The sequence below is a fragment of the Muntiacus reevesi genome, chromosome 1 (assembly GCF_963930625.1).
Source record: "Muntiacus reevesi chromosome 1, mMunRee1.1, whole genome shotgun sequence".
NCBI classification, from domain to species: domain Eukaryota; kingdom Metazoa; phylum Chordata; class Mammalia; order Artiodactyla; family Cervidae; genus Muntiacus; species Muntiacus reevesi.
Genome location: NC_089249.1, coordinates 62,716,456 through 62,830,968, shown reverse-complemented (window position 1 = coordinate 62,830,968; position 114,513 = coordinate 62,716,456). Strand labels below are relative to the sequence as shown.

At 56.6% G+C, this 114,513-nt stretch overlaps 5 protein-coding genes across 6 annotated transcripts in view; 4 read left to right on the top strand and 1 right to left on the bottom strand.

Moving 5' to 3' along the window:
• Nucleotides 1-5,594, top strand: part of MLC1 (modulator of VRAC current 1) — a 20,793-nt gene extending 15,199 nt beyond the window's left edge. For both annotated transcript variants that reach the window (XM_065924404.1, XM_065924413.1), the window contains 2 exons: nucleotides 2,769-2,930; nucleotides 4,327-5,594. In XM_065924404.1, the coding sequence (XP_065780476.1) occupies nucleotides 2,769-2,930; nucleotides 4,327-4,407 (243 nt within the window). In that variant the 3' untranslated portion in view covers nucleotides 4,408-5,594. The remainder of the gene's footprint in view (nucleotides 1-2,768; nucleotides 2,931-4,326) is intronic.
• A 747-nt stretch (nucleotides 5,595-6,341) lies between these two features.
• On the top strand, nucleotides 6,342-6,968 carry LOC136170914 (uncharacterized). Its single transcript, XM_065939577.1, has one exon. It carries the CDS (start codon nucleotides 6,342-6,344, stop codon nucleotides 6,966-6,968), a length of 627 nt encoding a protein of 208 aa, XP_065795649.1.
• A 341-nt stretch (nucleotides 6,969-7,309) lies between these two features.
• On the top strand, nucleotides 7,310-68,216 carry TTLL8 (tubulin tyrosine ligase like 8). Its single transcript, XM_065939447.1, has 23 exons — nucleotides 7,310-7,382; nucleotides 10,082-10,173; nucleotides 14,845-14,983; nucleotides 15,604-15,677; nucleotides 17,395-17,523; nucleotides 18,723-18,837; nucleotides 20,140-20,262; nucleotides 22,003-22,189; nucleotides 30,519-30,667; nucleotides 32,752-32,995; nucleotides 35,154-35,589; nucleotides 36,022-36,517; nucleotides 36,569-36,680; nucleotides 36,954-37,036; nucleotides 37,169-37,243; nucleotides 64,268-64,381; nucleotides 64,578-64,745; nucleotides 65,109-65,455; nucleotides 65,662-65,743; nucleotides 66,068-66,224; nucleotides 66,700-66,759; nucleotides 66,988-67,134; nucleotides 68,153-68,216. The coding sequence occupies exons 1-23, from the start codon at nucleotides 7,310-7,312 to the stop codon at nucleotides 68,214-68,216; spliced, it is 3,666 nt and encodes a 1,221-aa protein (XP_065795519.1).
• Nucleotides 68,217-68,582: 366 nt separating this feature from the next.
• IL17REL (interleukin 17 receptor E like) lies at nucleotides 68,583-89,787 on the top strand. The gene is made up of 17 exons (XM_065939324.1): nucleotides 68,583-68,684; nucleotides 71,566-71,593; nucleotides 84,297-84,446; nucleotides 84,593-84,699; nucleotides 84,892-85,006; nucleotides 85,248-85,292; nucleotides 85,548-85,684; nucleotides 86,112-86,183; nucleotides 86,265-86,319; nucleotides 86,825-86,988; nucleotides 87,058-87,102; nucleotides 87,333-87,390; nucleotides 87,653-87,816; nucleotides 87,989-88,069; nucleotides 88,253-88,310; nucleotides 88,431-88,485; nucleotides 89,658-89,787. The coding sequence occupies exons 1-17, from the start codon at nucleotides 68,583-68,585 to the stop codon at nucleotides 89,785-89,787; spliced, it is 1,566 nt and encodes a 521-aa protein (XP_065795396.1).
• Nucleotides 89,788-104,911: 15,124 nt separating this feature from the next.
• On the bottom strand, nucleotides 104,912-108,140 carry PIM3 (Pim-3 proto-oncogene, serine/threonine kinase). Its single transcript, XM_065945697.1, has 6 exons — nucleotides 107,679-108,140; nucleotides 107,435-107,544; nucleotides 107,296-107,346; nucleotides 106,829-107,198; nucleotides 106,108-106,284; nucleotides 104,912-106,029 (listed from the first exon to the last, which is right to left on the bottom strand). Exons 1-6 carry the CDS (start codon nucleotides 107,761-107,763, stop codon nucleotides 105,842-105,844), a joined length of 981 nt encoding a protein of 326 aa, XP_065801769.1. The 5' UTR covers nucleotides 107,764-108,140; the 3' UTR covers nucleotides 104,912-105,841.
• Between the last annotated feature and the right edge of the window lie 6,373 nt (nucleotides 108,141-114,513).

The following is a 114,513-nucleotide window of genomic DNA, read 5'->3' as shown; positions in this document are numbered from 1 at the left end:
AGGAAGGAAGTCCAGCGCCGGCACCTGTGGGTCAGCGCGGCTGGCAGCACACTCCCTGGGCCACAGATGGGGTCGGGGTGTGTGCACCTGTGTCGGCCCAAGAACCGCCCCGCGGGACGTGCGCTGGTCACTGTCCACAGAGCACTGCGTCCCTGTTCTCTGGGCTCCCAGATGCCAGCCCATCAGCCTCTCCCATCAGATGCTTGAGATGGCCCAGCTCACCTGGTCCCCAACTCACCCTCGCCCTGGGAGGGGAGCCATGTACCCATTCCATCGGGGGTATCATCATGCCTAAGCCCTGTCAGTGGACAGGGCTGAGAAATGTGTGTACTTGCAGATCCTGAATGTATGTTGGTATCTCTAATTCAAAATTTTACATTCTAGGGTTCCCCCAGCCTCTGTTGTTTTATATTTGCCTTATTTTTCTCTTAGTCCAGAGACCGTGTTTCCTGGTAGCACTGACTGTGGTTGCTGCCACCTTTCATCTGACTGCACACACGTGCTGACAGTGATGCCGTTGGGCGAGCTGACGGCTCCTCCACCCACTCGTTCCGGGAAGGACCCCCCGCTGGGTGGCCGTGCTGCAGAGCCAAGTGTAATGGCTTCTGTCTGTATTCAGTTTGGGGCTTTGATGCTTTTTTTCCTCTTGTTAGTACTTTTGAACATATAAAACTTTTACGTGGTTCAAAAGTGAAATCAACCCGAGGCAAACTCAGAGGGGTTGTGGTCCCATCCACGCCCCCCACTGCTCCCACAGGCAACTGTGTGTATCTTTAGTTTCCTTCTTTCCTACAGAACAGGTCACTCTAATATATCTCTGCACCTTACCTTTCTTTTTTAAAACAATTTATCTTGGATAGACACATTTATAGTTTAGTTGGATGTTGGCAAATCCCCTGGGAGGCTCCTCTCTTTCCTCCCACCAGCGGTATGAGGGCACCTGTCCCCCCACAGCCCGGGAGGGGTGTCCCCCGGGGCTTGTGACACGGCTGAGAGTCTTGTGGCGGGGGGGCTGAAGCACGCGTCTGAACACGCAGGTCGGTGAGGCCCTTTCCTCTGTCCCAGGCGCTGCCTTTCTCCTACAAGCTCTGCCTGTGTCTCTTGCCCATTTCCTGCGGGCTTTAATGACGCTGTCAACACAGGAAGCCCAGCCCTCCGTCAGACACAGAAGATGCAAACAGCGGCCTCAGCTAGGCAGCTGTTCCATTCTGCTTGTTGTGATCTGTCTCATGTGGAAGTTTTGTTGGTGTTTTACAGTTTAATTTGTCCATATTTTCCTTCATTGCTTCTGGATTTTGAGTCACAATTAGGAAGGCTTACACTTGTGTTTGTGCTGGAGTTTAACCCGGAGCATGGCGCGAGGAGTGGGTCCAGTCAGACTTTAGTCGAGTGGCTCATCTGTGAATGAAAGGTTCAGCCCCTTGTATTAGAAAGCCCATCTTTTTCTGTCGTCTGAGACTCTGCCTTTTTCATGCACTGAGTTTCTGTCTTTCTGGGTCTCTCTCTGCCCTGACTGTCCTCTCGCAGCCAATCTGTGCTGCTCTGCCCACCCTGGAGGTTGGCACCAGGCCATCACCACCTGGCTGGCTTGATGCCAGCTGCCCTGCATTTCAGGGCTTCCTCACTTCTATCACTTGTTTGTTCTTATATATGAATTTTATTTTTTAGATTTTTAAAAAATGTTTATTTCGCGCTGCATTGGGTCTCGGTTGTAGCACGTGGGAGTCTTCATTGCGGCACGTGCGTTTCTCTCTCGCTGGGGCACGCGGGCCCTCGAGTGCAGACTCGGTGGCTGTGGCACTTGGGCTGAGCTGCCCAGCGGCGGGTGGGATCTTAGTTCCCCAAGCAGGGATCAGTCCCACGTCCTCTGCGTTGGGAGGCAGATTCTTAACCCCTGGACTACCAGAAAGTTCCTGTGTGAATTTTAGAATCACCCTGCCTGACTCGAGAAAGCACAGTGCTGTGTTTTTAGACAAACTGGACTCACCCTTGAGTGTGCAGGTTAACGTGAGAGACGCTGAGTCTCTTTGTTTTAGACAGTGACCTATCTGGGTTCTTTGTCTTAACGTTTGGTTGCTTTGCGTTTCTGAGGCTGGAAGGTCACCCTGCAGTGTGAGGAGAGAGCCAGTGGTCTGTGGGTGTCTTTACAGACCCTAGGGCTTCCTCCTAGGGTTGCTGGCAGCCCCTTCCCCAAGGCGTGCCACCCCCTGCTCCTGTGGTCCCGGGCAGACGCCTCCTCCCAGTAGTCAGTACAGGCCCCCCGGCTTCTGCTGGAGCTGGTCTGCCGGTCTTTCTTTGGAGCCTGTGTCCCTGTTTCTCCTCCGGCTCTGGGGTTCCACTGGCGTCTCACACAGAACTCGCCTTTGCGTCACCAGGCACCCTCCGGGAGGCCATAAATGGTTTCAGCGGCTCCTCTCTGGACCTGCTGGGGGGCCTGGAAGACGAGCCGGGCAGCACCATCGCGGGCCTGGCTGCCTTTGGGTCATGTTTGTGCGGGTCTCCTGTTAAGTCCAGGATGACAGAGCTCAGACCAGAACTGAGTTCCTCAGCTCTGGCTCACTGCAGTGATCACTGCCCCGGCCGGTGACACAGTAGGGCCCCCGAGGAATGGGAAGCTGAAACCGCCCCATGGAACTACCCCAGGGCTCGGGGTCTCTGCTTTGGGAGCCTCCCAGCCGAGGGGCCACGCAGTGGGTTGGGGGGTAGCGGCTGAGAGGGAGCAGGGTGTCCGCCCTCTCCCCCGTCTCCTGCTCACCTCTCTCCCCCAGCAATCCTACGACGCGCTGCTGCTAATGCTGATGCTGGAGCTGCTGCTGCAGGCAGGCCTCAACACAGCCACGGTCATCCAGTGTGTGCGCTTCAAGGTGGGCGCGTCCTGGGACGCGCCGGGCGCCCCATCCAGCCCGCAGGAGCGCCCAGTGGCCGGGGAGGTGAGTGGCCTCTGTCCGGAGGGGAGGGGAAGGGGGGCCTGCCGTCCTGGGACCCTGGGCAAAGCGACGCCACCCAGGCTGACTTCTTTCAAGACCTGTTGGGTCACTTTCTCTTTTTAAAACAAAACTCTTGAAAAGGTGCAATACATTTATACAGTTTTAAGCCAGTCAGGCAAACACAAATCCATTTCTGAAAAGACATTATGGACTGAATGCTTCCAGTTTTACTCTTATAAGTGAGCTGAGAACTTGGCAAGCATCTTCAGGGATCACCGGGCTCTCCCTCCAGCAGCCTGGCCAGGAAGGGGAGCCCAGCCCACCCCCGTAGATGTGCGTCCAGGGCCCGTGGCACGGGCTCTGAGGACTCACGCCAGCCCTTCCGCCAGGCTCACGGCCGCTGCACTCTCCCCGGGCCCCACCCCTAGTCCCCACAAGTGGACGGCTCCTTCCGGGTGCTGTCTGCTGCGGCGCTTTGGCTGGACACACCTGCGCACTGTTCCCCAGGCGGCACCATGCCCTGGGCACCTGGGGAGGGCACCCTGGGTGGACGGGACACTCCTCCTGCCTGGCTGCCCCCTGGGCCCGCCTGGCTTACTTACGGGCTGTGCAGGACAGCCCAGCATGGGCCAGGGCCCCTCCGGGAAAACTCAGTTTAGTGTAAAAACAGGTGAGAAACGCAGGCCCGTGGGTTTCCCGTGGGGACACGGCGAGTCGAGTGGGGCTCCCCTGCGCTCCGCACGGCTCCTCCTGGGGCGAGCCCAGCGCCGCCAGCCCCCCACCCGCTGGGCGCTGCTAGGGCGGTGTCGCTCGCTCGTCCTTTCCACCCGGCTGCGGTCAGTCTCCCGCGGGGACCGCTGTGTCCCCGGGCCCCACGTGAGGTCCACCTGGCTCCATATCAGGACGTCAAGATGCAGCGTCAAGCCCGTGGGTCCTCCCGGCTGGTTCCAGAGCTGCCGTTCTGGGGCTCAGGAGGGCAATCCGGGCAGCGGTCCACCCTGTTTGGTGACCACTGGCTGCTTCAGACGCCCTCCTCTCAGGGGTCACAGCCCTGGAGCTGCCTCACAGCCTCCAGGGCCAGGTCCAGCCTCCTGGTATGGGGGGCATCTGTCCCCTCCCCCAGGAAGGGCTGGCGGGGCTTGCTGCTGTGCCCTGGAGAGCATTATTGCCCGTCCGCAGCACTTACTGAGCACCTGTCGTGTGCCAAGGCTGCCCTGCCGGGTGCAGGATGCGGGCACGCAGGAAGAGGCCTCACGAGGCAGGTGTGGGTGCCAGCCCAGCCCCTGCAGACAGCACGGCGGGGGGGCGTCTGGGGGTTGTGAGGGGGTTGTGAGGGCGTCAGGCCTCCCCCGCTTCCTGCACGGGCTGGGCGGCCCCGGACACATAACACTGTCCTCAGTTGCAGGTGGCCAGAAGCCCCCTGAAGGAGTTCGACAAGGAGAAGGCGTGGAGAGCCGTCGTGGTGCAGATGGCCCAGTGACCGCACACGGGCCGCCGAGGCCCAGGGCCCTCGCCCCGGCACCCTAACACCCAGACGCTAGTTGCCCCCGAGCTGCAACCCCAGCCCACCCCTCCCCTTTCCTGCGGAGGGCCAGGTTCAAGGTGGAGTTTCCTCATTTCTTGTGGTTTAATTTTGAAATAGGCAAATGTTGACTGCTTTGTGCTTATTGAGGGGTGATCAGTTCAGTGCTGCCGAGGTGGCCTGACCATAGGAGCCGCGGCACGGGGGCCCCTGGTGAGGAAGGGCCAGGCCGGAGCTGAACCCTGCCGGCGCTGATCGCTGGGCAGCCCCGGGCCCCAGGCTGCCGGCGTGCTCGCCAACACTGTGCCCGGCCTCCCTGCCCTGCTTTGATTTGCACCTGCTGTGTGCCCAGCCCTGCATCCCTGCATGGACCTTACCCATCTCCACACTTCTATCCTCCAGGCGAGGGGGGCAGTCTGCCAAGCCTCGATTTCCCCCGGAGCGGGCAGAGCTGCTTCCTGCCTGCCCCAGAGCCTGCAGAGCCTGCAGAGCTGCAGGCGCGGGCAGCCCCCACTAGACCCGCAGTGTCCCCATGTGAAACCCACGGGCCTGCATTTCTGACCTCTTTTTACACTTAACCCCAGTGTTTCCGGAAGGGCCCTCGTCCATGTTGGGCTGTCCGCACGGCCAGTAGAGACCCAGCTCAGCAGTGGTCAGCGCCCTCTTGTCCTGAAGCTTCTGTCAACACAGAAGTCCACCCAGATCGCTGTGGCAGGTCAGTGTCCTCCGGATGGGCCACGGCTGTAGCTGAGCCTGTCCACAGCTCTGAAAATGGACAGGCCACATCTCCATGCCTTGATGGCCTCGTGTCCCCAGCAGGCCGGGCAGACACAGGCCTTGGTCAAGTCCCCAAACAAGCAGGGAGCATTGAGGGGCTGTCTGCACACAAGCAGACCCCATCCACCCACGTGCAGCCCGTGGGGGCCAACTCCCCCTCCCAGCTCCTCAGGCTGGGTGAAAGCCACAGGGGTAGCGCAGGTGACTCGGATGTCTCTAGGAGGCCAGGAAGTTGGAGCCTGACAGCTGGAGTGAGTGCCTGGGGCTACACAGGCACTTCTAATTTCAGAGAGAGCACAAAACATTCACACAAGTGGGGTTTTAAACTGCATCGTCCTGTCTCTGTCAATTTACATTTTTGTGTGATATAATTTAATACTGCCTGAGCAATAAATGCTAACATGTCATTGTGGCCAGTGGCCTATTTCACTTTGGGTCGCCCTGCATCTCCGTGCCCAGGTTCCGAAACAACTAAGACGTAAAGATGGGGGGGGGGGGTTGCTTTTAATTCATGATTTACCAGAGCCCTGAGCCCGCCTGCAGGTGGGGTGGGAGGAGGCTGGAAAGGCACTGGTGCCTCTCCGGGACCCCCAACCCCCCACAGAATGGGCACAGAGCCTCGCTTTGGGGTTATCTCGGGAAGTTAAATGCAAAATAAAGATGTTTAAACCAAATAAAGATGACGTCTAGATTTTGGAAAGTTACCAGGAGGAAGGTGCCGATGGGGTAGGTGGATCTTTCCTATTCACCCCTCCCTCTACAAAGATGCTGGACCAGAGAGACTGGACATCTGGGTGGCGGGGATGCTGGCTGGTGCTCGGAACTCCCGGGCGGCACTTCAGGCCCCACGAGTGACCCAGGAACACGGCACAGCTCCTGGAGGGCTAGGGCCGGCTTTCCAGGAACACTGGGTGTTAAGCGGGCGGAACCTGACCTGGATGGTCGGCTAGCCCCGCAAGGGCGGGGTCCCAGGTGTGTGACCTTCGGGCCTTTATGACTTGGGGGACTCTGATTGCCACGGCGGGTCTGTGTGACCCCGACAGCCGCGCGGGGCGGGATTGCGTGACCCCGGGCAGGGCGCATGCCCCTCGTGGGCCCTCCTCCCCGCGGACACCATGCTCCGTGCCCCGCGCCCCGGTCCCCACGCCAGCCGCGGCCGCGTCTCGGACTGCAGCCCGCTCCCGGAGCGCCGACCAGGTGCCCTCAACCGTGGCCCGTGGGACCCCACACCCCCGGCGCCCCCCGCGCGCCGCCGCGCCCGGAGCTGCGCTCAGGGCCGCGCCCGGAGCCGCCCCCACCGCCGCCCCCCGCCGCCCCGCCGCCCGCGAATCCCCACGCCCCGCGCCGGCCGCCGCGCCCCGCCTGCGAGGCCCCGCCGCCCGCGGCCCGAGGCTGCACAATGCGCCGCGCCGCCGGCGTCTGTCGCCCAGGGCAACCGCAGGACGCGAGACCGCGCGACGGGGGGCGCGGGCGCGCGGGCCGGCCCGGGTGAGCACCGAGCCCGCCTCCCTCCGAACCTGGAGCCTGGGCCCGCGCTCTGCCCCCGCCCCGCCCCCGGGATTCCAGGCCACTCCCGCGCAGCCCCAGACCTAGCCTTCCCTCGGAACTCCAGGCCCGCCCAGCCCTCCACCTCTGAATCTGAAACCTGCGTCCCCCCAACCCAAGCCGGCCCCCCACCCCCAGACACCCCCCGCCACCGCAGCCCTGCCCTTCAACCCGACACCCCCCAGACTCCCCTTTGATCCCAGCCCTGCCCCCGAAACCCAGACTCCCCCAACCCTGGACCCCCCACCCCCAGACTCCCCCCTCCACCGCAGCCCTGCCAGCCCAACCCCAGACACCCCCCAGACTCCCCTTCCATCCCAGCCCTGCCCCCGAAACCCAGACTCCCCCAACCCTGGACCCCCCACCCCCAGACTCCCCCCTCCACCGCAGCCCTGCCAGCCCAACCCCAGAGTCCCCTCTCCACTCCAGACTCCCCTTCCTCCCCTCCCCCATCTGTGCTCCCCGCTTCCAGCCTGGCTTATACCCCTTTGCAGGGGCCCAGGTGGCCGAGGTGCCCGAGGCCAAGGTCGAAGCAGGGATGGAGCCAGGTGAACCGAACAGGCTGCCATCAGAGCCCACGTCGTCAGAAGGGGAGCGCAGAGCAGAATCTAGTCAGTATTGTCCTCTGCCCGTCCCCCTGGGTTTTCTGAAAGTGACTGTCAAGTTCAGGCTCTGGATGCCTCTATCTGTTCTATTGATCTACCTGCCTATCCTAACGTCAAACCACCTGCTTTAATTTCAGTAGCCTCATAGGAAGTCACTGTTTTTCTGTTTTTTTCTTCAAGATGTGTGCAGGGTTTCTTGGACTTTAGCATTTTTAGAATCAATTGTTAATTTACCCCTCCCCCAACACACACACACACACACACACACACACACACACACACACACACGTCCTGCTGTGTGATTCCACTGAATACATAGATCAGCTGGGAAGAGAATTAATATCTTACTATTCACTGTCCTGATCGTGAACATCAGCTCTTCCAATCTTGTCGGCAAGGTTCCCACTTTTAGTTACAAGTGTGTACCACCTCTTTGTTAGAATCATTCCCAGAAAGTCCATGCTTAACATTACCGTGGATGGCATTTTTGAGTTCCATTTTCTAATTGTCTGTAATGTATACAAATACAGTTGAATTCATTTTCCTGCCTTGGTGGTTGGTGACCTTAGTAAATATACTTACTAATTGTAACAATTAAATGTGTTACATACACAGTCATTACCTGCAGATCTTTTCAGTCTTTATACCTCTTATTTCCTTTTCTTGCATTATTGCATGGGCTAGCACTTTGAGTATAATGTTGAGTAGATGTGATATAGTGGACATCTTTTTTTGTTTCTAAACTCCAGAGGAGAGTGTTCAGTGTTTAACCATGAAGTATGGTGTTGCTATAAGTTTTTTTAAAAACAAAACAAAACAAAAAGCCATGATTTACTTTTTCACATTTCTTTAGCTGTCAAATTTTCTTTGGCAAATTTATTCAAAATACTAATTTTCATTTTAGAACTGAATTTATATTTATATAACAGAAATCCTAAATGGATCCAGGTTCACCAGGATACCTTCCTCTAAGCCCCATTGGTTAATATTTCCCCTTTAAAATGTACAAGTAGTATGTTTTAAGTGGTCATTCACAAAAATTATGAGTTAAACACCCATGAATTCTTGCTTCTATAAGTTTGAAATGAAGTTCCCTTTTATTCCTGGTTTACTGAGAGTTTTAAAATGAACAGTTATTGCATTTTATCATGTTTTCTTCTACATATTTTTATTTACTGTATCAATGGACTATGTTATGGATTTTCAAACATTAGCAACCTTTGTATTTTTAGAACTCTAATCATAGTTTCGTGTTCTGACACTGTGATGGGCCATGTTTTCACTGCCGCACAGTTCTCATCATTTCCACCTGATTTCTCCTTTGAGCCATGCTTTATTTTAAAAGTGTGCTACTTAATTTTTTGGGCTCCATAATCACTGCAGATGGTGACTGCAGCCATGAAATTAAAAGACGCTTGCTCCTTGCGAGAAAAGCTATGACCAACATAGATAGCATATTAAAAAGCAGAGACATTACTTTGCTGACAAAGGTCTGTCTAGTCAAGGCTATGGTTTATCCAGTGGTCATATATGGATGTGAGAGTTGGACCATAAAGAATGAGGAGCTCTGAAGAACTGATGCTTTTGAACTGTGGTATTAGAGAAGGCCCTTGAGAGTCCCTTGGACTGCAAGGAGATACAACCAGTTCATCCTAAAGGAAGTCAGCCCTGGATAGTCACTGGAAGGACTGATGCTGAAGCTGAAACTCCAATACTTTGGCCACGTGATGTGAAGAGCTGACTCATTGGAAAAGACCCTGATGTTGGGAAAGATTGAGGGCAGGAGGAGGAGGGGACAACAGAGGATGAGATGGTTGGATGGCATCACCGACTCAGTGGACATGAGTTTGAGCAAGCTCCGGGAGGTGGTAATGGACAGGGAAGCCTGGCATGCTGTGGTCCGTGGGGTCGCACAGTTGGACATGACTGAGCGACTGAACTGAATGGAACTGAATTTTTAAACGTTTAGAAAAATTTCTAGTTACCATTTTGTTATTAATTTCTAGTTTCCTTCACTGGTAAAACATTTAATCTCTTTCATTTTGATCCACTGAAGTTTGCAGAGACCCTGTGGCCCAGTGTGTGATCTATATTGGAAGAGGTGTGTGAAGAGAAAGTGTGTCCTCAGCTGTGGATTTGATTTCTGGATGTCACTTAGGGCTGATTGATGTAAATCTGCTGTATTTTACTGACTCTTTGTTTATGCGTTCCTTTTCTGAGCAAGTGCTAAGTCACTTCAGTCCTGTCTGAGCCTTTTCACGCCCATGAGCTGTAGCCCACCAGGCTCCTCTGTCCATGGGATCCTCCAGGCAAGAATGCTGGAGTGGGTGGCCACGCCTTCCTCCAGGCGACCTTCCTGACCCAGGGATGGAACTCATGTCTTTTGTCTCCTGCGTTGGCAAGTGGGTTTTTTACTCCTAGCGCCACCCAGGCAGCCCTTCCTTTCCTGAGACAAATGGTTCATTGAAGTATCTCAATATGAATTTGGATTGTCTATGTCTTTTGTTTTGTAATCTCTGTCCACTTGTGTTTTTATATATTTGAAGCTATATTATTAAGTATATAGACATTTGGAATTTTATGAAATGTCTCTGAGGGCCGCCTGCCGTGGGGGGCTGGACACAGGGATCAGACTGGTATCTCCTGAGTGTGAACGTAACCGGTTTGGTCTTGCCTTTACCTTCATGTCTGTTTTCCTTTTGCAGAATTAAAACGAGGCGTTTCCCAAGACTTGGTTTCTTCCCCCAAATTAGACAGATTCAAAATAGCAAAACAACTAACGGACAAGGCAATCAAGGTAAATGCTCTCTGGGGCTCCATGGGGAGGGGTTCTTTTTAAGAATGGAATTCATCTTGGAGTTTGTAGAGGGAGTCCGTAGCCTGTGACATGCCCGCCGCTGAGGTGTGCCCCCAGTCCTGGCCCTGGTGTGAGGCTTGTGCCAGAGTCACGGTGCATTAGACCTTTACTTCTGAACTAAGTGGTGCTTCTGAAATGCAGAAGGTGCAGACACTACACGGTAAAAACCTCTCCTACAACCACCTGGCCAGCGTGTCCCCATTGTTTGGCTGCAGCTGTGGACACATGTCTCAGACAAGGGACAAACTCCCACATCGCCCTCCCACCCTCAGCCCAGGCCCCCGAGTGACGTGGTGAGGACGCTTGTGTGTGCGAGGAGTTCTGGTGCTCGTAAGGGGCCCCGGGACACCCACCACGTCCCCAAGGCAGGGGCCCAGCCAGAACGGGCGCCTTCGGGGGGAATAAGGAAGGGCAGGCGTTCTTCAGATGGTCCACAGCTTCCACTCTGAGAACGTGACTCTCATCCTTACTGTGCGTCACCTTGCTCAGGCCAGGATGGCGGGGAAGCCCGAGAAACCCCACACACAGTGACGTGTGGAGATGCGCTCAGCCCTAACGTCCTTCTGAAGCGCAGCGCGCAGCTGGGAGTGCGGGGGTGGTAAGCACACAGCGGGGACTGCGATGGGCTGGATGCACCTGCAGAGAAGCACAGCCCAGGAGACACGCGGAGTCTGCATCGACCCACACAGCCATAGCAGAGCATGGCCGCCCTCGCGGAAGCCGCCTCCCGCCCTAGTTATTCCCAAATCCTGGCAAACACGGATGAACCTTTTGTGGTTCCTATCACTGTCCTTTCTGGGGTTTCCTATAAATCGAATTTAACCTTTACATTTAACTTCAGATTTTCTTTTGAGACCTTAAAACATAGAAATGTTTAGGGCTACAAATATCCCTCTAAGTACTGCTTTAGTTGCATTTCAGTAGATTTCATTTTGTAGTATTTTTGATGAGATCCAGTTCAAAGTATTTAACGATTCATACTATTTTCATTGATAGTGGGTTACTTAAAAGTATAGTTCTTAATTTCTAGCTGAGTAGATTATTAAAATCCTAAAAGATGATGCTGTTAAAGTGCTGCATTCATTGCATCAGCAAATTTGGAAAACTCAGAAGTGGCCACAGGAGTGGTAAATGTCAGTTTTCATTCCAGTTCCAAAGAAGGGCAATGCCAAAGAATGTTCAAACTACTCGACAGTTGCGCTCATTTCACATGCTAGCAAGGTTATGCTCAAAATCCTTCCAACTAGGCTTCAGCAATACGTGAACTGAGAACTTCCAGATGTACAAGCTGGGTTTAGAAAAGGTAGAGGAACCAGAGATCAAATTTCCAATATTTGCTGGATCAGAGAGAAAGCAAGGAAATTCCAGAAAAACATTTGCTTCTGCTTCATTGACTATGCTAAGCCTCTGACTGTGTGACTCACAGCAAACTGTGAAAAATTATTAAAGAGAAGGGAATACCAGACCACCTTAAGACCACCTTACCTGCCTCATGAGAAAAGTGTATGCAGGTCAAGAAGCAGAAGTTAGAACTGGATGTGAGACAATGGACTGATTCAAAATTGAGAAAGAGTACGCCAAGGCTGTATGTTGTCACTCTACTTACTTAACTTACATGCAGAGTACATCATGCAAAATGCCTGACTGGATGAATCACAAGCTGGAATCAAGGTTGCTGGGAGAAATATCAATAGCCTCAGATATGCAGATGACACCACCCTTATGGCCGAAAGCAAAGAGGAACTGAAGAGCCTCTTTATGAAAGTGAAAGAGGAGAGTGAAAAAGGTGGCTGAAACCTCGACATTCAGAAAACGAAGATCATGGCATCCAGTTCCATCACTTCATGGCAAATAGATGGGGAAACAATGAAAACAGTGAGAGACTGTTTTCTTGGGCTCCAATATCAGTGCAGATGGTGACTGCAGCCATGAAATGAAAAGACACTTGCTCCTTGGAAGGAAAGCTATGACAAACCTAGACAGTATTTTAAAAAGCAGAGACATTACTTTGCCGACAAAGGTCCATATAGTCAAAGCTACAGTTTTTCCAGTACTCATGTACAGATGTGAGAGTTGGACCATAAAGAAGGCTGAGAGCCAAAGAACTGATGCTTTTGAAGAAGACTTTGACAGCATGGAGATCAAACCAGCCAGTCCTAAAGGAAATCAGTCCTGAATATTTATTGGAAAGACTGATGCTGAAGATGAATACTTTGGCCACCTGATGTGAAGAACTGACTCATTGGATAAGACCCTGATGCTGGGAATGATTGAAGGCAAAAGAAGAAGGGGAAAACAGAAGATGAGATGATTACATAACATCACTGACTCAACGGACATGAATTTGAGCAAGCTCTGGGAGATAGTGGCGGACAGAGGAGCCTGGCATGCTACAGTCCTTGGGGTCGCAGAGTCGGACACAGCTAAGCAGTCAACTGGACAACAGTAAAAAAGGTTGTTTCTGGTTATTTTGTTACTGATTGCTGGCTTGATTAATTGTGGTTGAGAATGTAATTGGTATAATATATTTCCGTTGAAATGTATTCAGACCTGCTTTCTGCCTAGCGTTTTGTTAATTTATACAGATGTTGATGTAGAGTGCGCTATTCAGTCATCAAGGAAGAGGTTTTCATTTGAGTTCTTCAAGTCCTCTAGACTTGAGGGGTTTGTTTTTGTTTTTTCAGGGGTTTGTTTTTGTCCCTGTGTTCTTTAATTTACTGAGAGAAGCATGCTAAATTTCCTAGTGTAATTGCAGATTTGCCTACTTTGTGTTCCTCCCAGTTTTCGCTGTGTATAATTTATAGCTCTGTTAATGGGTGCAGACGAATGTATTCTGACAAGCTGAATGTCTGCTTCGCATTGTACGAAGCTTTTCTTTACTTTAGTGATGTACATTCGTCGCAGAGGTTATTCTATCTCATACTTGGATCATTTTATTCTCTACCTATCTGTAGGCGTGTGCTTTTGATTTTCTCTTGTGGACAGCATAGATTGAGATAAGAAAAAGATGTAGTCTGGCACTTCTTACCTTTTAACTGGAGCATTTTGTGTATTCGTCCGTAATTAAACTGCTGGCGTATTCCCGTGGGGTTTCATTCATTTGGTTTCTGCTCGCTTTTCCTCTCCTCTCATGCCTCCTTGTGGACTGATTACTTTTGAAATCCCGTCTTCCCTCTTGTGTTAGAAGTCTGGGACCCCCTGTCGCCCTTTTGTAGTTCCCTTATGTTTTGTGCTCTGCTGGCTTATTACAGTTAAGCCAGTTTTCTGGTCGTTCAGTCTGACCCTAGATCAGCAGAGAACCTGGGGGTGTGGGCAGGAGGTCTTGCTGGAGCTGTGGGCGCTGACCTGCCGTCACCCCACGCCCTTCCTCGCCGCAGCCCCTTGCCCTGCGGCGGGTGAGGCCCGGCTCCGGACCCGTGATCTGAGCAGAAGGAGGCCCAGCGGTCCCCCGAGGGGGCTGGAACTGGGCTGCCAGCGTCTGGCCACAGGCCCACACGTCCTTGGCAGGTGGTCCTGACCCTCCCGCCGCTGCTGTGTGAGACCACCGTGGCCTTAGCTGCTTAGATACAGCCCCGTGCTATCTCCCGGCTCCTGTGAGTCAGGGTGCAGGCCGGGCCCTCTGCTCCGCGTCTGTCGAGGCACCGAGCCGGGGGGTCGCCTCTAGAGGCCCACGGTGGGAGGACCCTCCTGGGAGCTCTGTGGGCTTGTCGGCAGGATCGATTTCCATGAGACTGTAGGGTGTGTGGCGCCGTCTCCAGAGGCAGCAGCGGGCAGAGACAGTACCTGCCCGTCTTGTTTCAGACCCTCTTCTCAGGGGCACACCTGATTAGGCCAGGCCCGCCCAGGGCCCCCTGCCTTTCCGAGTCTGGCCAGGGACCCCGTGAGTGAGCTGCCTCCCCTCCTGCCCCGTCCTGCTCTCACAAGCTCACGAGGCCCTAAGCTCACTGCTGCCCACGGCCCTGCTCGTGTCCATGTGTGTCCTCGGCAGCGTGGGCCCTGGGCCCCGCGTGGCCGTGCCTGTCCTCGCTCGACTGTCTGCTGGGAAGCAGAGGGTTGTCTGCCCCTGCCCTCTGCCTGGCCCCTGGCAACTGGCTCATCCCCACAGCAGTGGGCGGGGTCCCGGTCCCTGGTGCGGCCCCGGGTGGGGGCGCTGCCCCTCTGGCCCCTCCCGGGCATCTGAGTGCCCCCCACCCCTCCTCAAACCTCAAGCACCTCCTGCTTCCCAGATGCGCGGGCTGGTCACATTTGTACGGGAAAGTAGCGCACAGGTCCTGGGCCGCCCCCGAGGCCCGCCCTTCAGACCTCGACCTGCCCCGAGCTGAGGTCTGAGCCTCCAGAAGCCCCAAGGTCCTGGCTGTGCCTCCTCTGGCTGAGTGTGAGCGAGGCCTGTGCGTGCAAAGCCCCCACGCCCGGGGCGGTGGGCACACAGCAGAGGTGGGCCTGCCCGCGGGCTGCCTGGCCGGGGGCTGCCTGCCCGGGGGCTGCCCTGACTCTCAGAGTGGAACGGAGCACTTCCCGCCGGGACCGTCCCTCACCCTGACTGCAGACTGTCTTACAGAGACAGTTAACTCATTTTCCGTTCTTTAATTTCAAATACACTTGCAATTTGAGGAAAAGAAGATCTTCTCCATCTACGGACACTACCCAGTGATCCGGACCGCCCTGCGGAGGAAGGGCTGGGTGGAAAAGAAGTTCCACTTTCTGACCAAGTTCATGCCGAGCGTTGACGGCGACGGGGAAGGGGTGCCGGGTAGAGTATCGACGTGTGTGTTCTGCGTGAAACGTGTGTGCCTGTCACGGAGACCCAGAGTGTGTGGGTTCCACGCGGAGCAGCGGGCCCTGCCCTGTGGCCTCCCGGGCCAGGGGCTCGCCGCTCGGCCCCGCCCCAGGCGTCCAGGCGTCGACGAGCCCCTTCAAGCCCTGGTTCTGGTCACTTCCACGTGTGTCCCCATCCACGTCCAGGCATCCCCGTGCCTGGACGTTGTCCACTGTCCGTCGGCGGCCGGGCCTGGAAGTCCCTCTTCGGGCCCAGCTCCCTCCCGGCCCCCGCTTGGCCCCCTGCCGTGCTTCCTCCGCCCGCCCCTGCCCACCCAGTCCTCCCTGACCCCAGCCAGGCCTGCCCCCTCCCCACGGAGGCTGAGCCCTCTTGGCTCCAGGGTCTCCGCTCGGCCTGCAGGCAGTTGTTGGACCCCACTTGTTCCGCAGTTCATGGCCCAGGTCGGTTCAGTGGACGCTCGGGGGGCACCATGGCCCAAGCCCAACTTAGCCGTGCTCCTCACGGGACCTGAGGGGGCACTGCTCCGCTCTGGCCCCGTGGTGGGCCCGGCAGTGGTCAATGACTTGCTGATTGCTTGTATGTTGTGTTTGCAGACAACAAACATGTTGAAGGCAAAGATAATCAAGATGTGGCTTTAGAGAAAGCAGATGACATCCACGATGTGATGGTAGGTTCCCGTGGGCTCCTGGGGCGCCTCGGCCAGACGTTTACCTCCTCCTCTGTGCTGCACCCTGGGAGGTGAGGGCGGCAGCAAAGCGACAGTCACACCCAGCTTTGAGGACGTCCCTTCGTCCATGTGCCCTGTGTGTCCACCTGGGCCTCCCCGTGGGCCCCGCGTCCGTGCACCCGTGTGAGCAGACGAGCTGAGTCTGCCGTCTCTGGAGACCCCGTGGGACGGGGTTGCACAGCCCCCAGGCAGTGGTGGTGGAGGTGCTGTTTGCTGCATGCGGTCCACCCCAGCTGGAGCGAGCCCCCCAGGGCTGGGCTCCCAGGCCTCAATGCTGGCTGGGCGGCAGGTCAGCCGTCACGGGCTGGGCAGAGCTGGCGATGACAGGGAGGCAGTTGCGTGGGGTTGTGGGAGGCTGCCGGCAGGTAACGGAGGGTCACTGAGACTCAAAGGGAGAAAAGAAAGTTAAAACCAGGCCAGAAAGCGTCCACTGTGAGGAGAATGGGATGCATTGACCACACTGACGTGCAGAGCTCCTGGCCCCCGGAAGACCCTGTGAAGAGAACAAACACCAGCTGCTCGGGGAGAAATTTGCAGGGCGTGAGACTGCACAGATCTCCTGCTCAGAGTATGTGAAACGCCCGCACACCCAGAGAGGATGTTGATCGAATGGAAAACGGGCAAGGGCCTCACAGGCCAGTGGGCGCATCATGCCTATTCCCTGTGCGGATCCCTTTCTGCAAAAGTCAACCATGAGGCTGGGGAGGCACCGTGGGTCGGGGGTGCGGGTAGCCTGGGGAGCAGGGGTGTTAGCACTGGACCGGAGGCCAGGCCTCCCCCGGGCGCCTGGGTGGCCCACGCGCGCTCTACACATCCGTCTGCGACGCTTCATCAGCCCTGTGACAGATAAGACTTACTTGGGGAAGTGGCTGCAGGAGCTGACAGCAGGAGGAAGGGCCAAGGCCTTGAGCCCAAGTCCAGGGACCCGGGTCGGGTGAGCTTGGGAGGTGGCGTTGGCAGCCTGGGCCCAGCAGCCCCCTCTTCCCTGTGGCCCCCGGCCCGCCCCCGGCAGCAGCGCTGTGTGATGGTATGCGGGAGGAGCCGTCCTGCCGGAACATGGGGCTCGAGGCGGGCTGACTCGAGCCACAGGCATCAGGTGGTCCTGACATGCTGTCTGCGGGCGTGACCCAAAGGGTCTTCTCCAAGGTGTCCGGGTCATCTCCAGGGGCAGGATCATGGAGAATCTTTTCCCTTCCTCATATCTCTTTATTTGGTTAGAATTTTTGACCAAGCACAAGAGCACAGACACCAAGGACTCCCAGTCTTGCTTCAGCCGTGGTCCAGGGCCCCTGCACTCTGAAGGCTCGGGGCAGCAGAGGAGCCCGCGTCCTGGCGGCCGGGGAGGGGGCTCTCCAGGGGCTGCAGCCAGCGTGTCCCAGAGCGAGCACCTGCGAGGCGGGCAGCTCAGACCCCGCTTGGTGCCCCTGCCGCCCGGAGTCCAAGCCCCCCACCCCCTCGCATGGGAAGCCCTGTGTGGTCACAGCGGCTCCCACACGGGCCAGCGGGAGGCCCTCAAGGAACATGCGAGGCTGCCGTCAGGATGGGAAATCACACGCTCTTCTTAGCCTAAGCCCCGAACCCTTCACCCTGGGCCTGCCTCACCCTTAGAGATGTGAGCCTCAGATGCTGGGTACTGAGAAAGGTTTCTTCTTGCCAGTCCAGGTTGGTAAAAAATGAAACACCCTACTTCCTCTGGACAATCAAAAGGGATGTCATCGACTATCACAGCCTGAGCTGTGACCAGGTGCTGAACCACTATGGGAAGACCGCGTCCTTCACCACCAAGGTGAGTGGGGGCCTGGGCGGGCAGGCAGGCGGGCAGCACCCTGCCTCCTTAAATGCCAGCGCCTCTGGAGCTGCACAACCCCATGGGGGGCCGGTCACCTCAGCTCTCCTCCCAGGACTGGAGGCTCCTGGCCTGGCCAGAGGCCGCCTGGCATCAGTGTCCAGAGACGCTTGGCACTGCTTCCCACAAACATCCCCAGAGCCTCTGTGCCCCCCACTGTGTCCCTGGGTGGGCCCAAGGCCACAGAATCACTGTCCTCTGGGCTGCAGGGCAAGCCCCAGACAGGGCCAGTGACTGCTCTCCCCACAGCCTGGCCTGGGCCCTGGGCCCTGGAGTGGCTCTGGGTCGGTGGGGTGGCGGGGTGGGCCACCCCCACCTGTGCTGTGACTTCCAGCTGTTGGGAGCACTGCCATGCCACCCACTTCTCACCCTCACCCCCTTTCAGCCACCAGCCACCCCAGGCAGCCATTCCCCGCTTACCCTGAAGGCTGAGGCTGGGGTGGGGCCAGCCAGGACGGACAGGCCTGCACATGCCCCTCGGTAGAAGGGGTTTCCCAGGCAGCAGGGGGACCGTCCCCTCAACAGTCAGAGATGACACGGGGGACGGGACGACCGCGGGGCGCCCCCCAGGCGTCCTCGCCAGGCCTCAGGCCGGTGGTGTGCTTCTGGGCTGGGGGCTGCCTGCAGGGGTGCAGTGGGCCCGGCTCTCTGCAGAGACCTCAGGCTGCAGATGGCCTCATGACTTCAGGGTGGGGGCCCGTTTCCCCAGATGGGCTGCCGGGCTGGGCTGGGCCTCCCTAACCAAGAGTGTGGCGTCAGGCGGGCGCACTGGGGGAGGGGGCCGCACTGTAGACCGGGCGCTTCCTTCTCTGCCCCTCCTGGCCTGAGGCTGAGCATGCAGGGAACGGGGGGCAGACACAGCACCCTCTGCCCTGGGCACCCCCAGACGGCCCTGTCCATCCTCGGGCCTGCCACAGCCGCCACTGACGATAGGGTGAGCCCAAGGCCCTGGCCAGCTCGCCGGGTGACCTGGGTGTTTGGCCAGTTGGCTGGGGGGTGGAGGGGCCAGGGGGCCAGGGAGGGTCTGCTTCCCGAAGTGCCCACTGAAGGCGGCGCCACCCGGCCAGGCCCCTGGGCTTTCAGACTGGCCGAGCGGGCCTGGCGCAGCCTGCGGGCCTAACGTGCCGCTGTCTCCGGAGATCGGGCTGTGTGTGAGCATGCGGAGCCTGCCGTGGTACGTCCAGGCCAACCCCGACACCTTCTTCCCGCGCTGCTACAGCCTCTGCACGGAGGGTGAGAAGCAGGAGTTCCTGGGTGAGTGGGGCCTGGAGGCCCGGGGCCTCTCTGTGGCCTGGCTCCCCGCCCGCAGGATGGGCCTCAGGGCCGGAGGTGGGGGGCCGGTTCCATCCCAACCCTCGGCGCTGTCTCTGGGCTGGGGATGAAGGCCGCTTCCTGGTTGGACCCGCCCAGGGGCACGGGAGAGAGGACAGGACGGGGCAGGCGGGGCAGGCGGGGGATCGCGCGAGGGTGCCCGTGTCTCCTGAGCACCCATCTATGGGCCGCGGAGATGCGGCCGCAGTCCAGCACACTGCCCTGCCCCCGGACCCCAGGCCTGGCCCCAGGAGCGAGTGGTCAGATGCAGGCCAGGCAGGGTCAGTGGGGGACCGTGGGCGGGGCCTTGCGAGAGCAGGTCTGGGCGGAGACCCAGGAGGGAGGCAGGCCGGGGGCTCCAGGTCGGGAACAGGCAGGGCGCCCACGGCCCTTGGGCTCAGGGCTATCCGTGCATCAAGACATCAGGACAGGAAGGGATGGAGGGGTGGCGAGGGACATTCCCCTTTTGGGTGTCTCCAGGGTGGCCGGAGCTGCTGGGGGGGCCTCTCCTGAGGTGTGGAAGGAGCAGGTTTGCATGAGAAAGTGCTGGGATATCTTATAGACCTCCGGGTGGTCTGTGCTCAGAAGCAGAGGTTTTGTGGCGAGCTCACCAGGAGCGCTGTTGGAGGCGTTAGTCTGGAGTCGGGGTGGGGAACAGGCCCGCCTCCCGGCCGCGGCTGTCCCTGAATGGTGACTGGCGCCCAGAGCCAGCCCTGGGCCCAAGCTTGAGTTTGGGGGACCCTGAGCCACCTTCGTGCTGAGTGGGGGCCGCAGGACCCCCGGCCACTTGCACTTAGAGCTGTGGACCCAGCTTCCAGGGAGGCCCCTCCAGTGAGGGGGAGAGTGCCGCTGCTGTCCGCAGAGGGCGCTTCTGGAAGGATCCGTCTGTGCAGAGCTGAGGACGCTGGGCAGGCAGAGGTGGTGAGGGTGTCCCCGGACCACAGGCCGGGTGGCGCAGGAGAGGGGGTGCCCGATTCTGCCTCTGGGTCTATGGGCAGGTGGATCCGTGGCCGCGGGGGAGGTCCCGGCTGTGAGTCTGGTCTGCAGAGGCGGGAGGACGAGGTAGGGACGGACGGTGTGGGCAAGGGGGCAGTGGGGAGCGCCTGGTTCCCCAGAGGGCCGCGAGGCAGGAGCAAGGCCCCGCATGCCCGGCAGGGGCAGGACGTCCGGGCTGAGCGTGGCTGGCGCTGGCCGAGGGCCCGTCCCCAGCGCAGGCAGAGGGGGCGAGGCCTTGTGTCCTTGCAGATGACTTCCGGCACACGGTGGCCTCCAGCATCCTGAAGTGGGTGGTCAGCCAGCAGAGCAGCAGGAGCAAGCCGAGGAGCAGGCGGGAGGAGGCCCGCGAGAGCACCGCCAGCAGCAGGAAAGGTGTGCGGGCGGCGCCTACGGAGGGGCCGAGGGCGGGGCTCCCGGGACAAGGCTGTGGCTCTGCCCTGCCCCCAGGCTCCTCCAGCAGAATCCGATGGGAATGGCACTCCCGGGTCACGTCGGAGATGTGGCCCACTGTGGGATTAGGCCTACAAAACTCAAATAAGTCTTTTTTGGTTGTTATTCACTTGAATAGAATAGTTTTAGGTTCACAGCAAGATGGGAGCAGATAGTACAGAGATGTCCCATGTACCCTCTGCCCCTGCCACCCCACTATCAACATCCCCCCAGACAGTACATTCGTTGTAACTGATGAACCCACACTGACACGTCATCATCAGAGTCCACAGTCTACGCCAGGGCTTCCTCTTGGTTTGGACAAATGTACTATGACATGTATCCACCAATATGGCATTGTTCAGAGCAGTTTCACTGCCCTAAAAATCTGCTCAGTGGTAAAGAATCTGCCTGCCAACGCAGGAGACGTGGGTTCCATGCCTGGGTCAGGAAGATCCTCTGAAGAAGGAATGGTAACCCACTCCAGTATTCTTGCCTGGGAAATCCCATGGACAGAGGCCTGGACACAACAGTCCACGGGGTTGCAAAGAGTTAGACACGAATGAGCAACTAAACAACAATAAAAGTCCTCCACGGTCAGCCTGTTCATTCCTTCTTCACCCCTGACACCTGATTCCTTTATTGTTGCCACAGCTCTGCATTTTCCAAAATGTCACGGAGTTGGAATCATAAACTACATGTGATTCAGTCCTCTCTCACTTACTAGCATGCGTTTAAGGTTCCTCCGCATCTTTTCATGACCCAGGAGCTCATTTCTCTTCAGCGCTGAGTAACATTCATTCCCAGTTTGGATGGACAGTTTGTTCATTGAGTCATCTCCTGATGACTTGGGCCTCCACGGGCACCTGGGTTGCTTCCGAGTCTTGGCAATTGGGATTAAAGCTGCATACAGAGTTTTGAGCAGCCATAAGTTTTCAACTCACTTGGTAAATACCAAGGAGCATGACTGCCGGATAACGTGGCAAGAGTGTGTTTTTTTTCGTTTGGTGAGAAACTGCCAAATTGTGCTCCAAAGTGGTCGCTGCCCCATTTTGCGTTCCCCCCTGCGACGATGCGAGTTCCTGTTGCTCCCTGTCCTCACCAGCATCTGGTGATGTCACTGTTCTGCATCGTGATCATTCTGATAGGTGTGTAGTGGTGTCTAATTGTTTTAATTTGCATTCCTCTGACAACATATGGTGGTGAACATCTTTCAATATACTTATTTATCATCTGTATATATTCTTTGGTGAGAAATTTTTTCAGCTTCCCTCCATTTTTAAATTGGGGTATTTGTTTTTCACTGAGGACCAAGTATGTGCTCAGAAGCAGAGGTTTTGTGACAAGCTCATCAGAAGTGTGGTTTCTTTTCCATCGAGGGGCTGAGAGTCCAGTTGGAGGGGGCGGGGCAGAGAGGGGTGGGAACAGCACAGTGGGAGGGCGGCTTCGAGAGGGGAAAGGCCACCTGCCCCGACCCAGGTGTGGCATCCAGGGTGACCACCCAGAGGTGTGGGACCCCTCACCATAAGGCCTTGAGGTGCAGACAGGTGGGGTGGCCTTTGCCAGCACCCCCGGGGTGCCACCCCATGGGGCAGTGACCCGGGCTCCACAGGGTGGGTGGTGGCCTGGGTTCCGTGGGGACAGGAGGAGGTCGAGGCTCCCCGTGCCTTGCTTGGGTTTCAGTTCCTGAGGGTGCAGGATCGAGGCTCATGGGCCTGTCGGGGCAGTGCGTGGACGTCGCGTGCAAGGTGTGCAAGGCCTACCTGGGACGACTGGAGCACGAGGACATTGACCTCACCGGGGACACGGCCAGGGACCTCACGGAGGACGAGTGGAACGACCTGACCCAGCAGTACTACTCGCTGATTCAGTAAGACACCCGTTGGCGGGCTCCGGGGTGATGTGAGAGTCACCCAGAGGGCACTGGGCGGACTTTAGGGGGGGTCTGGAGAGGCGTGTCCTCTGGGACATCTGGGATGCTTTTCTGGGAGTTGGGGTGCGCAGGCCCCAGTGGACTGATAAAATGACACCCCAGGGGCGCCTGTGGGCAGTGCTGCCTCCAGCACCTTCCACACCCTTCATGTCCTTGGCGTCGCTCATGCCTGCAGCAGCGTGGGGGCCCCTTCACGGCCAGGCTGCCCGCTCGGCTTGGGGGATCGGGACTAGTCAGCAGTTGTTAGGCCCAGGCCTCCTGACTCTCCACGACTTCCAATTGCCGCTCAATACCCGGGGCCCCACTGCTCAGGGGTGCGAGCTGTTTTAATGGCCGACAGAGGGGAGCTGGGGCAGAGGCAGGCCAGCTCCCTTGGGGAGCGGCTGTTGGCCAAGAGAACAAGGCAGGAAGCCACACCCTCGTTCTGGAGGGTCTGCTTGCCGCCCACACACACCGTCCTGGGTCATTTCTGTTGTTTTAGTCCTTTCCTTCTTTTGGATCAAGTATTTTCTTTCTCTTCTTTTCTACTGGCTATAAATACAGTACAGGGCATGCCATGTGCTAATGGTACTTGTCCAGCTGGGTGAAAGTGTGCGAGGCCACGGCTCCTTCGATTCCCAGCACCCCCACCATGTCGCTGTGGAACTGAAAACCCACAGTGTCATGCAGACGTGACTTCTGCCCAACACAAGACCTGTGAGATTTACCTGCCGCGTAGTGGGTGCCAAGTCCCGTCCTGGCCGCTGAACGTGGGGTGCTCCCCCCCGCCGCGCAGGGGCAGTCGGATGCCAGTTACCGCCAGGCTTAGACGGTTTCCAGACTGGTGCTGCAGCCCCACGGGCCAGCGGCAGCGCGTGTGCACGCGGACAGACCCGTCACGCTCTGCGGCTCCCTTCTGGTCGTCCCCTCGCGCTCTCAGGCTGCGCTTCTCTGATGCCTGGTGAGCCCAGGTTCACGTGCTTGTCCGCCTTTCGCATCTTTTCTCATGAAGTGCTTCTTCAAATCTTTTGATCGTTAAAGAGGAAGGAGTGAGTGCTCTGTTTATAAACCTGATTTGTTGCCTTTGTTGAAGATATGTACTAAGTGTACCTTTTCCTAGTGCGTGACCTGTCTTTTTACCTCTTAATGGTATTTTTTGACGAGGTCCAGTGTTAATTTTTCCCTGCAATGGTAATAAGGCCTTTAGAGTCCTGGTTAAGAAAACAGTGTCTACTCAAGATCATGAAGATGCTCCTTTATGATTTCTTCTATGTGCTTTGGGCTTCCCTGGTGGCTTAGATCGTAAAGAATCTGTCTGCAGTGCAGGAGACCCAGGTTTGATCCCTGAGTAGGGTGAATCCCCTGGAGAAGAGAATGGCTATCCACTCCATTATTCTTGCCTGGAGAATTCCATGGACAGAGGAGCCTGGCAGGCTTACAGTTCAGGGGGTCGCAAAGAGTTGGACACGACCGAGTGACTAACATTCAGTTCAGTTCAGTTGCTAAGTCATGTCTGACTCTTTGCAACCCCATGGACTGCAGCATGTCAGGCCTCCCTGTCCATCACCAACTCCTGGAGTTTACTCAAACTCATGTCCATTGAGTCAGTGATGCCATCCAACCATCTCATCCTCCGTCATCCCCTTCTCCTCCTGCCTTCAATCTTTCTCAGCATCAGGGTCTTTTCCAATGAGTCTGTTCTTCAAATCAGGTGGCCAAAGTTTTGGAGCTTCAGCTTCAGCATCAGTCCTTCCAGTGAATGTTCAGAACTGATTTCCTTTAGGATGGACTGGTTGGATCTCCTTGCAGTCCAAGGGACTCTCAAGAGTCTTCTCCAACACCACAGTTCAAAAGCATCAATTCTGTGGTGCTCAGCTTTCTTTATAGTCCAACTCTCACATTTATACATGACCACTGGAAAAACCATAGCCTTGACTAGACGGATCTTTGTTGTCACAGTAATGTTTCTGCTCTTTAATATGCTGTCTAGGTTGGTCATAGCTTTTCCTCCAAGGAGCAAGCGTCTTTTAATTTCATGACTGCAGTCACCATCTACAGTGAATTTGGAGCCCCCCAAAATTAAGTCTGTCACTGTTTCCACTGTTTCCCCATCTATTTGCCGTGAAGTGACAGGACCAGATGCCATGATCTTAGTTTTCTGAATATTGAGCTTTAAGCCAACTTTTTCACTTTCCTCTTTCACTTCCATTAAAAGGCTCTTTAGTTCCTCACTTTCTGCCATAAAGGTGGTGTCATCTGCATATCTGAGGTTATTGATATTTCTCCCAGCAATCTTGATTCCAGCTTGTGCTTTATCCAGCCCGGCGTTTCTCATGATGTACTCTGCACATAAGTTAAATAAGTAGGGTGACAATATACAGCCTTGACGCACTCCTTTCCCAATTTAAAACCAGTCTGTTGTTCCATATCCTGTTCTAACTGTTGCTTCTTGACCTGCATACAGATTTCTCAGGAGGCAGGTCAGATGGTCTGATATTCCTATCTCTTAAAGAATTTTCCACAGTTTGTTGTAATCCACACAGTCAAAGGCTTTGGCATACTCAACAATACATACTTTGTTGTTTTTCCTTTTCCTTTTAGCTTTTGTGATTAATTTTAATTTCTGTGTGAGATAAGAGAGAAGCATCAAGGTTCTTTTTTGTGTAGAATAGACATGGATTTTGCTGGAACTTGCTTTTGACCCTGACTAGCCCTGATGTGTTTTGATGAGTGTCTCATGCACACTTGAATACAATGTGTATCTGCATTGCTAGGTGGTGTGTTCTTAAAAAATACCAGCAAAGTCGGGTTAGTTATTCAAACCCAAACTCTTGCTGATTATTTTACCTGCTTGTTCTCTGAGTTACTGTGAGAGCTGAGTTAAAATCTCTGATCGTATTTGAGATATTAATAGACATAAAGAGGATATTTCACAATAAGGTGATTCTGTTAAAGGGATCAACACAATCTGGACTGGAATGTAGTGAGTACCGTGACAGAATATGGAAAACAAATAATCACAGAATTAAAAAGAAAATAGAAACTGATTTTTGTATGTTGACTTTATATTCTGCTACTTTGCTGAATTTATTGATTAGCTGTTCAATTTTGGGGAAAGTTTGAGAAGGACTGGTAGGAACTCTCCCTTAGACGTTTGGTTGGTTTCCCCAGTGAAGCCATCGTGTCTAGAGCGTTTCTTGTTGGGCTTTGATCACTGATTCAACCCTTAGTGAGTGTGTATGCTTAGTTGCTTTAGTCGTGTCCGACTCTCTGCGACCCCGTGGACTGTGGCCCACCAGCCTCCTCTGTCCATGGGATTCTCCAGGCAAGAACACCGGACTGGGTTACCACGGTCTTCTCCAGGAGATCCTCCTGACCCAGGGATCGAACCCACATCTCTTATGTCTCCTGCATTTGCAGGCGGGTCATTTACCACTGGGCTTCCCTTGTGACTCAGCTGGTGAAGAATCCAGCTGCAATGTGGGAGACCTGGGTTTGATCCCTGGGTTGGAAAGGCTACCCACTTCAGTATTCTGGCCTGGAGAATTCCATGGACTGTATAGCGTTGCAAAGGGTCGGACAGGACTGAGCGACTTTCACTTTCACTCAGTTTACTACTAGCACCACCAGGAAGCCCTGGGTTAGTATAGGTCTGTTCATGTTTTCTATGCCCACATGATTTAGTTTTGGCAGGTTCGGTGTTTCTCAAAACTTGTGTAATTCATCTAGGTTATCCAGTTTGTTCATGTGCAACTGTCCATAATACTCTCATAATCTTTTTTACTTTTATAAAATCAGTAGTAATGTCCCCAATATAATTTTTGACTTTAGTAATTTGAGTTTTCTCTGTTTTTCTCTTAGTCCAACTAGCTAAAAGTTCATCTCCTTTGTTGATCTAGCCAACTTTTGGTTTTATTCATTTTCTCTATTGTTTTTCTATTTTGGTTAATTCTGCTCTAGTCTTTATTATTTTTTTCCTTCTGCTAGCTTTGCATTTAGGTTTTTTTTTTCTTTCTAGATTCTTAAATTGTAAGATTAGATTTACTGATTTGAGATTTTTCTCATTTTTTAGTGTGTTAGTTGTTCAGTTGTGTCCGACTCTTTGTGACCCCATGGACTGTAGCCCGCCAGGCTCCTCTCCATAGAATTTTCCAGGCAAGAGTACTGGAGTGGGTTGCCATTCCCTTCTCCATTTTAATGCAAGCCTTATAGCTATATATTTTCCCGATGGTACTGCTTTTGCTGCACCCCATAAGTTTTGGGCACCAGGGAAGCCCAAAACTAGTCTACAGACTCGTTGCAACCCCAATCAAAATCCATGCCGGGCTCCCCCTGCTCCAAGGGGAAAGGACAGGAGGAGCTGACAGCTGAGTATGAAGTTTATTTGGAAATACCCTGCTGGCTCAGTGCCAAAGGCTCTCCCTGCCAAGGCAGGAGACGCAGGTTCGATCCCTGGGTCGGGAAGATCCCCACGGAGTAAGAGGTGGCAACGCACTCCAATGTTCTTGCCTGGAAAATCCCATGGACAGAGAAGCCTGGCGGGCTACAGTCCATGGGGTCACAGAGAGCCAGACACGACTGAGCCACTGAACGGCCACAGCAGTAAACGATTCACAAAAAAACAAAGCTATTTTGATCAAGAAAAACAAATTTAGAGGACTTATGTCCCATATGTGAAGACCAGCTGTAAATCTACAACAAGGAAGACAGTGTGCTGCTGGGATGAGGTAGGTGAATAGGCCAATGTAACCAGTTAGTCCCGACACAGCCGCTCACACGTCTGAGCGCTTATGTTCCAGGTGCCGCTGGAGTTTAGTGAGCAAGGGTCAGTCTCTCCTTTAAATGGTGTCTGAGCAATTAACATCTTACGAAAAGATAGAGTGCCTTGAATTCTGCCTCAAAATATACACAATTAATGTGAGATGTGGCATGTAAAAGTTTAAAAAATTAACAAAACATTGGAGTATATCTTCATGATTATAAAGAAGGCAAAGATTTCTCAAGTAGTTCACTAAAAGCACTAGCCATAATTTAAAAATTGATAAATTGTACTTTATTGACATTAAGAACTCTGTTTATCAAAAAACACCAACGCAAAGAGAATGAAAAGACAAGCCATAAACTTGAGGAACATATTTACAACACATGTGTCCAACAGAGGTCTCAGATCTAGGATACAGAAGGAATGCTTGTGCAGAGACATCACTTTGCCGACAAAGGTCCGTCTAGTCAAGGCTATGGTTTTTCCAAAATAGTCATGTATGGATGTGAGAGTTGGACCATCAAGAAGCTTGAGCCCCGAAGAATTGATGCTTTTAAATTGTGGTGCTGGAGAAGACTCTTGAGAGGCCCTTGGACTGCACGGAGATCAAACCAGTCCATCCTAAACGAAATCAACCCTGAGTATTCATTGGAAAGACTGATGCTGAAGCTGAAGGTTCAATACTTTGGCCACCTGATGGAAAAAGTCGACTCACTGGAAAAGCCTCTGATGCTGGGAAAGATTGAGGGCAGGAGGGGAAGGGGTGACAGAGGATGAGATGGTTGGATGGCATCACTGATTCAATGGACATGAGTTTGAGCAGATAGTAAAGGACAGGGAAGCCTGGCGTGCTGCAGTCCATGGGGTCACAAACAGTTGGACACGACTGAGTGACTGAATAACAACAACAAAGAATACCCGTAAATCAATAAAAAACAGTCTCTCTGGACATGGCACAGAAGAAGACGCCAAATGGTCAACCAGCGCACGAGGAGACGGCATCGCTGAATTCACGGCCAGGAGATGCCGCTATACACCAGCTAGAATGGCTGACAGTTCAGCCGAGACGTGCAGTGCCTAGAGCCTTAATCCACTGTGGGATGGGGAGTGGGGAGTAGAAACCAGTGTAGCCTGTCTAGAAAAGCCTTGGGCGTTTCTTATCCACTTAGGCACCTACATGCCCTGTGACACAGGTCTGCTGTGCTTGGGCGTTTGTCTAAAGGGAAATGAAAACACATCTTTGGAGAGACTTCATTCATAATCTAGAAACCACCAGTTCAGTTTAGTTCAGTCGCTCAGTCGTGTCCAACTCTCTGCGACCCCATGGACCTCAGCACGCCAGGCTTCCCTGTCCATCATCAACTCCCAAACCTTGCTCAAACTCACGTCCATCAAGTCGGTGATGCCATCCAACCATCTCATCCTCTGTCCTCCCCTTCTCCACCTGCTTTCAATCTTTCCCAGCATCAGGGTCTTTTCCAGTGAGTCGACTCTTTCCATCAGGTGGCCAAAGTATTGAAGTTTCAGCTTCAGCATCAGTCCTTCCAATGAACACCCAGGACTGATCTCCTTTAGGATGGACTGGTTGGATCTCCTTGCAGTCCAAGGGACTCTCAAGAGTCTTCTCCAACACCACAGTTCAAAAGCATCAATTCTTTGGCACTCAGCTTTCGTTATAGTCCAACTCTCACATCCATACATGATTACTGGAAAAACCATAGCTTTGACTAGACGGACCTTTTTAATATGCTGTCTAGAAACCAACAGTGTAAGGAACTTGCTGCTGACGCCCGCAATACCACAGGTAGCTCTCACATCATGCTATTGAGCAAGGCAGCCCCTGGTATGAAGTTCAAGGCTAGGAGGCGTCCACACGGGGAGGAGGCGGAGGGGTCTAGTGCCCGTGGCCTCCGGGGCAACCTCTTGAGGGGCTGGAAGCGATTGCATCTGGACCTGCATTGCCCCTCCGTGAGCCCCTGTGTGGAAAAGGTCCGCTCCCCCCGCGGGGCTGTGCCCTGGGCCCGCAGTCCCGGGAGTAGCCAGAAGGTGGCAGGAGCGGACCCCACACCACTGCCGAGCGCGACTGCGGAGCGTGTTAGGTGGTCAGCCTGCTCAAGCCTCCTTTCCTTCCGTGTTGAGGCGCCCACGTGGGGTCCACCCCCGTGATGTGCGTGTCATCCGGACGAGAAGGGCAGGTGCTGGGCCCTTTCTCATCATCGGCATCTGAGGGGACGGTGCTTGTTCCCTGGTGACTATGGGGTGTCTGGGCCTGGGGCTTGGCCAGGTTCCCGCCTGGGGCTGGACGCCCCCTTCCCCGCACTCTCTGCCCTGGGGGAGGTGACAGTCTTCTTACTGTGATGCACAGACTCCCTCCTGCCAGGGGCCACGGCGTGAGGCTGAGGCCCGGGTGCTCTGGGGACACCGTGGGGGCCCTCCCCGAGGAGTGACCAGCCCCGGCCCTCCTTCTGAGCCCACCTCGAGTTTGCACGTGTCACCAGCGTCCGCCGGTCCCCTGGGCGGCTCTGCCCTGGCCAGCAGGGTGGGCTCTGGGGGACCTGCCTCGTCTGACCCAGCATCTGGTCTGGCCTCTGCTGCCGGACGGGAGGGTTCAGGACCACATGGGACTCACGCCTGCTTCCACCGGGTCCGGTCTTCACCCTGAGGTCAGGCAGAGTGTGTGCACCGCCAAGGCAGGCCGGGGGCTCGGGGGACTCCCTTTCACTGTGTCCTGTTAGAACCAGGGAGGCGAGGCGCTGTCCGACCTGCCACCCACATCCCGGGCACCAACGAGGCTCCTGCTTCCTCATCCCCAGCCTTGGGTCCCCGCTCTGGGGGCCTCTCCCGCACTTCTGGGGACCTCCTCCCTGCATCGCTCCTCCCTCCCAACTGCCCTCCTCTCCCCCGTCGGGTGGGTACATCATTGTGCACACAGTTCCATGTCCCAGAAAGTTCCTTCCCCGCGCCAGGGCCGTCATGTGGGCGCGGCGGGGGGCCAGGGAGCCCAGCGCCCTTGGCTGCAGTCCATCCTCGCAGGGGGGTGTGTTGCGGCCCGGGAGGGGGCCTGGTTCCGTGATGCAAGAGCTAACTCCACGCAGACACTGTGCCGTCCGCTGGCCTCATCCCCCTGTTGCGGTGTCTTCCCGAGCCAGCCCCATGGCTGCCGTGAGCTCGTGGCCACGAGCCAGTCTCATTGACAGTCAAGCCCACGGGACACTAAGCTGGACCCTGGTGCCGCTGCCACGGCAGCTCGGCTTCCCCGTGCGGGCCTGCAAGGCCCACCCTGACGTGGGGTCCCCAGCACCGGGACCCTGGCTTTCGTCTCCCAGCACCTTGTCTGGGCCCAGGCACAGCGCCCGGGGGTGTCCCTGAAGAATGATCCTCAAGTAGGCGGTCCCCACCTCCCCGCAGGCCATGTTCCCAGGCGGCCCTCGGGTGGGCAGGGGCACGTTCCAAGCCTGCCCCCCACCCTCTCCTTGGGGCGGCCGCCCTCAAGACCTCACGGGCCTTCTGGATCTTGCTTTGTAGCGGCGAGGCCTTCATCCCCAGTTCCAGAAATCACTTTTCACAGTGCCAGGCCCTGCTGAACAAAATCACCTCCGTGAACCCCCAGACCGAGATCGACGGGTTTCGGAACATCTGGATCATCAAGCCTGCGGCCAAGTCCCGCGGCCGAGGTGGGTCTCAGCCGGGTGCCTGCGCGGACCACCACCCCGGGTGGGGGCTGGGTGCGGGGCTCCTGGAGGCTCCGGACTCACGGGTAGGTCCTGGGGAGCAGGCGTCCCACGGCCCTGCTCCTCACAGCTTCTGCTCTGTTTTGCCAAGTAATTAAGTTTACTTAGAACGTTCCATCTCTGTTCCTCAGTTACGCAGGCCTCCTGTGTTCTGTTTTGTATTTGCTCGCTCGCTGTGTCCAGCACCTGTGGGGCCTGGTCCTTGGGTGGTCGTGAAACCCCTGGAGGCGCCTGTCCTGCGCCCCCCGTGAGCCCTGCCCCTGGTGACCCCTGGCTTCGGCTTTTTACTTCTTCCTGTGTCACAGCTATGTCCGTGTCCTCCTCTTCACCCCTAATGGTAAAGACTGTGCGTTCTTTGTTTAAAATAGAGTTTGAAGGTGATTTTCTAATCTTAGGAGCGCTCCCAAAGAACCATCTTTCAGTTGCATTTTTTCTATCTTCCTGAGAGGGATTATTCCCCTTGGTGCTGACTTAAATGCTGAGCTTATTTATTCCCAAATGTCGTTTTAGAGCTTAGAAATTTTCAGTCTCTGGGAATGCCTTCACAGTACAACCTTACCTGCATCCTCTTGTTCATGTTGTGGGATGTTCTCTTTCTCCTATAAAAAAGACATTACCTGATGTCTATCTAAGTAGATATTACCTTTTGTTTGCATATTCTATTTGCCCCTTGGGTTATTTGAGGAGTTTTATCATTGTTGTAAATTCATAAGCGGTTACTTCTTATGTCATTTTTAGAAATCTTTATTAATAGTTTGTGACATTCCTGCATTCAGTCCTGAACATCTTCCATCCTGAAGCCTTCTCTTTCTTGGGCTTCCGCCTGCTCTCAGCCTGCACCCTTGGGGCCGCGGCAGGGCCCCCCAGCTCTGCCCTGAGCCTAGACTTCGCTCGCGCTGCCCAGGGCTGCGCCACAGACTCCTCCAACCCTGCTGGTCAGAACCGAATGCAGCCTGTTCTGCCTGGTCCCTGGCTGTGCCCCAGCCCCTTCCCCTATCCTGGTGCCCCCCACGCCCCTGCCCCACAGCCTGTCTCCCAGCCTGGTGTCCCCATCCTGGTGGCCCCACATCCTCTGCCCCACCCAAGTACCGCCAGCCCCGACCCCTGACCCTGACCCCTGCCCCGACCCCTGCCCCTGACCCCCACCCTGGTGCCCCCATCCTGGTGCCCCCACCCTTGCCCCTGCCCTGATGCCCCTGCTCCCTGACCCCTGACCCTGACCCCACCCCTGACCCCTGACCCTGCCCCTGCCCCCACCTCTGACCCCTGCCCTGGTGCCCCTTCTGTTCTTGGTCCAGGACAATGTCCGGGATCCGCAGCTCCGCGCTGGACCCTGCTTGCAGGGTGGGGAGGTCTCACCCTGCCGTCACAGAAGAGCCAGGTCTCTCGTTCTGTGAGGGAAGCTCCCTCGTGTCCTCTGCCCCCAGCCTTGCAGGTGGCATCCCCCACCCACCCCAAGAGTCAGACTGTGCCCACATCGTGGCAGCTGTCCTCGAGACCAGTCAGCTCTCCTCACGCTTGTCCATCACAGGTGGCAGGGAGGATGGTGGGGGGGCCTTTGCCTCGTGACGCAGTTCAGGCCTCAGGGGTGTCCCAGCAAGGACAGCGAGCGCTCGGGGCCTGTCAGCGGCATTAAACGCTGCAGCCCAGGGACCCCAACCCTGGCCTCCCCCGCTGCCCCGTCTGTCCAGTCACTCTGGGTGTGAGGCTCGCGGGCCCTCGGAGCCCCTGGAACAGCCCGGCGCTGCCTGCTGATTCCCCTGAGGCCACCGGCCGCCCGCCCCCGCCCCTCCGCTGACCCGGTGCAGTGCTCAGCCGGCTGGCCGCCTCCTCCGGGGCCTCTGTCCGCACACCTGCCCTCCCTGTTCTCACGTCCTCTCTGAAGCCCTGGGCTGGCCTCGCGGTGGGTGAGCAAGGGGGGCTGCCCTGGCTGCGGCCTTGACCGCGAGGGCAGAGCCGCTGCGCCGTGCCCCTGGGGGTCCTCGGGCAGCACGCTGGGGCTCGGGCTGAGCGGCGGCCTCTTGCAGACATAGTGTGCATGAACCACGTGGAGGAGATCCTGGAGCTGGTGGGTGCAGGCCAGCCGCCCGCCAAGGACAACAAGTGGGTGGTGCAGAAGTACATCGAGACGCCGCTGCTCATCTATGACACCAAATTCGACATCAGGCAGTGGTTCCTGGTCACCGACTGGAACCCGCTGACCATCTGGTTCTACAAGGAGAGCTATCTGCGCTTCTCAACGCAGCGCTTCTCCCTGGACAAACTGGACAGGTCAGTGGGGTCAGCTTGGCACTGTCCAGGGCGGGTTCCCACCAGCACGGAGTGCCAGGCTGGTCTCATGTCCGGTGGGGCGCTGGGTCCTGACTGGGCCAGAGAGGTTCTGCAGTCTCCCTCTGCAGGGGGTGGGCTCTGGCCCCCTGCCCATTAAGGCCAGGGTCCTGCATCCCCAAGGGGCATGTATGTTCTCCAGGAAATCCCAAAAGCACCATCTGCCACGTGCTTGGGGGCACCGGCTGGCATGGAGCCGCCCTCTGTGGTGGCTGGGGAGGCGGAGGGGCCAACCGTGCTCATCCGCTGATCCACGTGGGCTGCGCTCGGGGTGCGGCCCTGCCTTCTGCATGGCCGGTGCTCTCAGCCCACTCGGCATGTGGGGAAGGACAGGAAGGGCTCCTTTGGGAGTCCCCTGGGGGCCAGCCCATCGAATTCTGCAGTAGCCCCTGCAGGGCCTTCTCTTTGTGAGTCCCCAAAGCCCTGGATCGGGCGTCCTGCAGGTCGGGGAGTTGCTAAAGCATCTGGGAGGTGGGGTGTGGCCCCTGATGAGGCAGCTTGTGGGACGCAATGTGAGGGTGGCCTGAGGGGTCCTTGGAGGAGGACCCCAGCCATGCCTGCCAGAATGAGAGGGTGGAGGGCACCTGACCCATGAGAGGCCAGGGTAGTGCAGGGGGCACTGTGTGTTGAGGTGGTGGGGTGCCAGGCAGGGGCTCAGACCCTCCAGAAATGGGTGCCCCTTGGTGGATGAACCTGCCACCCACCAGGGCCTCAGAGTGGGCCGGCTATGTGTGCGGTGGGGACGACGGAGGCCGCCAGCGAAGTCTCGGGAACACGCCATTCTCCTGGCAGGTCAGCGGTGCCACCTCACTGTCTGAATGGAGGGCCACACTCGGGGCGCCCGGGGTGCACAGGCGTCTTGGTGGGGGATACGGGGGAATGCATAGGAATCACGAAGGCCGAAGGTTGCTTAACAGAGACCTTGCAGGAGGGGGTTCTCTGTGCTCAGGCCGGAGCTGTGAGTACACCTGGAATCGCCAGGCAGGGGCAGGCTGCTGGGACAAGCCCCGGCCGGCAGCTCAAGGAGCACGGTGCCCACCAGGCCGGGAACGCCCGGCGGAGGACTCTGGGTGACTGGGCAGTGGGAGGTCCACAGGGCCCCTTCCAGCCTGCCAGGCCCTGCCAGCTGTGGGCTGTGTGCCTAGCGGGCCTCCGTCGTCTCTGAGCTGTTTCTCCATCTGGGAACGAAACCCTCCCCCAGGCTGACAGAGCCCCTGACATTGTTTTGAACTGTGTCCGCCCCCACACAGGGTCCGGGGCGCATCCCGTTTCTTGTATTTGTCTTATGGGTCACAGGCGGGGCCTCCCCAGCAGAACCAGGTGGCAAAGGACGTGCTCAAATGAAAATGACTGGCAGAATGCATGTATTTTACAATCTCCTATAGATGCTATTCAACTTAAATCTTACCTAGAACAAGGCCAGGGTATAAAGGAATTAGCTGAAGTTTTCGGTTAGTGAATCTCTCTCGGGGTCGCCAGCCCTCCCCCAGCGGCAGGAGGGGAACCGGCTCCTAGGGTGGGACTTGCTGGAGGCCCCTCGTTGGTGCCCCGGGGCTGGTTGGCTTCTACGCAGACCTCCCCTCCCCCAACGGGGCCCCCAGGTTGAACAGGAGGAGAGGGGACCCCTGTATCCACCCTGCGCTAGCGGGCAGGGTCAGTGGGAAGGGCTGGGGGGGCGTCTCAGGTTGGGCCTCTGGCGGAGCCGGGGGCGGGGCCTAGGGCGGAGTCGGGGCGGGGCCTCGGGCAGGGGTGGGGCGGGGCCTCCGCGTCTCGGGCGGGGTCGGGGCGGGGCCTCGGGTGGAGTCGGAGTGGGGCCTGGGGCGGGGCCTCGGGTCGGGTCGGGGCCTCTGGCGGAGCCGGGGGCGGGGCCTAGGGCGGAGCCGGGGCGGGGCCTCGGGTGGAGTCGGAGTGGGGCCTGGGGCGGGGCCTCGGAGTCTGGTGCGGGGCCGCTGGCGGACTCGGGGGCTCGGGCGGAGTCGGGGCGGGGCATCGGGCGGAGTCGGGGCGGGGCATCGGGTCTTGGGCGGGGCCTCCGCGTCTCGGCCCGCGGGGAGGAGAGGGGGCTGAGCGCCTGACGCCTGACCCCAGCCTTGCCCCGCAGCGCCATCCACCTGTGCAACAACTCCATCCAGAAGCACCTGAAGAACGACAAGGACCGCAGCCCCCTGCTGCCCTGTCACAACATGTGGACCAGCAGCCGATTCCAGGAGTACCTGCAGAAGAGGGGCCGCGGGGCCGTGTGGAGCAGCGTCATCTATCCGTCCATGAAGAGGGCCATCACCAACACCATGAAGGTGGCCCAGGACCACGTGGAGCCACGCAAGAACAGCTTCGAGCTGTACGGCGCCGACTTCATCCTCGGGCGCGACTTCAGGCCCTGGCTGATCGAGATCAACTCCAGCCCCACCATGCACGCCTCCACGCCCGTCACGGCGCAGCTGTGCGCGCAGGTGCAGGAGGACACTATCAAGGTGGTGGTGGACCGCAAGGCCGACCGAAACTGCGACATCGGCAACTTCGAGCTGCTGTGGAGACAGGTGGGGGGGTGTCTCTCTTCCACTGGCCACCTGGGGATGGTCTCTCCGCACATCCCCGGGGGGCTCACGAGGCCCAGCTGGCCTTTGCCGTTCTTGCAACCTCTCGTCCCCAACCACCTCCACCTCTGTGGTACCAGGCAGGACAGGGGCCCCTCTAGGTCATTCCTCTTCCCTCCTGCCGTGTTCCCCCCTCCTCCTGGGATGAAGATCCAGCCTTCCTTCATGGGTCTTTCCAGGGGGCTGCTCCCCTGGGGAGCCCTTCTGCAGGCAGGGCAGCAAGACCCTGTGACCTGGCCTCCCTGAGGTGGGGGGAACCAGGGTTAGGGTTAGAGTTAGGGAAGTGTGGCTGGGGCTTCTCCCTGAGGTCTCAGACCTCACTGAAGAGTAGGAAAGGGCCTACTGGCCCCCCTGACCTCGCCCCCCTGTCCCCAGCCTGCAGTGGAGCTGCCCACGTCCCAGGGCTCCGATTTGCTTGTGGAAGGCATGGGCATGAGGAAAGCCAGGAAGCAGATGCCAGTGGTCGCCAGCTTTGACTCTGTGCCTCCGCTCTCAGACATCCATCCGCTGAAACAGAGGTGCCCCTCAGCCATGCTAGACCTGGACCGGGGACCCCCACTCATGGCTCTGCACCAGGACTTGAAACTGAGAGACGAAAAGGTACTTCCTTGCACCTTGCCTGTGCATTTACACAGGCTGGTGGAGAGGAGCGCTAAAGCCAAGAGTGGCCACAGGGAGTCCGGCGGGAAGATCGAGCTCCCCTCCTGCACCTCTCAGCACCCAGACAATAAGGCCCCCCGCCCCGCTCTCGCCAAGGCCGAGTCCAACAGACACTCAGATCCAAACTCGTTACATGTGTACCCACTGCCGTCCATGCTTCCAAGTGTGAAGACCGCAGAGGGTGCTCCGTTTCAGCCGCCCAGACCACCAGGTAACAGTGCGGGGCTTGCGCCTATGTGAGCCCGGGGTCCGTATCTTCCAGGGCAGGGCCTGTGGTCCGGGCACTGGCCTGAGCTCGGAGCATCTGGGCCTGGTCAGGTTGTCGGGATAATGGGGGTCCTGCTGCAGCGGTTCCGGGGCTCCCTGAGCACCAGGTGCCCTGCACAAGACCAGCTGGGCGACAGCCTTCAGCCTTCTCCCTGGGGGATGTGGTGCCAGTGCGGGGCTGAGTTGGAGATTTGAATAACACTGCGTGCCAAGGGTGGGTGGTGGCCGGCACAAGGCCCCTGTGCTGTTTTCTGAAGTTTCTGATGGAACAGACCGTGTGTGGCCCAGGAGCCTGACCTGGGGGTGGGCTTTGCACACGGGTAGACAGGTGTGGGCAGCCCCCGGTCTCCAGGGGTGGCCTGTCTGTGTCTGCACCCCAGTGCTATTTCCAGTGGTTCTGGCACCAGATGTGGCCGAGAGAGTACCTCCAGCCAGGGCCATGGCCCCGCCTGCCGCGTCCCAGGTGCACTCACTGCCACAGGCTCACCAGGACACTTGCAGCTGCTGTGTCCCCGCCGCCCAGCTGGGTTCTCAATGTGTCTGTCTCTCTCTCCCTGGCACTAGCAGCCTCTCAGCCGTCTCTATCTCCCTGCAGATCATAAGCTCTCAGGGGCCGCGTTCTGGCTGCGCCCACACACCTGGGCTGTGCTGGACACCTCGCAGATGTTCAGTACATGCGTGAATCACCCCCTAGAATCGCCAGCTCCAGGCACGAGGAGCCAGTGCTTTCAGAGCTGGCAGGGCCCTCGCAGGCCACCTCCAGTTTCACCCGCTCTCCTCACCCCGTGTCCAGTCTGGCACCGAGGTCCATCAGCTCTGCCACTTAGCCACTCACCTCTCTGTGAGGGTAATTCCACGTTTTTTTCTGTAACACACTGTGCTTCCCCCAGGCATCTTCCTAGTGCCAACTAGACACACACGCCTTCAGCCTAAAAAGCAGTATTAGCTGCTGTACCAAAGTCCCTCAAACTTGTGGCTCAAACCACATTTTTTCTGAAGGCCGGAAATCCAAAACCGAGGTGTTGGCACGGCCGGGCTCTCAGAGCCTGTGGCGCCTCCTGCCTCTTCCGGCTTCTGGCGGCCACTGGCAGTCCTTGTTCCTTGGCTGACGGACACATCGCGCCAGTCTCTGCCCTGCTTCACGCGCTCTGTCCAGAGTTCCCGCTGTTAAAAGGACAGCAGTTGTTGGATTGGGTCCTGCCCTCCTCTGATGTGACCTCATTTTACCTTGATTACATCTTCAAATGGTGGACGTGAACCTAGCGGGCGGGAACACCGGGCGCTGTGATCATGGCCAGAGGGATGCGTGCTGACTGCGGTCGTGCTGAGCGGCCCCCTTTGGTGCCAGTCTCTGGTGCTGAAGGGGGCTTGTTTGCCTCTGGAGGAGGTGATGCTGTGCATTTGCTTTGTCCTATTTACTAATAAAATGGCTTATTTTCAGACACACTCCGACCATCTAGGTCTCCTCTCCTGAAAAGCGGGTCTTTGTCTTTAGGATTGCAGATCTTCCTTGCTGATGTGTACGGGAGACAACCACCTACTCTCGGATTCTCCTCCTCTTTCAGTTCATTTGTGGGGCAAACACTGTCTCCCACTTCGTGACTTGCCTTTTCACTCCTTGATGGTAACTTTGGATATAAAGCCGAGTTGTTGTACTTTAGTTGCTCAGTCGTGTCCAATTCTTTGTGATCCCGTGGACTGTAGTCTGCCAGGCTCCTCTGTCCATGGAATTCTCCCAGGCAAGAAAACTGCAGTAGGTAGCCATTTCCTCCTCCAGGGGATCTTCCCAACCCAGGGATCAAACCTGAATCTCCTGTATTGGCAAGCTGTTTCTTTACCACTGAGCCACCATGGAAGCAAAAGTCACCTTTACTTTTAATAAACTCCAGTTGGTCAAGCCTTTCCTCCAGTTGGTGATTTTTGCGGCTTGTCTCCAAACCCTGAGGCTGTGAAGACCTCCTCTTCTGAAGCACTGATGTGGCACATTCCAGTCTCAAATGCTCCAGAAGCTGACTTGGCAGCTGGTGGGAGACGGAGAGTCCAGCGGCCCCTCCCCGCTCACCTGCAGGCTCTTCTGGACTTTTGTTCAGCTCCACTGGTTTGTCTGTCTGCCCTGGACTAATGCCACAAGGTCTTTATAACTGTAGCTTTGTTGAATGTCTCCATGCTGGTCAGACAAGTCCTATAGCCTTGCTTTTCTTCCTTGAAAATGACTGGGCTATTCTTGACCCCCTACACTTCCATTCAAGTTACAGGATTAGGTTGTCAAGATCTACCCACATCATTTTTGTAGTTAAAATTTTTTAAATGTTTATTGATATTAAAGCCATCAGTTTGGTGAGAACTGACTTCTTTACATTATTGAGTCTTTGAATCTATATGAATGTGGAATATCTATTCATAAATAAATCGTTTAATGCCTTTCAATAAGCTCTTAGAATTTTTTTTGTCATGCTATTGCATTTTTTTGTGTTGGACTTAGACTTACATATATTTTATTTTGTATTCTATTTTAAATAGTATCAAACTTAAAAATATTTTCCTATAAATTGTGGCTGGTTGACAAAGAAGAAATTGATTTTTGTGAGTGGATTTTTTTGAAAATCCAGCTATCTGGCTATCATTTCTATTAGTTCATTAACATATTTGAAAATTGTATTTTTAACATACAGAATTATATCAACTAGTGAGTTCCTTTTTCCTGCAACCATTATACCTTTCATATCTTTTTCTTATTTTATTGACTGTCTAGGACCTTGTTCATTCATTCATTTTTCTCATCCCATTGGATCTCAGGTGCATGCATTCTGATTCATCGTAATTCTTGGTTCATGACATAGTTTCATTGTTTGACCTTGCATGGCCTACTTTTATTTAGATTACTTTGATAGTGTAATTAGAACTTGCACACAGGTTTTGATTTCGGTTTTAATGTGACCAAAGTTATCAGTCTTTCTTCTAGTCAATATTATTTTGTCTCAAGGAATTTTTCCTTACCTTGAGGTTTAAAACTTTATTTACCTACATTTACTACTAAGAGTTTCAAATTTTGTTTTTGACATAAAAGTCCTAATCCATCTGGAGTTGACTTTTGTATATGTTGTGAGGAAAGAATCAAGTTTTATTTTTGTCTATGTAGATAATTTTTCAATTATTTATTGGAAACACTGTTTCTGTGCTCTTGTGAACGCAGTGTTGCACACGCGTGTGTGAGTGTGCATTTCTGGAGTCTCTGCTCTGTCTCCTGCCCAGCGCCACACTGTCCGTGTTTTCTGGTGGGACAAGCTTCCTCTCTGCTCATCTTCGTAAGAGTCTTGGTCGCTCCTGACCTCCTTCTCTTCTATATAAATGTCAGAATTGTTTTATCAAGTCCAACAAAAGTCGTATTGAGATTTTGGTTGGATTTGCATTGAATTCATTTCTCCAAATTCAATTTGGAGAAAATGGATAAATTAATGAAACCATGTCTTCTGTTCATGAACAGAACATGTCTCTCCATTGACTTAGATCTTTATTTTTTTTATTTTTTAATATTTGTTTTTATTCATTTATTTATTTGGCTGTGCTGGGTCTTAATTGCAGCATGCAGTATCTTTTAGTTGTGGCATGTGATATCTAGTTCCCTGACCAGGGATTGAACCTGAGCCCCCTGCATTGGGAGCTTGGAGTCTTAGCCATTGGACCACTAGTGAAGTCCCTAGATCTTCTTTAAATTTTAGAATTTCCCCATCAGAGACTGTATACATCTTTCATTATATTTTTTTGTTACTTGATATCCAGATTCTACTGCACATAGTGTTATCTCTCTATATAAATTTTCTCATTGTTTGTTGCTGTTATATAGAATGAAATTGATTTCTATATATTAATTTTCTATCTGCACATTTCTAAACTCTGCTGTTATTTCTGGAAATTTGCATGTTTCTTCTTTTGAGTTTCTATGTGTAGTTGTTCTACATAAATAATTATATCATGTGCAAGTAGCTTTGTATTAATGTCTCCCACCTCAATCTTTTTGCCCCTAATATCTTGTCTTATTGTACTGGCTAGGATTTCCTACATAATGGTGGGCACCATTGTTGAATTCCTGATTTTAAAGAGAATGTTTCTAACATTTTCTCATTTATAATGACATTTTCTGTAGGTCTTAACAAAGCTATAGATACAATATATAGATATAAATGTATATATACTCTAGCATGTTAAAGTAGTTTATTTCTAATCTTTATGAAGAATTTTTATTGTGACTGGGTAACGAATTTTCTCAATTTTTTTTGCATCTATGAGGTTACAAGTTTCTTCTTCTTATTAGGATTAAAATGGTAAATAACATCAATAGGTTTTCCTTTTTCTAAGAAGTTGCCTGTAGCAACTGACATCAATCAGTTTTTTAATATTAAACCAACCTTGCATTCCAGGAATGATTCTAACTTGGTCTGATGTTGAGTTTGACATATGGCTGGCTTTGCTTTCTTGCATGTAGTTAAAATTGGTTCTCAGCTACAGTTTATTTACATTTTTTCTAGTTCAGACTATTACAAATAGTGCTATTGTGAACACTCCTGAATTTGGCAAACATGCATTCATCTTTCTGTGGCAATGGAATTGCTGGGTCAGGCATTCAGCTTTGGTCGGCCCTCCCAAGGAGTTCCCCAGGAAGCCTGTGCCGGTGTATGAGCCTCCCAGTTACTCCACACTCTTCCAATAGTAGATAATCTCTGTCCTTTCATTTTAGCCATTCTAAGATTTGGCACTTTCACTGCTGTGGGCCCAGGTTTGATCCCTGTTCAGGGAAATAAGATCTTACAAACTGCCCGCATGGTCAAGAAACAAATTTCAGCACCTTTTAATATTGACAGTCCAGCTCAACATACTCTTGCAAAGGATCTTTTTGTATTTAATTTGACAGATTTTTCTGTAACCTATTCCTACTGACTTGTAGGAGTTCTTTCTATATTCTGGATGCAAGTCCTTTGGTGGGTCTATATACTGGTATTATAAAGATGTCTTTTCTCGTTCTGAGATTTGCCTTTCACTCTCTTAGTAGTGTCTTCTCATGTACATAAATTATTAATTGCAGTATATTCCAATATATTGTCTTTATGATTAGCAATTGTGTTTTGTTTGTGAAATCTTTGCCTACCCGAAAATCACAAAAAAAAAAAAACCAGTCACTTCGGTTTTCATCTTCAAGTTGTATGGTTTCGCCTTTCACATATAGAGCGGTATTCCACCTGGAATTGTCTCTCTGTGGCGGGCTGTAGGAATCAAGATTGACGGGTTTTCGTGCGGACATTCAGCGGATGCGCGTGAACTCTGTGTCCTCAGGCTGTGCCGCGCCGTCTCTGTCAGAAGGCGACTGGACGTGCTGTTCTGGTTTTGGAGTCCACTCTGTCCCAGTTGTCCGTGTTCCTATCTTTATAGGTCAGGTCTCTGCAGGATTAATGTTGCATAACCGGGACACCTCCTCCCCCACCTCGGTGGTGTTTCTTCAGCAAGCACCTGTCGCTCAGACATCGTCAGGTCGGCTGTAGGGGGGCTCCACCAGGGAGGCTGAGCCAGGCTCCAGCTGCGCGGCGAGTTCTGATCCACCCCGCGTGTCTCCCCTCCTGGGCCAGCGGCTCCCCTGGGTGTCGTCTTCACAAGGCAGATGGTATACGCTTGAGAGGGCGAGTCAGGCCACATCTGCCCAGCGAGTGAGGAAGGGTACTCCTCAGAGGGAGAGGAGGGGCGGAGCGGATGTGGTCAAATACACCGCAGGCCGCCTCTGGTCATCAGCATTCACCCTCCTTCTGCAAACAGCACACTCTCGCCCCCGCCCCTCCAAAAGCCTCCCCAATCATAGAGCCAGGCTCCGAGTCCGGGACCTCAGGATTCCACATCACGTTTCTTCACCTGGGCACTTGTGAGCCAGAGACAAGCCTTCCAGGCCAGGATTCGCGTTCCCTTCCCCATGAGCATGGCTGTCGCTTGGATGCTGGCAGAAGACATGTGACTCCTGGGTCAGAGACGACAGCTCATCACTTCTGGTGACCGTGACTCCAGCCTGTCTGGGAGTCCTGCAGAGAGACGACCATGGCCAGGTGGCTGGCGCACACTCGGGGCCTGCATCACGGTGGGAACAGTGAACTTGGCGCACTCGCTGCTTTTTCAGGAAGCAGTAAGAAGCCTGGAAGGAGATGCCACCTCACCTGAGACGCGGCCCAGATGAAGGCTGGTCAGGGCCTTGAATGGACAGACGCACCTCAAAGGATACCTAGGAGGGCACAAGAGACCAAGGACCCTCTCCCAACCAGAGGCACCTGCGAGCATGCGTGCACATGCACGTGCGCGCGCACGCACACACACACACACACACACACACACACACACACACGCGCACGCACGCCCCAGAGCGGGCTCAGCACAGAGCATCGGGTGCGCCGCACCCCAAATCCCCCCACAAGATGCCACGGCCCCTTCCTGGGGGGAAACTCTGTGCCATGATTAAGCGCCTTGATCGATTTTCAGCGAGGCTTGGTTCTGCCCAGGCTCCCCATCGTCGTCCACTCCCACGTTTGTTTTCAAGCTGTGTCCCTCTCTCTGCCCGCCTGGGACACCAGGACCAACCCATGCCCGCCCCCAGGAGCCTCCTGCCCCACCTGCCCCTCTGAGTGCCTGGCAGAGCGCGAGGCAGCCGTGTCGGCCTGGTTGGCGGCTGCGCCCTGTCGGCCCATCTCCCTGCAAGCATCTCCATTTTGTCTGTGGCTGGAGAGCAGATGAGAGCCCGGCTCCCCAGCGAGGCTGCGCCCCCTGGACCCCGCGGCCTCCTCCTGGCGGGCCGCCTCCACATACTCAGGTCCGCAAGCTCGGCCATCACAAGGAGGGGCGGTCATCACTGCTGCCCTGCCCCCGGGCCATCCTCTCCCGGGGCCCACTTGGGTCCAAGGGGTCGACTCCACTGGGCTTAGACGCCTCCTGCCCGTCGTAGGAGTCAAGGTTTCTCCTGCAGCCGCTCGGGACCAGCATCCCCCGGGACTGCTCGTCATGCGCCCGTTCTCGAGAGTCGCTCCAGGAAGGCGCCTGGCTGTGCCCACAGGGCACCCGTGGCCCTAGGCCCCCAGGCTCCCTGCTGGGGCCCGCACCACCACGAGTAGCGTCACGGTGGCTGGCGTTTGCCTCGGTCTCTGTGCCGCGGGGAGGGAGAGGGGTCAACCTCCTGCAGCGCCCCCTCGCCCCCACCAGCTGGTTCCCAAGCCCACAGCACCTATTAGATGCTGTTGAGAGGACCCCCGCGTGTGTCCGGGCGGGTCTGTGCTGCTGTGACGGCGCCTGGTGGAGCTCGAGTGAAGCAGTCATCGGGGTCAGGCCTCTGCGGCGGAGACCGTCAGGAGGACAAGCTGCACTTGCTTCCAGGCTACCGCCTGGGCCCCGGCCAGAACTGCAGGACGCTCATCCCGTCGGTGGCTGCCTGGGGCGTGTTTGTCTCAGCCAGCCAGGCAGCCGGGCCAACATGCCCCAGCCTCCACCCCAGGTCTAGGCCTGGCCAGCAGCAGGGGACATACGCTCCGCACAGTGGTTGTCTCAGCCCTTGCGTTTCCATATGTGTGTTAGGGTCAGCCTGTCAATCTCAGGAGTAACAGAAAAGAGAGAAGGAAGGTGTGCTCAGTCACTCAGGTACGTGCGACTGTTTGTGACCCTGTGGTCTGTAGCCCGCCAGGCTTTTCTGTCCATGGAATTTTCCAGGCAAGAATACTGGAGTGGGTAGCCATTTCCTCCTCTAGGGGACCTTCCCAGCCCAGGAATTGAACCCGTGTCTCCTGTCTCCTGCATTGAAGGCGGATTCTCTAGTGTTGAGCCACCTGAGAAGGCCAACGAAGGCTGGGGGAGGGGGATCTGCCCGGATTTTGACTGGGGTCCTGTTGAATCTTCAGAGAGAACTGGCATCTGTCTTATACTGAGTCATTCAAATCAAAATCAGATCTACTCCGTTTAATGAGGCTGTCTTTGATTTTCTCTGGACCGTGTGTGATGGTTTTTCAGGGCAGCAGTCTGGCACATCTTTGATTACATTTTTTCTGGCTGCTTGATGGTGCTAATGCCACGAGCAGGGACATGGAGAGCAGGGACAGGTCTCTCTGGAAGGTTTCCTGAGCCCCTCCCCACTCTGTCCTCCCGTCGCGGGATGACCGCGCTCTGACTTCCATCAGCCGAGGCTGTCCAGCCACGCGTGGACCCCCCAGAACACGCTCGCCTGTGCTGGCCTCTCTGGGCTTGGTTGGTACCTGGGCTTCTCATTGCAGCGGCATCTCTCGTTGCAGAACACGGGCTCTAAACGCAGACTTCAGGAGTGGTGGTGTGCAGGCGTAGTTGCTCCGCAGCATGTGGGATCTTCCTGGACCAGGGATCAAACCCATATGCCCTGCATTGGCAGATGGATTCTTATCCACTGTACCACTAGGGAAGTCCCACACTTAAGTCTTAATCAATGCAGCTTTGAAATAAGTTTTGAAAAGCAGTAGCTAAATTCTCTTATGCTGTTTCCTGCCCAGGATCTCCCAGACTGTTCTGTCTTCTGAATTTCCTTTTAAATTTTAGAATCAGCTTGTAGATTACGACAGAGACAGCCTGGAGGGAATGTGACTGCAGTCGTGTCAATTTTTTTTTTTTTTGCCTTTTCATACTGTTCATGGGGTTCTCAAGGCAAGAATAGTGAAGTGGTTTGCCATCCCCTTCTCCAGCGGACCACATTCTGTCAGAGCTCTGAACTCTCCACCATGACCCGTCCATCTTGGGTGGCCCTGTACGGCATTGCTCATAGCTTAACTGAGTTAGACAAGGCTGTGGTCCATGTGATCAGTTTCGTTAGTTTTCTGTGATTGTAGGTTTCATTCTGTCTGCCCTCTGATAGAGAAAGATAAGAGGCTTATGGAAGCTTCCTGATGGGAGAGACTGACTGAGGGGAAACTGGGTCTTGTTTTGATGGACAGGACTGTGCTCAGTTCACTTCAGTTCCGTCGCTCAGTCATGCCCGATTCTTTGCGACCCCTTGGACTGCAGCACACCAGGCTTCCCTGTCCATCACCAACTCCCAGAGCCTGCTCAAACTCATGTCCATCAAGTCGGTGATGGCATCCAGCCATCTCATCCTCTGTCGTCCCCTTCTCCTCCTGCCTTCAATCTTTCCCAGTATCAGAGTTTTTTCCAGTACGTCAGTTCTTCACATCAGGTGGACAAACTACTGTAGTTTCAGCTTCAGCATCAGTCCTTCCAATGAATATTCAGGACTGATTTCCCTTAGGATGGACTGGTTGGCTCTCCTTGCAGTCCAAGGGACTCTCAAGAGTCTTCTCCAACACCACAGTTCAAAAGCATCAATTCTTCTGCGCTCAGCTTTCTTTATGGTCCAACTCTCACATCTGTACATGACCACTGGAAAAACCACAGCTTGACTATATGAACCTTTGTAAAGTAATGTCTGTGCTTTTTAATATGCTGTCTAGGTTTGTCATAGCTTTTCTTCCAAGGAGCAAGCGTCTTTAAATTTCATGGCCACAGTCACCATCTGCAGTAACTCTGGAGCCCCCCAAAATAAAGTTTCTCACTGTTTCCATTGTTTCCCATCTATCCGCCATGAAGCGATGGGACCGGATGCCATGATCTTTGTTTTTTGAATGTTGAGTTTTAAGCCAACTTTTTCACTCTCCTCTTTCACTTTCATCAAGAGGATCTTTAGTTCTTCACTTTCTGCCATAAGGGGTAATGTCATCTGTGTATCTGAGGTTACTGACATTTCTCCTGGCAATCTTGATTCCACCTTGTGGTTCATCCAGCCCGGCATTTCACATGATGTACTCTGCATATAAGTTAAATAAGCAGAGTGACAGTATACAGCCTTGACGTATTCCTTTCCCAATTTGGAACCAGCCTGTTGTTCCATGTCCTGTTCTAACTGTTGCTTCTTGACCTGCGTACAGATTTCTCAGGAGGCAGGTCAGGTGGTCTGATTCTCCCATCTCGTCAAGAATTTTCCATAGTTTGTTGTGATCTACACAGTCAAAGACTTTGGCATAGTCAATAAAGCAGAAGTATATGTTTTTCTGGAACTCTCTTGCTTTTTCTGTGATCCAACAGATGTTGGCAATTTGACCTCTGGTTCCTCTGCCTTTTCTAAATCCAGCTTTAACATTTGGAAATTCACGGTTCGTGTACTGTTGAAGCCTGGTTAGGAGAATTTTGAGCATTACTTTGCTAGAGTGTGACATGAGTGCTATTGTGCAGTAGTCTGAACATTCTTTGGCATTCCCTTTCTTTGGGATTGGAATGAAAATTGACCTTTTCCAGTCCTGTTTCCACTGCTGAGTTTTCCAAATTTGCTGGTATGTTGAGTGCAGCACTTTAACCGCATCGTCTTTTAAGATTTGAAATAGCTCAGCTGGAATTCCATCACCTCCACTAGCTTTGTTCATAGGGATGCTTCCTAAGGCCCACTTGACTTCGGACTGCAGGATGTCTGACTCTAGGTGAGTGATCGCACCGTCGTGGTTATCTTGGTCTTGTACAGTTCTTCTGTATATTTTTGCCACCTCTTCTTAGTATCTTCTCCTTCTGTTAGGTCCATACCATTTCTGACCTTTATTGTGCCCATCTTTGCATGAAATGTTCCCTTGGAATCTCTAATTTTCTTGAAGAGATCTTTAGTCTTTCCCATTTTATGTTTTCCTCTATTTCTTTGCACTGATTACTGAGGAAGGCTTTCTTATCCCTCCTTGCTATGGAGCCATGCTCAGTTAAATCTTTAACCTAGTTTTCTGTTGATGGGCAGGACTGTGTTCCCTCCCTGTTATTTGACCTGGGGCCCAACTATGGTGGAGGTGATGAAGATAATGACGACTTCCTTCAGAAGGCCCCAGGCACACACTGCTGCCCTCACTGCCCCCACCGCTGCAGAGGCCAGCGGCGACCCACGCCTCCACCGGAGACGCCTGGACACTCACGGGCAAGTCTGAGTCAGTCTCTTGTGGGGTCCCTGCGCCTTTCTCCTGGGTCCTGGTGCACAAGGTTTTGTTTGTGCCTCCAAGACTGTTTCCCCAGTCCTGTGGAAGTTCTGTAATCAAGTCCCACTGACCTCCAACGTCAAATTCCCTGGATGTTCTCAGTCCCTTTGCCAGATCCCCAGGTTGGGAAATCTGTTGTGGGTCCTAGAACTTTTTGAACAGTGTGAGAATTTCTTTGGTATAGTTGTTCTGCAGTTTGTGGGTTGTCTGCTCGGTGGCTCTTTGATGGGGTTGATGGCAACCTCCTCCAAGAGGGCTTACGCCACAGGCTGTGTGACCCAGAGCCCCTACGCCTGCGGGCCCGTACCTCTGCAGGACACTCAGACACTCAGAGGCAGGTATGGTTTGGTCTCTGTGGGGTCTCTGGGTCCTGGTGCACACCAGGTTTGGTTTGAGCCCTCCAAGCATCTCTGGCGGGTATGGGGCTTGATTCTAAATGCAATTTTGCCCCTCCTACCATCTTGCTGGGGCTTCTCCTTTGCCCTTGGATGTGGGGTATCTTTATTTGGTGGGATCCAACATTCTCCTGTCATTGATTGTTCAGCAGTGAGTTGTAATTTTGGAGTTCTCGCAGGAGAAGATGAGCGCACATCCTTCTACTCCATCAATGAACAGTATGAAAAGGCAAAAAGATATGACACTAAAAGATGAACTCCCCAGGTCGGTAGGTACCCAATATGCTACTGGAGAAGAATGGAGAAATAACTCCAGAAAAAATGAAGAGATGGAGCCAAAGCAAAAACAATGCCCAGTTGTGGATATAACTGGTGATGGAAGTAAAGTCTGATGCCGCGAAGAACAATACTGCATAGGAACCTGGAATGTCAGGTCCATGAATCAAGGTAAATTGGAAGTGGTCAAACAAGAGATGGCAAGAGTGAACATTGACATAGGAATCAGTGAACTAACATAGACTGGAATGGGTGAATTTAGCTCAGATGACCATTATATCTACTACTGTGGGCAAGAATCCCTTAGAAGAAATGGAGTAGCCATCATAGTCAACAAAACAGTCCGAAATGCAGTACCTGGGTGCCATCTCAAAAATGACAGAATGATCTCTGTTCATTTCTAAGGCAAACCATTCATTATCACAGTAATCCAAGCCTGTGCCCAACCAGTAATGCTGAAGAAGCTGAAGTTGAATGGTTCTAATGAAGACCTACAAGGCCTTCTAGAACTAACACCCCAAAAAGATGTCCTTTTCATCATAGGGGACTAGAATGCAAAAGTAGGAAGTCAAGAGATACTTGGAGTAACAGGCAAGTTTGGCCTTGGGGTACAGAATGAAGCAGGGCAAAGGCTTATAGAGTTTTGCCAAGAAAACACACTGGTCATAGCAAACACCCTCTTCCAGCAACACAAGAGACGACTCTACACATGAACATCACCAGATCATCAATACTGAAATCAGATTGATTATATTCGTTGCAGCCAAAGATGGAGAAGCTCTATACAGTCAGCAAAAACAAGACCGGGAGCTGACTGTGGCTCAGATCATGAACTTCTTATTGCCAAATTCAGACTTTAATTGAAGAAAGTAGGGAAAACCACTAGACCATTCAGGTATGACCTAAATCAAATCCCTTGTGATTATACAGTGGAAGTGACAAATAGATTCAAGGGACTAGATCTGATAGACAGAGTGCCTGATGAACTATGGATGGAGGTTCATGACACCGTACAGGAGGCAGTGAATAAGACCATCCTCAAGAAAAAGAAATGCAAAAAGGCAAAACGGTTGTCTGAGGAGGCCTTACAAATAGTTGAGAAAAGAAGAGACGCTAAAAAAAGAAGAGACGCTAATGGCAAAGGAGAAAAGGAACGATATACCCATTTGAATGCAGAGTTCCAAAGAATAGCAAGGAGAGATAAGAAAGCCTTCCTCAGTGATCAATGCAAAACAACAGAATGGGAAAGACTAGAGATCTCTTCAAGAAAATTAGAGATACCAAGGGAACATTTCATGCAAAGATGGGCTCAATAAAGGACAGAAATGGTAGGGACCTCACAGAAGCAAAAGATAATACGAAGAAGTGGAAAGAATACACAGAAGAACTATGCAAAAAAGATCTTCATGACCCAGATAACCACGATGGTGTGATCACTCACCTAGAGCCAGACATCCTGGAATGTGAAGTCAAGTGGACCTTAGGAAGCATCACCAGAAACAAAGCTAGTGGAGGTGATAGAATTCCAGTTGAGCTATTTCAAATCCTAAAAGGTGAGGTTGTGAAAGTGCTGCACTCAACATGCCAGCAAATTTGGAGAACTCAGCAATGGCCACAGAACTGGAAAAGGTCAGTTTTCATTCAAATCCCAAAGAAAGGCAATGCCAAAGAATGCTCAAACTACTGCACAATTGCACTCAACTCACAAGCTAGCAAAGTAATGCTCAAAATTCTCCTAGCCAGCCTCCAACAGTACATGAACTGTGAACTTCCAGATGTTTAAGCTGGATTTTAAAAAGGCAGAGGGGAGAGGAACAAGATGGTGGAGGAGTAGGTGGACGTGGAATACATCTCTCTCCACGAATGCGTCAGGAGCACGCCTTCAGACGCAGAAGTGCATGCAGAACACCAGCTGAGAGCGAACAGGAGTGCCTGACAGCAGGAAAGAATATATAGAACCACACAAAACTTGGTAGGATGTGGGAACTAGGGTGAAAAACGGGAGTTAGTAGGACTGGACCTGCCCTCAGTGGGTGGAGGAACTGAAGCAGGGGACCGATCCCCACATGGGGCAGTTGTCTGAGTCAGAGGAGAAGCATTTTGGGCTGAGAGGGAAGCAGCTGATCTGCGGCAGCCTAAATGGAGTTAGACAGTCCTTGCCGCAGCCATTCATGACCTGGACGGCGCACTCCTTGCAACCCCATAGACTGTGGCCTGCCAGGCTCCTCTGTCAGGGAGGGGGTTTTGCAGGCAAGAACACTGGAGCGTGTGGCCAATACTGGTTGCTATACCCTTCTAAAGCACCGTATTTCCTGCTTCCCTAGCCACCAACTCCTCTGAGTACCTGGTGTTGCCAGAACCCCTGCGACACAGGCAGATACACCACCTCCACACCTGGCCCTCACAGGGGCAAACCCAAGTCCTCCAGGGCAGCCTCAGGAGCAAACCCCAATGGATGACCCTCATGCAGAGGTGGGAGTAAAACCACAGCTGAAACCCAGGGGCAGTGTGGCTAAGGAAAAAAACCTTTAATCTGCAAGCTGCAGATTAAACCCACACAATCCACTAGGCAGACTCTGTGTCTGTGGAATCTATAAAAGGCCATGGAGGGCTCCCACAAAGGAAAAGGCACCAGTTCTGATACCTGTGAACACTGGAAGCAAGAACACAGAGGAACAGGAGCAGATTAGAATCTGAGCTGCCCCCACACAGCAGGTCCAGATACCAGCATGGTGTTAGAGGGCATCCTAGAGAGGGGAGGGGGACTGTGACTCCCAGCGAGGGAAAGGGCTCTGACAGCAGTGACTCAAGAAAAACGTTGATTATTCTTGTGTTTTGACTTGTTCTGTAGGTTCTTTTGGGGTTTTTCCTTTGTTTCCCTTTTTTCTCCCGGTCTGTTGTAGTTGTCAATTCTATTGGCACTATGAAATCTAACTAAGCTTTTGAGCCGTTTTTTTTTTTCTTTTTTTTCTCAGTCACAGTTTTTTTTGTTGTTATAAACCTCTGCCTCTATATTGGGCTTTTGCAGTTCTGGGGAGTTGTTTGTTTGTTTGTTTTCTCTTTTTAAATTTTAATTTTTTAAACATATTATTATTTTTTCTACATTTATTCCTTTGTTTTCTTTTCCTACTGTTCTTTTCCCCTTTCAGTTAATCTTTAATATATATAAATCTTCTTTATCTACCTCTATTTAACTTTGCATATCTATTCTTTCTTTCTTTCCTTTAGTCTCAACATATTTGTTAGTTTTATTTTCATTGCTTTATTCCCCGCTTGGCACCTTGCTTTAGTTTTGTTTTCCAGTTTGCACTTTAGTTAGTTTTGTTCTTAACTGGTAAATATACTTTTTTATTCCCTTTGTTTGCTGGGTCAATCTATTGCACTTTATTTTTGTTGGACTGTTTCAACTTTGCTCATGGGTATATATGTATATGTGTATATTCCATTATTTTAATTATTATTTGCTTGATTTTGTAACTGCCATTTGTCTGGAGGTCATCTTTGGTTTCTCGTTTTTGGATATTTGTTTTAATCTCACTTAATGCTATAACAAACCACTTGTGAAATCTTCGTTCCTGACCAGAGATCAAGCCCTGAGCCTTAGGAGTGGGAGCACTGACTCTAAGACCCTAGACTACCAGAGAACTAACCCTAGGGAGCATCAAATAGTGAGAACTCACACAAAGGAAACGACTGGAATACAAGACCTGGCATCACCCAACCACCAGTAGCACCCTGTGAGGACGCCTCATCTAAACAACAAACAAAACAAAATACAAACCCAATCATCAGCAGACAGGAGTACCACCTCACTCAGCCTTGCCCATCAGAGGAAAAACAAACAAACAAAAACTCAGCACAAATCTCACCCTATAGGGAGCTCACACAAACCACTGGGCCAACCGTAGAGGGCAGAAACCAAAAGGGAGAAAGAATTCAACCTTGAAGCCTGGGAAAAGGAGACCTCAAACACAGGAAGTTAAAAAAAAATGATGAAAAGGCAGAGAAATACCACACAAATGAAGGAACAAACTAGAAGCACAGAAGTCCAAATAAATGAAGAGGAAACAGGCAAACTACCTGAAAAAGAACTCAGAATAATGATAGTAAAGATGATCAAAGGCCTTGAAAGCAAAATGGAGAAAATGCAAGAATCAATTAACAAAGACCTAGAAGAATTAAAGAATAAACATGCAGAGACAAACAGTACAATTACTGAAATTAAAAATACTCTAGAAGGAATCAATAGCAGAATATCTGAAGCAGGAGAACGAACCAGTGAGCTGGAAGATAAAATGGTGGAAATAACTTCTGAAGGTCAGAATAAAGTAAAAAGAATGAAAAGAACTGAGGATATTCTCAGAGACCTCTGTGACAATATCAAACACATCAACAGTTGAATAATAGGGGTCCCAGAAGAAGATCTGAGAGATGCAAGGAGATCCAACCAGTCCATCCTAAAGGAGATCAGTCCTGGGTGTTCATTGGAAGGACTGATGTTGAAGCTGAAACTCCAATATTTTGGCCACCTGATGTGAAGAGCTGACTCATTTGAAAAGACCCTGATGTTGGGAAAGATTGAAGGCAGGAGGAGAAGGGGACAACAGAGGATGAGATGGTTAGATGGCATCACCGACTCAATGAACATGAGTTTGGGTAAACTTCAGGAGTTGGTGATGGACAGGGAGGCCTGGCATGCTGCGGTTCATGGGGTCGCAAAGAGCTGGACACGACTGAGTGACTGAACTGAACTGAACTGAACTGAACAGAAGAAGAGAAAAAGAAAGGGTATGAGAAAATTTTTGAAAATATTATAGTTGAAAACTTCCCCAACATGGAAAAGTAAATAGTCAATCAAGTCCAAGAGGCACAAAGAGTCCCCAGGATAAACCCAAGGAGAAACACACCAAGACACATACTAATCAAACTAACAAAGACTAAACACAAAGAAAGAATATTAGAAGCAGCAAGGGAGAAGCAACGAGTAGCATACAAGGGAAACTCCATACATTTAACAGCTGATCTCTCAGCAGAAACTCTGCAGGCCAGAAGGGAATGGAGGATATATTTAAAGTACTGAAAGGGAAAAACCTACAACCAAGATTACTGTACCTGACAAGGATCTCATTCAAAATTGATGGAGAAATCAAAAGTTTTTCAGACAAGCAAAAGTTAAGAGAATTTAGTACCACCAAACCAGCTTTACAACAAACATTAAACGGACTTCTGTAGTCAAGAAATACAAGAGCAGGAAAAAGATCTACAAAATCAACCCCAAACAATTAAGAAAATGGGAATAGGAACATATATATCAATGATTACTTTAAATGTAAATGGATTAAATTCCAACCAAAAGACACAGACTGGTGGAATGGATACAAAAACAAGACCCATATATACACTCTAAAGAAACCCACTTCAGACCTAAAGACACATATAGGCTGAAAGTGAGAAAATGGAAAAATATATTCCATGCAATGGGAAGCAAAAGAAAGCTGGAGTAGCAATCCTCATATCAGACAGAATAGACCTTAAAATAAAGAAGATTACAAGAGGCAAGGAAGGGCACTGCATAATGATCAAGGGGTCAATCCAGGAGGAAGACATGACAATTGTAAATATCTATGCACCCCACATAGGAGCACCTCAATACCTAAGACAAACACTAACAGACATAGAAGGAGAAATTGACAGGAACACAATAATAGTAGGAGACTTTAACACCCCCCTCACACCAATGGACAGATCATCAAAGCAGAAAATTAATAAGGAAACACAAGTCTTAAATGATACATCAGATGAGCTGAATCTCGTTGATATCTTCAGGACATTCCATCCAAATGCAGAAGAATACACCTTCTTCTCAAGTGTACATGGAACATTCTCCAGGATAGACCACATCTTGGGTCACAAATCAAACCTCAGTAAATTTAAGAAAATTGAAATTGTATCAGGCATCTTCTCTGACCACATCACTGAGACTTGATATCGATTACAAGAAAAAAAACTAAAAATACAAACACATGGAGATTAAACAACATGTTTTTAAATAACCAACGGGTTACTGAAGAAATCAAAAGGGAAATTAAAAAGTTTCCAGAAACAAATGATAATGAAAACACAACAACTCAAAGCCTATGGGATTCAGCAAAAGCAGTCTTAAGAGGGAAGTTTATAGCAACACAATCCTACCTCAAGAAACAAGAAAAACATCTAATAGACAGCCTAACTTTACACCTAAAACAACTGGAAAAAGAACAAAAAAAAAAATCCCAAAATTAGTAGAAGGAAAGAAATCATAAAGATCCAAGCAGAAATAAATGAAAAAGAAATGAAAGAAACAATAGTAAAGATTAATAAAACTAAAAGCTGGTTCTTTGAGAAGATAAACAAAATCGACAAACCTTTAACCAGACTCATCAAGAAAAAAAGAGAGAAGAATCAAATCAACAAAATTAGAAATGAAAAAGGAGAGGTTATAAAAGACAATGCAGAAATACAAAGGATTATAAGAGACTATTATGAACAACTATATAGCAGTAAAATGGATAGCCTGGAAGAAATGGACAGATTCTTAGAAAAGATCAGTCTTCCAAGACTGAACCAGGAAGAAATAGAAATTATGAACAACCCAGTTAAAAGCACTGAAATTGAAGCTGTGATCAAAAGTTTCCCAAAAAACAAAAGCCCAGGACCAGATGGCTTCACAGGAGCATGCTATCAAACATTTAGAGAAGAGTTAATGCCTATCCTTCTAACTCTTTCAAAAAATTGCAGAGGAAGGAACACTTTCAAACCCATTCTATGAAGCCACCATCACCCTGATACCAAAACCAGACAAAGACAACACACAAATAAGAAAACCACAGGCCAATATCACTGATGAACATAATGCAAAAATCCTCAACAAAATTTTAGCAAACAGAACTCAACAACACATCAAAAAGCTCATAGAGCATGATCAAGTTGGGTTTACTTGAGGAATACAAGGGTTCTTCAATATATGCAAATCAATCAATGTGATACACCATATTAACAAATTGAAAGATAAAAACCATATGATAATCTAAATAGATGCAGAAAAAGCCTTTGACGAAATTCAGCACCCATTTATGTTTAAAATCCTTCAAAAAATGGGCATAGAAGAAGCCCGCCTCAACACAGTAAAGGCCATATGTGATAAGCCTACAGCAAATATTACTCTCAATGGTGAAAAACTGAAAACATTCCCCTAAGATCAGGAAACAAGACAAGGGTGTCCACCTTCCCCACTATCATTCAACACAGTTCTGGAAGTACTAGCTATAGCAATCAGAGGAGAAAAATAAAAGGAATCCAGATCAGAAAAGAAGAAGTAAAGCTCTCACTGTTTGTAGATGACATGATACTGTACATAGAAAACCCTAAAGATAGTATCAGAAAATTACTTGAACTAATCAGTGATTTAGCAAGGTTGCAGGTTACAAAATCAATACACAGAAATCACTTGCATTTCTATATACTAACAATGAAAAATCAGAAAAAGAAATTAAGGAATCAATCCTATTCACCATTGCAACAAAAAGAATTAAATATCTAGGGATAAACTTACCTAAGGAGACAAAAGAACTGTACTCAGAAAATTATAAGATACTGATGGAAGAAATCAAAGATGACAGAAACAGACGGAGAGATAGTCCATGGTTCTGGGTGGGAAGAATGAATATTCTGAAGATGACTATACTACTAAATGCAATCCACAGATTCAGTGCAATCTCTATCAAATTACCAATGGCATTTTTCACAGAACTAGAACAAAAAATTTCACAATTCATATGGAAACACAAAAGACCCCAAATAGCCAAAGCAGTCTTGAGAAAGAAGAATGGAGCTGGAGGAATCCACCTTTCTGACTTCAGATTATACTACAAAGCTACAGTCATCTAGACAGTATGGCACTGGCATAAAAGCAGAATAAAGACCAATGGAACAAGATAGAAAGCCCAGAAATAAACCCATACCTATGTGGATACCTTATTTTTGACAAAGGATGTAAGAATATACAATGGGGCAAAGACAGCCTCTTCAATAAATGATGCTGGAAAACTGGGCAGCTACATGTAAAAGAATGAAATTAGAACACTTCCTAAAACCATACACAAAGATAAACCCAAAATGGACTAAAGACCTAAACGTAAGACCAGAAACTATAAAACTCTCATAGGAAAACATAGGCAGAACACTCGATGACAGAAATCAAAGCTTGATCCTCTATGACCCACCTCCTAGAGTAACAGAAATGAAAACAAAAGTAAAGAAGTGGGACCTGATTAAACTTAAAAGCTTTAGCAGAGCAAAGGAAACCAAAAGCAAGGTGAAAAGACAACTCTCAGAATGGGAGAAAATAATAGCAACTGAAACAACTGACAGAGGATTAATTTCCAAAATATACAAGCAGCTCATACAACTCAATAGCAGAAAAACAAACAACCCAATCAAAAAGTTGGAAGAAGACCTAAACAGACATTTCTCCAAAGAAGACATACAGATAGATAACAAACACTTGAAAAGATGCTCAACATCGCTCATTATTAGAAAAATGCAAATCAAAACCACGATGAGATATTTCACCTCACACGGATCAGAATGGCCATCATCAAAAAGTCTACAAACAATAAATGCTGGAGAGGGTGTGGATAAAAAGGGAATGCTCTTGCACTGTTGGTGGCAATGTAAATTGATACAGCCACTATGGAAGACAGTATGTAGATTCCTTAAAAAACTAGGAATAAAACCACCATATGACCCAGCAATCCCACTCCTAGGCATATACCCTGAGGAAACCAGGGTTGAAAAAGACATGTATCTCATTGTTCATTGCAGCACTATTTGCAATAGCTAGAACATGGAAGCAACCCAGATGCCCATGGACAGATGAATGAATAAAGAAGTTGTGGTAAATATACACAATGGAATATTACTCAGACATAAAAAGGAACTTGTTTGAGTCAGTTCTGATGAGGGGGATGAACCTAGAACCTATTATACAGAGTTAAGTGAGTCAGAAAGAGAAAGATAAATATCATATTCTAACACATATATATGGAATCTAGAAAAATGGTTCTGAATAATTTATTTACAGGGCAGCAGCAGAGAAACAGACATAGAGAATATACTCATGGACATGGGGAGAGGGGAGGAGAGGGTGAGATGCATGGAAAAAGTAACATGGAGACTTACATTACTGTATGTAAAACAGATATCCAACGGGAATTTGCTGTGTGGCTCAGGAAACTCTAACAGGGGCTCTGTATCAACCTAGAGCGGTGGGGTGGGGAGGAAGGTGGGAGGGAGGTTCAAAAGGGAGGGGATGTATGTACACCGATGGCTCATTCATGTTGAGGTTTGACAGAAAACCACAAAATTCTGTAAAGCAATTATCCTTCAATAAAAAAAAAAAAAGGAAAAAAAAAAGGCAGAGGAACCAGAGATTAAATTGCCAACATCCATTGGATCATACAAAAAGCAAGAGAGTTCCAGAAAAACATCTACTTCTGCTTTATTGACTGCATCAAAGCCTTTGACTGCTTGGATCACAACAAATTGTAGAAAATTCTTCAAGAGATGGGAACACCAGACCACCTGACCTGCCTCCTGAGAAATCTGTATGCAGGTCAAGAAGCAACAGTTAGAACAGGACATGGAACAACAGACTGGTTCCAAATCGGGAAAGGAGTGCGTCAAGGCTGTATATTGTCACCCTGCTTATTTAACTTCTATTCAGAGTACATCATGAGAAACGCTGGGCTGGAAGAGGCACAAGCTGGAATCAAGATTGCCAGGAGAAATGTCAATAACCTCAGATAAACAGATGACACCACCCTTATGGCAAAAAGTGAAGAACTAAAGAGTCTCCTGATAAAAGAGAAAGAGGAGAGTGAAAAAGTTGGCTTAACACTCAACATTCAGAAAACTAAGATCATGGCATCCGGTCCCATCGCTTCATGGCAAATAGATGGGAAAACAGTGGAAATAGTGTCAGACTTTATTTAGGGGGGCTCCACAATCCTGTAGATGGTGACTGTGGCCATGAAATTAAAAGATGCTTACTCCTTGGAAGGAAAGTTATGACCAACCTAGAGCATATTAAAAAGCAGAGACATCACTTTAAGACAAAGGTCCTTATGGTCAAAGCTATGGTTTTTCCAGTGGTCATGTATGGATGTGAGAGTTGGACTATAAAGAAAGCTGAGCACCAAAGAATTGATGCTTTTGAACTGTGGTGTTGGACAAGACTCTTGAGAGTCCCTTGGACTGCAAGGAGATCCAACCAGTCCATCCTCAGGGAAATCAGTCCTGAATTGTCATTGGAAGGACTGAAGCTGAAACTCCAATATTTTGGCCACCTGATGTGAAGAGTTGACTCATTGGAAAAGACCCTGATGCTGGGAAAGATTGAAGGCAGGAGGAGAAGGGCACAATAGGATAAGATGGTTGGATGGTATCATGGACTCGATGGACACGAGTTTGAGCAAGCTCCCGGAGCTGGTGATGGACAGGGAAGCCTGGTGTGCGGCAGTCCATGGGGTCGCAAAGAGTCGGACACGACTGAGTGACTGAACTGAACTGACTGTGTCAAATCTACCAATCATTTTAAGGAGAACTGACATCCTCACGATGCTGAGACTCCCAGTCTACCCACTTGATGTATCTTGACGTTTATTTACATACTATATTCTTTAGTTTTTCTAAGCAATATTTTTAGAGTGGATTTTTTTCTCATCAAATGAATTCCTGTGTATTAGATTTACGTTTGATACTTTTATACATGTATTTTTACCAATTGCCTTTGCTACTCTAATAAGCGGTGGGTTTTGATCTTCTCCTCTTCTCTCGGTGGGAACGCTTACTGTCGGTGACGCTGGCTTGGTGGTCAGCTATGGCCGCCAGCTCTCACGTCTGGTCCTCAGGCCTCGCCCACCTGCCAGCCGAGCGTTTGCTCCCCTCTCCCCACCACCCAGGGCTCCCTCCTGGCAGCCACCTTTCTATCCTCTGCTCCTGCGAGTTTGATTTATTTAAGATTCTGCATATGAATGATACAAATGGTGTTTTAACATTTATTTTCCAATTACTTGTGCTAATGTGTAGACACCCCCGCGGCCCTTGCACGCTGCTCTGCAGCCTGCCTCCTGCAGGGCTCACCTCCTGGTCCTGCCGGCCTGTATCTTCTTGCATCTCCTGCGCTGCACCCCCGCCCCTTCAAGCAGCGTCCTTGCTCCTCCCTGTCCAGTCTGTCCACCTTGTCCTGGTTCCTGCCTTGCACCTGCACTGAGGGGAGCAGGCAGGAGTCCACTAACAAGACCAGAGTAAGGTCTCCACAAGCACACGCTCTCAAACAGAGGACATTCCTTGTTGACTGAGAGTGGTTTTCTCTTCTCTGTTTATCATGAATGAACGACATAGGATCTCTGCACCATTTCCCCTGAATCTCCTGAGATGGTCGTGTCACTCTGTTCGTATGAGTGGCACCCGTCCACGTAGGATTGAGAAGTGGACCTTGTCTTCCTTCATCATCTTTTTAAAGTCTGCAGAACGAGAGATGTTTCACTTTTATTTCTAATATTGCCAGCCCCGTTGCCATCAGTGAGTGTCACCAGGGTCTGTCGCTTTATCCAGCTTCTCAGAGAACCAGCCTGAGGCTTTGTTGAACTTTCACTTTGCTTCTCTGGCTTTTGCATTTGTGGTTTTATTTGTCTTCCTATATATGTATATGCATGGGCTTCGCTCATAGCTCAATTGGTAAAGAATCCGTCTGCAATGCAGGAGACCCCGGCTGGATTCCTGGGTCAGGAAGATCCGCTGGAGAAGGGACAGGTTACCCACTCCAGTATTCTTGGGCTTCCCTTGTGGCTCAGCTGGTAAAGAATCCGCCTGCAATGTGGGAGACCTGGCTTTGATCCCTGGGTTGGGAAGATCCCCTGGAGAAGGGAACTGCTACCCACTCCAGTATTCTGGCCTGGAGAATCCCATGAACAGTGTAGTCCATGGAGTTGCAAAGAGTCGGACACGACCGAGTGACTTTCACGCACTTGGTGTATGCATGTATATATTTAATTGGGGCATGATTGCTTTAAGATGTTGTGTTGGTTTCTGCCGTACAGCGAGGTGAATCAGCCGTGTGCAGCCGTGTACGTCCCCCCCCCTCGGGTGTCCCCCCCATCCCCCTCGGTCACCACAGAGAACTGAGGTGAGCTGCCTGCACTGTGAAGCAGCTTCCCACGAGCTATTAATATTTCCAAACCAAGCAACTGACAGTGGATTAATCGCCAAAATATACGAACGGCTCAGGGAGCTCAATATTAATAAAAAAACAAACAAGCAACCCGATCAAAAAATGGGCAGAAGACCTAAGTAGACATTTGTCATTTGGGTTTGTTTTTTTTCTAACTTCTTGAGCTAGAAGTTGGCTGGATCTTAATATTTGGCATTTCTTCTTTTCAATACATGACAGGCAATTTGAGGATGGCAATCACCCTTTATTTTCTCCTTTAACTGTATCTGAAAATTTTTGAAATGTAGTGTTTGGGGTATTATTCAGATCAGTATTTTTAAATTTTCATTACAATTATTTCCTTGATTTTTAAGTTATTTAGAAATCGGTTTCCTTTAAATATATTCACATCAGATTTTGTAAGTGGCTTGGCTTTTTCTTGTCGGCATAATCATGTTTTGACCGGAGCCGGGTCACTGCAGCACCAGACCTTCGCTGAGGGGTGTTGTGCGTGGTCAGTGCTGGGGAAGACAGTGTGTGCTCCATGCTGGTCGAGTATCCCAAGTGCAGTTGGGTTGTTTAGTGTGGCATTCAAACCTTTTATGTTCCTTTTGCTTTTTCTTGTGTGCATGTCCCAAGTATGATGACAACCTCTGGGGACACATCCGCTTCTTATAATCCCGACAACTTTTGCTCTGCATTTCTTCAGACTCCGTTATTAATTTTATTTTGGTTAGAATTTTCCTGGGTCTATCTTTTCCTTTCAGTCACTCTCTAACCTTGGGTCTTACATATTTCTCTGTATAAAATCTGATTTTTCTTTTTTAGAGTGAAAGCAGATTTATTCTGGGACACACTCCATAGACAGAATGTAGTCCATCTCAGAGGGCAAGAGCGCCCAAACTCTGAATCCAAATTGACCACTCTCTTAACCAGCGCATTTCACATTTACATCCTGTGTGATCATCTGTGTACACAGATGGCGTGGACTGTGCACCCAGATTACTCCAGAACAACAAACACCTGCTTGCCCACACATTTCTGAGGGCCAGGATCCGAGAGGGCCTTAACCTTGTGGTCCAAGCCCCAGGTCTCACATGAGGTTCGGTCAAGGCCGTGGCCAAAGCTGTGTCATGTGAAGGTTTGACTCGGGTGGGGTCTGCTTTCCAAGGGTTCGCTCACCCGGACAAGGGCTGGGGGCCTCACGGTGTCCTCACCTCACGGACCCTCCAAAGGGCCGCCTGAGTGACCTCACGGCAGGTGGAGCATCCGCAGAACAAGAAATTCCAGACCAGCCCCTGGAGTCACGTCTTCTGTGGCTCAGCCTGAGAAGTCACAGTGTTACCTCTGCCATGTTCTGCTGGCCACACACCCGGCCTGATGTGACGTGAGGGGTCTACCCTGGACTGGGGCACAGGAGGCGGGGGTCACCCGGGGCCGCCTTGGAGCCTCACGCCCACAGGACCTCTCATCTGATTGCATCTGATGTCTGTTTATCCTTCTCCAGCTCATGTTCCTCTTTCTCTTTGTCCTTGCCTTATTTTCATTAATGTTTTTGTCATTTCAGTTTCTCCTCCTTCTGGTTTGGAGGTCACACACTCTGTTTCTGATCTTTTGGCTGCTGCATAGAAATGACCAGCTGCATGCTGAGGTTAATGTCTAAATCCTACTTTTATTCCCACCCGGACAATTGGTGCTAGTGATAAAGAACCTGCCTGCCAACGCAGGAGACGTGAGAGACACAGGTTCACTCCCTGGGTCGGGAAGATCCCTTGGAGGAGGGCATGGCAACCCACTCCAGTGTTCTTGCCTGAAGAAGCCCATGGACAGAGGAGCCTGGCGGGCTGAGGTCCACGGGGTCGCAGAGTCGGACACGGCGAAGCAACTTAGCAGCAGCAGGACGAGTGGCCTTCGGGCCTGGAGACACGGGACATCAGTACTGTGTGCTCAGAGCACGCAGCGGCCCTCCGCCCTGCAGCCTCCCAGGCCTCGGACTCCCCCACGGAGCTCTTACCCATCCTCTCTTTCCGACACTCACCTTGAAAGAGACAGGCTCTCTGCAGTGGGCGCCCAGAGGGGTCCTCTCAGCACCTTTCTCCTCGGCTGTCACCATGCTCTCAGAGATACTCGGCCAAATCCACGGCTTTCCAAAGTGAACTGTCTTACCTGCCTGCAAAATTTCCGACTGTTTTAAGGACGGGTCTGGGTGTGGGGTTTTATTTGTGTTTATTCAAACTGGAAATCTCCGAGCTTCATTAATCGGCACACTCATGTCTTTAATGGTTTATGAGAAGCACTCAGCCTTTAACCCTTTGAGTACCGCCTCCGCCCCGCCACCTCTCCTTGCCTTTGGAGCTTGGGGGTGTTTGCCCCCCCCGCTCCCCCCACCTCCTATGTCACTTTACCTCCCAGTGGCCATTTGGTTTCCTGCGGGGCCACCCGTGTAGCCCCCTCCTCTGCCTTCCAGTTCATTCTGTCCTGAGTCTAGAGCACTGTGAATCCCATCCATTGAAATGTTTTAGTTATTATAGCCATTTTTTAGAAATGCTACTTTTTAATAAATTTGGCTATTCTTTATCATTTCTTTCCTTTGCCTAAAATCTCTAAATGGTATGAAATCATGTAGTGTTCTGTGTCTGATAATTCTATCAGCTTGTGAAGTCGTAGGCCGCGTTCTGATTCTGCCGGCACTCTCACATTTTATTAGAGATGGATCGTTTTCTTTAAGAAATGGACTGCGGGGAGTCTGCATTCCTTCCAGGATGCGGGCATGTCCCCTCAGAGAGCCACGTGTGCCCTGGCAGATGATCCCTCCCCCGCCCCTCATCTTCCGTCTTCCTGAGCAAGGCTGCCCACATCATGTTAAGCTCATAGCCTGACGTTTGGCACCCTCTGTGCCCCGCCCCAAGCCCAGGGATGAGAACTTGTCATTAGATCTGTTTCCTGTTTGGGACTAGCTCGGTGCTCCAATCTCCCTGGGATTTCCACCCACCCTGCTCAGCACCAAGAACTCGCCTCGCGCTCCCTGGGGCCGGGAAGGTGTGTTTTGGACTCGCCTAGGTTGTGACCTTTTGGGGTTGCCACCCTTCGAGGGGCAGGGTGCCTCTCACCCCTCGTGGGGGTGGGCATCTGCCTCCCACACCCCTCAAGCCTTGGGACCTCCAGCTGGGTGGTCCTGGTCCACAAAGGCTGATCCCTGCAGACTCACCTGATCGTTTCTTGCTTTTTGCCTTTTTTTGCTTTTCAGAAGGTGTTTTTCATGTTTCACGGTCAGTTCAGTACAGTTGCTCAGTCGTGTCCAGCTCTGCAACCCCATGGACTGCAGCACACCAGGCCTCCCTGTCCATCACCAACTCCCGGAGTTTACTCAAACTCATGTGCATCGAGTCCGTGATGCCATCCAACCATCTCATCCTCTGTCGTTCCTTCTCCTCCTGCCTTCTATCTTTCCCGGCATCAGGGTCTTTTCCAATGAGTCAGTTCAGGTTGCTGTTTTTTCCCAGAAGGACTGATCTGGATCCAGAGTGGACACGCCCCACTTTGGGGCCTCCAAGCTCTCCCCTCACGCCCCCTCCTTCACCCCAGGATGTGCAGGGCAGGGCTCTCCTGTGTCTCAGCGACCCCCCTCCCCAGCCCCTGAGGGACAGCGCAGCGCCCCCTGCCTTCCTCACGCCGCCCCTCTGCCCTGAGAGCCTGGCCCTTCCCGGGTCTGGCCCGGCCGGCCCCACCCCCGTTAGGCCTGGGCTGCCTGGTGGGCAGAGCGCTGCCGGCAGACCTGCCCCTTGGCCTCTACGCCTGCTCACCTGAAGACGTGGTCCCCCGCCCCGGCCTCCTGCACCCTCACGTGCCGTGTAAGCCCCGGCGCACCCAGGCTGGCTCCCGTCCCTGGGGAGGTCCCGTTCCTGGGCTCGGGCTTAGCGCTGCTCCAGGCTCCGGGAAGCCGCGGGCTGCTTTGCATAGGGAGGGGGCGGCCCCTCCCGCCCCGCCTGCCCCTGGGGAGAAGTGACTCAGCCAGGCTACAGGCAGGGCTGCTGGTGGCTCCGGCAGGTGTGGCAGCTCAGCCCGTGGCACTCCTGGGCTGGGCCCGAGGCCGGGAGAGCCTGGGGAAGCCCCCGCGGCCCCGCCGGCCCAGGCGCAGGCTGCAGCTCGCCCGGAGCCGGCCTTCAGAGGCCCGGCAGCCCCAGGCTGAGTCACGGCCCGGCTTGCGAGGGAGGGGTGGGCGCGCGGTGCGGGTCCACCCCGCTCTTTGAGAAAGGTGACAGATGGGGCCGCTCAGAGCAAGGACGGAGGCTGCGGGCGCCTCACCCCTTGGCTCTGGGGGGTGGTCCAGCCTCTTGGAGGGCACTGACCCCACCTGCCGGCTGGCTCACGCCCCTCGGCTATTGGAGGAACTGGGGAAATCCTGGAGAAACACCAGATTCCGCTCGACGGGGCTCCAGGCGCCCAGGTTCCGCAGGGCGGGGCCGGGGGAGTGTGTCCTGGAGGCCGCGGCCCCTGTCCAAGCAGCAGGGGGACCCAGGGGAGGAGGCGGGATGGGGCGGAGAACCAGGGTCCCGCAGTCCCGTCCTGGGCCCACAGGGCCCTGGAGCCAGCACCCTCGTGGTCAGCAGGCGTCCTCCGCCAGGTCTCCTGAGCGGGCCCTGAGGGGGCAGTCCAGGGGCCCTGCTCCCGAGGCTGGGCGCCAGGAGGGCTTTGGGGGGAGGCTCGCGGGTGCCAATGGGCCTGTGGGCTCCAGCCCTCTTGAGCGTGCTCACAGCCTCCTACGAGAGTCCCCGGGTTCGCTCACTGCCCCTAACCCTAACCGGGACTCCTCTCCCGGGGCGGGGAAGACGAGCGCAGGCCCCAGGGCCTCGGCCCTCGGCCTGGAGTGGAGGTCCTGGCTTTTCTGGGAGCGGGGTAGCCGGATGAGCTCCGTGTGGGAGCCGGTGGGCTTGGGAGCCAGCTGGGACTGACCTCCGGGGAGACCTGCGCCTCGCAGGGGGTGAGGGCTACCCTGGGGGGGGCGAGTCCGAGGGGGCACGCCCTGGGGCGCAGAGTCTCAGGGACCCGTGACTGTGGCCAGAGACGAGGCCCTGGTGCGGGACCAGTGGGCCTGGTCTGGGGTGGCGACTTCACGGGCTGACCGGCGCAGTCTGGGGGCTGGTGGGTGGCCTCGGGGGGCGCGATCCGGGGCGGGCGGGCGGGGCCTGGGCATGTGGGCGTGGTCGGGCTGGGTGAGCGTGGTCGGGCTGGGTGGGCGCGATCCGGGGCGGGTGGGCGCGATCCGGGGCGGGCGGGCGGGCGGGCCTGGGTATGTGGGCGTGGTCGGGTGTGTGGGCGGGGGCCTGAGTGGGCGTGGTCGGGTTGGGTGGGCGCGATCCGGGGCAGGCGGGCGGGCGGGGCCTGGGCATGTGGGCGTGGTCGGGCTGGGTGGGCGTGGTCGGGGCTGGGTGAGCGTGGTCCGGCTGGGTGGGCGCGATCTCGGAGGAGGCCCGCGCCACGGCGGGCGATGGCGGGCGCAGTCTCAGGGCCCTCCTCTCCCTTTGTCTCTGCCGCAGGGCTGCCGAGGGCCCTCCCCGCGCCCTGCCTGGTGTGCCGAGGCTCGCTGCCGCCCGCCGGTCCCTGCAAGCGCTGCCGCTCCTTCTGCGCCGCCGTCCTGCAGGGCGCCTCCTTCGTGCCCCTCGGCGACGAGCTGGGCATCGGCCTGTGGACCCCGTGACGCCGAGCACCAGGGCCGGAGCCACGCGCCCGGGCCCCGCGGCCTCTAGAGCGTGGCTCGTTTCTTTGAAAACCACGTAGATGCGGGACCCTTGTATACAGAGCTATTTTAGCGAACCTGTGCATCCTCAACTTGGTATTTCTTACGGAGCCTCGGCCCCCGGCCCGCCCGCTGCCCGCGCCCCAAGCCCGCCTTCACCCCGGGCCCCCGGCCGCACCCCCTGTGCCACATCCCCACGCCTCCCTCTCAGCCTGCACCCCTGCCCTGGGGGAGGCGGACCCTGCCATGGGCGCCCCTCCTCGCTGGAGGGCGCCCCATCTCCAAAGGCCCCTTGTTCACTCATTGATTCAATAAAAGCCTGGCTGTGCTGCTCCAGGTTCTTTGCACCTGAGCGTCTCCTTCTAACCTGGCACTGAGCGAGGGGGTGAAGGGGCGCCCGCACTGGGTCGAACACCTCAGGGTCCACCGCAGGTGGACTTTCGGGGCCCCGGGCCGTCCATGGGCCGTGCAGGCTGCGGAGACCGGAGACAGGTGAGCCTCTGCAGCATCTCCGCTCAGGCTGGGGCATCCCGGCCAGCCGCACCTACAGGGGACGGGGAGCCTGCGAAGGGTCACAAGGGCCTGTTCTTTCTGGACATTGGGAGGGGTGGCAACCCCCAGCCCTCGGAGACAAGACAGGAGCCCCAGAGGACAAGAACCCATCCCCACCACGCTTCTCCCCATGAAACCACGTGGCGGCTTGTTTCTGATCGCCTGCAGCCCCTCAGCACTGGCCTGGCGTGCTCTGGGCCCTGGGGGTGCCAGCCGGCAGGTGGGCCAGGACCGGGGCCACGTGGGGCCTCCTCGCTCCAGGAAGAGCCAGTGTCCACGGAGTCACTGGGTGCACAGTCCCCACCTGCCCCCCGGGTGAGAAAGCCTGTGGTGGCACTCAGTCCCGGCCTCAGGCTGGTCCTCCCTGCTCGGCCTGGCGGACAGCGTCTGGGCACACAGCCCGCGACCCTCCTGACCTGAGCTCTCTGGCTGACCCAGGGAGCTCTGGCAGCCTGACTCAGTGGGGACCAGGCCAGGGACAGCGGGGGGACTAGCGCCTGGGCTTCCCGGCCACCCCCGATGCCCCAGCCAACAGCTGACCGTGAACCACAGGTGAACCCTGCCCCGAGGGCTCCACCCCCATCAACTCTGCCTCTGGCTTCTGGGAGGGGTGGGGGCCCAGGCAGCGGAGACCATGGTCCTGGGTGATGTTTGCCGGCGGGTCCCACGCCCGAGGACTAAGCTCCCTCAGGGGTTTCCCATATTGGTTCCTGACTCCCGTGGCCTGAGTCCACTTCCCGTCTCAGGTCAGATGAGGGGGCGACAGACAGGCGAGCACCCAGGGCCTGGGGCCCCCCAGGGAGCCAGCCCAGGGGTGCTGCCAGCTGGGTCAGCTCCCCTCCACGCTTGCAGCGCCCTGTTGGGGTTCCAAGTAGATCCCCAGCTCCCTGGGCCCTGGAGGGGTCTCCGGGCTCTCCAGCAACTCCCTCTTTTCCATGCCCCCACTCAGGGCACGTGCCCTCAGGGCCAGAGGTGCTCAGACCTGCCAGCCAGTGAGGGAGGCAGGCTGGACCCGGGGAGGAGACCAAGGACCCCCGAGCCACACCTCAACCTAGGGCTGGGGGCAGGCAGGGCGCTGTGAGCGCCTGTGTGGGGGTCTCTGCACAGACGACCCAAATGGAGAAGGGACAGAGTGAGCTCCCTGCACAAGCCAGGCCCCAGAGTCAGCCTCGGGGCAGCGCTCTCTGGGGTGACGGACAGCGGAGCAAGGGCTCAGCAAAGTGGGGCAGCCTCTCACACCCAGAGGAGGGACGGGGCACTCAGGACTGGAGAGGCAGCCCAGGCTTGTGGGAGCTGGGGCTGGTTCCGGGGACGGCTCCCACCTCTCTGCCAGCCCCGCTGAGCTCGACCGGGGCAAGGGCCACCTTCCATCTCCTGACTTTGGGACAGAGGCCTAAGAGACCGGGCGGGGGGGGACACCGAGGATTCATGGGGGGTGCAGGGCGGCTCCCCGAGCCCACAGGCCCACAGTCAGCCCTGCCCCGGCTGCCAGCCCCAGGGGCACCCAGCCACGGGAGACCCCAGAGCCCCACGGTTCCAGGATGTCTCCTTTGACAGCCTGGAAACTCCAGGGCGTCTGGCCAGGGGCCAGAGCCTGCAGGCGGAAGCTGTGGGCTGTGGCTGTGGCCGGCCCACTGGGAGGGGGGAGTGTCTGCCCCAGGAGCGAGCTCACTCCAGGCTGAGCCGCAGGCCGGGAAGGCAAGGCACAGCCACCACGGGCCGCCCCTCGCACCCTCGCTTGGCGGGCACCGTTCTGCGGCCAGATGCTGGCTGGGCACGCCGTCACCTTGCTCTGCCTGACCTGGGGCGCCTACCAGAGCCTGGCCGTCCCCAGGGTCACGGAATGCAGCCTCTCCTGTTCCCAGGTGAGCCTGCCCCTACTGAACTCTCCTATGAGGGGCCCTGGCTGGCCGCTGGCCTGGCCCAGCTACACACGCGACTCAGGGTGACCAGCAAGGGGCCCGGGGCCCGGGGCGGTGGGTGGTCGGAGGCCCACGGCTCCACCGAGGTGGTGGCTGACCCACGGTGCCAGTCGGGGAAGCATTTGCCGGGAGCATGTGGGGCACCAAGGTCCCGTGAGTGTCCTTGCCCGGGGAGCCATGCTGGGGCACGGCCCCTCCTGTGTTCACAGGGCCGTTTCATCATCCAGGGTGCGGGCTGGGGCGGTGTCCGGGCTTGTGTGGACGCCCAGCTAAGGAAATGCCGTGGGCACCGAGCTCACTCTGGGCGGGAAGGCGCCGCGGGGCAAGGATGTGGCTCGGAAGTGGTGTCCTGGGACTTTCACTGTCCCCGCGGCGCCCCAGCCAGCAGCACCCTGTCCTCAGAGGTCCCCCAGCTCGAGACTGGGCCGGGGGCCGGGGAGCCCCGGTTACGGGCCCTCCTCCAGGTGGGGGTCAGCGGGGACCGGGGCAGACACAGGGCAAGCAGTCTCGGGGAGCAGTGGCAGCTGGCACCAGAGCTCGGGGGACACTGGGACACACAGTCAGCCCCGAGTCAGGAGGCAAGGCAGCTCCCCAGGGCCTGGAGTGCGTCCGGCAGAGGGTCCAGGGAGGGCCAGGGGTCAGGCAGAGCCTCAGAAGTGGGACTCAGGTCCTGGGTGCGGGACCCACGGTGGGTCCTTCTGGCTCCTGGTGGGACTGGGAGGTGCAGAGGGAACAGCCGGGCTGAAGTGGGGGTGGGGCCTGGCGATGGTGAAAGGGTGGGCTGCCTCGGGGGCAATGTGAGGTGCAGCTGCGGGACTGGGTCCCAGACCTCCAGGGAAGGAAGATGCCAGGATGAAGACGCTGTAGCGTGTGGGCCCAGGCCGGCTCAGGGAAATATGGGAATTTTGAAATGTGGGGTTTGAGAAGCCCAGACACGGAGGACTGGTGTTGTGACAGCGGTGAGGCCGCAGCGGTGTGCAGGGGCTCCCTCCGTGGGGTGGGCCTGGACGGTGGGGGAGGGGCTGGGGAGGAGGGAGAGGCCGGGGGAGCCCCCCAGCCCGCCGAGGCCCCCCACCCAGGGAGAGGGCTGGGCCCGGGCACCGCCTTGGCACCCAGCTGGGGCGGCAGGATCAAGGGAGGGGGGTGCGGGATGTGGAGAGCAGAGGACAGAGCCTGAAAGGCCTGGGGGAGGGGCCCCGGGGAGGGGTCAGGAAGCCCAGGGTGGTGGGCTGCCTCGGGCGCCTCTGAAGCCCCCCCACCTGCACAGAGACCCCGCAGCGCTCTGGGCCTTGACAGCCTTCAGGCAGGGCGGGGCCGGGAAGGTGGGGAGAGGAACCGCAGAGAACGGGGCGCCTGGGGCTGGGGGCGGTGGTGGGGGCGGTGTGGGCCCCGCCCCGAGCACCTAGGACCTTGTCCTCCCCACCCGACGGGGCGGCAGGGTGAGGACCTGGCCCGCTGGGCCCCTCCCCACAGACCGCCCCCCTTGCCGACCCACCTGGGAAGCCCCGAGAAGCCCAAGGGCGGAAACCCCCGAGGGTGGGGGGTAGGGCAGGGGCAGCAGCTTCTCCGCCCCCGCCGCCCACCCCACCCCACCCCACCCCGCCTCGACAAAAGGCACAGACCGGCCCTCTCCCGCGTCCGCCATCCCCAGCTCCCCCCAGGCGCCACCATCCACCGGGGCTCTCTGACCTTGACCTTTGCCCCAGGGAGGTTCTGGGCACCCAAGGTCCAAGCACCAGACCGCACCCACCCCCATCAGTAACCCAGGGCTGTGGCTCTGTGGTCCTCGGGCACAGGGTGGTCTCCAGGGGCAGCCGTGCCCCAGGGCCAGGACGCAGGTCAACCTCCCCACTCCCTGGAGCCCCGCTAGCTTGGGAGGGGGTGGGCTCAGGCCTCAGGGCTGCGGGGGCTGGTTCCAGGCCTCGGGGCTGTGGGAGGAGCGAGGTGGCCACGCAAGGCTGTGGCCCAGGCCCTCGGCCGCCCTGCCTTGCTGGGCCCGCCCCATGCTGCCTGCTGGCCCCTGGGCCTGCTGGACTGGCCGTCTCACCCTCCGCCTGTCTGCTCGGTCAGATTCTGGGCGGGGCACCCAGGCAGGTGCAGCCCCTTTGCCCAGCCGGGCCCCCCCCACTGCCCCCGGTCACCTTCCTCAGCCCGAGGACCACGGGCAGGCCCCTGGGGTCACCTCAGTGGGGTTTGTGCAACTGGGGGCTGACGGCCTTAGTGTCTCAGGGGAATGCTGTGATCAGAAGACCGGGGGGATGAGGGGTGACGGTGAAAAGGCTGGAGCGGACAAGGTGCCTGGGTGGGGACAGAGTCCCCAGGGGGGCCCAGAGTCTGGGGCTCAGCCAGGAGTGACATCCAGTTACCCAGGTGTTAGCATCCGGGGTCACTGGGAGAAGCTCAATGCCATCCTTGCAGCTTTTCTATAAACCTAAGATTACTCCAAAATGAAGACTATTTAGGAAGGGGGGTAGCACTGGAGATGGACCCCCAGGAGTGCCTGCCCCCAAGACCCAGGGAGGAGGAGCAGACCCCCACCCCAACCTGTGCCCGCAAGGAGCCTCCAGCTGTTGGAGCGCCCTGCCCGTGAGGGGGCCCCCACCTTCCCGAGCCCCCTCATCTCCCACCTGACCCAAGGCGTCACTGCCTGGCGTGAGTGGATCCTTGCCACCTGCTCTCTCCCTGCACCTGGGCCCCACACCGCCAGCTCCGGGGGGCGCTGCGGGGCCTGAAGGTCCAGAGGCGCAGGTCGCCGGGTGGGGCTCTGGGGGTGACACAAGGCGGCCGGCTGACCCCTCACTCCCTCTCAATGTTCTGTCCGCAGGGCTTCGCCTGCAAGAGCCGCGTGAACCGTGAGTACATCTCAGGCCCTCCTGGTCCCCGTCACCCTCTCCTCCCGTGGCCGGGGTCTCCCTCGCAGGAGCGCTGACACCCCCTCCACCTCACCAGGCAGAGTCATCCCTGCCGCCGCCTGGGGCAGAAGGGCACAGTCCCCCTCCACGCCCAGCTGCTGGCTTGCTGGACGCAGGAGTTGCAAGTTCCTATTGGAATTTGTTGCTTTGCGAAGTGGCCATGCCAGTCTCCCTGTTTTTGCCTACCCTAATACGACATCCTATTTTAATAGCTTTATTGTCTTTGCAGACACTTTATATTTTATTTAAAAAGGGGCATAAGGGACGCAGTGGAGGAAGGCATGGTAACTCATTCCAGTATTCTTGCCTGGAGAATCCCATGGACAGAGGAGCCTGGCAGGCTACAGTCCATGGGGTCGCAAAAAGTCAGACACGACTGAAGCGACTTAGCATGCATGCATACAAGGGACGTAGAATATATAAGCAGAAAAGTTCAAATAAATCTAGCTCCAAAGCCCTCTTAGAGAAATAAATGCTTTTTATCCTAGGAAGACATAGCTTTAGGCATCTCTGTAGGCAAATATACTGTTCCTGGATAAACAGATAACAAAGATTTTACAAAAGTGAAATTACTTTATTCCATTTAAAATCAGTATTTTAATTTTACTTTAATAGGAAAAACCAAAGAAATGGCTAAACTTTAATTGAATGTTTCTTCGCCTCGAGAGGGGTTACTTCTCGAGGACCCCCCAAGGTTAAGGAGTGGGATGATGAGACAGGACGCGGACCCCTGAGCCAACGGCCTGCCCCCACCCCAGGCAGGCCCCTGTCGCTGGTGTGTCCGACCGCGGTCAGCGGTTGTGGGGTTGAACGGCATCATCAGGTCACAGCCTGTGCCTAGATCCTCCCCCAGGGTGAGAAGCCTGAGGCCCCCCCCCCGATGTTTCTGCCGAGGGGCCTGCAGGCTTCGCTCCGGCCCAGGCCGGGCCCTTTCCTGGATCCCTGTGAGCTTCCGACCCGTAACCTCAGGGCGCGTTTCCACTCCCGCCTGAGCGCAGGCCTCTGCTCTGGTGACACCACCTCTGCGTGCTTCGCCGGCTTCCTCTGTTCCTGTCTTTCTCCGTGGCTTCTGCTGTGATCATTCCAAGTCAGCCGCATCTCCTGATTTGCCGTCTTCACTGTACTTATTTGACCCGAGATGAGGTGTCTGGCTCCCGCGCCCCGTCTCCGCTGAGCCCCCTGCGCCGTGACCGCCGCGCTGGGCCCGCGTGTCCCCGACACTGTGTCCCTTCGTGGTGGACGTTCCCTCTGTCCCGCCATGCTGTTCCCCCCCACATGCTGTCTTCGTTTCCCCCCTTTCCGCCCTGTCTGTCCTCCGCTGAGCCCCCTGCGCCGTGACCGCCGCGCTGGGCCCGCGTGTCCCCGACACTGTGTCCCTCCGTCCCGCCATGCCGCTCTCCCCCACGCTGTTCTTATGTTTTCTACACTCCATCGCCTGTGACGTTCCTTCTGTCTTGGTCAAACGTGGGCTCCCTATGGACCCCCAGATTACTCAGACCCCCTCTTCACTCACTGACCCCAAACCCATGGAGTTTCCCCCGCGGACCTGCTGTGTGCAAGGGCCAGATGTCAGGATGGCCCCAGGCATGCTGGGGGGACGGGGAACTCGGCTGGGCAGGTCCTGGGGGTGGTGGGGCTGCGGGGAGAGGCCCTCGGCTTCTAGGGGCCCTGGGGGCATCACGGTCTCCCTCCCTCCCCCTCCCTTCCCTCTAACCCTAACCCCGGTGGGAGCCGTGAAAATGCAGGACACCCGCCCGGCCTCCTTCTCTCCAGATGGGGGCACAGAGGGGGCTCGCCACGGATTCCCGGGCTTTGTCACCCCCCAGCAGGGCTTCTGGGGGCGGGGTCCCCAAGCAGGGACACAGCTCGTGCCTGGGTGACGCTCTGGCCTGGCCCACGTGCTCCGTCCGCTGCGGGGAGTATGGGTTCTGGCAGGTATGGGGGGTATTTTGTGAGGGACCCCCACACACTCCCGTCTCCGTTTGTGTGTCTCTGACAACACAGATCTGCGTGGGTTCCTCCCGTGGCGACGCAGTCACCCCGCGTCACAGCCCTTCCCACTGTTCCTCCTCCTCAGCCTTGGGCTGAGAGTCACACGCTTCGGTTTCGATGCAATAGTATTCACACGCCTCCCCTCTCAGGATTTCGTGAATTGGAGGGGATCTTTTAAGAAGTCTTCCCCGTTCTGAGGTCATAGAGACTTCCTCCCTGTCTTCCTGTGTTTCTCTATTAAAGTTTTGGTTCTCAGACTCGGGTCTTTGGTTCAGCTAGCGCTTGTTTCTGTCTGCCGTGAGGCAAACGCCCAACTGCGATCTTTGCTGCCTGGAAATCCCGCGGTGGCCACACCAAGTGCCGGACGCCTCCACCCCCACCCCGCCCGTCTTCAGACTTCCACGCTGTGCGGGCGGTTCCCCGAAGGCCTCTACTCCTGAGCGAGGCCACCCTGAGTCCTGGGGGCCCCTCCCTACGCTTCCCCTCCCCACCATCCTGCGGACCTGCACACGGAGCCCATGGATGAGTAGATCTAAGCTGGACACTGACTTCTGGGGGGGTGACCCTTCGGCTTCATTTCTTTCCTAAATTGTCTTGGGAGATGGCAGTGTGGTTGAGACGGCCCTGAATCCAGATGCAAGGGCAAGGAGGGCATAAAACAGAAGCGGGGTCCACGCTCCAGACCGCAGAGACAGGCCCCAGGGCCCCAGGTGGGAGGAGCAACAGAAGGCAAAGGGGAGTCTGAACGCAGCAGGCGGTGAGCACCACTGGGGGGCACACAGCGCCTGCCCAGGAACCCCCGGAGGCGGCCCTGCACAGAGGAGCTCCGAGAGGCTCCAGGACAGCAGCGGCAAAAGGATGAGGACCGGGGGAAGGACGAGCCAGGAAACCGGACGGCAGAGCACGTCCACCCAACAGCGACAGCAGAGGGCGCTGTGTGCAGCGAGGAAAGCAGAACCCAGCTGCGGCTAAAAGCGCGGAAATCGCCCTTCACATAAACATGGCCAAGGGGGACTCTGGGGACAAGCCCCAGACGACTTATGAGACTAAAAAGAGAATGAGGAACAGAACCAGGCCCCGACAGGCAAGGGAAGTGCACCAGAACACCCTGAAAACCCACAAGTGTAACTTTTCATTTCAAAGCGGTTTAAAACAGCCAGTTCAGTGCAGTAGCTCAGTCATGTTCAGACTTCAGATTCTTGGCGACCCCATGGACTGCAGCACGCCAGGCCTCCCTGTCCATCACCAACTCCTGGGGTTTACTCAAACTCATGTCCATCGAGTCAGTGATGCCATCCAGCCATCTCATCCCCTGTCCCCCCCTTCTCCTCCTGCTTTCAATCTTTCCAGCATCAAGGTCTTTTCCAATGAGTCATTCTTCACATTAGGTGGCCAAACTATTGGAGCTTCAGCCTCAGCATCAGTCCTTCCAATGAATATTCAGGACTGATTTCCTTTAGGATTGACTGGTTTGATCTCTTTGTCATCCAAGGGACTGTTAAGAGTCTTTTCCAACACCACAGTTGAAAAGCATCAATTCTTCGGCACTCAGCTTTCTTTATGGCCCAACTCTCACATCCATACATGACTACCAGAAAAACCATAGCTTTGACTAGACAGACCTTTGATGGCAAAGTAATGTCTCTGCTTTTTAATATGCTGTCTAGGTTGATCAGAGCTTTTCTTCAAAGGAGCAAGCATCTTTTAATTTCATGGCTACAAAAAAAAATAATAATATTTTCATGGCTGCAGTCACCATCTGCAGTGATATTGAACCCCAGGAAAATAAAGTCTGTTACTATTTCCATTGTTTCTCCATCTATTTGCCATGAAGTGATGGGACCAGATGCCATGATCGTTTTTTGAATGTTGAGTTTTAAGCTAGCTTTTTCGCTTTCCTCTTTCACTTTCATCAAGAGGCTCTTTAGTTCTTCTTCAATTTCTGCCATAAGGATGGTGCCATCTGCATATCTGAGGTTCTTGATATTTCTCCTGGCAATTTTGATTCCAGCTTGTGCTTCATTCATCCTGGCATTTTTCGTGATGTACTCTGCATATAAGTAAAATAAGCAAGGTGATAAAATACAGCCTTGATGTACTCCTTTTCTGATTCGGAACCAGTCCATGTGTCCATGTTCCATGTCCAGTTCTAACTGTTGCTTCTGAACCTGCATACAGGTTTCAAAGGACGCAGGTGAGGTGGTCTGGTATTCCCATCTCTTAAAGAATTTTCCACAGATTGTTGTCATCCACACAGTCAAAGGCTTTGGCATAGTCAATAAAGCAGAAGTAGATGTTTTTCTGGAATTCTCTTGCTTTTTGTATGATCCAACAGATATTGACAATTCGATCTCTGGTTCATCTGCCTTCTCTAAATCCAGCTTGAACATTGGGAAGTTCTCAGTTCATGTATTGTTGAAGCCTGGCTTGGAGAATTTTGAGCATTACTTTGCTCGCGCGTGAGATGAGTGTAATTGTGCGGCAGTTTGAGCATTCTTTGGCGTTGCCTTTCTTTGGGATTGGAATGAAAACTGACCTCTTTCAGTCCTGTGATCACTGCTGAGTTTTCCAAATTTGCTGGCACTTTCACAGCATCATCTTTCAGGATTTGGAATAGCTCAGCTGGAATTTCATCACCTCCACTAGCTTTGTTCGTAGTGATGCTTCCTAAGGCCTACCTGACTTCACACTCTAGGATGTCTGGCTCTAGGTGAGTGATCACACCATCGTGATTATCTGGGTCGTGAAGATCATTTCTGTGCAGCTCTTCTGTGTATTCTTGCCACCTCTTCTTAATATCTTCTGCTTCTATTAGGGCCATACCACTTCTGTCCTTTATTGATCCCATCTTTGCATGAAATGTTAGAATACTCAAGAATTGGATACAGATGTTAAAGAACAATAGGAACAAAAATTAGGAAATTTCAGAAATAAGGTGACAACACTCGGGCTTAAAAATAAAGGAAAAATCACTGCAGAAATGAAGACTACGTTAGAAGTAGTGAATAGACCCAATATTAAATGCCTTGAGAGAAATAGAAGGTGAAAAGGAGATTTTGTAAAATATCAAAAAGAAATGTCCTATTGTGTTTGAGTAGACTCCAGGAGTCGGTGATGGACAGGGAGGCCTGGCATGCTGCGGTCCATGGGGTCACAAAGGCTTGGACACGACTGAGAGACTGAACTGAACTGAACTGATAGCAGAGGGAACTATATTCAATATTCTGTGATAAACCATAATGAGAAAGAAAGGTTTTTTAAAGAAAGAATGTACCTATATGTATAACTGAATCACTTGCGGTACAGCAGAAATTAACACAACATTGTGAATACACTCTATTTCAATTAAAACGAGATTACAAGGGACTTCCCTGATGGCACACTGGGCTAGAGTCCAATGCAGAGCTCGGTCCCTGGTCCGGGAAGATCCCACATGCCTCAGAGCAACGAAGCCCGAGCACCACGGCTTCTGAGCCTGTGTGCTGCAACCGCTGCAGGCCTCGCACCCTGGAGCCCGCGCTCCATGACGAGAGAAGCCAGAGCAGCGAGCAGCCCACGCACCGCAGCAGAGAGGAAGCCCCACTCACCACAACGGAGACAAGTCTGTGCACAGTCACGGAGACTCCGTGCAACCAAGAATGAGTAAATAACTAAAAATGCTGAGAAAAGAGTACAAGTGAAGTCTGAAAAGAAAAATAATCCAAAAGAGATGAAATGGCGTGTCAAGAATAGCAGATGCTGCAGATGGGCAGGGGAAGTCCAGAATGTGGGTGCTGTGAGCCCCTGGAGGAAAGTGAGCCGCAGAGCAGACACGCAGAACTGCAGCTCAGGGACAACGAGCACCCTCAGCACTCGGCGCTGAACTGGAAGGAACAACCCCGAACACGTAACGTGAAAACTTCCTCGAGCAAAATGGCTGGATGTTAAAGAGAAAGTGAAAAATCTGTGGGCATCTAGGCAAAAAGAACTTAGCAATTTAAAATGGAAAGGAAAGTACATCAGATTTTTCAAAGAGCCACATTTTACCCCAGAAGAGAATGGACAGCAAAACCATAGCGAGTCGTTTGATGACTATAGACACAGTTCTGTGTTATAATCACGAAACCCGCTAGGAGGCCAAATCTTAATTCATCCAACCACACAAAAAAGAACCGATAATTATGTGACTTGATATGGGCGCTTCTGCTACAACAGCAATTATTACAACATATAAATGCATCAAACGAGCATGTCGTGCTCCTTAAGTTTACACAATGCTACACATCAAACATATTTCCATAACAGGAAACTGGCCTTCAGGCATGAAGCTACTGACAGGCCGGGACTGACGGACTCTTGTCCCCAGGGCCCCTCCCAGGGAAGGAGCATCCGACCACAAGACCCAGGAGGGGTCGGATGGGGAATGGGGTGAGGATTTAACGCAGGGCTGTTTGCAACGCTCAGAACATGCGTGGGAGGGGCGACAGTTCGGTATCCACAGCTGAGCACCCTGACCGTGCAGACAGGGCCCTGCCATGAACACCAGGAGAGACTGAGGCGCGTCTACGCAAAGACAGGCTTCCGCTCCTTCCCGCCCGCCCCGCGGCTCGTGCTGGGACCCAGACACAGAGTTGGGAACACGGCAGAGGGCGGGACAGAGTTGGGAACACGGCAGAGGGCGGGACACAGTTTCATGGTGTCCTCCCCTGTGTTCTTGAGAGTCAAGCCTGGAAGAAAGGGGATGCTGAGGTCCTGTGCAGAAAGTGCGGTGAAACCTCCGTCCTGAGTTGGTGAGCAGCAGGACTGCCCGAGGCACCGCTCTAAACCCCCGTGGCCCAGTGGAGGCTCGTGGACCCGTCTGCGGCGTGTGTCTCTTCTGGCCTCCCTCTGGGCACTCTCTCCCCAGCGAGGCTGCTCATCTCTCACGTGTCTGCTCCAGGGAGTTCCCTGGCTGTCCAGCGGCCACGGCTCTGTCTTTCCCTGCTGCCGGCTGGGGTTTGTCCTTGAGTGAGAACCTAAGATCCCATAAGCCATGCAGTGTAGCCAAAAAAAAGCCTGCTCTGTGCCCCTGAGGAAAACCTCTGCCATCCCCGGGCCGAGGATTCAGGCATCTCCCCGCAGACGGGGTTCCCATTGTTTTTGAGTAGGACCAGGAGTGACCTATGACTATCTGGACCATTTCTAAGTCCTAAACTGAAGTTTCTTAGATCTCCCGCGGTACAGACCAGCGCTGGGAGCTGGCCCCCAGGCCTGCGGAGGCTGCAGGCTCTCCAGGAAGCTCCGAGTCCCTGCCATTCTGCTGGACCCAGGGTTGGAGGAGGCAGCAGGTTTCTCCCGATCCGATCACCAGACGGGGCAGCCCTGGGCCTCCTGGTCCAGTCGAGAGGCGGCGTGTCCCCCGCCCCCCGCTCCCTCGGGTTTGATGCTGAGGACCCTGCTGCTCCTATCAGCTCTCACGGGCTTTGAGAAGTTTTTTTACATGTATGTATTCACATATATATGTAAGTTGTCTATGCCTGTTTCCCACATGTATGTGTTTACAGGTATGTTTCACGTGTTTTACATGTATGTTTTCACGTGTGTGGTTTTACATGTGAGTTTTTTACGTGTATTTTTTCCCTCCAGCACTGTTAGTTGTTCTCAGTAGAACTGGTCCAGACAGCGCGGGCCCCTGTGGGATGCAGAAGGAAACCCCCAATGGCTTTTCAGACGCACGGAGCCCTTCTCTCTCCTCCTGCCCTGACAACGCACAGTTAAATTCACCTCTGTGTTTTACCGGTCCTGTGTTCTCGGTTCCCTTTGTAACCCACTTCTTCCTTCTGAGTTCATATTTCTCCTTTTTAAGATACAGCCGAGCTGTTAGGCCTTCTGTTAGTATGCCTCTAGTTTACTGTGATGGCTTTAAACCTTCAAATGACATCAAAAGTATTTACTTCTCCTTAATCTTTATGAAGAATTTGGGGTTCACAACGCCTTCCACACAGTCACAATGAGGTCGCTCTGCACGGCCTGTGGGATCTTAGTTCCTCAACTAAGGACTGAATCCATGCCCAGGCAGTTCAAGTATGCGTCCTAACCAGTCGACCAGCAGGGCAGTCCGTCGCATCACTTTCTTCTACACGCCCTCTGGGTTGTGAGCTTAACTGGGGACAAGAGCCTGTTCTTACTTTTATACAGTCAACTTCCTGGCACCCGTGGTCACCATGCTCTTCTATGGCTCCACCCTTTTTTCCTTCTGACTCTGATCCTTTGCTTGATTGGCTGGAATAGGTCCTTGTATTTCTCCAGTAAAGGTCAAAAGATGCCGCCTTCTCATTTTCTGCACAGAGGAGGACGTTTCCACACACACAAGGGGCAACCTAGATGAGAGAGGGTTCTGAAGCTCCAGGCTCCGAGGATGCACCTCTCAGCAGGGAAACGTCAGGCCTGGGGACACAGCGCTCCTTACCCCACCCCCCGCCTTGCCAGACTGACCCCCCACTCCCGGGCTTGACCACGAGCCCCTGCAGGCAGCCTCTGCTCCAGTCCCAGCCACGGCCCTTGGGAACTGCCCCCCTGGGACGCTCTGAATCGCCCACCTGACCCTGCACCTCGTGTTCATCAGCCCCGGGGCAACAGCGGGCTGGGTGTGCGGTGGGGGCCAGGCCAGCGGGGCTCTGACCAGCGGGGAGGATTTTACCCCCATCAAGAACTGCCAGCACATGTGGCTAGGAAAAGGCAGAGCAACTGCCCACTTAGTTTGGCCACCTGATGTGAGGAGCCGACTCCCTGGAAAAGCCCCTGATGCTGGGAAAGACTGAGGGCAGGAGGAGAAGGGGGCGACAGAGGGTGAGATGGTTGGCTAGCATCACCGATTCAATGGAGATGAGTTTCAGCAAACTCAGGAAGACAGTGAAGGACAGGGAAGCCTGGCATGAGCAGTCCGTGGGGTCACAAAGAGTTGGACACGGCTTAGTGGCTGAACACCAACAGCTGCTCGCTGGCGTTATTATTCCCTAACCCTCCGTCATCTGGGGTCCTGCAGCCCCGCCCCCTCCACGTGGAGGACCAGCGGACGTGTTGCCGGTCTCCTCCTTGCTGAACTTGGAAAGCTCCTACAGGTTCTGTACAGAAGCTCCTTAACAGGCGCGCAATTCGCAAATACTTCCCCCCAGTCTCTGACTTGTCTTTTCTTTCTTTACTGGGGTTTTTCAAAGAGCAGAAGTTCGAAAGCTTGATGGAATCCAACTTACCCATTTTTTCTCTTATGGGTCACAACTTCACTGTTGTGTCTAAGAAAATTTCGCCTTACCTAAGGTCATAGAGATTTTTAAAAACAGGTTTCTTTTTGAAAGTTCGGTAGTTTAGGTTTTACATTGAGTCTGACAGTCCATTTGGGATAAACTACATTCTGTGAGAGCTGTGGGCTAGAGCCCGCTGTTTGCCTGCGGACACAGAACTGAGCACCGTTTGCCGGAAGGACTGCATTCCCCCTGGGCTTGAAGCATGCTTGCCGAGAGTCAGGCACGCAGGCCTGGAAGGGGGTGGGATGCTAGGCCGGTGGGTTTTGTCTCTCAGTCCTGGGGAGTCTTTCTCTATCATCATTCCACTCGCGTGGCTCCCCAAAAGAAGTCTGCCTCTCCCCTGCATTGGTTCCGCTGTGCCTCACATGTCTTTCCCTCTGGCAGCTTTACAGTTTTCTCTTTACTCTGGCTTTGAACAAACTGACCATGCTGTGCCTGTAATTTCTTCATATTTCTTATCATTCATCGGGCTTCTTGGATCTGTGAGTGTATAGTTCTCACCAAGCTTGAAAATTTTCTTCCCTTTTTTAAGGAGTTTTTTCACTCCCTCATTCCTTCCAGGACTCTAACTACACGTACATTAGATCACCTGAAGTTGTCCTTCAGCTCCCCAAAGCGTTGTTTTATTTCCTTACCATTGTCACCACCATCTCCACCATGACCATCACCACCATCATTACATCATCACCCCATGACCATCACCACCACCTCCACCATCATTACATCATCACCCCATGACCATCACCACCACCATCATCATTACATCATCACCGCATGACCATCACCACCACCTCCACCATCATTACATCATCACCCCATGACCATCACCACCAACTCCACCATCATTACATCATCACCCATGTCCATCACCACCACCATCATCATTACATCATCACCCCATCACCATCACCACCACCATCATCATTACATCATCACCCCATCCCATCACCACCACCATCATCATTACATCATTACCCCATGACCATCACCACCACCTCCACCATCATTACATCATCACCCCATGACCATCACCATCACCTTCACCATCATTACATCATCACCCCATGATAATCACCACCACCATCATCATTACATCATCACCCCATCACCATCACCACCACCACCTCCACCATCACCACCATCATCCCTCTCCACCTACTTTTGGGTGTTTTCTATTGCTATGTCAAGTTCTCCAGTCTTTTTTTTTCCCAATGGCTAATCTGTTATTAATCTAGCTAATGTATTTTTCATCTGACATTGCAGTTTTCATCCTTGTAAGTTGGACTTTTTTTGAAAAAAAATCTTTCATATCTACCATTAACTTTTTGACCATGTGAAATGCAGTTATAATAATTGTTTTAATATTCTTGTCTACTAATTCTAACACCTGTATCAGTTTTAATTAATAGATTTTTTCCTCATTCAGGTTGTTTTCCTGATTCTCTGCATAACTTGTAATTTTTTATTATATGGTAGACTGGGGTTTTTACCTGGCTTCACAGATGGCTCAGTGGTAAATGATCCGCCTGCCAATGCAGGAGACACAGGAAACGTGGGTTCAGTTCCTTGGGCAGGAAGATCCGCTGGAGGAGGAAATGGCACCCCACTCCAGCGTTCTTGCCTGTTACAAGTCCCCAGGGTCGCAGAGGCGGAACCTGTGTGACTGAGCACACACGCAGGCTGGATATACACTTTTATCCTCACAAATATTCTTGAGTCTTCTCTGGAATACAGTCAAGTTACTTGGAAACAGGTTAATCCTTCTGGGGTCCTTCTTTCAAGATCTGTTAGGCGAGATCAGACCAGTGACCGCGGCTAGTTATTTCTCTTAGGAAGCAAGACTCTTGCGTCCGCTGCACCGGGCCCCTGTGAGGCCCCGGGTCTGCAGTCTGGCTGGGAGCAGGGACAGCCCAGCCCCACGGGCCGACAAGACTCTGTCCCCAGAGCCCCTGTGGCTTCTTCTCTTCCTGCGCTCCTCAGTCCACGCGCGCATCCCTGCTCTGCCAAACACTCCCCTCGCTCTCTGCATCGCGATCCTCCCGTGCTCATCCTGCAAACTCTGGCCACTTCCAGTCTCTTGCCTCTGCCCAGATCTGCCCCATTTCTTCTCCCGGGGAGGCACCAGGCGCCCTGAATGCCGCTCCCCCATCCCCGACGGCACTGCAGGACAGCAGGCTCCGGGAGGCTTCCGGGTTGCCCCTCCGTGGGCAGCACTGTCCTGCATGTCCTCACACCTAGGGTCTTGAGACCACACTTCGGCTGCTGTCCAGGCCGAGCTCCGTGACTCCACCTTGACCTCAGCGGGGTCCACAGCTCTGGTTTCTTTCCCAGGAACACTTCAGACCCCACAGTTTCTGCTGCCTCTTTGAGTCACGTCTGATCTGGTCAGGTCGGGGCTCCGCTGAGCGATGGGCCAGCTCTTCTGTCTGGGTCTCAGCAGCACAGCCTTGGCCCCCTTCTCCAAGGTCTGGGAGCCCAGCCACTGTGGCTGCGGGCACCCCTCACCCCGGCTCCTCTTCTCGTGGGAGTAGACGGCCTTGGGTGCACCCTCTGCCCTTCCCCCACCCTCATGCATTCAACCGGTCACCCTGGTTCCCCATGTCCCCTCTCTCTGAAGCACAGGAAGGGCCTTGGCACCTTCGTCCTTTGCTTCCCCTTGACCGTTAGCCCGAGGGCAGGTCTTCCTGCCATGCTGCCTGGGGTGTGCCTGGGGCCTGGGCACTGCTGAGCACACACACCGTCTGATGTGTCACCTGACCGGAATGCCAGGTCCTGAGTGCCAAAGGGAACCTGGGCTGCCAGCTCCGTGGGGTGCAGGGCTCTCCAGGGCATGGAGGCGACCGTGGAACTAACCCCATTGACTTTGAAGCATCTGCCTGCAGATCAGGCAGAGCCAAGACCAAAAATACTGCTCAGCCCCGGAGCCTGAAAGCTAGACCCCAGCTGGCTGCGTGGCGCTCGGTCCGGCCCCAGCTTCCAGGGCCCTGACGATTGGGGCCAAGCCATCTGTGCCGGTGCTGCTGCCTGACCACGGGCAGGGTGGCAATGGCCTCGGGTTCAGGCCCGGGCGCCCCCTGCAGACCTGTGCTGCTGCCCATCCTTGGAGCCCATAGGGCCAGCCGGCACACCTGGGGGGGCCACCTCTGCCCCTTTGCCGGCCAGGTGGGGGCCCCGCTCCTGGGCCCAGCAGTCAGCTCTGCACATGGTGCAGGTGGGACCTGGGCCCACCACTCGCCCAGGCCCGGCTCTCTGACGGCACTGGGGCAAGTAGGGAGGACCCCCCCCCCATCATTCTGTGCAGCCCCAGAGCCCCTCCCCACCTGGCCACCTGCAGGGAATAGCCCAGGCACCAGCAACCCTGGCACTTAGCCTCCCTCTCTCCCCAACAGAAAATATTTTCAACAGCTTCTGCCGGCAACCCCCAGCGTCCATGCCCAGGTCCGTCCTGGGGGCCCTGGTGCTCTCCACCGCCATGAAGTGCTCCTCGCCCGACAGCTGCTCCCTGCTCCTGCGTGTCAATGCCTCCCTCACGCTGCACGGTGACTGGGACGGGTCACTCCTGGGTCGTGGGGGGCTCAGGGCTCCTCTTCTCCCCATGACAACCTGAGGGCAGGCTGGGAGACCCTGCTTGCTGCCTTCACAGGGGCCGGCACGGTCTGACAGCCCGTGGGCCCTCTCTCCACAGAGAGTCTGCAGGGCCTGGAGGCCTGCTCCACGAGCCTGGACACCCAGGAGATGAAGTGCCAGGCTGTGCGGGTCCCCAGGGCCTCCCGCCGGCAGGCAGGGCGGCAGGTGAGGCCCGCATCTGCCCCGGGCCCTCCAGTCCAGCCCCAAGCCTGTGCCCGCAGCACAGCTGTCCCCTGGCCGCTTCTCGCTGTCCTCCCCTACCCCAGACTCTGGGTCCCAGCTGTGCGAGGTGGAGCTGGCCTGGCCAGGGGTGGGGGGTAGAGGCCCAGGCCCACAGCTCACCCCGTCCCTGCCCAGCTCCAGGTGCACTTTGACTGCTTCGAGGTGGGCGTGGCCCAGGCCCTCTACGTCACCCTGAGGACTGTCCCCCACTTCTGCGGGGTCCAGCTGGGCCAGCAATACCACACGGAAGGTAGGGACCAGGGAGCTGGCATGAGCATTGCCCTCCAGCCTCCAGAGAGGGCTCTGGGGCAGGACTCACCCAGGCAGCGGATAGGCCAGGCGGGACAGGTCCCAACAAGTGCGTTTGCTTAGTTCTGGGTTGCCGTCTCCCTGGAGCGGTGGGCTTCTGGGAATCACACCAGCAGAGGCCCGGCTGGGGCGGCCCCGGGGGCAGAGTGGGCTGGGCCCAACACTGCCCTTGTCATTCGCAGACTGCAGAGATGAGGACGTGGGGAAGAACGTGCCTGACTGCTTCGGTGAGGTCCCTCCCCAGCTGGGACCCCGGCCCGCTGCCCCTGGGAGGACCCTCGGGTGGTGGTGGGCACCCACAGGCCTCCCACCAGGCTCTTCCGCCCTCCTCACATGGGGACTCACGATGCGCCCTCAGGCAGGAGACTTCCAAGATGCCTGGGTCTGGCAGGAGTCACCATACGCAGGCTGTCAGCGCAGCTGGAGCCCTGTGCGTGGTGACCTCTGGCCCCAGCGTGACCCCTCCTCCTGCCTCCCTGCAGCTGAGAAGCTCTCCTACTGGGTGGACCGCAGCCGCAAGGTCGTTCTAGTACAGGTGCCGGAGTCTGGGGGCCCTGACTACTACGCGCGGCTCTGTCTGAAGCGGTTCACCTGCGAGGACGCGGGCACCCCCGTGCTGGTGAGCCCCGGCCCCGCCCGCCAGACCCGCCCGCCCCTGTCCTCCCCTGCCGCCCCGCCCACAGCCCCGGCCCCGCCCACCAGACCCGCCCACCCCTGTCCTCCCCTGCCGCCCCGCCCACAGCCCCGGCCCCGCCCACAGCCCCGCCCGCCCCCTGTCCTCCCCTGCCGCCCCGCCCACAGACCCCGGCCCCGCCCACCCCTGTCCTCCCCTGTCGCCCCGCCCACCATACCCGCCCACCCCTGTCCTCCCCTGCCGCCCCGCCCACAGCCCCGGCCCCGCCCACCAGACCCGCCCACCCCTGTCCTCCCCTGCCGCCCTAACCGCAGTCCCAGCCCCGCCCACCAGGCCCCGCCCGACCCCTGCCTCCCCTGCCGCCCCGCCCACAGCCCCCGCCCCGCCCCCACGCGCCTTCCCTCGGATGCAGGTAACAGGGAACAGTATCTCCCGGAGGGTCTCTCTGCCCTACAGCCAAGAGTTGTCGTGCCTGTGCCTTGAGGTCAGTAAGGGCGCGGCCTCGACACCCGAGAGTGGACAAGAAGATGGGCTGACCCTGTGCTGATCCCAGCCCCTTCCGCAGGTCTGGTCGGCGACCACCGACGCGGTGCGAATCCAAACCTGCCCCTTCAAAGATGGTGAGTGCCCTGCGGTGCCGGGGAGAGCGAGGAGGGAGGGGTGGGAGATGGCGAGTCCGGGGTCCCCAGGAGTGGGGGCTCCTGGTTCAGAGCGCGGGACTGACACAAGGGGGGCTGAGAGGAGCGGGCAGGCCCAGCCTCAGCGCCTGAGACGGCTTCGGGCAGTAAGTAATCAGAGCTGTGTTCTCGGCAAGCCCTCCAGGTGGTGGAAGCCCTGCGTGGATGCAAGCGTCCATGTCAGCCAGCGCACAAGCGCACATGCGCGCCATGGCCTGGCCACCTGGGAGAGCCAAGGCCGCAGGGGGCGGGGGGCCTCCCGGAGGCTGTGGGGTTCTCATCGATAGGGCACCCAAGCGGACTGGGTAGGGCCTAGTCCTAAAGCCACCGGAGAAGACATCTGCCCGGGACCCAGCGTGCCCGTCACTGGGCAGGTGCTGGGTCCGGTGGCCCGTCAGCGCTAGGACAGTGTCCCGCTGATTCCAGCCCTGGGGGAGGGTCCCTGCAGACACGGAGAGCCTCTGGGACGCCATCCACTACCACCCAGGGAGCCAGGTGCTGAGCTGGGAGCCCGCCTGCCCCATGAGAGGCCGTGTGAGTCTGTGCTGGCGGCCAGGGCCAGGGGCCCACTGCCTCGAGTTGAAGCATTCAGGCCGGCCGGCCCGCGGCAAGGTGAGTGTCCCCCAGGCAGGGATGGGGGCGGGGATGAACCGCCAGGGCCCTGACGTGAGCGCCCCTCAGGTGCAGTACCCACTCGTGGACACGCAGCCCCAACTCTGCCTGAAGGTGAGTGGGCCGGACCACAGCCTGCCTCGTGCCCAGCCAGACAAGGGACCCACGGCCACATGTCTCCCTTTGCCTTGCCCGGCCCCAGGGTCCAGACACCTTGCAGCCCTTCTAACCCTTCCTGGGCCAACAGTGGGGGGCGGGGGTTTGTGACCAGTCCTGGAGGGCTGTGAAGGAGGCCGCCTGTCGCTGTGCACATAGCCACACCCTGTACCTCGGCCTCCCGGCAGTTCTCCACGAGCCTGGGTTTCCAAGTGAGGTGCCCTTTCAAGCAGCCGCGCTTCCCAGGTGAGCCCTCCAGGGGACGGGACCTCCAGGGGAAGGGGGCCTCCAGGGGACGGGCCCTCCGAGGGGCGGGGCCCTCGGGGACAGGGCGCTCCAGAGGCGGGCCCTCCAGGGTGCAGGCGGGAGGCTGGTCAGGGGCCCTCGCAGTGTGGCCGTAGCCAAGACGGCCCTTTCCTTTGTGTAAACGCCTCTCAGTCAGGGAGGAGAGACACAGGGTGTTGGTCAGTGGTGGGTGGGCGCTGGGCCTCACCCCTGCCCCCCACAGCCTGGAAGATGACCGTCCAGCCCGCACCCGCTCCGGACCGCCTCCGGGTGGCCTTCTTCTCGTCCAGCCCCGCCCGCTTCCAGGTGTGCCTGTGTCACCAGGGAAAGACGTGGCCCCCCGACTGCCGTCGACTGCTCCAGGCCACCCCCGTCCCTGCGGCCTCTGTGAGCCAGGTGGGGTGGGCACCGTCCTGGCGACCTGGGGGTGGGGCTGACCCCCAACTCCTCTGCAGTCCGGAGCTAGTCCCTGCAGGGGCGAAGGGTGGCGAGCGCCACGGTGACCTGGAGGAGCCTGGTCTGCGCCCCCACTGCCTGTGACTGACCCCTCCCCCCACAGGGTGACCCCACAGAGGACCCTGCAGTGGCCTTTGTGGACATTCCCAGGGACGAGGCCTGCGCACCCAGCATCTGCATCCAGGTAGGTGTACCTCCCTGCCCAGCCTCCGCCCACCTCCCAGGAGCTGCCTAGGGCCCTGAGCTGCTCTGGGGGTCCCTTCAGCCCCACAGCCTCTCCAGGTGGTGCTTCTAGGGAATGAGGGGCCATGCAGGGCAGGCTGCAGGCTGTGCTGACCTGCTCTCTCTGCCCTGCCCCCACCTGCAGGGCAGGAGGACCGATGTCCAGTTCTCCGCTCCCCAGCAGCTCTGCAACCTCCAGTGCGGTGAGTGCTCGGGCCAGGCCTCAGCGGGGGCGGGGGCTGGGAGGACAGGTGCTCCAGGGCTACCAGGGGTCAAGGGCCGGACCCAGACTGGCCCCTGGCAGCCCCATCTCCCACTGCCAGGATGGGGGGGTGGCACTGCACAGGAGGTAGAGGACAGAGGGGCCACCGCCTCAGCGTCAGGCCAGGCTTCTGAGCCTTGACTTGGGTGATCAAGGACCCTCAAGGGCCTCACACCGGGTCATGGGTGCTGTGTCCTCTTTCCTGAGTGTCCACCACCCTGGGCTCTGGTTCCACCTGCCCAGGAACTGGAAGTTCCTGGCCCACACTTCGCCCATCCAGGAGTCCCAGATTCCTGGAACCTCAGACTTGGCAGGATGCAGAGGGAACCCTAAACCTACGGGGCCTGGGTGTGGCCCAGAGGGTGACTCCTGCCTGGGGGCCGGGGGTAGGGGGGCAGAGAGCGACACGGGCAGTGGGAGTGAGGAGCAGGCACACTCACCTTCAAGTGCAAACCTTTTCCAGTGCTGAAAAGCAGACAGAAAGAGGGGTGTTGGCATATCCAGGGCTCTCACCACCCCATCCACTGATGGACAGCTGGGCAGGTCTCGAATGGCCTCTGAGCACAGCTGAGTCTCAGCAATGCCAGGGCGCCCCAGTCCCGCATCTGCTTCTCCCCTCACCCCACCCCACCACACCCCCCACCTCCCTGCCCCAGCAGATCACAGGTCAAAGGGGAGATGGTTGCCCCTAAGAGCCTCGTGTCTGGACCGGGCTCCAATACTTGCAGTGACATGGCGTGGTGGGTGGCCTGGGGCCGTGACTGGAGCCCCGTGCCAGGCTGGGCGAGTCCTGTGAACAGTGAGAGCACCTGGGCCCAGCTGGAGTCGGGGCACCTGGGGGGATACTGCTCCTGGGGTCAGGGTGTACTCCCCCGAAGACGGACGTTGGCCTGCTACCCGGGCACAAGCTTGGCAGGACTGGGCAGGGGGCCCTGAGAGGGTGGGGTCTCATCTCCCTCTCCTTCTTTCCATCTCATAGTCAGAGGTGGGCTGGGGGGTGTGTGAAAAGTGAACGTGAAAGTGTTAGTCACTCAGTCGTGTCTGACTCTTTGCAACCCCATGGACTGCAGCCTGCCAGGCTCCCCTGTCCATGGGATTCTCCAGACCAGGATACTGGAGTGGGCTGTCATTCTCTTCTCCAGGGGATCTTCCTGACCCAGGGGTTGAACCCAGGTCTCCTGCATTGCAGACGGACGCTTTACCGTCTGAGCCACCAGATGGTTGGGGGAGGAGGTCTATGCCCCCACACAAGGCTGCCTGAGCCAGCTGCCCATTCCTTTCTCCCCAGCTGCCACCCAGGGGACAGCAGCCTGAGGCTGTGTCTCACCAGGAAGACGTGGGTGCCAGGCCCGACTGCAGGCATGCGGCAAGGGGCCAGCTCACATCTGGACAGTCCCGGCCTCTGTTGCGAAGGCTAGGCCTCAGGGCATGCAGTGGCCCCAGACTGGGGGCCTGTGTACCTCTCGGGTCTCCAAAGGTCTGCAGCTCCTCGGGCCCTTGGGCCGTGCTGGGACTTTGGGTCAGAGGAAGGCCCTCCAGCCCCTCCTGAACCCTGAGTGGGGCCATCAGAACGACTCCATGGGTAGCCCCTTCCGCAGATGGCCCAGCCCCTGACGCACCTATCAGCCTGGTGCAGGCTCCCTCTGGACCACCTGGGGTCAGGGCCAGCATCCCTGGCCCTGAGCAAGAGGTTCTCTGGAGTGCAGGGTGTGACCCCACCCTTCCTGGAGCTGAACAGGTCTGGGGGGCCAGGACACCCATACACGGGCTGGAGTCCACACCCTGGGTGCCCCCGGGGGCCCAGAATAGGCCTTCACCAGCCCCCACCCTTCAAAGACTCTGCTAAGAACCTGAGTGCCCACCACCCGAGCACCCACCCTGCACCCACGCCCCCAGAGCTCGGACCACCTTCCGCTCCCCAGGCCCCCAGCCAGGACAGTGTGGTGAGGGTCAGCCACTCCGTTGGCCTCAGGGACCACCTGCCAGGACGAGCCATTCTCAGACGTGTCGCATCCCTGAGGTCATCACGTGCCATCATTGCTCATCACGTGCCACAGGGGCCCCTTGGCCCTGCAGCGGCATTTCTGTGTCCCAGGTCAGGGGTCGCCCAGCAGTCAGCCGGCTGGGCCTGCCCTCGCGGGACCCTCCTGCCAGCTCATAAGGACCACCGGGCCGCCCCGCCGGGCTGCTGTCTGGAGTCACCTTCACCTGACCGGGGGCCGGGCCCCCCACTGGGCCTAAGCAGGGCTGTGTCTGCGCATGCGCACCTACCTCGAGGCCCCTGGGTCTACGCTGGGCTGCGTCTCCGCATACGCACCTACCTCCAGGCCCGGCCTGGGCTGTGCCTCATTAGCTGGACGCAGGCCGCGGGACGTCTCGTCATCGCTCCCTTAGTGCGAGCTGCTGCCCCCAGCCGACGGAGGGGGGTCGGCAGAGCCCACGTGCCCCCTCGCTCAGAAACTTCTCTGCCTGGCTCGCTGCTTCCCTTGAGGACAGGGAAGGGGTCGGCAGGGCCAGGGAGCCCTCGTGGGGACTGGGGGGCCCCGGGGCCGCGTGTCCCCCCTGGAGCGGGATGGAGGGTGTGACTGCAGCCGAACCCCCTCCCCTCGGCCAGGCCTGGCCCCTGGGAGGCCGGTGGGCTGTGCTCTGGGCTCACGCAAGCGCTCCTGCTGTCCTCTGGAGACCCCTGTCCACCCCAAGTGCCCCCTCTCCATCAAGGCACGGAGGGAGGTGGGGGCCAAGGTCCCCACACCACAAGTTCCAGCTTCTCATGCCTGGCCCACCTCGGGGTCCCTGCCCGTGCACAGAGACTGCGGCCTTGACCCAGGGCCTCCCTCGGAAGGAATCGTTGACCTCCTGGAGGAGGTGGGAGGTGGGTTGGCTGGCGGGGCTCGGGGGGCGGTTCTGGGAACTGACCAGATGCAGGGTCCCTCACGACTTCGCAGCAGCCCTGGCCGTCCCAGGTGGGGGAACCAGAAGCCCAGACAAGGGGGATGACTTCCCTCCTCCCCAGGACGAAGGACCTGCCGGCCTCAGGGCTGAGCTGGGGAGGGGTGCTCCAGGGTCCCAGCTGCCCCGCTGTCCAGCGTGTGCTGCCCCCGCATGGTGGCGGCGCTCAGCGCAGGGCTCTGAGCTGGGCTCTCCTCCCGCCCCCGGAGCCCGACAGGCCTGCTGCCGCGGCCAGTGAGAGGCCCCTCCTTCAGCAGGACCCCCCTCCCCAGCCTAGCCACCCCTCTGCAGGAGAGTACGGATGCGCTCAGGCCCCGGGGGAGGGATGACGGGTCCCCTCCTCCCCCCGCCAGGGCTCACAGGTAAACCAGGTCTGTGTGCCTCATCCGTTCACCCCCTCGTTCCTCCAGCAGTCCCTGAGCTCCTGCTGGGCGCCGCGCTGTCCCAGCACGGGGAGCACACAGCACCGGCCCTGGGGCCGGGGGCCACGTCTGGCCTGCCCTGAGCTGGTCAGGGATTCTGCCCCTAAACCGGGCAAACAGAGCCATCAGTCACCCACCTGGAGCTGACCTCTGCACGGGGAAGACAGCTCACACACAGCTTATATGAGTGCCCCGTGTGAGAAGATGGAGGCCGAGAAAGCAAACAGGAAGTGTGTGTGGGGAGGTGCCATTTAGAGCAGGGTGGTCCCCAGTATGACCAAAGAAACGGGCAATACCTCGAAGTTGCTAGGATTCAATGTGCTTGGGGGGTCCTGGTTTGCAGGAACGGTAACTTGTGTGGAGGGAGTGGGCTGCTGTCGTGAGCGGGGTTCCGCAGCGAGGAGTGTGGAGCAGCTTGTCCTCGCCTGCTCTCTGGTCCCCGGAGGTCAAGCCGAGGCCGGGTTTGGGTGTCCAGTGGAGTCGCCAGAGGAAGGGGCGGCAGCTGGGCAGGCAGGGCTGGGTGCCGGCTCCTGGCAGCGGGGCTTCCTGACAGCACTGCCCACGGTTCGGGGGCCCCTCTCGGGCAGGTGTGCACCCACCCGCCAGCCCCCAGCAACCGGCGCCCCTTTCCCCTCTTCTGGTCCGAACGCGAAAGGGCAGTCCCTGAAGAAACATCATGAGCGCAGCTTCCAGTGAGATTCTGATTAATTCTTTTAAAATGGCTGTTTATTACTTTGAGACGACTGACGCTTTTTTCCCTAAAACTCTTCATTTGCACGTTTAACACATTTCCCCACGTTTCGCTGGGTGCCACCGACACTACAGCACAGGACACAGGGTGGTGGGGCGGGTGTGAACCCGGGCCCCACTGGGGAGCGGGCTCCGGGCTGGACCGCCGGCCGGAGGGTGCAGCGTCCGGGCGCGCGGTGTGCGGGGAGCGGCTGGGGGCGCGCGGGAGGCTGGGAGGTGCGCAAGAACGCGGGGTGAGGGGAGGTGGGGCTGGATGACAGCTGCGCGGAGGGCACCCTGCGGGCTCGTCTGGCCCTCGGGCGGACGTGTGCGTAGCCGTGACCCCTGGGGAGGGCGTGTGCCCAGCCTTGGGAAAGAGGCGCTGGGGCGACGCAGCTCCCCGGGTGGGCGCACCTGCCTCTCCAACGGGAAGTGGCACCGGGCGCCTTGGGCGAGCGGCCCCTGCAGCGCCGACCAGCGCGGTCGCCCACGGCGCTCCCAGCCCTCGAGGCCCAGAAGCGTCTGGGGCTCGGCCGCGGGGCGGACCGGGGCTGGGGTGCAGAGCCGGCCGCCACTGATCCCCCCAACCTCAAGTTCTGGTTTCCGCCGGGTCCCTCAGCGGAGGGTCGGGTTCCCCCTGGGGGGCCGGGGAGCAGGTGGGGAGGGGGGCAGCTGCGGGGCGGGCCTTCGGGACGAGGCTGGGGCTTGGCCGGCCCTGGAAGGCGAGGGGAAAGGGCCGCGGCTGCTGCGGGAAGGGGGCCTCGAGGCCTCCGGGGCAGGGCAGGGCGGGGGATGGGGGACTCGGGAGGGTCTGCGGAGCCTCGCGGCCCCCCTGCGGCGAGCCGGGGCGGGCTCCAGGGCCCGCGTCTCCCGCCGCCCCGCACCGCCTCGGCTTTTCCTGAGCGGGGCGTGTGTGAGGACTCCTCCCTCGCCTTGGGCTGCACGTGTCTGTCACGCCTCTGACCCTCCCGGGAGGGACCGCAGGACACGCGATCAGCTCCGGGGTGCGCTCCAGGCTGTGCGTCCCGAGGCCGAGCGCGCCGCAGTGCCCTCGCCCGCGGGAGAACGCGTGCCAAGGAAAAAGCCCTGGCGCGTGTAAACACTGCCTGAAACATATGTTTTAAAAATATCTTGTATGGCTCACTTTAATTATTAAGTGGTAAAATTGACGTTTTGATTCAATTTTTATTTTATATTGGAGTGTAGTTCATTTACAATGTTGTGTTAGCTTCAGCTGTAGGGCGAAATGTTATTTATCCTCCCCCCTTCCCAATTAAAAATTGACTTTTTTATTTTGGTGTACAGTTTTCTGAATTTTAACACATTTGGATAGCTGTCACTGTCACAGGATACACACAGTTACATCACCCCCAAATTGCCCCTGCCATAACTTTGGGGCACACTTCTCTCCACCGTAACCCCTGGCAACTGCTGACGTTCTCCTTGATGGTATGATGTGGATGGAATCAGGCAGAAGACAGCTGGGACTGGTCTCTCTTGCTCTGTAACACCTTTGAGATTCATCTGGGAGGTTTCGTGAGTCAGGTTTGTTTCTTTTGTGATGCAGTCCTATCATGGTGTAGATCAGCACAGTTCACCCATTGAAAGATGTCTGGGTTGTTTTCAGCTGTTACAAATAAAGCCTCTGGCCATATTCGGTGCAGGTTTCCGTGTGAACACACACTTCCATTGCTCTGGGATAAATGTCTGGGCCGGATCGCTGTATCCGGCAGGAAGGATACAGTTACCTGCACGTGAAACTGAGAGGCACCTCCCCGAGCGGCCACGTGACTCTGCCTTCCCAGCATCAGCGTCCAGGTGTTCCAGTGGCCTCACAGCCTCGTCAGCACTTGGTATTGTCAGCATTTCTTCCTTGTTGTTGTTATTTAGTCGCCCAGTCATGCCCAACTCTTTGTGACCTCATGGACTGCAGCCCTCTGTCGACGGCATTCTCTGGGCAAGAACACTGGAGTGGGTTGCCGTTTCCTTCTTCCAGGGGTCTTCCCGACTCAGGGATCCAACCCGAGTCTTCTGCATTGGCAGGTAGATTCTTTACCACTGAGCCACCAGGGAAGCCCATTTCTTCTTTAGTTTTCTGTTATTATTTTCTCAAAATATTTTTTCAGCCCCACGGTCTTTCTCCTTTCTTCAGGGACTTCAGCAGCACGAATCCAGCCCCTCTGTCACGGCCCCATGGGTCCCTGAGACTGTTCATTCTTTAACATCTCTGACTGTTTCTTAGACTAATTTCTACTGATCTGCCAAGTTCAATGATTCTTTGCTCTGTCATCTCCATTCTGCTAGCAAAACCACCCAGTAAGTTCTGTTTTGCCTCATTTATTGAATTTTTCAGTTCCAAAACTTGTTTGCTTCTTTATATCTTTCTATTTCTTTGCTGAGTCATTCTGTTAATATTTTGTCAAGGCTGCTTGTAGTTTCTGGTTAAAAGCTGGTTTAGAGTCCCAGTCAGATAATTCAAGTTATCTGTGGCATCCCACTGTTTGTGTCTGTTGTCTTTTCCTCTGTGAGGAGAGTTGAGATTTTCTATTCTGTGGACACCAGGTGACTTCAGTTCCTATCCCCGACTCCTGAGTGTTACGGGTCTCCCCCTGCCGTGGAGAATGCGGGTTTCCCATGGTCTCTGCTTCCAGCGTTCAGTGACAGCCAGTGTTTGCTGTTCTACTCAGGTCTGTCCCCGTGTGCATGCCTCGTGCTTAGTCTGAGACCTGGGTGGAGGTCTGCTGGTCAGATCAATTTTCCAGTCATTTTGTATGTTAATTAGGGTCAGCTCCACGCACAGTCGGGCTAGTGGCAAGGGCAGGAGTTAACTTTAAAGCTTCTAGTGTCATTTCCCTAAATGTCTTCCTCTCCATTGTTTTCCTGGTACTTTCCACTTACCTGAAGGTTCCCTTTTCCTCCACCAGAAACCATCCATTTCTGCATTTGTGACGCACTTGGGGCCAAATGGCAAGCGGTCATAGAGGAAGAAAGTTGCTAATTGAGTGAGTTCAGCAAGGTTCCAGCCCCCAAAATCAACATACAAAATCCAACCGCATTTACATGGGTTAGCAATGAACAAGCCAAAGAGGAAACTGAGAAAACAATTTCATTTACAATAGCATTGAACAAAAGTGAAATGGATAGGAGTAAGTTTAACCAAAGGAGGCAAGACTTGTACACGTCAATCTCCTAGCATTTCTGAGAGAGATTGAAGAGGTCTAGATAAGCAGGGAGACATTCGGTGTTCATGGGGGTGGTGTTCAGTCGCAAAGTCGTGTCTGACTCTTTCCGACCTCATGAACTGCAGCATGCCAGCCTTCCGTGTCTCCCAGAGTTTGTGGGGGAAGACTCAATATCGATAAGATGCCAATACTCCCCAAATGGATTAACAGATTGAACGCAATCCCTGGCTTCCCAGATGGCACCAGTGGTAAAGAATCTGTCTGCAGTGCAGGAGATGTGGGTTCGATGCCTGGGTTGGGAAGATCCCCTGGAGGAGGGCATGACAGCCCACTCCAGTATTCTTGCCTGGGGAAGCCCATGGGCAGAGACGTGGACTGGTGGGCTACAGTCCACGGGGTCACAGAAGAGTCAGACAGGACTGAGCCACTGAGCACATATACATGCAATCCCTATCAAAATGCAAGCAGATTTAAAGGGGCCAGAAATCAATAATCTGACCATAAAATGTGTATGGAAACGTAAAGGACACAAAATAGCCAAAACAATTTTTTAAAGGAACAAGGTTGGAGAATTTACAGTTTCCAATTGTAAAACTTATAATAAAGCTACATCAGTAAAGATAGCATGTTTTGGGGGTAAGGATTGACACACAGGTCAATGGAACAGGATTGAAAGTCCAGAAATAAGCCCATAGATTCATGATCAAAGGTTCCACAGTTTTCAGTGGGGAAAGGATAGTTTTTCAATAAATGGTGCCATGACAAGTGGATATCCACACATTGACAGAGGAATCTGAACCCTTACCTCACACCATACTCAAAAATTAACTTGAAATGAACCATAAACCTAAATGAGAGAGCTAAAGCTATAAAACCTTTCAAAAGGCAGAGAAAATCTCTGTGCCCCTGAGTTATGCATAGTGTTCCGGTATAGCACTAAAGACGGAATCCAGGGGAAAGGAGTCGGGCTTGGACAACAGGAAATGTTCTGTGCCTCAAACGGCAGCAGTGAGGTGATGAAAACGGGGTGAGTGTCCACAAGGCACATGTGCGAAAGAGCACTCACGACTCAGAGCAGGACAAGCACGCACTCTAAACTGTTCTGTCCATTTATACAAGGAGCACTCACAGCTCAAAATGAGACAGCCATACACTGAACACGCTTCTGTATACTTTACCACAATGGGCTTCCCTGTGGCTCTGTTGGCAAAGAATCCGCCTACAGTGCTGGTGTCCCTGGGCTGGGAAGACCCCTCGAAGGGAAAGGCTACCCACTCCAATAGTCTGGCCTGGAAGACCCCATGGACAGTCCATGGGGTTGAAAAGAGTTGGACACGACTGAGCGACTTTCACTCGCTTCACAAACATATATCAAAATTTAAAGAACAGTGAAAAAAGGCAGCCCCAGTGGAAACAGGCGGAGTGTTTGATGAGACATTCCACCAAAGGAGGAGGAGGGGAGCTGGGTATCTTTGGTGAAATGTCTCATCAAATGTGAGAAGATGCTCAGCATCATTAGTTATTAGGAAAATTCAGATTGAAACCAAATGCAAAGCAGTGTCACACCCACTAGGACGGCGATAATCAAATGAAAGGAGATAACAAGCATTGGGAAGGTCATGGGAACACTGGAAATCTTGTATATTGTTGGTGTGGACACAAAACGCAGAGCCAGTTTCTTCACAAGTTACACAGAGATGACCCAGCAGCCCCACGGCGAGTTACTCGCCTAAGAGGAATGACAGCGTATGTGCACATGCAGACATGTACATGTGTGTTCATGACAATCTTATTCATAAGAGCTAAAGTGTGGGGGGGAAACAAACCAAATATCCATCAACTACTGAATGGATAAGCAAAACGGCTCTCTACAACGGAATTTTTCCAGCAGTCATGTTAGATGTGAGAGGGGACCATGAGGACCGAGTGCTGAAGAATTGATGCTGTCAATCTTGGGTGCTGGAGAAGACTCTAGAGAGTCCCTTGGACATCAAGCAGATCCAACCAGTCCACCCTAAAGGAAACCAGTCCTGAATATTCATTGGAAGGACTGATGCTGAAGCTCCAATACTTTGGCCACCTGATGCAAAGAGCTGACTCTTGGAAAAGACCCTGATGCTGGGAAAGACTGAAGGCGGGAGGAGAAGGGGACGACAGAGGATGAGAAGGTTGGATGGCATCACCGACTCGATGGACATGAGTCTGAGCAAGCTCTGAGAGTTGGTGATGGACAGGGAGGCCTGGCGTGCTGCCGTCCACGGGGTCTCAGAGTTGTACGTGAGTGAACAACACTGCCATCACCATGGAATATTTTTATGGGAATGAACTATGGACCCATTACATCATGGGTGAACTTCAAAATGCGTGTGCTTGAGAAAAGCAGCCAGACAGCAAACACTACAAGGTGTGCACTCTGTTTATGTGAAATGTCCGAAAAAGGCAAGTCTGTGAGGACAGAAAGCAGGAGCTTGGTTGCCGGGGGCTGGGGTCGGGGGCGAGTGACTGCTTGCGAGGACAGGAGGTCGTCAAACCTGCTAAAATTGGACTGTGTGGTGGTGGCTGCACTGAAATCTTACTAAAATCATTGAATTGTGGGCGGCTCATTGAAGTCGTTGAAAGTGGGTGGACTTCATGGTATGTAAATTATACCTCGATAAAGCTGTTTTAAAAATACTTTTCACAGATTTTATTAGATTTCCATTTAACTCTATGAGAAATGTTTAAAGTGGCTCAGAATATTTTTAACATGAGGAATTTGGCTTATTATTAAAAATGCAGATAGCTAAAAGGAAATGCCTGACGTGGACCTGCCTCTAGGGGCCCTGGTGGAGGACTCCCCATCCCCTTCGCCCCCACGAGTCCTGGAGGGAGCAGGCCCTCTGGAGGTGGGGGACCCCCTGCACCTCTGGGGACCGGGGGGAGGCTGGGGTGCTGTCTAGGGGAGTGGGCTCCTAGGTGGAAGTGGCTCCAGCGGGAGGGCCCGTTGGAGCGGTTAGCCAGGACAGCCTGGTGGCCCCACAGAGAGGCCTGGAGTCGGCACGGGGCCAGGGTGGGCCTGGATGGGCACACCTGAGAGAGGTGGTGTCGGGAGGCAGACACCGCTTGGAGGACCCCAGTAGGGGCACCCGAGGGCAGGCAGCGTGGGCAGTCCGGGCGGAGACTGACATGGCGCCGAGGGGTGGGCCAGCCCCGCAGGTTCCCCCACCCTGCCCCTCCCCGAGACCCCCGCCACCGGGCCGGGACTCCTCCTCCTGGAGCCCCAGAGTCCCCAGGGAAGGCAGCGCTGCAGAGCGACCACGCACATCGAGTGATCAGGCCCTGCCCGCTGCACATGACAGCCCTTCGGCCCCGGGGCCCTCCCACCGCAGCTCCTTCCTGCCCAGCAGAGCCGGGAAGCCCAGCAGGGCCAGCCCTGCCAGGGAACCTAGACTTCTGGCAGCAGCAGCAGCGGACATCTGGGTCAGGGTCTTGGAGGCGCTGCCACAGCAGGGCCGTCACCGCCTCCCCTCCCAACCCCCCATAACCAGGCCTGCACGCTCCCGTCTCCTGGCCCCCAGCTCTGGGTGCCACAGCTCATCCGGCCGTTAGCGCCAGTGGCCGCCGGCCGCAGCCAGGCGTAGAGGTCAGGCACCCGGCAGACGGTGCAGGCGACCACGCATGACAAGGATGGGACTGAGCGGCCTGGGCGGGGAGGCCAGCGGACCGTGCTCCAAGTTCCCAGGCACTCCAGCGCCCCTGCCCCAGGCCCAGGCCGCTCACACGGGGACGGGACGGCCCCCCAGGCAATCGGCTGAGGGCTGCTCTGGACGGAGGGGCCTTCCTGTGCAGGGCAGGGGGTCTCCCTCGGGTCTGACCGGCCTTCCGCTTCCTGAGCCACCAGGGACCCGGCCGCCTCTCCTCTCGCAGGACCTGGAGCCCCCCCACCCGAGTCTGGCCCCAGAGTCCACCCGGCTCGCCCACCCTGCCGAGGGACCGCGCCTCAGGGCGGCTCCCCCACCTCCCCGCGGCCGTCGACGCCTCTCCCTGCTCAGATCTCGGCGGAGACCCCTTCCTGAGACCCTGCTGCCCTCGTGGCTCTCGGACCCCCTCTGGGGATGGAGGCGGTTCCCGCACACGAGCCAGCACGCATGTGCACTCTAAGACGGGTACACGTGTGTGGCCACCCGGCCGCCACGGCAGCTGGCAGCTAGAGGGCGGGAGGGCCCGGGGGGAGAGCCTCGGGCCGCTTCCCTCTGCCTCCCGCATCACCAGCTTCCGACCCCTGGCCCACCCGCCCCCAAGGGTGCTGAGTCACGGGGCCCCCCTTGGGCTGCGGGGGCGTCGGAACAGACCGAGTCCTAGAGGCAGCTGGGCACGTGGTGGGAGGACGCCCGGAGTCCCGGGAGCACAGGGGCGCATGCACGCACAGCCGCCCTGTGGGGTCACACGCGCATGCACACGAGCACCCAGACACACGCCCACTGACCCCCCACATACACACAGCCTTTCTGTGCCCAGGGGGTCCCCCCGGAGATTCCTGGAGGGGAAACTGAGGGGGCTGCTGGGCGACTTGCACAGGGACCCCACCGCAGCCCCTCACCTGCTCCAGGGCCGCCCGGGGTCCAGGGAGCCTCCTCTGGTCCTTGGGTGGGCGGCCTGCTGGGAAGGGTGCTGGGCCGGCCTCGGCCGGGGGTCTCAGCGGCCAACATGCCTGGAGTCTGCGGGGCAGCCCGTCCTGACCTCTCAGCCAGGAGAGCTGAGGCTGGTGCAGCTCTCGGGGAAGGCCTGCGTGTCCCCCCCCGGGGCTCTGCTGGGGCCTGAGGGGCCCTGAGACCCCACCTCCCCCCTCAGCCCCTCCCCCGAGACCCCACCTCCCCCCTCAGCCATTCTCTGAGACCCCACCTCCCCCCTTAGCCATTCTCTGAGACCCCACCTCCCCCTCAGCCGCCCCCCCACGCAGCTCACCCAGGAGGAGCAGGGTGTTGGGGAATCCGGGTTGCGGGTGAGCGGAGACCCCAGGGGTGTGTTGCTGGTGGAGGCTCAGCTGCCCCCCAGGTCTGCCCGCCCCCCAGCCCCCGGGCTCCCCCACCTGTCGTGGCCCCCCCACCTCTCCGCTCTCTGCAGAGCTGCTAGGACTGACATCTCTCAGACCCGCTCTGAAGCCCACCCAGCAGAACGGCTGACCCTGACCCCAAGAACCCCACTGCCTCGTCTGGGTCCCAGCCTGGGTCATGGCCCCGGGGCTTGGAGGCGTCTGGTTCCCTCCAGAGGGAAAGGGCCCTTAGTGCTGGCTCCGGGCCAGGGAGTGGGGTGTCTGGGGCAACTCAGGAGCCAGCGACAGGGAGCCAGCGACAGGGAGACGGGAGGCTTGGGGCAACTCCAACGGAGGCTCCAGGGCAGGCTGTAGACTCCTCCCCCACCCTCCACTCAGATAGGCCATGCCAAGACAGGAGCCCCAGTCCAGGCTTCTCCAGGCCCGCACCACGCAGGGAGGATGTGGTGGGTCAGCACGCGGCTGTGTGCTGGGTGTCATGAGCCCCTGCCCGGCCTGGCCCAGGGCTGGAACCTCCCGGCCCTCCTGGTCATGGGCCCCAGGACCCAGGCATCTGCTGTCGCCGTCTGGCACCAGCAGGGCCTTCTCGTCATCAGGGTCCTACCCCCTCCCCACAGCCCAGGCTCGGGTGGGGGCCCCGGGGCCACAGGGGGCAAGACAGACGGCCCTGGCCGGGCCTGGGCATCAGCGGCCCTCCTCGCCCTCCTGCCAAGGAGGGGGCTCAGGCTCCTGATGGGGGGCTGGGGGGGGTGTGTCACACGAAGGCCCCGGACCAGGTACCCGTCTTCCTGGCAGGTATGCAGGCCCAGTGCCCTCAGAGCTCCCTGCCCACCAGAGGCCTGGGTCTCGGAGCAGGCCAAGCAGCCCCCTGGCAGGAGGGGCCAGAGGCCAGGCTGGAGCCGGCCCACCTTCCTGAGCTCCGTGGGGGGTGGGGTCCCTGGTGGGGAGGGTCCCTGAGCTCCGTGGGGGGGTGGGGTCCCAGGTGAGGAGGGTCCCTGAGCTCCGTGGGGGGTGGGGAGGGTCCCTGAGCTCCGTGGGGGGGTGGGGTCCCGGGTGGGGAGGGTCCCTGAGCTCCGTGGGGGGTGGGGAGGGTCCCTGAGCTCCGTGGGGGGGGTGGGGTCCCGGGTGGGGAGGGTCCCTGAGCTCTGTGTGGGGTGGGGTCCCGGGTGAGGAGGGTCCCTGAGCTCCGTGGGGGGTGGGGTCCCGGGTGGGGAGGGTCCCTGAGCTCCGTGGGGGGTGGGGAGGGTCCCTGAGCTCTGTGGGGGGTGGGGTCCCGGGTGGGGAGGGTCCCTGAGCTCCGTGGGGGGTGGGGAGGGTCCCTGAGCTCTGTGGGGGGTGGGGTCCCGGGTGGGGAGGGTCCCTGAGCTCCGTGGGGGGTGGGGTCCCGGGTGAGGAGGGTCCCTGAGCTCCGTGGGGGGTGGGGAGGGTCCCTGAGCTCCGTGGGGGGTGGGGAGGGTCCCTGAGCTCCGTGGGGGGTGGGGTCCCGCCCTCCAGCACCTCCCTGGCACATTCGGGGCTGAGTGTAGGTGCCCTGCCCCCCAAAGCCCTTACTCATTCATCAGAGCATGGACCCCCATCTCACTGTACCCAGGCCAGCATCGGGGGTCTGTCTCCCTGGAAAGGGCCTCTTTGCAGGCACCAAGCCAGGGGAAGGGCCGTGACCAGTGCTGGAGGGGTACGCTCTGCCTGCCCCCTCCCACTGGTCGGGCCAGACTGCTGGGAACCCTTGGGGGCTGGGGCGAGGGGTGGGGTGTCTGTTGTGTAATCCAGGCTAGGTTTTGCCAAGGCTGCCTGGAAAGTCGGCCAGCCTGGAAGCCACAAGCTGGAAGCACAGGCAGAGCCCCCCCTCCCCGCTGCCTCACAAAGACCTCTCTGGGGGGCAGACCCATGAGACACCCCGGGCTGGCATGTCATCGGCTGGACCTCTGCACCCCCAGCCACAGCTGTGGGTCAGGGGTGAACTGGGCCCAGTGAGCTCCTGTCCCTCCTTGTGCACTGGGACCAGCACCCGGCCTGGCCGACCCCAACCCCTGGTGCCGCCCGGAACCCCAGGCGGCCCGCCCCGCAGCACTGCTCCCGCGGGGCCCCCGGGGCTGGTGACTGCGCCTGTGTGGGGCCCGTCCCCTCCAGCCACGGTGCTCCTGAGGGTCAGGCAGGTGGGTGGCCCTTTTGCTGCTGCCTGTCCAGCCTCGGCGCCACTTCGGGGCCGCCCAGCCTGTCCCTTCGAGTTTCCTTCTGTGCTTTCTGCAGCATGGGGGTTCCACTGGCCAGGGTCTGGATGCCCAGAGGGCCTGCCTGGGATCACTTCCCTCTTCTGTGAAGCTGAGGCACCAAAGCCACGTCAAGGTTTCGTTTCAGGGGCTGAGGCGGAGGAAAGAAACTCAGTGAGGCCCAGCCAGCTGTGGCGGGTGGGTTTCCATCCGGCGTCCAGACTCTCCCTGGGAAGCTGAGCCAGCGCCCACCAGCCCAGCGCGCAGTGCGTCGCTCCCCGGGAGGGGCGCACAGGAGCGGGGGGCCACGGCGTGCCAGGCTTCCAATCTTCCCAAGGGGAGCCCCTGAGGGCGAGCCGTGAGCAGGCGGTTCTAAGGGGGCTCAGTACTAAACTGGCCAAGGTGTTAAAGCCGAGTGGAGATGGGGGACCAGCCGGGTGGAGCAGGGCCACTGGACAGGGCAGCCTCTGGAGCAGGGCGGCGGGGAGAAGCCCGTGAGCTGGCAGCCTGGGGTGCCGGGCAGCGGTGGGGTCCGGCCCTCTGCGCTCTTCAGGCAGCCTGGCCCACTGCTTCAGCCCCAGGCTGTGCACACCACCTACGGTGCCAGCAGCCTCAAGGGGGGCTGGGGGTCCTGCCCGCAGGTACAGCCTCATCTTGGTCCCCAGAGGCCCTGGGTCAGAGGAGCCCCTTCTCCCTGCCTCCTGTCCCAGGCCTGCAGGCCTAGTTCTGACCCGTAGGACAAATCCCACCTCTGCAGGGAGCCTGCACACACCAGGGGCGCAGGCCTGCTGGCAAGTGGGCCCCTGATTCTGGGAGCCTCCTCGCCTTTCCAGCTGGCTGCAGCACCTGGAGACTAGATGGGGGGTGCCTCCCACTCCCCATGGCTGGACTGGGCCCCATGCTAAGACGACCTGGATGGTCTGACGGATGGACAGATGGAGCATGGGGTGTGAATGGGCGGGGTGCCCAAGACCAGCCCAGCACCCTCCACTGCAAGTGGGGACCAGGATCATGGTGACATGGGGTCACTGTCACCAGAGTGGGGGTCCCTGTCCTCCACCCTGAGCGTCCTGTTCCTGGGAGGATGTGGGCAGGCTGGCCAGACCAGGGCCATGGGCAGAGTCTCCAGTGTGCCCACCCACACTGAGTGGCCCCCCGGGATGCCAGGCCTCAGGAGCAGCCCCTGGGGAGACCCCCGGACCCAGGCAGGCCACGAAGAGCCGCTGAATCCCTGAATGACCCAGCCAGGAGCCCCCCAACCCTGCCCCCGCAGAAGGGTCTTCCAGCTTCACTTCCTACAATCTCTTGCCTCTGCTTTAACCTTTGAGCCCAGAACGGTTCTGGCCCAGGTCTGTTCCCAGGGCCTTCCAGCAGGCCTGTGAGCTGGACACACAGGCCTGTGCTCTGGGCCGAGTGCCTGGCCCCACTGGACTGTCTGGACGGCTTCCTTACTGGCCCCTGGTGCCCCACTCACTGCCCTGGCAGAGGACTCTCATGGAGGGGGCACGGGGCAGGGAATGCCAGACCCTCCACAGCCCCCCTGGCCTCACACCCTGGTGCACGTGTTTCCACCTGGACTTGGCCAACTGCTCCTGCCCACCACCTGTCAGGCCAAGACCCAACCACGCCCACCTGCATTCTCTGCACTTGCAAGTCTCCGCCTCTTGGCAAACTTTTACCCATCCTTCAGCCTCTTGGGGCCACTGCCAAACAAGGTTCCAGATTAAGGTTGGCAATGACCTCCCCCGCTAGACCCACCCAGACCCAGCTCCCTGCTCCTCTCCCACGGGCCCTGAAGGCACAGCATGTTACCCACTCCCTAGGGCGCAGCGGGTCAGAGAAGGGGGTGGCAGGGAGGCCAACGCTGGGAGGGAAGCGCCTGAGCCCCTCACACTGCCGCCTTCCCCAGAAAAAAAGCAGAGTGTCAAACAGAGACCAGAGGCCCCTTCTCCCCAAACCTTCTCCCCAAACCTCCTCCCCTCTTACTCCAGACTAACCCAGAAAACACAGGACGTCCGTTTAATACAAAACAATTTAATTGAAATACCTGTATAAAAAATATGATTTCCAGACATCTCACTTTTAAACTGAAAGAAGCCCCTATCCACAGTGCCTGCACACACCGGGATCACAAACACACAGCTGCTGAAATAAATTAAAGGCTTGAGACTCTGTCCCCCCACCCCCAACCTCCAGAGCCAACAAGCAGACTGTACAATGTCAATAATTTAAAACCCACCCCGCAGCGCAGGGCCTCGAGGTGGCAGGGTCACCCATGCCCCTTAAATTAGCCGCTGTACCAGCCCACCTTCTGACAGACACAGGAAGGACTGGGGGCTGGGGTCCACACGCACAGCCACCCCCTCCTCCGCCCACGGGCCTTAAGGAGGTAGGGCTGCTGGGAGGGAGGAACCTTGACAAATAAATTAAACAATAAATAGCCCTCCTTGGGGTCACACCATAAATAAGACGTCTGCACACGCACACGCATCAGGTGGGTGGGCGGGCAGCAAGGCCTGAACGTTGCATTGCTTGTGCACAGCCGTGCCCAGACGAACACCGAGACATTGGTTGGGGGGGGTCACGAGGGACCCTGTGCCCAGGTGAGATGAGGCCACAGGACTCAGGAGTGCTCCTTGTCCAACATGTCAGACGCGGAGGCGCCGGGGGGGTCAGGGCCCCCTCCGGAGTGACACAGGAGAGGGACGGTCTCGGGTCAAGCGCCGGTGGAGGGCAGGCAGGACCTGGCTTGGTCCAGAGTGTCTTTGGACAGACAGAGCTTGAGAAAACCAAGTCCCATGAGAGCAGCGTTCGAAAAGGCACTCAAAGCAAAGGAAACGGGTTGGTGCCAAAGGCAAAGGTCACCAGGGGTCAGAGATCACTGCTTTCGTAAACCACCTGGTCAGGGCAGGGGGTCCCTCCGCCCCGTGGCCAGGCACAGGCCCTGCTCACAAGCTCTCACTGCTGGAGGTGGTGCTGGCCCCGTCGTCGGCGTCGAGGGCACAGAGCCGCAGGTCACAGCTCTCTGGGGTGCCCCCCTCGGCCCCCAGCATCCAGGGGTGGGCAGAGATCTGGTCCAGCGAGGGCCGCTCGGAGGGCCGCAGGGACAGACACCACTGAATGAGCTGCTGGCACTCTGAGGAGGACAAGAGCATCAGCGGGAGGCCTGCCGCGCCCCGCTGCGCCCCGCGGCAGGCCCGGCCCCCTCACACACCTGGGGAGACCCTCCTTCGAAAGAAGAGGCGGCCCCGGAGAATCTCCTCGTCCTGCTCAAAAGGAATGTCCCCGCACACCATGTCGTAGAGCAGCACACCCAGGGACCACACGGTGGCCGAGCGCCCGTGGTAGCGGTGGTAACGGATCCACTCCGGGGGGCTGTACACGCGGGTGCCTGGAGGACACGCGGGGCTCAGCACGCCCGCCCCGGGGCAGCGGCCGGTAAGGCCGGAATCACGCGCAACACACCCGGAGCGCCTGCACTCCCAGCGGAGCCAGAGGACTGAGCCGCCGCGACATCTTGCCCCTCCTTGCCCAGGAAAAACCCCGGCGGGCGGGGCCTCCCGGGCGCCCCGCCCCCCCCCCAGCTGGCCCGGCGCGGGCGGCGGGTCACGTGAGCGCCGGCTCGGGTTTCACAACAAACAGATGTGAGGTGAGGATACGGGAGGGGCGGGGAGCCCCGGCTTCCCCGGCTCCGCAATGCGGGCATTTCTGCGCTGCGCCCCCACGCTTCGCGCGCACGCGCGCGCGGAGACAAGGCTCGCGGCGGCGGCGGGCTCCCGGCCGGGCCAAGGGAGTCCCGAGCCCACCCCGCGCCCCCACCCACCGGACACAACGGCCCGAGAGCCCACTCTGGCCGTGGTCGCGAGCGAGCCGGCGCGGCGCGCGGTCCCAACAGTTGCCAGTCCCTCGGCCCTCTCCGAGGAGAGGGCACTCACCGTCGAAGTCGGTGTAGACCGTGTCGCGGAGCAGCGCGCCCGAGCCGAAGTCGATGAGCTTGAGCTCGCCCGAGCGCAGGTCCACCAGCAGGTTCTCGTCCTTGATGTCGCGGTGCACGACCCCGCAGCTGTGGCAGTGGCGCACGGCGGCCAGCACCTGCGCGAAGAAGCGGCGCGCCAAGGCCTCGTCCAGGGCGCCGCGCTCCGTGATGAAGTCAAACAGGTCCTGCGCCGGCTCGGGCCGCTCCAGCACCAGCAGGAAGCCGTCGGGCCGCTCGAACCAGTCCAGCAGGCGGATGACCCCACGCGCGCCGCCGGCCGCGCCCACCTTGCGTAGCAGCACCACCTCCAGCGGCACAACCGCGCCGGCCTAAGGGGACACGGCGGTCAGCGCGCTCCACCTGCTTCCCGTGCCCTCCGCTCTGCCCGGCGCCCCCTCTCCGCCCGGCGCCCCCGCCTGCGCTTACGATGCTGCCCCACTCGGTCACCCGCTCCTTCACCACGTGCTTCACGGCCACCTGGGAAGAGGGGACCAGTGGTCAGGCCCGCGAGGACGCAACGACGCGCGCGGGTCGAGAATCCCGGGTGCCCGGCGGCCAGACTCACCGGGAGCCCGTCAGCGATACGGCTGCCAGCGTAGACCGTGCCGAAGCCGCCGCTGCCCAGCACGGCGCCCACCTGATACACTTTCTCGAAGCTCTCCTTTTCCGCCTTGGCTGTAGGGAGCCCACAAGCAGGGTTGGGGCAGCTGGGGACCCCGGCCCCCGGTCTCCCGGCCCCCCGACCCTAGTGCGCCCCAGGCCCCCGGCCCCCTGACCCTAGTGCGCTCCAGACCCCCGCCGCCGCATACCTGGCTGCAGGATCTTCACCGGGAGGTGGTCCACGCCGCCCGGCCCGCACAGGTGTGCCAGAGAGCCGAACTTGGACAGCAGCATCGCGGGCGGCGGCCGGGCGCGGGACCCGGCTCCGGGCCTCCGCGCCGCCTCTCGCCCGGCCCGGCTCTCCGCGCGGCGGCGGACGCGGGAGGGCGGCCTCCCGGGACCGCGCGGAGCCCCGACGCGGAGAGCGGGAGGGCGAGCCGGCCTCCGAGCTCGGGCGAGGCCGCCCGCGCGGCGCAGTGCCCGGCAAAGCCCCGCGTGTTCCCCGCAGACGCGCCTCAAGCCGAGCCGCTCACACGCGCCGGCCGCCGCGCCCCGGGGTTTTGGGCCACGGTCGCACGTATCCCTCCGCGGGGGCGGGCCAAGCCGGGCCCCGCCCCCTCCGCCCGGGCGGTGGCGCGAGGACAGCGGCGCGCCTTCCGGGGTGGGCGGGGCGAGCCCAGGGCGCGGCGAGCCGGCTGGGACTAGCTAGCGGGAGCGAGGCCGCGGAGGCGCACGGCGCGGCGGGGCGCGGCGGCACACGTCACCCCTACGCGCGCACACGGGCGCCCGCTCCCGCGCTCGGGGCGGGGCCGCGGGAGCCAATGGGAGCCCGCGTTTGCGAAGGGCACGGGGCCTAGCCAATGGCGACGCCCGGGCGGGGCGCGGTCAGAGCCCCGCCCCAGGCCGTGCTGGGAAGGTCACCGGCGAGACCGGTCCGGCGCCGGCGGTCCCGCAGAGAATGCAGCGACTGGGCTGCGAGGAGCCGCGGGATTCGGGAGTCGGCTTCCGGTGCCCTGGGCTGTGCTCGTGACCCCTGGGCAGGCCGCGCCCCCGAACTCGAAGCCCCCGCCTGGGGTGAGGCTCCGTCCTGCCCACCGCGGACCACAGCCCCCTCTCGGCCTGCCCTCACACCTGCAGCCCGAGGGCCTTCCTGACCGTGCCTGCCCCCGGGGACCTTTGACCTGCTGTCCCCGTGCCAGCCCCCTGCGCTCCACCCACCTGGCCGCCTGCCAGGCCCAACTGCTGTCCACCTTACCGGGAGGCCACCTTGACCGCCTGTGTCAGGACTGGCGCCAGCCCAGGTCTTCGTGGCCGTGGTCTGGACCTGAGCCCGTTCTCCGCCTTCTGTACAGCACAGGCCCATTCGGCCCCACGGTTGCCGATCTCAGCCCAAGGTCACCACCAGCCTGAGCAGCTCAGGTGTGAGCAGCCGTCTGCCAGCCCCGCCGGCTGAGCCCAGATGCCCACTGCTTCCCACAGCCATCCAGAGAGGGTTGGGGATTGGGGGAGCCAAGAGGTCAAGGTGCTGGTCCTTCTGGCATTGCAGGTACTCGGTGTGGCCCCTGGGGGCCAGGCTGGGGTCACATCATTGCAGCCCCGTCCCTGGGCCCACCCGAGAGAGGTTGCCTTCAGGTGCGCCCTCCAAGCATGTGCCTCCGCGGCCCTGGACAGCCTGCTGGCTCCCTCAGCGTGCCCAGCCTGCCCCAAGTCACACCCCATGGTTGACACTGTCGCTGACTCAGGGCAGAGAGTGGACCTTGCACTGGTACAGCTCTTGGGTTCTTATCTCCCTGGAGCTCTGTCCACTGCCCTCCTGTCATGTGGACATGAGGCCAGGGCTGGACAGTTCACCACGGACCTGGGGCTGGTAAGAGCTACTCACAGGGTCAGATCCAAGGCAGGGCACCCACCTCTGCAGTGGAGTCCAGAGACTCCCATCTTCTTGGGTTTTTCTCGGGGACCAGTGGGTGGTCCATAGGGTCTTCCGTGTGGGGTCAGGCTGCTCCAGGTTTCTGGACCCATAGCCTGTCCTGTCCTGGGGAGGGTAAGATTGCAGTAGAGTGTCCTGGGTCTCGGTATCAAGATGTGCCTCTGAGGGCAATTCCAACTCTGTCAATAGGGGCCAAAGCCCCCCGTGGCCTCCCCTGTGGGCCTCCAGCCCCCCATGTGAATGTCCTTGGGTGTCCTGATCTTGGGAGTCAGCCTTGGGAGGCCGGCATCCTGGAATGAGGGCCACCCCTGCCCCCCACCAGCTCCGGAGTCTTGACCCAAAGACCCTGAGTCTCCTCAAACTCAGAGCAGGGTTCACTCTCCTTCAGAAAGGGACGAGGTGTGTCTCTCTTCCCCCAGCCCTAAGGTGGGATGAGCCACCTCTGGAAGCCCCTGGGGTCTCTGGGAGTGGGGAGGGGTCACCCACCTGGTCTGGGAGTGGAGGAGAGAACAGGAAGTGACCTCTTTCCTGAGATGGAGGTATACTCAGAGCCTTCATCTCTTCCAGACTCTTTATGTGTTGTAAACGTGCTGTGGTGTGTGTCCTGCGTGCACCGAGTCCCTGAGGGTCACACGTCTGTGAGGGTCTCAGAACGGACCCAGACGCCCCTCCTACCAGGGACTGTCCTGCAGGGGCCCTCTTGCAGGTCCTGTTTGGCCCCAGGAGTAGGCCTGAGATGCCCTCGCCCAGAGGGCAGGACTCAGGCAAGGTGCTGCCCACCTTCTTTGTGCCTGCCCTGCCGGCAGGCATGGCCCACCCCATTTCTCAGCTTGGCACATGGAGGCTCTAAGGGATTTTCCCAGATGTGGGGCCCTGCCCTCCGTACACAGGAAGGTAAAGCCAGGTCCGAGCCCCGAGGGCCCCTCACCCTTCTGCCCCAGGCACCACCCTTGGTCAGCTACCCAGGCCACCTCTTCACTGCAGGTCTGATCCACACCCATCTCCTAGCCACATCCCTGCAGGGCAGGATGTCAAGACCTGCCTGTTTTTTCCTGGTTCCTGGAAGGCCCATCCGGTGGGCCTTAAAAATAGCTCTGGGCCTCACAGGCAGGCCTGGCCCAGGTCAGCAACTTCATGGGCAGCAGAGCTGGGGCCACTCCTGCCGCTGCGGGAGGAGCTCCCGGAGGGCTCAGCTGAGGCTGAGGCACCAGGCCACCTCACTGATGGCAGAGGCCAGGCCTGGTCCCTTGGCCCCCCACCACCCCGGGCGTGCCCACGGCTCAGGCCAGCGTGCTGTGAGCACCTGCGTGCATCAGGCCATACTGCAGAGAGGGGCTGCTTCGCCGGGAGGCCAGGTGCCTCTTCAGGCTTCTGGTGTCTTCTCAAGGCAGGTGTTTCCTAAGTGTGGGGAGCAACTTGGATCCTCCCGGGGGGCTGCAGCCCCGCCCTACCCTGGAAACAGCCCTTCCCGGACCTGCATAGCCCCACAAGGTCGCCCTGCCCTGAGGACAGGAGGGGCAGCTGTTGCCATGGTGACCAGAGCCAGGCTGTCTTCCCTGGATCAGGGAGGAAGAGGAGGCTGGAGGGCAGGTAGCCTCGGTCTCCACCCTGTCCCCCATCCACACTCATATGCACTCTCGGACACTCGACCCTCATGGACACGACACTCACGGACACTCGTGCACACACAGACATGTGTGCGCACTCAGGACATTCACACACATGGACATTCAGACCATGAACACATGCGCGTTCACGGACACTCTCACACACTCAAGGACACTCACACACGTGGACACTTACGCATACTCACGGACATTGATACATTCATACCGCGAGCACCTGTGCGTACTCACACTCATACACACTCGGGGGCACTCATGCACATTGGTACTCACACGGCCACGCATGCACACATTCATATACACTCATGCACATGGACACTCAAGGACACTCACACACGTGGATGCTTACGCACACTCGCGGACATTCACACACATGGGTACTCACACACACACGGACATGCACACACACCATCACATGCTTACAGACACGCTCACAGTCGGGCGTCACAGCAGGGAGGCGGGGACAGCACAGGCTCTGGGTCTGGGCCCTCGTCCCCCCCCATCCCCCTCAGTCCCCATGCCAGCAACCAGGGCCTCCTCACACGGCCTCTCCAGCTGAGCCTGGCCGTCCCAGGGGGTTGCACGGCCCTGCCCTGGACTCTCCATGCCTCTCCACCCAGACGGTGCCCGGAGGACCGCCTCCCTGCCCCCGACCCCTGTCCATGCCCCCTCAGCCCCCAGGTCTTCCCAGCACCCACACCGCCGGCAGGGTCAGCCTGGTGACCCGGGCCCCTGAGCCCTGTCCTGCCTCTGCCCCCGTGCCGGAGCCCTCTGCAGCCCGCAGGGCCTGGCTTGACAGCGCCCAGCTTCACCCCAGCTTCATCTGGCTGACCGCAGGCCGGGCCCCAGGAGCTCCGCGACCCGGCACGGGCTGCACGCCTCGCGGCAAGGCGTCCCTGTGGCTGCAGCTGGGCTGAAGCAGGAGGGGCCTTCCCTCTGGCCTTCTCTGCCTCTGTCCTGGCCTCTCACCCACCGGGGAGAGGAACCAGCAGAGCCGGTGTTTCGCAACACGCCCCAGAGGCGACTGGGCCGGGCCTGCACCGGGGCGGAGTCAGTGGGGGCTGTGGCTGGCAGCCTGTGGGAGCCCAGGGAGCCCCCTGCCTGACCTGACCCCAGGCCACGTTCAAGAGCTGCCACCTCCTCTCAGCACCCCACCTCCCGCCACCCCTGTGCACGCCACCTCAAGCCGCCTGGCAGCGGTCACCTGGATCTTGGCCAAGGGGACCTCGAAAAAGCAGCAGTGCCGTGGGATACCCAGGCCCAACTTGGGGAGAGGCTGGAGTCCTGGTGGATCTGCCCCTGAACCCAGCTGGGCTAGAACGCCCCATCCCAGCCCGGGGGTGGCGGTGACGGGAGCAGTGACCAGACGCGGGGGCTGCCTGCGCCTGCAGGGGTGGTCTCCTCACCTCGGCCCTCCATCAGGCCACCCCAGGCAGTGGGCACAGCCTTGGCCCTGGACCAGCTCTCTGGCCACTTTGCTGGGGCCTCACCCCACTCACCCTGTCCGGGGGTCCCCATCTGAGGGGGCTCTGGCCACCCCTGAGCAGGCCAGGAGAAAGAGTCGCTCACACGTGCTTCCCAGGCATGCAGCAGAGGCCTAAGACTTGTCCTGGGTCCAGGCCCAGATTTCACAGGTAGAGCCTGGGGGCTCCTGGACGGGGAGGCCCGGGGCAGGGCCCAGCTCCACCACCTGTGCCGAGACCCTCAAGGTCAAGGAGCCCAGCTTGGGTGGGACTGGGGCAGAGGGGCCTGCTTACCCAAAGGCCCAGGCCACGGGGCAGGGGGCTGGGGGCAGTGGGGCCGCCCTCTGCAGGAGGCCCGTGCCCCAACCCAGGAGCAGACACAGCCTCTGAGAGCCTGGGAGCCTCGGGCGGCCTTTGTGGGTGGTGCCGGGTGGGTGGGGTCCTGCCGTCCCCTCCGCTCGGCCCCTAGCGAGGACGAGGAAGGGATACAGAAGAGGCCTTGCAGGGGGACCCCCGTAGAGTGGGAGGCTGGACCAGCCAGCCTGTGTGTGCCTCTGGCTTGCATGCGGCTCCAGGGGCCACGCGGGGCCCACGTTGGGGGCGTCCCGGAGGAGCAGGCAGAGCGCAGCCGAGTCTGGAAGCTGAACCAGGGTGGGGGAGGGGCGCGCAGCCAGGCGGGGTCAGAGCTGTGCCGCTGGGAGCCGGCCAGGGGCCCGTGGAGGCCTTGGGGCCCAGGGCCTGCGGCAGGAATGGCCTCGTCTCAGGGGCGTTTCATTCGGTCCCAGGATGAATGGTCAGACCACACTCAGGCCACAGAAAACCGCCCGCTCAAGTGGACCTTCAGGCTGTCCAGAGCATGGACCCGGGAGGGTCTGGTCACAGTAAACAAGAGGTCAAGACGCAGTGACGGCCTTGGAGACGCACGTCAAGGGTTTGCTGTATCACTGCTCAGGCTCCGCACACGCACACACCCCCATTCCACACTCACGCCGCGTCACAGGGGGAGCGGTGTCTGGGGGCTGCCGGGAGAAGGATGGGCCCCTGGGCGGCAGCTGACCCAGCCGGGACGACAGGAGCTGTCACTGCCGAGGCGGGAGCCTTGCCCAAGAATGGATCAGGCTTGGAAAGCAGAGCAGGAGGGATGACAGTTTCAGGTCAGGCTCGATCCGGCCCCTCCCTGCCAGCCCCAGGCCGCACCCACACAGCTCAGAGCCCAAAACCTGGCACCCCAGTCCCTGTGGTCCTTTAAGGGTTCGGAAATAAGAGAGCTAGGGAAGAGCTCCCCACACCTGGGCATGGCGGTGGGGAGGGTCGTTGGTTCCAAGGAAGACACAGCATGGTCCAACTTCTGCTGGTGGAGAAAGAAGGCTGCACTGATGAGGGCTACCCTTGTGGGGCTCAGAGCCCTGCACTGGGGCCCAGGCTCCCCGACCCGAGCGGCAGCTGACCTTCTTCCTTGCCCGCTGGAGCAGACCCAGGCATGTGGGCAGCCGCTGAACCCTGGTGGCTGCGGGCCGAGTGTGGAGCCAGGCCAGAGCAGGGGACAGGCCTGCGAGTCAGGCCCTGGGGGGCCCATGGGGCCTTCCAGACTCTCCCACTGCAGCTGTGGCTGGAGGGGCCCAGTGTGGCTCCCAGGGGCAGCCCAGTGCCAGTCTGCACAGGGCACCGGAGGGCCCAGGGCATTCCGATCAGGGCGCTGCCTGCCGGGAATGGCCGTGTTCAGGGGTTGCTGGCCAGGCCTGTGGGGGCTGATGTGGGGGGTGTCTGGTGACCCTGAGCTAGGCCGGCGGCCTTTCCTGGCTGACTGCGTAGTCCTGGGGGCTGGGAGGGAAGGAGGCAAGAGCTGCGAAACGAGGGGTGTCCAGGGCTGCTGGAGCTCTGGGCCAGCCCCCCGAGTTCAGGCTCAGCACCGACTGGGCGAGTCCGCAGGACCCCTGAAGCCCAAGTGGGAGATGTCCTTGTCTCTGCCCAGGGTTCCCTGGCAGCCTGCTCCTGGGGCCCGAGGCGGCCTGGGCAGAGCATCCGG

Coding starts and splice junctions, on each gene's coding strand:
- LOC136170914 (XM_065939577.1), top strand. CDS start 6,342: ATGCTCCGTGCCCCGCGCCCCGGTCCCCACGCCAGCCGCGGCCGCGTC.
- TTLL8 (XM_065939447.1), top strand. CDS start 7,310: ATGGAGCCAGGTGAACCGAACAGGCTGCCATCAGAGCCCACGTCGTCA. Junction 15,678..17,394: donor ATGACATCCACGATGTGATG/GTAGGTTCCCGT, acceptor TCTTCTTGCCAG/TCCAGGTTGGTAAAAAATGA. Junction 66,225..66,699: donor GGCATCGGCCTGTGGACCCC/GTGACGCCGAGC, acceptor GGTCCACCGCAG/GTGGACTTTCGGGGCCCCGG.
- IL17REL (XM_065939324.1), top strand. CDS start 68,583: ATGCTGGCTGGGCACGCCGTCACCTTGCTCTGCCTGACCTGGGGCGCC. Junction 85,007..85,247: donor CCAGCAATACCACACGGAAG/GTAGGGACCAGG, acceptor TGTCATTCGCAG/ACTGCAGAGATGAGGACGTG. Junction 87,391..87,652: donor CAAGCAGCCGCGCTTCCCAG/GTGAGCCCTCCA, acceptor TGCCCCCCACAG/CCTGGAAGATGACCGTCCAG.
- PIM3 (XM_065945697.1), bottom strand. CDS start 107,763: ATGCTGCTGTCCAAGTTCGGCTCTCTGGCACACCTGTGCGGGCCGGGC. Junction 107,545..107,678: donor GGTGAAGATCCTGCAGCCAG/GTATGCGGCGGC, acceptor GGCTCCCTACAG/CCAAGGCGGAAAAGGAGAGC. Junction 106,285..106,828: donor GGTCTACACCGACTTCGACG/GTGAGTGCCCTC, acceptor CGTGTCCTCCAG/GCACCCGCGTGTACAGCCCC.